The sequence below is a fragment of the Lucilia sericata genome, unplaced genomic scaffold (assembly GCF_015586225.1).
Source record: "Lucilia sericata isolate MDLA Ls3-8-SP2 unplaced genomic scaffold, ASM1558622v1 Contig000593F_arrow, whole genome shotgun sequence".
Lineage (NCBI taxonomy): Eukaryota > Metazoa > Arthropoda > Insecta > Diptera > Calliphoridae > Lucilia > Lucilia sericata.
In genome coordinates, this window is record NW_023994600.1 from 33,317 (window position 1) to 177,495 (window position 144,179).

Sequence of the window (144,179 nt, forward strand, 5' to 3'; positions counted from 1 at the left end):
GTCTATAGTCTAGTCTATAGTCTAGTCTATAGTCTAGTCTATATCTAGTCTATAGTCTAGTCTATAGTCTAGTCTATAGTCTAGTCTATAGTCTAGTCTATAGTCTAGTCTATAGTCTATCTCTAGTCTATAGTCTAGTCTATATCTAGTCTAGTCTAGTCTATAGTCTAGTCTATAGTCTAGTCTATAGTCTAGTCTATAGTCTAGTCTATAGTCTAGTCTATAGTCTAGTCTATCGTCTAGTCTATAGTCTAGTCTATAGTCTAGTCTATAGTCTAGTCTATAGTCTAGTCTATGTCTAGTCTATAGTCTAGTCTATAGTCTAGTCTATAGTCTAGTCTATAGTCTAGTCTATAGTCTAGTCTATAGTCTAGTCTATAGTCTAGTCTAGTCTAGTCTATAGTCCTAGTCTATAGTCTAGTCTATAGTCTAGTCTATAGTCTAGTCTATAGTCTAGTCTATAGTCTAGTCTATAGTCTAGTCTATAGTCTAGTCTATAGTCTAGTCTATAGTCTAGTCTATAGTCTAGTCTATAGTCTAGTCTATAGTCTAGTCTATAGCTAGTCTATAGTCTAGTCTATAGTCTAGTCTATAGTCTAGTCTATAGTCTAGTCTATAGTCTAGTCTATAGTCTAGTCTATAGTCTAGTCTATAGTCTAGTCTATAGTCTAGTCTATAGTCTAGTCTATAGTCTAGTCTATAGTCTAGTCTATAGTCTAGTCTATAGTCTAGTCTAGTCTAGTCTATAGTCTAGTCTATACTCTAGTCTATAGTCTAGTCTATACTCTAGTCTATAGTCTAGTCTATAGTCTAGTCTATACTCTAGTCTATAGTCTAGTCTATAGTCTAGTCTATAGTCTAGTCTATAGTCTAGTCTATAGTCTAGTCTATAGTCTAGTCTATAGTCTAGTCTATAGTCTAGTCTATAGTCTAGTCTATAGTCTAGTCTATAGTCTAGTCTATAGTCTAGTCTATAGTCTAGTCTATAGTCTAGTCTATAGTCTAGTCTATAGTCTAGTCTATAGTCTAGTCTATACTCTAGTCTATAGTTTCGTCTATAGTTTCGTCTATAGTTTCGTCTATAGTTTCGTCTATAGTCTAGTCTATAGTCTAGTCTATAGTCTAGTCTATAGTCTAGTCTATTGTCTAGTCTATAGTCTAGTCTATAGTCTAGTCAGTTCTAGTCTTAGTCTAGTAGTCTAGTCTATAGTCTAGTCTATAGTCTAGTCTATAGTTTTGTTCTATAGTCTAGTATATAGTCTAGATATAGGTCTATTCTATAGGTCTAGTCTATAGTATAGTCTATAGTTTAGTCTATAGTCTAGTCTATAGTCTAGTCTATAGTCTAGTCTTTAGTCTATAGTCTAGTCCTATAGCCTATAGTCTAGTCTATAGCCTATAGCGTAGTCTATAGTCAAGTCTATATTCTAGTCTGTAGTCTAGTCAATCGACTTTTTCTATCGTCTAGTTTATAGCCTAGTTTATAGCCCGCTCTGCATTATAGTATGTTCTATTTGCTGAATTTTATTCAAGACAAGACTAAGAACTATATCCTGTGATATGAACAATAGAATAGGGTAATATTACTCTTTTTTAACCTACTGTAAACTATTCGCCTTACTTACTCCATTTAAGATAAAGATAAATATTTTAAAAAGTTTTCTAAAAAAAATAAAATACAACAAATTCACAAACACACACAGAGGCATATTTTTACACAGACATATTTACATAAAAATACCAACTGAGTGATAGTTGCAACCAGTAAAGAATTTTTGTGGCCAAGTATGTTTCAAACTGCGTTCACTATACCATTCTCTATTTTATTTAATATTTAGTTTAGCTTTGTTGATGTTGATGTGGCCGTTTGCCACAACAATAACTACTACAACAAACAAGAGCAATGACAAGAGTAAAAAACTTCAACCCGTTTATTGGAATTTTCATTTACAAATTTCAACGCTGAAAATGCGTTTTAAAGCAAACATACAAACGTTCATTTTGTGTGGAACCACAAAACTACTGGCGCTTCAAAACTCTAGCAACTCACACATCCATACATAAATTTATTTACAAAGGAATGTGTGCATGTGTATGCATTTACATATTTCCGGTTTCGGCTGGTTCATTTATTTACATAAGTTTGCTCTCTCTCTCTCTCACATATTGGTGTTAGTTAGTATTGCATAGTTTTAGGCTGTTTTCTTTGGTTGGTATAAACAATTAAAATAAATTCTTGTGTAAAAATGAAAAGAACACAAATAAGAATAAAAACAACAATGACAACTATGACTGAGAGTTTAAATGAAATTAGTAAGTTTATTAGAAAAATTATAAAAACGAAGAAAAAAAAACGTAATGAAAAAAAAGTTTTTAACTAAAAGTAGTTTTGAGGAAATGAGCAAATTTTAAAATTATTAGATGTTAGAGTTCAGAAATTGTTGGGCCAACTAGGGTAAACAAATTGCTCTAGATATAACTGGCATATAGTAAAATAAGTAACTTTATTTTACTAGATTTTGGACTAGACCTTAGACCAGGCTATAGACAAGAATATAGGCCAGACTATAGACCAGACTACTGACTGCCACCATAGACTATACTATAGACTAGACTAGACTATAGACTAGACTATAGAATAGACTATAGACTAGACTAAAGAATATACTATAAACTAGACTATAGACTAGACTATAGACCAGACTATAGACCAGACTATAGACTAGACTATAGACTAGACCTATAGAGTAGACTTATAGACTAGACTATAGATTAAACTATATATTAGACTATCGACTAGGACTATAGACTAGGACTATAGACTAGACTATAACTATATTCTTAGGACCTAGACTATAGAGTGACTAGAACTATAGACTAGACTATAGACTAGAACTATAGACTAGACTATAGGACTAGGACTATAGGACTTAGGACTATAGGACAGACTATAGACTAGGACTATAGGAACTAGGACTATAGACTAGGACTATAGACTAGGAACTATAGAACTAGACTATGACTAGACCTATAGAATCTTAGACCTTAGACTAGACTATAGAACTAGACTATAAACTAGACTAGACTATACGGACTAGACTATAAACTAGACTAGACTATTAGACCTTAGACTATAGACCAGACTATAACAAGGACCGTTAGACTAAGCTAATAGTTCTAGATATATCAGAATAGACTCTTTAAACTAGGACTACAGACTTAGACTATAGACTAGACTGTAGACTAGACTATAGACTAGACTATAGACTAGACTATAGACTAGACTATAGACTAGACTATAGACTAGACTATAGACTAGACTATAGACTAGACTATAGACTAGACTATAGACTAGACTATAGACTAGACTATAGACTAGACTATAGACTAGACTATAGACTAGACTATAGACTAGACTATAGACTAGACTATAGACTAGACTATAGACTAGACTATAGACTAGACTATAGACTAGACTATAGACTAGACTATAGCTAGACTATAGACTAGACTATAGACTAGAATATAGACTAGACTATAGACTAGACTATAGACTAGACTATAACTCTATAGACTAGACTATAGACTATAGACTAGAATATAGACTAGACTATAGACTAGACTATAGACTAGACTATAGACTAGACTATAGACTAGACTATAGACTAGACTATAGACTAGACTATAGACTAGACTATAGACTAGACTATAGACTAGACTATAGACTAGACTATAGACTAGACTATAGACTAGACTATAGACTAGACTATAGACTAGACTATAGACTAGACTATAGACTAGACTATAGACTAGACTATAGACTAGACTATAGACTAGACTATAGACTAGACTATAGACTAGACTATAGATAGACTATAGACTAGACTATAGACTAGACTATAGACTAGACTATAGACTAAGACTATAGACTAGACTATAGACTAGACTATAGACTAGACTATAGACTAGACTATAGACTAGACTATAGGACTAGACTATAGACTAGACTATAGACTAGACTATAGACTAGACTATGACTACATATGGACTAGACTAAAGACTATACTATATACCTAGACTATAGTCTATACTATAGACTAGAATATAGACTAGACTATACTATAGACTAAACTGTCGATTAGTCTAATTAGCATGATTAAATGTTCTTTTCCAATACCAAATATCTTTTAATGTGTTTTCAATGTAACGCATAAGAATGAGAATTTTTATTTGCATTAAAGTGGGTAATTTTTTATTTACATTAAATATATACCGTTGTATGAGTTTTGTTACTATTGTTGCTTTAGGTATATGTTCTCGCATACCTGAACTTAGTATAACAATTTATTTGTTAGTGTTTTTTTAGTAGCGCTTGCTTGGCATTTAAAATATACACACATACATACATGCTTACCAAACAATAGTACAAGTAATAGCAATAGCAGCCATAAAGTAGGCAATGATTTATATTATAATCCTGTTATATAGGTTGCCACTTTACTACTTATTGTAAAACATACACAAATACATACTTTTAATTCTAGTAAATTTTATTTAAATGTGTGTGAGGAGAGTGTAAGTATAAATGTTTGTGTTGATACTAACGAATAGAAAAACATTGCAGACATGTTATATTAATGCAATACGACATAATGCGATATATATGCATATATACAAACGTTCATAATGCTTATACTTGAGGTAGATTTATTGTAAAAGTGTTATAAGTGTAAAAAGCATAGATACTAGAAATATATAGAAGTTTTTGTAACTATTTAACTGAAATTATCTAGAGATTTTTGTTTTATATTTTTGAAAACTTTTCAAATACTGACATATGACTTTCTTGAAATAAATGTTAGTTAAAAAAACACAATTGTAAGTATTAATGTTGTATAGTAACCGTATAATTTTCTTAAAAAGAAAAAAATCCCTTACATATACATAAGCCTTAAAGTAGGCACTACAAAATGGAAATATACTGCTTTAAATGCTGTTCATTTTTACTGGGAAATACATATATTGAAAAACCAAGGTAAAGCGTAATAAAATAGTGGGTGGCATAAAATAAATATTATCAAATAATAATAAAATGCTTTAAAAAAGATAAATAAATTAAATAAAGTTGAAAAAAGAACTTTTATTAAACAAATTTTAAGTTTCAAACATAATTGCCATTTAATTGATTTTGCAGCTAAATTTTTGTAAAAATTATTTATATCTCTTTATCTCTTAGATTATTTTTAACAACATTATAACCTCAATTAATGCTCTCAATAAATTTTAGCAACTCTTTTCTGCTATTAAACACAATTTAAAAGTAACTTTAATTAGCTACAACAAAAATGCATAGCATAATTTTAGGCATTTAAACGCCACGGCAGCAAATTAACGCAGCAGCATTAACAAAATGTGTGGTATTTAACAAAATATGTATATATAAAATTATTACAAAAATACCTCTAATCTAGGCAATTAAAACAACATTACGTGGCAACAAATTACAGGCATTTAGTTACACTCAAACTAAGTTTAACATTCATTGTAATTTTCGCTAAATGTTCAACTATACTAACAGAAAAAAAGGCGCATTACTAATACCACTTGAGCAGACAAACCTTAAAATATACTACAACTTTTCAACACTTCTGTGGAAAAACCTCAAAAAAAAAAAAAAAAAATAAAAAAAATGTATAAAAATAAAAACTGTAAAGTAGCTGGAATAAGTTAAGAGTTGACTGTGACATGGCTGGCTACTTTATGAAAAAGTTTTGCGGCTTCGGCCGAAAAAAGAAAAAAAAAAAGAAAAAACTATATATAAAGCCATTTAATATGACAGCCAGACATAAAAGACAGCACTCGTGCTGCCATGGTTAAGTATTTTTGGAAACTGTGTAATGACAACCACCTGAAGAAGTGTGTTTTAGTTGCAATTTTTATGTTTAGATATTTATAAAAGAATTTTAGTGCGTTTTTCAGAAGACTAAATTATTAAGCGAAAATTATTGTAGAAGTGTGAGTGTGCTAATTTAAAAGAACTGAAATGTATTAAAATTTATCAAAATCAAAAAGAAAATGTGACCAGCTAAAACACCAACTAAGTAGAACATAACTAGAACAGAACTAGAACGGAACTAGAACGAACTAGAACAGAACTAGAACAGAACTAGAACAGAACTAGAACAGAACTAGAACAGAACAAGAACAGAACTAGAACAGAACGAGAATAGAACTAAAACAGAACTAGAACAGAACGAGAATAGAACTAGAACAGAACTAGAACTAGAACAGAACTAGAACAGAACTAGAACAGAACTAGAACAGAACTAGAACAGAACTAGAACAGAACTAGAACAGAACTAGAACAGAACTAGAACAGAACTAGAACAGAACTAGAACAGAACTAGAACAGAACTAGAACAGAACTAGAACAGAACTAGACAGAACTAGAACAGAACTAGAACAGAACTAGAACAGAACTAGAACAGAACTAGAACAGAACTAGAACAGAACTAGAACAGAACTAGAACAGAACTAGAACAGAACTAGAACAGAACTAGAACAGAACTAGAACAGAACTAGAACAGAACTAGAACAGAACTAGAACAGAACTAGAACAGAACTAGAACAGAACTAGAACAGAACTAGAACAGAACTAGAACAGAACTAGAACAGAACTAGAACAGAACTAGAACAGAACTAGAACAGAACTAGAACAGAACTAGAACAGAACTAGAACAGAACTAGAACAGAACTAGAACAGAAGTAGAACTAGAACAGAACTAGAACAGAACTAGAACAGAACTAGAACAGAACTAGAACAGAACTAGAACAGAACTAGAACAGAACTAGAACAGAACTAGAACAGAACTAGAACAGAACTAGAACAGAAGTAGAACAGAACTAGAACAGAACTAGAACAGAACTAGAACAGAACTAGAACAGAACTAGAACAGAACTAGAACAGAACTAGAACAGAACTAGAACAGAACTAGAACAGAACTAGAACAGAACTAGAACAGAACTAGAACAGAACTAGAACAGAACTAGAACAGAACTAGAACAGAACAGAACTAGAACAGAACTAGAACAGAACTAGAACAGAACTAGAACAGAACTACAACAGAACTAGAACAGAACTAGAACAGAACTAGAACAGAACAGAACAGAACAGAACTAGAACAGAACTAGAACAGAACTAGAACAGAACTAGAACAGAACAGAACTAGAACAGAACTAGAACAGAACTAGAACAGAACTATAACAGAACTAGAACAGAACTAGAACAGAACTAGAACAGAACTAGAACAAACTAGAACAGAACTAGAACAGAACTAGAACAGAACTAGAACAGAACTAGAACAGAACTAGAACAGAACTAGAACAGAACTAGAACAGAACTAGAACAGAACTAGAACAGAACTAGAACAGAACTAGAACAGAACTAGAACAGAACTAGAACAGAACTAGAACAGAACTAGAACAGAACTAGAACAGAACTAGAACAGAACAAACTAGAAACAGAACTAGAACAGAACTAGAACAGAACTAGAACAGAACTAGAACAGAACTAGAACAGAACTAGAACAGAACTAGAACAGAACTAGAACAGAACTAGAACAGAACTAGAACAGAACTAGAACAGAACTAGAACAGAACTAGAACAGAACTAGAACAGAACAGAACTAGAACAGAACTAGAACAAACTAGAACAGAACTAGAACAGAACTAGAACAGAACTAGAACAGAACTAGAACAGAACTAGAACAGAACTAGAACAGAACTAGAACAGAACTAGAACAGCACTAGAACAGAACTAGAACAGAACTAGAACAGAACTAGAACAGAACTAGAACAGAACTAGAACAGAAACTAGAACAGAACTAGAACAGAACTAGAACAGAACTAGAACAGAACTAGAACAGAACTAGAACAGAACTAGAACAGAACTAGAACAGAACTAGAACAGAACTAGAACAGAACTAGAACAGAACTAGAACAGAACTAGAACAGAACTAGAACAGAACTAGAACAGAACTAGAACAGAACTAGAACAGAACTAGAACAGAACTAGAACAGAACTAGAACAGAACTAGAACAGAACTAGAACAGAACTAGAACAGAACAGAACTAGAACAGAACTAGAACAGAACTAGAACAGAACTAGAACAGAACTAGAACAGAACTAGAACAGAACTAGAACAGAACTAGAACAGAACTAGAACAGAACTAGAACAGAACTAGAACAGAACTAAAAGAACTAGAACAGAACTAGAACAGAACTAGAACAGAACTAGAACAGAACTAGAACAGAACTAGAACAGAACTAGAACAGAACTAGAACAGAACTAAACAGAACTAGAACAGAACTAGAACAGAACTAGAACAGAACTAGAACAGAACTAGAACAGAACTAGAACAAACTAGAACAAACTAGAACAAACTAGAACAGAACTAGAACAAACTAGAACACAACTAGAACAGAACTAGAACAGAACTGAACAGAACTAGAACAGAACTAGAACAGAACTAGAACAGAACTAGAACAGAACTAGAACAGAACTAGAACAGAACTAGAACAGAACTAGAACAGAACTGAACAGAACTAGAACAGAACTAGAACAGAACTAGAACAGAACTAGAACAGAACTAGAACAGAACTAGAACACAACTAGAACACAACTAGAACAACTAGAACAGAACTAGAACAGAACTAGAACAGAACTAGAACAGAACTAGAACAGAACTAGAACAGAACTAGAACAGAACTAGAACAGAACTAGAACAAACTAGAACAGAACTAGAACAGAACTAGAACACAACTAGAACAACTAGAACACAACTAGAACAGAACTAGAACAGAACTAGAACAGAACTAGAACAGAACTAGAACAGAACTAGAACAGAACTAGAACTAGAACAGAACTAGAACAGAACTAGAACAGAACTAGAACAGAACTAGAACAGAACTAGAACAGAACTAGAACAGAACTAGAACAGAACTAGAACAGAACTAGAACAGAACTAGAACAGAACTAGAACAGAACTAGAACAGAACTAGAACAGAACTAGAACAGAACTAGAACAGAACTAGAACAGAACTAGAACAGAACTAGAACAGAACTAGCACAGAACTAGACTCCTTTAAGTATTTTGTATTTTTTTGGTTGGTTTCATGAAAACCACGAAAATGTTAGAGCTTGATAGAGAGAAAAGAATAGAAATACAATCTATGAGTTTGAGTGCTTATTTTTAACAGTCTTGACGGCACCACTGTCAGTAAATGATACCATTACAATCATAAAATATAGTAAGAGACAAGGAGAGAATGAGAGAGTCATACACACATAGATAATGTATAACTATAAGCCTGAAACTATGCTTTGAACTTAATTAGCTGCGAATTAACAAATCTCTTCTTATATATTTTTATATTTTGGCTGTTAGCAGAGTTGGCAGTATGTAAAAAACAAGCAACGAGCAATTCAGACATGTAGAACAATGCAGAAAAACAAAAATAGAACATCCTGTTCTCCTTTCTGTGTTTTTTTTTTTGCACAACGCTAAAGGTTATGTGATTATAATAATATTTTGAAAAGTACTATATACATTTATAACCAGAAAAACAATGAGCCAGAGAACAAACTCTAGTCATAGCAGTGTTTGGAGGGGGAAGTGGATTCATTTTTTTTCAGCATAAACGGAAATGTAAAATGTCATCCTGCAGGCAAAGTGTGAAAATTTTTACAAATGTAATCATGTTGTAACATGTAGCAAATTAAAGAAAGAGAGAGAGAGAGGGAAAACAAAAAATAATTATTGTTACTAAAACATACATAATTTATAAAACCAAAAAGTTTTTTGCCGTTGATAAATAGGATATTAAATTTAATTTAATGGTTAGATTAAGCTATTTAATTGAATAAAGAGAAGTAATTAGAATATTGAAATTATTTGAAAATTAAGGATAAAAGGATATTATCTTAGGTTAGAAATTAAAGCAAATGACTAGACTAGACTATATACTAGACTATAGACTAGACTATAGACTAGACTATAGACTAGAATATAGACTAGACTATAGACTAGACTATAGACTAGACTATAGACTAGACTATAGACTAGACTATAGAATAGACTATATACTTGACTATAGACTCGACTATAGACTAGACTATAGACTAGACTATAGACCAGACTATAGACTAGACTATAGACTAGACTATAGACTAGACTATAGACTAGACTATAGACTAGACTGTAGACTAGAATATAAACTAGACTATAGACTAGACTATAGACTAGACTATAGACTAGACTATAGACTAGACTATAGACTAGACTATAGACTAGACTATAGACGACTATAGACTGCACTATAGACTAGACTAAGACTAGACTAAAACTAGACTATAGACTAGACTATATACTAGACTATAGACTAGTCTATAGACTAGACTATAGACTAGACTATAGACTAGACTATGGACTAGACATAGACTAGACAATAGACTAGACAATAGACTAGACCATAGACTAGACAATAGACTAGACTATAGACTAGACCATAGACTGGACAATAGACTAGACTATAGACTAGACTATAGACTAGATTATAGACTAGATTATAGACTAGACTATAGACTAGACTATAGACTAGACTATAGACTAGACTATAGACTAGACTATAGACTAGACTATAGACTAGACTATAGACTAGACTATAGACTAGACTATAGACTAGACTATAGACTAGACTATAGACTAGACTATAGACTAGACTTGACTATAGACTTGACTATAGACTAGACTATAGACTAGACTATAGACTAGACTATAGACCAGACTATAGACTAGACTATAGACTAGACTATAGACTAGACTATAGACCAGACTATAGACTAGACTATAGACTAGACTATAGACTAGACTATAGACTAGACTATAGACTATACTATAGACTAGACTATAGACTAGACTATAGACTAGACTATAGACTAGACTATAGACTAGACTATAGACTAGACTATAGACTAGACTATAGACTAGACTATAGACTAGACTATAGACTTGACTATAGACTAGACTATAGACTAGAGATAGACTAGACTATAGACTAGACTATAGACTAGACTATAGACTAGACTATAGACTAGACTATAGACTAGACTATAGACTAGACTATAGACTAGACTATAGACTAGACTATAGACTAGACTATAGACTAGACTATAGACTAGACTATAGACTAGACTATAGACTAGACTATAGACTAGACTATAGACTAGACTATAGACTAGACTATAGACTAGACTATAGACTAGACTATAGACTAGACTATAGACTAGACTATAGACTAGACTATAGACTAGACTATAGACTAGACTATAGACTAGACTATAGACTAGACTATAGACTAGACTATAGACTAGACTATAGACTAGACTATAGACTAGACTATAGACTAGACTATAGACTAGACTATAGACTAGACTATAGACTAGACTATAGACTAGACTATAGACTAGACTATAGACTAGACTATAGACTAGACTATAGACTAGACTATAGACTAGACTATAGACTAGACTATAGACTAGACTATAGACTAGACTATAGACTAGACTATAGACTAGACTATAGACTAGACTATAGACTAGACTATAGACTAGACTATAGACTAGACTATAGACTAGACTATAGACTAGACTATAGACTAGACTATAGACTAGACTATAGACTAGACTATAGACTAGACTATAGACTAGACTATAGACTAGACTATAGACTAGACTATAGACTAGACTATAGACTAGACTATAGACTAGACTATAGACTAGACTATAGACTAGACTATAGACTAGACTATAGACTAGACTATAGACTAGACTATAGACTAGACTATAGACAGTAGACTAGACTAGACTATAGACTAGACTATAGACTAGACTATAGACTAGACTATAGACTAGACTATAGACTAGACTATAGACTAGACTATAGACTAGACTATAGACTAGACTATAGACTAGACTATAGACTAGACTATAGACTAGACTATATACTAGACTATATACTAGACTATAGACTAGACTATAGACTAGACTATAGACTATACTATAGACTAGACTATAGACTATACTATAGACTAGACTATAGACTAGACTATAGACTAGACTATAGACTAGACTATAGACTAGACTATAGACTAGACTATAGACTAGACTATAGACTAGACTATAGACTAGACTATAGACTAGACTATAGATAGACTATAGACTAGACTATAGACTATACTATAGACTAGACTATAGACTAGACTATAGACTATACTATAGACTAGACTATAGACTAGACTATGAACTAGACTATAGACTAGACTATAGACTAGACTATAGACTAGGCTATAGACTAGACTATAGACTAGACTATAGACTAGACTATAGACTAGACTATAGACTAGACTATAGACTAGACTATAGACTAGACTATAGACTAGACTATAGACTAGACTATAGACTAGACTATAGACTAGACTATAGACTAGACTATAGACTAGACTATAGACTAGACTATAGACTAGACTATAGACTAGACTATAGACTAGACTATAGACTAGACTATAGACTAGACTATAGACTAGACTATAGACTAGACTATAGGCTAGACTAGACTAGACTATAGACTAGACTATAGACTAGACTATAGACTAGACTATAGACTAGACTATAGACTAGACTATAGACTAGACTATAGACTAGACTATAGACTAGACTATAGACTAGACTATAGACTAGACTATAGACTAGACTATAGACTAGACTATAGACTAGACTATAGACTAGACTATAGACTAGACTATAGACTAGACTATAGACTAGACTATAGACTAGACTATAGACTAGACTATAGACTAGACTATAGACTAGACTATAGACTAGACTATAGACTAGACTATAGACTAGACTATAGACTAGACTATAGACTAGACTATAGACTAGACTAGACTAGACTATAGACTAGACTGTAGATTAGACTATAGACTAGACTATAGACTAGACTATAGACTAGACTATAGACTAGACTATAGACTAGACTATAGACTAGACTATAGACTAGACTATAGACTAGACTATAGACTAGACTATAGACTAGACTATAGACTAGACTATAGACTAGACTTTAGACTAGACTTTAGACTAGACTATAGACTAGACTATAGACTAGACTATAGACTAGACTATAGACTAGACTATAGACTAGACTATAGACTAGACTATAGACTAGACTATAGACTAGACTATAGACTAGACTATAGACTAGACTATAGACTAGACTATAGACTAGACTATAGACTAGACTATAGACTAGACTATAGACTAGACTATAGACTAGACTATAGACTAGACTATAGACTAGACTATAGACTAGACTATAGACTAGACTATAGACTAGACAATAAATAGGTATTACTGAAGACTGGACTATAGATTAGACGACAGAATAGAACTTTACATTCGATTGCAGATGACTATATACTAGACTATAGATTAGAGACTATTATTTTGCCTATTATTTGAAATTTTTAGACTGTTTCAAAGAATTTCTTAAAATATATTTTTTAATTTCCCTAATTTTAAAAAATTTCCCTTTTGCTTGCAGTTTTTTATTATTTATATGTATACTCATACGTCATGATACTAAACAGTAAATATCAATCATACGCCATGTTAATGCAAAATGTTGTAGCTTGCAACAACGTATGAGTGCGTATGAGTGTTCCATACAAATGTATGTCTTGATGCAAAACATAAACATATTTCATGTCTTCTTTATATTGTGATATGTTGCACGAACACACACATACAAAAATGTTGCATTTAATATGACATTTGAAACGTGTTTAAAATCCACTACAATTCGTATAACTATTCAAAGAAAAGAAAGAGACTTGTATGTGAAATAAAAATTTGTTCCTTACTAAACAATAAATCAAAAATTTTCTGAAAAAAAAAACAACAAAAGAAAAGTTTTGTTAGAATAAAAATGTAAAAAGCAGAAACTATGCATGAGTTATAAATGCTAATGTTGGAAAAGGAGGAAGGGGGGAAGGAGAGCTAGTGAGTTGGTAATGTGTGTGCCACAATTGTAATCATCTAAACTATTATTAGGTAAATAAACATGTTTTTTATTTAGTATTTCTTTTACCTTTTTTAACCCTAAACAAGGTGAAAGTACAAATAAAAAAACTACTTTTGTTGAATTTTCTAATAAAAACGGATATGTGTCATTTAAAAGTTTGTTTTCTTTTTCACGTAACTCTATTTTTAAATGTGAGTGTGTGCAAGTTAAGTTTTAACTTCCGTTCCAATATCGCTTGCTTATTATTCATGGTATGTGTGCAACGTTCTTATAGTTTAGCTCATCAACAGTATTTAGTTGTATCCAACTACTTAAGTATGTCCTGTTTCAAGCCAAAAAAAAGAGAGTAGAAATATAGCAAAAAAGAAAAATGAGGAAAAAATTGGGAAAAAGGAAAATTGTTGCTTAAAAAACTGGAATTCAATGTTACGTGTTGAGCATTTTAAAAAGCATCTCTAGGTACGAGAAAAACTGAGAGAGAAATAATATAAACAAAGTTCAAAATACTTGGCATTACGATTGACAAAATTATACACAATATAAAACGTCCGGTAGTTTGGATGATTGAAAGTTGTAATAGATATTATTAGGAAAAAAAAACAACACAAGCTTTACTAAAAAAAGTGCAAATCATAAATTTTGTTTAAAGTAAAAGTGCTTTATTCAAGAAGAATTTAAACTAAAAATCGAAATTATTTTATAAGTAAAAATTACAAATTGTTGAAATTACGGACTAGACTATAGCTAAACTATCACTATACTATAGACTATAGAATAGAGTATACACTAGACTATAGACTAGACTATAGACTGAACTATAGAGTAGACTATGGACTAATAAACTGGACTATAGACTACAGTAGACAGACTAGACGGAGTAGACTGTACTCTCGACCATAGACAAGACTATAAACAAGACTATATTCGAATTTATAGACTAGACTATAGAGTAGAGTATACGCTAGACTATAGACTAGACTATAGACAGGACTATAGACTAGACTATAGACTAGACTATAGACTAGACTATAGACTAGACTATAGACTAGACTATAGACTAGACTATAGACTAGACTATAGACTAGACTATAGACTAGACTATAGACTAGACTATAGACTAGACTATAGACTAGACTATAGACTAGACTATAGACTAGGACTATAGACTAGACTAAGACTAGACTATAGACTAGACTATAGACTAGACTAGAGACTAGACTATAGACGAGACTATAGACTAGACTATAGGCTAGACTATAGGCTAGACTATAGACTAGACTATAGAATAATTATAGGTTAGACTATAGGCTAGACTATAGACTAGAATTATAGATTAGACTATAGACTAGACTATAGACTAGATTATAGACTAGGACTATAGACTAGACTATAGACTAGACTATAGACTAGACTATAGACTAGATTAATAGACTAGACTATAGACTAGACTATAGACTAGACTATAGACTAGACTATAGACTAGACTATAGACTAGACTATAGACTAGACTATAGACTAGACTATAGAATAAACTATAGAATAGACTATAGACTAATCTAGATTATAGACTAGACTAGAGACTAGACTATAGACTAGATTATAGACTAGACTATAGACTAGACTATAGACTAGACTATAGACTAGACTATAGACTACACTATAGACTAGACTATAGAATAGACTATAGAATAGACTATAGACTAGTCTATAGACTAGGACTATAGACTAGACTATAGACTAGACTATAGGACTAGACTATAGACTACACTATAGACTAGACTAAAGACTAGACTATAGACTAGAATATAGACAAGACTATAGACTAGACTATAGACTAGAATATAGACTAGACTATAGAGTAGACTATAGACTAGACTATAGACTAGGCTATAGACTAGACTATAGACTAGACTATAGACTAGACTATAGACTAGACTATAGACTAGACTATAGACTAGACTATAGATAGACTATAGACTAGACTATAGACTAGACTATAGACTAGACTATAGACTAGACTATAGACTAGACTATAGACTAGACTATAGACTAGACTATAGAATAGACTATAGACTAGTCTATAGACTAGACTATAGACTAGACTATAGACTAGACTATAGACTAGACTATAGACTAGACTAGAGACTAGACTATAGACTAGATATAGACTAGACTAGAGACTAGACTATAGACTAGATTATAGACTAGACTATAGACTAGACTATAGACTAGACTATAGACTAGACTATAGACTACACTATAGACTAGACTATAGACTAGACTATAGACTAGACTATAGACTAGACTATAGACTAGACTATAGACTAGACTATAGACTAGCACTATAGACTAGACTATAGACTAGCACTATAGACTAGACTATAAGACTAGACCTATAGACTAGACTATAGACTAGACTATAGACTAGACTATAGACTAGACTATAGACTAGACTATAGACTAGACTATAGACTAGACTATAGACTAGACTATAGACTAGACTATAGACTAGACTATAGACTAGACTATAGACTAGACTATAGACTAGACTATAGACTAGACTATAGACTAGACTAGACTATTAGACTAGACTATAGACTAGACTATAGCCTAGACTATAGACTAGACTATAGACTAGACTATAGACTAGACTATAGACTAGACTATAGACTAGACTATAGACTAGACTATAGACTAGACTATAGACTAGACTATAGACTATAGACTAGACTATAGACTAGACTATAGACTAGACTATAGACTAGACTATAGACTAGACTATAGACTAGACTACAGACTAGACTATAGACTAGACTGTAGACTAGACTATAGACTAGACTATAGACTAGACTTATTAGACTAGACTATAGACTAGACTATAGACTAGACTACAGACTAGACTACAATAGACTAGACAATAGTCTAGACTATAGACTTGACTATAGACTAGACTATAGACTAGACTATAGATAGACTATAGCTAGACTATAGACCTAGACTATAGACTAGACTATAGACTCGACTATAGACTAGACTTTAGACTAGACTATAGACTAGATTATAGACTAGAATATAGACTAGACTATAGACTGGACTATAGACAATACTATAGACTAGACTATAGACTAGACTGTAGACTAGACTATAGACTACACTGTAGACTAGACTAGAGACTAGACTATAGACTAGACTATAGACTAGACTATAGACTAGACTATAGACTAGACTATAGATATAGACTATAGACTAGACTATAGACTAGACTATAGGCTAGACTATAGACTAGACTATAGACTAGACTATAGACTAGACTATAGACTAGACTAAGACTAGACTATAGACTAGACTATAGACTAGACTATAGACTAGACTATAGACTAGACTATAGACTAGACTATAGACTAGACTATAGACTAGACTATAGACTAGACTATAGACTAGACTATAGACTAGACTATAGATATAGACTATAGACTAGACTATAGATATAGACTAGACTATAGACTAGAATATAGACTAGACTATAGACTAGACTATAGACTAGGACTATAGACTAGACTATAGACTAGACTATAGACTAGACTATAGACTAGACTATAGACTAGACTATAGACTAGACTATAGACTAGACTATAGACAAGGACTATAGACTAGATTATAGACTAGACTATAGACTAGACTATAGACTAGACTATAGACTAGACTATAGACTAGACTATAGACTAGACTATAGACTAGACTATAGACTAGACTTTAGACTAGACTATAGACTAGACTATAGACTAGACTATAGACTAGACTATAGACTAGACTATAGACTAGACTATAGACTAGAATATAGACCAGACTCTAGACTAGGACTATAGACGAGACTATAGACTAGACTATAGACTAGGCTATAGACTAGACTATAGACTAGACTAGACTAGACTATATACTAGACTATGTAGTCTAGTCTAGACTACACTATAGACTAGACTATATAGAATAGACTACACTGTAGACTAGACTATAGACTAGACTATAGACTAAACTATAGACTAGACTATAGACTAGACTAGACTATAGACTAGACTATAGACTAGACTATAGACTAGACTATAGACTAGACTATAGACTAGACTATAGACAAGACTATAAACTACACTATAGACTAGACTATAGATTAAACTATAGACTAGACTATAGACTACACTATAGACTTGACTGGATTATTATCTAGGCTACAGACTAGACTATAGGCAAAAGTATATTAACGTATTGGCTAGAATTTTATTATAATCCTTTGTTTCTTATTTTAATGGAAACAATCAAAAGAAAATAAACAACAAATATACGAAAATCATTGTACGGTTTACCAAGCAATTTTCGTACAAAATGTAATAAACTCACAGAAAGGCTTGAAAGGAAATAAAATCTCTTTTCACAAAAAAAACCTTCCGATTGTAATCCTTTTCTTGTGAACAATACAGATATTTTTTGGCATTTAACTGCATTTAAATATAAGCCCAGGTGAATGGTCTTCACATCTATGCTGCTGCTTTTATAAAGGACCAACAACAATTTCAAAAAATAACCGCAACAATTTCAAAACTCATTTTGTTTTATACAATAAGTATGAATATTTTTGTACTTTATAAAATGTTTTTATTTTTTCATTCATTTACTAAATCTTTGCCTTTTTTACAGTCGTCTGACCAATTCGAAAATTTTAAAAGTGTTTTAATATTTAGCTAAAAATACCAACAAAATAATAATGTTTTCTTGTTTTTTGTTTTTTGTGCAGAAAACTCAAACTAAATAGAACATGACAGTATCTAAAAATTCATTTTATTTATATAGTTTTTCTATAGACTCAAAAGGTAAAGCCAAGAAGGAATGTACTTGTATGCAGTTGGAGAGCAAAAATTTACACGAATTTTTGCTAACACAATTATTTTTACCTTTAGAAAGTTTTCAAAATGGAATAAAGGAAAAGAAGTAAGTAAAATATGAAAAAAAGAATTGCTAGGTGCAAATGTTGATACGAAATGCAAGTGTTTTTTGTTGTCTAAATGTTTGTGGAACTTAAGAGGTGTTAAATATCCTGGCAACAGCAGCAATGAAAACGTGCTAAGAGGGTCTGGTATGTTTAATACTCTATTCTTTTTTAAAAAATAGTTTCCTTTAGCCTTTAATTTGCCAACATTTCAACAGTAACATAAATATGTTGCAATTTTTTTTTTTACATTTTACAAAATAGAAATATTTCCCTTTTTCATGGAAAGATAAAGAAGACGTGAAATAGAATTTGGGATATATGTAGCAGAAAAAGTAATAAAATTTTAGAAATAAAACTTTTGAACAGAACTGGAACAGAACTAGAGCAGAACTAGAACATAACTAGAACAGAACTAGAACAGAACTAGAACAGAACTAGAACAGAACTAGAACAGAACTAGAACAGAACTAGAACAGAACTAGAACAGAACTAGAACAGAACTAGAACAGAACTAGAACAGAACTAGAACAGAACTAGAACAGAACTAGAACAGAACTAGAACAGAACTAGAACAGAACTAGAACAGAACTAGAACAGAACTAGAACAGAACTAGAACTAGAACAGAACTAGTACAGAACTAGGACAGAACTAGAACATAACTAGAACAGAACTAGAAGTGAACTAGAACAAACTAGAACAGAACTAGAACAGAACTAGAACAGAACTAGAACACAACTAGAACAGAACTAGAACAGAACTAGAACAGAACTAGAACAGAACTAGAACAGAACTAGAACAGAACTAGAACAGAACTAGAACAAAACTAGATCAGAACTAGAACAGAACTAGAACAGAACTAGAACAGAACTAGAACAGAACTAGAAGAGAACTAGAACAGAACTAGAACAGAACTAGAACAGAACTAGAACAGAACTAGAACAGAACTAGAACAGAACTAGAAACAGAACTAGAACAGAACTAGAACAGAACTAGAACAGAACTAGAACAGAACTAGAACAGAACTAGAACAGAACTAGAACAGAACTAGAACCGAACTAGAACAGAACTAGAACAGAACTAGAACAGAACTAGAACAGAACTAGAACAGAACTAAGAACTAGAAACTAGAACAGAACAGAACTAGAACAGAACTAGAACAGAACTAGAACAGAACTAGACAGAACTAGAAACTAGAACAGAACTAGAACAGAACTAGAACAGAACTAGAACAGAACTAGAACAGAACTAGAACAGAACTAGAACAGAACTAGAACAGAACTAGAACAGAACTAGAACAGAACTAGAACCAGAACTAGAACAGAACTAGAACAGAACTAGAACAGAACTAGACAGAACTAGAACAGAACTAGAACAGAACTAGAACAGAACTAGAACAGAACTAGAACAGAACCTAGAACAGAACTAGAACAGAACTAGAACAGAACTAGAACAAAACTAGATCAGAACTAGAAGAGAACTAGAACAGAACTAGAACAGAACTAGAACAAACTAGAACAAAACTAGAACAGAACTAGAACAGAACTAGAACAAGAACTAGAACAGAACTAGAACAGAACTAGAACAGAACTAGAACAGAACTAGAACAGAACTAGAACAGAACTAGAACAGAACTAGAACAGAACTAGAACAGAACTAGAACAGAACTAGAACAGAACTAGAACAGAACTAGAACAGAACTAGAACAGAACTAGAACAGAACTAGAACAGAACTAGAACAGAACTAGAACAGAACTAGAACAGAACTAGAACAGAACTAGAACAGAACTAGAACAGAACTAGAACAGAACTAGAACAGAACTAGAACAGAACTAGAACAGAACTAGAACAGAACTAGAACAGAACTAGAACAGAACTAGAACAGAACTAGAACAGAACTAGAACAGAACTAGAACAGAACTAGAACAGAACTAGAACAGAACTAGAACAGAACTAGAACAGAACTAGAACAGAACTAGAACAGAACTAGAACAGAACAGAACAGAACTAGAACAGAACTAGAACAGAACTAGAACAGAACAGAACAGAACTAGAACAGAACTAGAACAGAACTAGAACAGAACTAGAACTAGAACTAGAACAGAACTAGAACAGAACTAGAACAGAACTAGAACAGAACTAGAACAGAACTAGAACAGAACTAGAACAGAACTAGAACAGAACTAGAACAGAACTAGAACAGAACTAGAACAGAACTAAAACAGAAATAGAACAGAACTAGAACAGAACTAGAACAGAACTAGAACAGAACTAGAACAGAACTAGAACAGAACTAGAACAGAACTAGAACAGAACTAGAACAGAACTGGAACAGAACTAGAACAGAACTAGAACAGAACTAGAACAGAACTAGAACAGAACTAGAACAGAACTAGAACAGAACTAGAACAGAACTAGAACAGAACCAGAACAGAACCAGAACAGAACCAGAACAGAACCAGAACAGAACCAGAACAGAACCAGAACAGAACCAGAACAGATCCAGAACAGAACTAGAACAGAACCAGAACAGAACCAGAACAGAACCAGAACAGAACCAGAACAGAACCAGAACAGAACCAGAACAGAACCAGAACAGAACCAGAACAGAACCAGAACAGAACCAGAACAGAACCAAAACAGAGCCACAACAGAACCAGAACAGAGCCAGAACAGAGCCACAACAGAACCAGAACAGAGCCACAACAGAACTAGAACAGAGCCACAACAGAGCCACAACAGAACCAGAACAGAACTAGAACAGAACTAGAACAGAACTAGAACAAAACTAGAACAGAACTAGAATAGAACTAGAACAGATCTAGAACAGAACTAGAACAGAACTAGAACAGAACTAGAACAGAACTAGAACAGAACTAGAACAGAACTAGAACAGAACTAGAACAGAACTAGAACAGAACTAGAACAGAACTAAAACGGAACTAGAACAGAACTAGAACAGAACGAGAACAGAACTAGAACAGAACGAGAACAGAACTAGAACAGAACTAGAACAGAACTAGAACAGAACTAGAACAGAATTAGAACAGAACTAGAACAGAACTAGAACAAAACTAGAACAGAACTAGAACAGAACTAGAACAGAACTAGAACAGAACTAGAACAGAACTAGAACAGAACTAGAACAGAACTAGAACAGAACTAGAACAGAACTAGAACAGAACTAGAACAGAACTAGAACAGAACTAGAACAGAACTAGAACAGAACTAGAACCGAACTAGAGCAGAACTAGAACAGAACTAGAACAGAACAGAGCCACAACAGAACTAGAACAGAGCCACAACAGAGCCACAACAGAACCAGAACAGAATTAGAACTGAACTAGAAAAAAACTAGAACAGAACTAGAACAGAACTAGAATAGAACTAGAACAGAACTAGAACAGAACTAGAACAGAACTAGAACAGAACTAAAACAGAACTAAAACAGAACTAGAACAGAAGAATAGGTTAACCTTACCCCTAAGTCCTTTATCTAATAAGCTCACAAAGTAGGCTCTCTGTAGGGTATCATATGGACCACAATTCCTTTTTGGTTTTTAAGTCTCGGTTGGATGTTAATAATATAATTTTAATAAAAAAAAAAAAAACTTAAAATCCATTTGATGCAATTGAATATTTATTTTATTATTTACATGTGTAAGTACAAAAATATCCGAAAAAATCGAGAGAAAACGACAAGGAGAGTGTTTTTAAAAATGAAATAAAAACAATTAAGTGTTAAAAGTATACATCCGTTTCCGTATTGTTTCATTTAAAACATACAAATGTACAAACATGTAAGCATGTTTACTACTACTGCATTTCCTTTACCCTCTCTCTATCTAGCACTGTGTGTTTCATTATAACACTATATCTCTTTATCCCGTTATTTTAACTGGCAAATTCAATGAATCTTGTATTTGAGTGCCTGAGTAAATGATTTTTTGTTGTTTTTTGTGTTTAACAGAAACTTTTAATTTGAAATGGTTTCATAAAATATAATTTATTTTTGTATATGTTTGTTGTGCCGTTGTAGTGTTTTTCTTTATTGAAACAAAAAATACAATAACAATTTGTAGCTGCATTGCTGCAGCTTGTTTAACATATATATATGTACTTTTACACAGCTTTTAACTTAATGAATATCCTGCCTTTTCATGCGCTGTCTTCTTTTATCTCCTGGGCGTTTTAATGTTATTTAATAAATTTTGTTTTATACATTTCAAGAAATAATTAATTGTTGCAATAAAATTCGAAAAGTTGTAGTTTAATGAAGTGTTTTTCTATAGAAAAGCGCCTTTATTAAACAGTTTATATAGAAAAGTGACATAAGTCGACAGTTTTCTATGGAAAAGAGTCTTCTCTAGACATTTTTCTATGGAAAAGTGTCTTCTCTAGACTATTTTTCAGAGAAAAGTGTCTTTGGTAGACATTTTTAGACCGTTTTTTACAGAAAAGTGTCTTCGGTAGACATTTTTCCATTTTCCATGGTAAAGTCTCTTTGCTAGACAGTTTTCCATAGAAAAGAGTCTTCGTTGGGCAGTTTTCTATGGAAAAGTGTCTTCGCTAGACAGTTTTCTATGAAAAAGTGTCTTCGCTAGACAGTTTTTTATGGAAAAGTGTCTTTGCTACACAGGTTTTTATAAAAGTGTCGTCGCTATACAGTTTTCTATAGAGAAGTGTCTCTGCTAGACAGTTCTCTTTAGAAACTTGTCTTCGCTAGACAGTTTTCTTTAGTAAAGTGTCTTCGCTGTACAGTTTTCTATAATAAAGTGCCTTCGCTAGACAGTTTTCTATAGAAAAGTGTCTTCGCTAGACAGTTATTATAGAAAAATATCATCGCTAGAAATTTTTCTATAGAAAAGTGTCTTTGCTAGACAGTTTTTTATAGAAAGATGTCGTCGTTAGGCAATTTTCTATAGAAAAGTGTCTTCGCTAGACAGTTTTATATGGAATCTTTTCTATAGAAAAGTGTCTTAGCTAGGAAATTTTCTATAGAAAAGTGTCTACGCCAGATAGTTTTCTATAGACATTTTTCTAGACATTTTTCTATAGAAAAGTGTATTTGCTAAACACCTTTCTATAGAAAAGTGTCTTTTCTATGCAATTTTCTATAGACAGTTTTCTATAGAAAAGTGACTTCGCTAGAGAGTTTTCAATAGTAAAGTGACTTCGCTAGACAGTTTTCTATAGAAAAGTGTCTTCGTTAGACAGTTTCCTAAAGAAAAGTGTCTTCGCTAGACATTTTTCAATAGTAAAGTGACTTCGCTAGATAGTTTTCTATGGAAAAGTGTTTTCGTTAGGCAGTTTCCTAAAGAAAGTATCTTCGCTAGACAGTTTTTATAGAAAAGTGTCTTCCGTAGACATTTTTCAATAGAAAAGTGTCTTCGCTAGACAGCTTTCTATAGAAAAGTGTCTTTGTTAGACAGTTTTTCATAGAAAAGTGTCTTTGTTAGACAGTTTTTCATAGAAAAGTGTCTTTGTTAAACAGTTTTTTTATAGAAAAGTGTCTTTAGAAGACATTTTCTATAGAAAAGTGTTTTCGCTAAACAATTTTCTATAGAAAAGTGTGTTTGATAGACAGTTTTCTATGGAAAAGTGTTTTCGTTCGGCAGTTTCCTAAAGAAAGTATCTTCGCTAGACAGTTTTTTATAGAAAAGTGTCTTCGGTAGACATTTTTCAATAAAAAAGTGTCTTCGCTAGACAGCTTTCTATAGAAAAGTGTCTTTGTTAGACAGATTTTCATAGAAAAGTGTCTTTGTTAGACAGTTTTCTAAAGAACAGTGTCTTCGTTCGACTGTTTTTTTTATAGAAAAGTGTCTTTGGAAAACATTTTTCTATAGAAAAGTGTCTTCGCTAAACAATTTTCTATAGAAAAGTGTGTTTGATAGACAGTTTTCTATGGAAAAGTGTTTTCGTTAGGCAGTTTCCTAAAGAAAGTATCTTCGCTAGACAGTTTTTTATAGAAAAGTGTCTTCGGTAGACATTTTTCAATAGAAAAGTGACTTCGATAGACAGCTTTCTATAGAAAAGTGTCTTCGTTAAACAGTTTTCCATAGAAAAGTGTCTCTGTTAGACAGTTTTCTAAAGAAAAGTCGCTAGACAATTTTTTATAGAAAAGTGTCTTTGGAAGAAATTTGTCTATAGAAAAGTGTCTTCGCTAGACAATTTTCTATAGAAAAGTGTCTTCGCTATATAGAAGAGTGTCTTCCCTAGACAGTTTTATATACAAAAATGTATTCCCTATACAGTTTCTTAAAAATGTCATTACGTTTTCTTAAATATTTCCCATTGGGTTTAAATTTTCACAACAATGTTAACTCAACTCTATAACCAACTTAATTTTATAAGCTAAAAAAATTCACATTTACACTTCAAAACATGCACAAACATGTTTATTTTGAAGTTTGTTTATATGCATTTGTTTTTGTATTAGTTTTTTTTTTTTAACCAGACGTGGGTGGCATAATCAATGTTGTAAACATAAAGTTTAAACTACAAAAGCAAAAACAACAACTAAATAAAACCGGCTTACTTGCTGTCCATTAAACGAACAATGAGAGTTCAATAGGGGGTTTATTTACATTCTCTCTTTGTGAGTTCAGATCAAACAATCGAACTAAACGAAAATCACACAAAAACAAAAGTAACTGGTTTTTTAAATTAAATAACAACAACGACATATTGGTAAAATACATTTTAAAAGAAAGATATACACAAACTTTTGTACATACATGCACATATAAGTACACTTGTATGTAAATATATAAATAAGTTTTTACTACTGGTTTTCAATACATTTTGTTGTTATTTATTTTTTTAATTTTTTACATAAACCGCAATAACCATTGCGCAGTCGCGCAACCTCTTGTGTTTTTATTATAATAAAAAGAAGAGACCGCTTAACATTAGCTTAATACAGGAATGGAGAACTCAGTACTATATTTTTTTCAAAACTGGACTATAGGCTATAGACTACACTACAGACTGGACTATAAACTTGATTAGATTGTAGAATATATAAAAGACTGGCTTAAGGTCTAGATTAAAGAATAGACTATAGACTACACTATAGACTAGACTATATACTAGACTATATACTAGACTAATATACTAGACTAGACTATAGACTAGACTATAGAGTAGACTATAGAGTAGACTATAAACTAGACTATAAACTTGATTATAGACTAGACTATATACTAGACTATAGACTAGATTATAGACTAGACTATAAATTAGACTATAGATTAGACTACAAACTATACTATAGACTAGACTAGACTATAAACTATACTATATACTAGACTATATACTAGACTATAGACTAGACTATAGACTAGACTATAGACTAGACTATAGACTAGACTATAGACTAGATTATAGACTAGATTATAGACTAGATTATAGACTAGACTATAGACTAGACTAAAGACTAGACTATAGACTAGACTAGAGTGTGGTATATAGTATAGTTTATAATTAAGTATGTAGTCTAGCCCATAGTTTGGTTTACAAACTAGTCTATAGTCCAGTCTAGTGTCTATAGTCTAATCTAGTCTATAGTCTAGTCTATAGTCTAGTCTATATTCTAGCGTATAGTCTAGTCTATAGTCTAGTCTATAGTCTAGTCTATAGTCTAGTCTATAGTCTAGTCTATAGTCTAGTCTATAGTCTAGTCTATAGTCTAGTCTATAGTCTAGTCTATAGTCTAGTCTATAGTCTAGTCTATAGTCTAGTCTATAGTCTAGTCTATAGTCTAGTCTATAGTCTAGTCTATAGTCTAGTCTATAGTCTAGTCTATAGTCTAGTCTATAGTCTAGTCTATAGTCTAGTCTATAGTCTAGTCTATAGTCTAGTCTATAGTCTAGTCTATAGTCTAGTCTATAGTCTAGTCTATAGTCTAGTCTATAGTCTAGTCTATAGTCTAGTCTATAGTCTAGTCTATAGTCTAGTCTATAGTCTAGTCTATAGTCTAGTCTATAGTCTAGTCTATAGAATAGTCTAGTCTACAGAATAGTCTAGTCTATAGTATGGTATATAGTGTAGTTTATAATTAAGTATGTAGTCTAGCCATAGTTTGGTTTACAAACTAGTCTATAGTCTAGTCTATAGTCTAGTCTATAGTCTAGTCTATAGTCTAGTCTATAGTCTAGTCTATAGTCTAGTCTATAGTCTAGTCTATAGTCTAGTCTATAGTCTAGTCTATAGTCTAGTCTATAGTCTAGTCTATAGTCTAGTCTATAGTCTAGTATAGTCTAGTCTATAGTCTAGTCTATAGTCTAGTCTATAGTCTAGTCTATAGTCTAGTCTATAGTCTAGTCTATAGTCTAGTCTATAGTCTAGTCTATAGTCTAGTCTATAGTCGTCTATAGTCTAGTCTATAGTCTAGTCTATAGTCTAGTCTATAGTCTAGTCTATAGTCTAGTCTATAGTCTAGTCTATAGTCTAGTCTATAGTCTAGTCTATAGTCTAGTCTATAGTCTAGTCTATAGTCTAGTCTATAGTCTAGTCTATAGTCTAGTCTATAGTCTAGTCTATAGTCTAGTCTATAGTCTAGTCTATAGTCTAGTCTATAGTCTAGTCTATAGTCTAGTCTATAGTCTAGTCTATAGTCTAGTCTATAGTCTAGTCTATAGTCTAGTCTATAGTCTAGTCTATAGTCTAGTCTATAGTCTAGTCTATAGTCTAGTCTATAGTCTAGTCTATAGTCTAGTCTATAGTCTAGTCTATAGTCTAGTCTATAGTCTAGTCTATAGTCTAGTCTATAGTCTAGTCTATAGTCTAGTCTATAGTCTAGTCTATAGTCTAGTCTATAGTCTAGTCTATAGTCTAGTCTATAGTCTAGTCTATAGTCTAGTCTATAGTCTAGTCTATAGTCTAGTCTATAGTCTAGTCTATAATCTAGTCTATAGTCTAGTCTATAGTCTAGTCTATAGTCTAGTCTATAGTCTAGTCTATAGTCTAGTATATAGTCTAGTATATAGTCTAGTCTATAGAATAGTCTAGTCTATAGTATGGTATATAGTGTAGTTTATGACTAAGTATGTAGTCTAGCCCATAGTTTGGTTTACATAGTCTAGTCTATAGTCTAGTCTATAGTCTAGTCTATAGTCTAGTCTATAGTCTAGTCTATAGTCTAGTCTAGAGTCTAGTCTATAGTCTAGTCTATAGTCTCGTCTATAGTCTAGTCTATAGTCTATGTCTATAGTCTAGTCTAATTCTAGTCTATAGTCTAGTCTATAGTCTAGTCTATTAGTCTAGTCTATAGTCTAGTCTAGTAGTCTATAGTCTAGTCTATAGTCTAGTCTATAGTCTAGTCTCTAGTCTAGTCTATAGTCTAGTCTATAGTCTATAGTCTAGTCTATAGTCTAGTCTATAGTCTAGTCTATAGTCTAGTCTATTAGTCTAGTCTATGTAGTCTATAGTCTAGTCTATAGTCTAGTCTATAGTCTAGTCTATAGTCTAGTCTATAGTTAGTCTATAGTCTAGTCTATAGTCTAGTCTATAAGTCTAGTCTATAGTTAGTCTATAGTCTAGTTCTCTAGTTAGTCTAAGTAAGTCTTATAGTCTAGTCTATAGTCTAGTCTATAGTCTAGTCTATAGTCTAGTCTATAGTCTAGTCTATAGTCTAGTCTATAGTCTAGTCTATAGTCTAGTCTATAGTCTAGTCTATAGTCTAGTCTAAAGTATAGTCTATAGTCTAGTCTATAGTCTAGTCTAAAGTATAGTCTATAGTCTAGTCTATAGTCTAGTCTATAGTCTAGTCTATAGTCTAGTCTATAGTCTAGTCTATAGTCTAGTCTATAGTCTAGTCTATAGTCTAGTCTATAGTCTAGTCTATAGTCTAGTCTATAGTCTAGTCTATAGTCTAGTCTATAGTCTAGTCTATAGTCTAGTCTATAGTCTAGTCTATAGTCTAGTCTATAGTCTAGTCTATAGTCTAGTCTATAGTCTAGTCTATAGTCTAGTCTATAGTCTAGTCTATAGTCTAGTCTATAGTCTAGTCTATAGTCTAGTCTATAGTCTAGTCTATAGTCTAGTCTATAGTCTAGTCTATAGTCTAGTCTATAGTCTAGTCTATAGTCTAGTCTATAGTCTAGTCTATAGTCTAGTCTATAGTCTAGTCTATAGTCTAGTCTATAGTCTAGTCTATAGTCTATCTATAGTCTAGTCTATAGTCTAGTCTATAGTCTAGTCTATAGTCTAGTCTATAGTCTAGTCTATAGTCTAGTCTATAGTCTAGTCTATAGTCTAGTCTATAGTCTAGTCTATAGTCTAGTCTATAGTCTAGTCTATAGTCTAGTCTATAGTCGTCTATAGTCTAGTCTATAGTCTAGTCTATAGTCTAGTCTATAGTCTAGTCTATAGTCTAGTCTATAGTCTAGTCTATAGTCTAGTCTATAGTCTAGTCTATAGTCTAGTCTATAGTCTAGTCTATAGTCTAGTCTATAGTCTAGTCTATAGTCTAGTCTATAGTCTAGTCTATAGTCTAGTCTATAGTCTAGTCTATAGTCTAGTCTATAGTCTAGTCTATAGTCTAGTCTATAGTCTAGTCTATAGTCTAGTCTATAGTCTAGTCTATAGTCTAGTCTATAGTCTAGTCTAGTCTAGTCTATAGTCTATAGTCTAGTCTATAGTCTAGTCTATAGTCTAGTCTATAGTCTAGTCTATAGTCTAGTCTATAGTCTAGTCTATAGTCTAGTCTATAGTCTAGTCTATAGTCTAGTCTATAGTCTAGTCTATAGTCTAGTCTATAGTCTAGTCTATAGTCTAGTCTATAGTCTAGTCTATAGTCTAGTCTATAGTCTAGTCTATAGTCTAGTCTATAGTCTAGTCTATAGTCTAGTCTATAGTCTAGTCTATAGTCTAGTCTATAGTCTAGTCTAGTCTATAGTCTAGTCTATAGTCTAGTCTATAGTCTAGTCTATAGTCTAGTCTATAGACTACTCTATAGACTACTCTATAGTCTATTCTATAGTCTAGTCTATAGTCTAGTCTATAGTCTAGTCTATAGTCTAGTCTATAGTCTAGTCTAAAGTATAGTCTATAGTCTAGTCTATAGTCTAGTCTAAAGTATAGTCTATAGTCTAGTCTATAGTCTAGTCTATAGTCTAGTCTATAGTCTAGTCTATAGTCTAGTCTATAGTCTAGTCTATAGTCTAGTCTATAGTCTAGTCTATAGTCTAGTCTATAGTCTAGTCTATAGTCTAGTCTATAGTCTAGTCTAGTCTAGTCTATAGTCTAGTCTATAGTCTAGTCTATAGTCTAGTCTATAGTCTAGTCTATAGTCTAGTCTATAGTCTAGTCTATAGTCTAGTCTATAGTCTAGTCTATAGTCTAGTCTATAGTCTAGTCTATAGTCTAGTCTATAGTCTAGTCTATAGTCTAGTCTATAGTCTAGTCTATAGTCTAGTCTATAGTCTAGTCTCTAGTCTAGTCTAGTCTAGTCTATAGTCTAGTCTATAGTCTAGTCTATAGTCTAGTCTATAGTCTAGTCTATAGTCTAGTCTATAGTCTAGTCTATAGTCTAGTCTATAGTCTAGTCTATAGTCTAGTCTATAGTCTAGTCTATAGTCTAGTCTATAGTCTAGTCTATAGTCTAGTCTATAGTCTAGTCTATAGTCTAGTCTATAGTCTAGTCTATAGTCTAGTCTATAGTCTAGTCTATAGTCTAGTCTATAGTCTAGTCTATAGTCTAGTCTATAGTCTAGTCTATAGTCTAGTCTATAGTCTAGTCTATAGTCTAGTCTATAGTCTAGTCTATAGTCTAGTCTATAGTCTAGTCTATAGTCTAGTCTATAGTCTAGTCTATAGTCTAGTCTATAGTCTAGTCTATAGTCTAGTCTATAGTCTAGTCTATAGTCTAGTCTATAGTCTAGTCTATAGTCTAGTCTATAGTCTAGTCTATAGTCTAGTCTATAGTCTAGTCTATAGTCTAGTCTATAGTCTAGTCTATAGTCTAGTCTATAGTCTAGTCTATAGTCTAGTCTATAGTCTAGTCTATAGTCTAGTCTATAGTCTAGTCTATAGTCTAGTCTAGTCTAGTCTATAGTCTAGTCTATAGTCTAGTCTATAGTCTAGTCTATAGTCTAGTCTATAGTCTAGTCTATAGTCTAGTCTATAGTCTAGTCTATAGTCTAGTCTATAGTCTAGTCTATAGTCTAGTCTATAGTCTAGTCTATAGTCTAGTCTATAGTCTAGTCTATAGTCTAGTCTAGTCTATAGTCTAGTCTATAGTCTAGTCTAGTCTAGTCTATAGTCTAGTCTATAGGACTACTCTATAGACTACTCTATAGTCTATTCTATAGTCTAGTCTAAAGTATAGTCTATAGTCTAGTTTACGGAATAATAATAAAAAACTAAATTTTTCGGTAATGTTTAGTACCATTTGAACGTTTCAACTTCCCATGCCTGGTGTAACATTTTTTGTTTAATGCAACAAAACTAACACACATATAATATTTTTATAACAAAAACAATGCAGTAAGATTAGTAACAAACAAAACAACAAAAATTTAAATAATAAAATAAACTGATAACACACCTTTAAAAGAATGTAAACGTGAGTGAAGCGAAGTTGTTTAATGAGATTTGTTAAAGATTAATAAAAAAATTCAATTTATTTCAAATTTTAGAATTTTTAAACCATTTTTTAAATAACAAATATTGCTATGTGGTTAAATGATTACACTCTTTTCAGTGGCTGCTTTTTAAATATAGACAATAACAATTGCATTTCGCAGTAAAAGACCATTGAAGTGAAGTTTTGAAAAAAAGCAAAATATAAATATTTATTAAACAAAAAAAAAAAAACGTGATTTAAAAACGGGTAACATTAACACCAATACACCAACAACATAACAGCCGACATTTCCAACATGAACTACAGCGGCAGCTATAAGCAAACCAAACAACGAACGATCGATGGATCGATCCATCCATCCACCAGCGTTAAAATTAACCAGTATTTAGTTGTTTTCATATGCAGGGGTCTCTGCTGCTACTGAAGCTTAAGACTTGAGGTTGTTTTTGTCATTTCAAGACTTAAAGTAAAACTTTGTTTTTTTTTTCTTTTATTTTATAGATATATTTTTTTATTTGATTTAACATTATTTAACTTGGAAACAACCTTCAATGACTTCTAGTCTTTTGAGTGAACGCAAAGAGAGCAAATCGTCGTAACTTGTGGTTGATTTTTTTAATATAAAAGTGAAAAAGATTTAAATAAAAAAATTAAAAAATAGGTTTCTTTACAAAAACCTAAAACAAGGTGTGGATTACTTATATTGAAAAGAAAAAACAAAACCAGAAAATTTAAAAATAATTTTATGTTAAAAAAATAAGAAATAATAATTTAAAAAAAGTTATTAATTGTTAATTACTAGAAAATTTCAAAAAATTATAAAATTTTTAATTCCATATATAATTTCAGTTTTTAAATTTAAACAAAAAACAAATTCCCCTTAAAAAAAAAATGGCGTTTATCAAGTTATGCATATTTGCCTTGGCTATAGGTAAGCTTCATAATATTAGAAAATTTAATTAAGTTAAATGTTAAGGACGTTTAAATATGTAGATTTAATAGGTTGTTTTGATATCGAACAGAAAAAAACTGGTTTTCCCACAAAATTTCTTTGTTATTGAACTAAATTTGTTTCAAAATATTGTTTTGAAAAAAATTTATGAAACCAAATATTTAAAATTAATTTCTCTTTGAGGCCTTGATTTCATTTTGCTAATAATATTATTTAGTCAACCATAATAAACCATTAATACTTACAGCACTTTTTGTTTTAACAAAAAGTACTTTTTCTAGTTTAAACATTGAGAAAAAGTTTTTTTTTTTGTCAAAACTCACTTAGTTTCAACTTTTTCTTAAAGGTCACATCTGAGCTCTCTGTAAAAGGCCAATTTTGTGAATTTTCCTCCATTCACTCTACAACACATATCTTTCCCAAAAAAGTACTTTTTCAATTTCCTTATAATAGAGAGTTTAAAAAGTACCAATTAGTTCCCTAGTCTATAGTCTAGTATATAGTCTAGTCTATAGTCTCGACTATAGTCTAGCCTAGTCTATAGGTTATAGTCTGGTCTATAGTCTAGTCTATTGTCTGGTTTATAGTTTTGTCTATAGAGTAGTTTATAGAATAGTATAGTTTATAGTCCAGTCTATAGACTAATCTAGTATATAGTCCAGTCTATAGTTTAGTCTATGGTCTTTTCTAAAGTCTAGTCTATTGTATAGTCTATAGTCTAGCTTATATCTAGTCTATAGCTTAGTCCATAGTTTAGTTACTAGTTTAGTTATAGTCTAGTCTAAAGTCTACTTACTATATAGTCTGGTCTAAGGTCTAGTTTATAGTATATTCTATAAGCTATAGTCAAGTCTATAGATTGTAGTCTAGTCTATAGTCTAGTCTATAGTCTAGTCTATAGTCTAGTCTATAGTCTAGTCTATAGTCTAGTCTATAGTCTAGTCTATAGTCTAGTCTATAGTCTAGTCTATAGCCTAGTCTATAGTCTAGTCTATAGTCTAGTCTATAGTCTAGTCTATAGTCTAGTCTATAGTCTAGTCCTATAGTCTAGTTTATAGTCTAGTCTATAGTCTAGTCTATAGTCTAGTCTATAGTCCAGTCTATAGTCTAGTCTATAGTCTAGTCTATACTCTAGTCTATAGTCTAGTCTAGTCTATAGTCTAGTCTATAGTCTAGTCTATAGTCTAGTCTATAGTCTAGTCTATAGTCTAGTCTATAGTCTAGTCTATAGTCTAGTCTATAGTCTAGTCTATACTATCTATAGTCTAGTCTAGTCTATAGTCTAGTCTATAGTCTAGTCTATAGTCTAGTCTCTAGTCTATAGTATAGTCTCTAGCCTACAGTCTAGTCTAGTCTAGTCTATAGTCTAGTCTATACTCTAGTCTATAGTCTAGTCTAGTCTATAGTCTAGTCTATAGTCTAGTCTATAGTCTAGTCTATAGTCTAGTCTAAGTCTAGTCTATAGTCTAGTCTATAGCCTAGTCTATAGTCTAGTCTATAGTCTAGTCTATAGTCTAGTCTATAGTCTAGTCTATAGTCTAGTCTATAGTCTAGTTTATATCTAGTCTATAGTCTAGTCTATAGTCTAGTCTATAGTCCAGTCTATAGTCTAGTCTATAGTCTAGTCTATACTCTAGTCTATAGTCTAGTCTAGTCTATAGTCTAGTCTTAGTCTAGTCTATAGTCTAGTCTATAGTCTAGTCTATAGTCTAGTCTATAGTCTAGTCTATAGTCTAGTCTATGTCTAGTCTATAGTCTAGTCTATGTCTAGTCTATAGTCTAGTCTATGCTAGTCTATAGTCTAGTCTATAGTCTATCTCTAGTCTATAGTAGTCTCTAGCCACAGTCTAGTCTATAGTCTAGTCTATAGTCGATTCTATAGTTCTAGTCTATCGTCTAGTCTTAGTCTAGTCTATATCTAGTCTATAGTCTAGTCTATAGTCTAGTCTATAGTCTAGTCTATAGTCTAGTCTATGTCTAGTCTATAGTCTAGTCTATAGTCTAGTCTATAGTCTAGCTATAGTCTAGTCTATAGTCTAGTCTATAGTCTAGTCTATAGTCTAGTCTATAGTCTAGTCTATAGTCTAGTCTATAGTCTAGTCTATAGTCTAGTCTATAGTCTAGTCTATAGTCTAGTCTATAGTCTAGTCTATAGTCTAGTCTATAGTCTAGTCTATAGTCTAGTCTATAGTCTAGTCTATAGTCTAGGTCTACGTCTAGTCTATAGTCTAGTCTATAGTCTAGTCTATAGTCTAGTCTATAGTCTAGTCTATAGTCTAGTCTATAGTCTAGTCTATTAGTCTAGTCTATAGTCTAGTCTATAGTCTAGTCTATAGTCTAGTCTATAGTCTAGTCATAGTCTAGTCTATAGTCTAGTCTATAGTCTAGTCTATAGTCTAGTCTATATCTGTCTATGTCTAGTATAGTCTAGTCTATAGTCTAGTCTATAGTCTAGTTTATAGTCTATAGTCTAGTCTAGTCTATAGTCTAGTCTATAGTCTAGTCTGTAGTCTATTCTATAGTCTAGTCTATAGTCTAGTCTATAGTCTAGTCTATAGTCTAGTCTATAGTCTAGTCTATAGTCTAGTCTGTAGTCTAGTCTATAGTCTAGTCTATGGTTTTAGTCTATAGTCTAGTCTGTAGTCTAGTCTTATAGTCTAGTCTATAGTCTAGTATATATTTTAGACTATAATTTGTCTATACTATAGTCTTTAACGTTCAGTCTATGGTCTATAGTATGGTTCCTAGTCTATAGTCTAGTCTATAGTAAGGTCTATAGTCTAGTCGATGGCCTAGTTTATAGTCTAGTCTAGTCTACAGCCATTATACAGTTCAGTTTTTCGCCTAGTATATAGTCTAGTCTATAGCCTAGTATAGTTGAGTTTATAGTCTACTATGTAGTCTAGTTTATAGTCTATACTATAATCTCTTCCATACTCTAGTCTACAACGTAATCTATAGTTCAGTCTATCGTCTATAGTATGGTTCCTGTTCTAGTCTATAGTATGGTCTCTAGTATTGTCTATAATTTAGTCTATAGTCTAATCTATAGTCTAGACGATAGTCTGTAATCTAGTCTATAGTAGGTTTAATAATCTAGTCTATAGTGTAGCCTACATTCTTGTCTTTGGCTACGATTTTTAAAAATATGTACCCCTTGTGTCCCTTTTTCCCATAAGTATCAATTATTAGGCAACTTTTTTCATATTTTGCATTATATTTGTATGAAATCCTAGCAGTAATTCAAGAGTAACCAGCTTTATTTAAAGTTTATTTTTTTTTTACTTTTATAACTGTTATTTTATTTATAAAATTTTTACTCCATATTGTAATTCCACAAACGATTTACTTTTAAATATTTTTGCAATTTTTTTTTCAACTACATTTTCTACTATCTCTTTTTGTTTATTTAAATTATCTCAATATATAAATAAGCAAAAATTACTATGAGCCTGTATCAGTAAACTCCCCCCTCCCCACTTTTTGTACGAATAGCCCCTCGAACTAAAACATTATTTCCTGTTTTTTGCTGTTGACAATGACCACATTGGCATAAACTTAACAGAAATGTAAAACAGCTTAAATCCACTACTAACTTATACTCAAAATACGCATACATACATACATAAACACATATGTTTTGTATTACTTTGTTTGTATGCATTTTCATACTATTTACACATACATCCTTACATATTGAACATGTTAATGCATAATCAGACCTTTTAAACCAACAACAATATGTTTCCCAGAAAAAAATGTGGTAAAATTTTAAACCAGATATTTTTTTTTGTAAACGTACATACATTTTGGCCAAAAAAACTCCATGTATTGGTAAAAATATATATCGAATAAAAATAATTACAATAAAACTGACAAAACAAATAATGTACTTGTACCAAATGTTTATAGAACGTATGCAAAATGAACTAGTTTTTTTTCCCTTTCTACAAGATTTATCAATATTTGTGTGTTGAAAACCAACAAGAACAAAAACAATAGCAGCAGGAAAAAATTCACACAAAAATATATTAAAGGGGATTTTAAACAACCAGAGCGAACTAATCTTGAGCTAAATATGTTATATTTACATAAAAAAGTGTCAGTTTTTTATGAAAATGTTTCTCATTAATAAGTTTATTTATTGATAAGTTTTTTTTTTATAAAAAATGTCTTCAATAGATATCCTCTTGTGAGTAAGGTACTTATCAGACAATTATCTTCACTCAAACCGTTTTCTATAAAAAATTTGGCATTGTAAATTTTACTATAAAAAGAGTCTTTATTGTACAGTTTTCTAGAGCACTTACTAGCATAATAATAAAGTACATACTAGTCAAGAGACCAGACTATAGACTAGACTATAGACTAAACTATAGACTAGACTACAGTTTATAGTATAGTATAAACTAGACTGTAGACTAAACTATGGATTAGAATAAAAACTGAATTATAGACTAGACTATAGAATAGACTATAGAATATACTATAGAATAGACTAGACTATAGACTAGACTATAGACTAGACTATAGACTAGAATATAGACTAGAATATAGACTAGACTATAGACTAGACTATAGACTAGACTATAGACTAGACTATAGACTAGACTATAGACTTGACTATAGACTAGACTATAGACTAGACTATAGACTAGACTATAGACTAGACTATAGACTAGACTATAGACTACACTATAGACAAGACTATAGACTAGACTAGACTAATAGACTAGACTATAGACTAGACTATAGACTAGACTATAGACTAGACTATAGACTAGACTATAGACCAGACTATGGACTAGACTATAGACTAGACTATAGACTAGACTATAGACTAGGACTATAGACTAGACTATAGACTGGACTATAGACTAGACTATAGACTAGACTATAGACTAGACTATAGATTAGACAATAGACTAGACTATAGACTAGACTATAGACTAGACTATAGACTAGACTATAGACTAGACTATAGACTAGACTATAGACTAGACTATAGACTAGACTATAGACTAGACTATAGACTAGACTATTGACTAGACTATAGACTAGACTATAGACAAGGACTATAGACTAGACTATAGACTAGACTATAGACTAGACTATAGACTAGACTATAGACTAGACTATAGACTAGACTATAGACTAGACTATAGACCAGACTATAGACTAGACTATAGACTAGACTATAGACCAGACTATAGACTAGACTATAGACTAGGACTATAGACCAGACTATAGACTAGACTATAGACTAGGACTATAGCCTAGACTATAGACTAGACTAGACTAGACTAGACTATAGACTAGACAGACTATAGACTAGACTAGACTATAGGACTAGACTATAGACTAGACTATCGACTAGGACTATAGACTAGACTATAGACTAGACTATAGACCTAGACTATAGACTAGACTATAGGACTAGACTATAGACGAGACTATAGGACTAGACTATAGACTAGACTATAGACTAGTACTATAGACCACTAGACTATAGACTAGACTATAGACTAGACTATAGCACTAGACGATAGACTAGACTATGACTAGACTATAGACTAGACATAGACTAGATAGAGCATGAACTATAGGACATAGACTATAGAACTAGGACTATAGACTAGGACTATGGACTAGACTATGACTAGACTATAGACTAGACTATAGACTAGACTATAGACTAGACATAGACTAGACTATAGACTAGACTATAGACTAGTACTATAGATAGACTAGACTAGAATAGACTAGACTATAGACTAGACTATAGACTAGACCTATAGACTAGACAGACATAGACTAGACTATGACTAGACTATAGACAGACTAGACTAGAACTATATACTAGACTATGTGTCTAGTTGTTAGGAAAAGTATTTTTCTGCAGTTTTTACGTACATCCGTCTTTAATAAATCAAACGATGACAAATTTTAAATCTAAACTGATAAAACCTTTACCAATTTTTGTACATATTACATCTTACATTTTTCACAGCTTTGATTACACAAATAAACTAAATAAACATAAACATGTGCCATCACCATCATTATCATCAGCATGTTATTTACAAATAAATGAAAATGATTTTCTATGTGTATTTACATAATTTTGAAATAATTAGGAAAATCACGTTTTGTAAAAGTTTTCAAAATATTTTACATTTTAATCGCAGTTAAATCGTAAATAATAATAATATTTTTTCTCGCTCTCTCTCTATCTCTCTAATCAAAAATCAAAAACGATTTAGAGTGTAAAATACAATTAAACTTTAACATCTATAGCTATATATGTAGATACGTGTGTACATATGTGTGTAAAACCAATTTAAATCGTATTAAATATTTTAGTTATCACAAAACATTGTAAAAATTATTTAATTATAAAAATATTTTTGTGATTTTAACAAAATTAATATGTAGTGAGATTTTAATCCAAAAAAAGGGATTTAGTTGGAAATGTATGTTAGTACGGAAATTTATCATTTAAATGGTAAATACAAAGTGAAAACCATTGATATAGGCTATAAATTGAAAACGTCTAAAATTGGGCCAAAATATTGTGTTTATTTTAAATATAAGTTTTACAAGAAAAAAAAAAAACTATTGAATTTGTTATCATTATGCAAAAATTTTTTAATTAGGCCAAAAGTATGCTATAGTTTAGTACGGTTTACATAGTTTTATAATTGGTGGAATTTGAATGCCTCATATGTATGTGTTTAAATGAAATGATTTATATTTTTGGGAAGAATTAGATATTTTAATTAAAAGACAAACTAATTATGATTGAATTATTGTTGTTGTTTTGATTAGCCTAAAAGTTGACAACAATTTCTGATTAAAATTTTGTCACTGCGCGGAATTTTGTAAAAAGTTGTTTTAACTGGTTAGTTTTCTCTAGAAAAGTGTTTTAATTGGTTAGTTCTCTGTAGGAAAGTGTCTTCACTAGGCAGTTTTCCAAAGAAAAAAGTCTTCACTAGGCAGTTTTCTAAAGAAAAGTGTCTTCACTGAACAGTTATTATACCAGAGGGTTTTCAAGGTAAAGTTTCCTTAAGAAATATGTCTTCACTGGACAGTTTTTACACAATAGTCTTCATTGTATAGTTATTTTAAAGAAAAGTAGCTTCACTGGACAGTTTTCTGTAGAAAAATGTTTTCAGTCCACAGTTTTTATACAAAAGTGTTTTCACTGGACAGTTTTAATCAGAAATGTGTCTTCACTTTACAGTTTTCTTAACAAAAATAACTTCACAGGACAGTTTTCTTTAGAATAGTGTCTTTAATCGACAGTTTTTATACAAAAGTGTCTTTATTAAACAACAATCTTCAGGATAGTGTTTCTACTGTACAGTTTTCTATTGAAAAATGTCTTCGCTAAACAGTTTTCTTAAGAAATGTGTCATCACATGGCACAGGAAAGTGTCTAGACTGAACTAGTGCTAAACATTTGTCTAAACAAGTTTCTTTACCAGTGCAAGTGTCTTCAGTTAACAGTTTTCTATAGAAATAAGTTTTCACAGAGCAGTTTTCTATAGAAATAAGTTTTCACAGAGCAGTTTTCTATACCAGCATCTTTATTATTCTATTTACTACAGAAATTTCTATATTGGAAAGTTTTCTATAAGAAATGTATTTTCACTGGACAGTTTATTATTGAAAATTGTCTCCCGTAAACAGTTTTCCATTGAAATAAGTTTTCACTGAGCAGTTTTGTTAAGGGAATTTCTTCACTGGACAATTTTCACTGAACTGCTTTCTTTTCAAGCCTTTTTCTAGCATAGTTTTCTATAGAATAGTATCATAGCAGCAAAAATTTCTATAGAATGGAGTCTTTAGTGAACAGTTTTCTATCTAAATCAGTTTTCATGAGCAGTTTTCTTTATTGAATTGTTTCATTACTGTAGTGTTTTCGTCAAAAGTCATCAGTGAATAGTTTCTTATTGAAATTAGCTTTCACTGAGCAGTTTACAAGAGGAAGAGCCCCTTAACGAGCAGTTTTCCTGAGGAAAGTCCTTTTACTGAGCAGTTTTCTAGAGGAAAGCTTCTTCAGTGGACAGATTTCTTTACAAAATCTTATTCACTGCACTGTTTTCTATTAAGATCTCCCCGCTGTGCATCTTTCTATATAAAAGTATCTTCGCTAAACAGTTTTCTATAGAAAAATATCTTAAGTGAACAGTTTTCTATTGAAATAAGTTTTCGCTGACCAGTTTTCTATAGAATAGTTTCTTTAGAGAAGTATTTGCATCAAAAGATATTACGCTAGACAGTATTTCATATAAGTGTATCTACTACAAAGACAAGAAGAGTTTTCTATAGATTAATATTTTCCTTGGAGAATTTTCTATACAAAAGTTCTTTTCTTTGTACAATTTTCTGTACAAAAGTTCTTTTTTTGAACAGTTTTCTATATAGCAGTGTATTTACTATTCAGTTTTGTTATAATTTCTATTATAGAAAGTTTAAATTTCGCAGTTTTTCTACAGAAATTTTCAAAATAATATTTTATACCTGAAAAAATTTCATTTCTGAAAGCCAAATTGTCATGTTTTCAATAAGAATTTCTGAATTGTTGCTTTAGCTATGTGTACCTTAGAGTGTTAGCTTTTAATCTAAGCAAAAATTTTAATGCCAGTTTAACAAATTTACAAGTTATGATTAATTTAGTAAAAATACACTATAATTAATATTAATCATACGTCACCCTGTACTAAATATAAATTTAAATATAACTTCTTAACTATAAAAGTGTTTTAAATGAAACTTGGCGGAAGCATAGAGGAGATTATCTGCTAACAATTATCGTCTTAATAGTGCTTCAGAGTGCTTCATCTAGCACAATATTTGGTCTAGAAAATTGTCTAAAATATTTCCTTTTTTTAAAATTATCCTTTTAAATTATTAATTTGCTCAAAATTACTATCAATCTTAACTACTCCCTATTGAAATAGTTTGCCTTTCTATTTTGTCTAAAATACTCTCTATATTTAGTAACTTTTCAAACTTAAACTTTAATAATCTTAAGATTTTCTTCATAAATCATAAGTGTCTATATGTATATTTGTAAATTTTCTTTGAAATTCGGTTGACTTCCTCTAATATTAAACCATAATATCCGGTTTATGAAAGAAGTTTCCTTTTCCCACATTATTTGGCTACAATTTGAAAATGCCTTTAAGACAAATTAGGAAGGTTAAAGAGAGGACAGGCAGGGAAAGGGAAAACGAAAGTTTTCTATACAAAATTTACTTAAACTAAACTAAGGGTAAATTTGTTTATGTGTGTTAGATTTTTCGTGTTCATTGTTGTCGCACGTGGTTGTGTTTAGTAAAATTTGTAGTTAGAAAATATAACAATATAAAAACATATTAAACTGTTTCTAGCTAAAAGAAATTGTAAAGATTAATAGTTTTTAAGTTAATAAAATATGTATTAAAAACACTTTTCCCAAACTTGTATTTTATTTATAAAGGAAACAGTGTCTCCTTTATAGTGTATTCCCTAGTATATCCTTTTTTATAATTCATTCTCTTTATTCAGCACTTTATTACTTATTTTTTGGCTGATTCATTTCAAATATTATTGCTGGTTTGACTCGTTTTTCTTTCTTCTTTGCGCCATAAAATTTATGCTTAAACTTGTTGTTGTTAGTAGTACTTACAACAAAAGTTACATGTAACAACAGTTTTAACATTAGAATTTTTCATGCATGAATAGTTAATATATGATGATTTACATTAAGTGCTTAAATATTATAAGAGATTTTACAGAGGTTGACTTTAGCGGTATTATGTAGACAAAACATGCAAGACTGAGGAAATAATATGAAAAATTTAATTTATTTAAAAGGGAAATTAAGGAAATCTGGAAAATGTTTAATAGAAGTAGTTAAGCAAGAAACTATTTCTTTAATAAAAACAGAACTAGAACAGAACTAGAACAGAACTAGAACAGACTAGAACAGAACTAGAACAGAACTAGAACAGAACTAGAACGGAACTAGGACAGAACTAGAACAGAACTAGAACAGAACTAGAACAGAACTAGAACAGAACTGAAACAGAACTAGAACAGAACTAGAACAGAAACTAGAACAGAACTAGAACGGAACTAGAACAGAACTAGAACAGAACTAGAACAGAACTAGAACAGAACTAGAACAGAACTAGAACAGAACTAGAACAGAACTAGAACAGAACTAGAACAGAACAGAACTAGAACAGAACTAGAACAGAACTAGAACAGAACTAGAACAGAACTAGAACAGAACTAGAACAGAACTAGAACAGAACTAGAACAGAACTAGAACAGAACTAGAACAGAACTAGAACAGAACTAGAACAGAACTAAACGAACTAGAACAGAACTAGAACAGAACTAGAACAGAACTAGAACAGAACTAGAACAGAACTAGAACAGAACTAGAACAGAACTAGAACAGAACTAGAACAGAACTAGAACAGAACTAGAACAGAACTAGAACAGAACTAGAACAGAACTAGAACAGAACTAGAACAGAACTAGAACAGAACTAGAACAGAACTAAACAGAACTAGAACAGAACTAGAACAGAACTAGAACAGAACTAGAACAGAACTAGAACAGAACTAGAACAGAACTAGAACAGAACTAGAACAGAACTAGAACAGAACTAGAACAGAACTAGAACAGAACTAGAACAGAACTAGAACAGAACTAGAACAGAACTAGAACAGAACTAGAACAGAACTAGAACAGAACTAAAACTAGAACTAGAACTAGAACAGAACTAGAACTGAACTAGAACTGAACTAGAACAGAACTAGAACTGAACTGAACTAGAACTGAACTGAACTAGAACTGAACTAGAACTGAACTGGAACTGAACTGGAACTGAACTAGAACTGAACTAGAACTGAACTAGAACTGAACTAGAACTGAACTAGAACTGAACTAGAACTGAACTAGAACTGAACTAGAACTGAACTAGAACTGAACTAGAACTGAACTAGAACTGAACTAGAACTGAACTAGAACTGAACTAGAACTGAACTAGAACTGAACTAGAACTGAACTAGAACTGAACTAGAACTGAACTAGAACTGAACTAGAACTGAACTAGAACTGAACTAGAACTGAACTAGAACTGAACTAGAACTGAACTAGAACTGAACTAGAACTGAACTAGAACTGAACTAGAACTGAACTAGAACTGAACTAGAACTGAACTAGAACTGAACTAGAACTGAACTAGAACTAGAACTGAACTAGAACAGAACTAGAACAGAACTAGAACAGAACTAGAACTGAACTAGAACTGAACTAGAACTGAACTAGAACTGAACTAGAACAGAACTAGAACAGAACTAGAACAGAACTAGAACAGAACTAGAACAGAACTAGAACAGAACTAGAATAGAACTAGAACAGAACTAGAACAGAATTAGAACAGAACTAGAACAGAACTAGAACAGAACTAGAACAGAACTAGAACAGAACTAGAGCAGAACTAGAACAGAACTAGAACAGAACTAGAACAGAACTAGAACAGAACTAGAACAGAACTAGAACAGAACTAGAACAGAACTAGAACAGAACTAGAACAGAACTAGAACAGAACTAGAACAGAACTAGAACAGAACTAGAACAGAACTAGAACAGAACTAGAACAGAACTAGAACAGAACTAGAACAGAACTAGAACAGAACTAGAACAGAACTAGAACAGAACTAGAACAGAACTAGAACAGAACTAGAACAGAACTAGAACAGAACTAGAACAGAACTAGAACAGAACTAGAACAGAACTAGAACAGAACTAGAACAGAACTAGAACAGAACTAGAACAGAACTAGAACAGAACTAGAACAGACCTAGAACAGAACTAGAACAGAATTAGAACAGTTATAGAACAGAATTGGAACAGAATAAGAACAGAACTAGAACTGAACTAGAACTGAACTAGAACTGAACTAGAACAGAACTAGAACAGAACTAGAACAGAACTAGAACAGAACTAGAACAGAACTAGAACTAGAACAGAACTAGAACAGAACTAGAACAGAAACTAGAACAGAACTAGAACAGAACTAGAACAGAACTAGAACAGAACTAGAACAGAACTAGAACAGAACTGGAACAGAATCGAACAGAACTAGAACAGAACTAGAACAGAACTAGAACAGAACTAGAACAGAACTAGAACAGAACTAGAACAGAACTAGAACAGAACTAGAACAGAACTAGAACAGACTAGAACAGAACTAGAACAGAACTAGAACAGAACTAGCACAGAACTAGAAACAGAATAGAACAGAAATAGAACAGAACTAGAACAGAAACTAGAAACAGAACTAGAACGAACTAGAACAGAAACTAGAAACAGAACTAGAAACAGAACTAGAACAGAACTAGAACAGAACTAGAACAGAACTAGAACAGACTAGAACAGAACTAGAAACAGAACTAGAACAGAACTAGAACAGAACTAGAACAGAACTAGAACAGAACTAGAACAGAACTAGAACAGAACTAGAACAGAACTAAGAACAGAACTAGAACAGAACTAGAACAGAAACTATGAACAGAACTAGAACAGAACTAGAAACAGAACTAGAACAGAACAGAACTAGAACAGAACTAGAAACAGAACTAGAACAGAACTAGAACAGAACTAGAACAGAACTAGAACAGAAACTAGAACAGAACTAGAAGAACTAGAACAGAACTAGAACAGAACTAGAACAGAACTAGAACAGAACTAGAACAGAACTAGAACAGAACTAGAACAGAACTAGAACAGAACTAGAACAGAACTAGAACAGAACAGAACTAGAACAGAACTAGAACAGAAACTAGAACAGAACTAGAACAGAACTAGAACAGAACTAGAACAGAACTAGAACAGAACTAGAACAGAACTAGAACAGAAACTAGAACAGAACTAGAACAGAACTAGAACAGAACTAGAACAGAACTAGAACAGAACTAGAACAGAACTAGAACAGAACTAGAACTAGAACAGAACTAGAACAGAACTAGAACAGAACTAGAACTAGAACAGAACTAGAACAGAACTAGAACAGAACAGACTAGAACAGAACTAGAACAGAACTAGAACAGAACTAGAACAGAACTAGAACAGAACTAGAACAGAACTAGAACAGAACTAGAACAGAACTAGAACAGAACTAGAACAGAACTAGAACAGAACTAGAACAGAACTAGAACAGAACTAGAACAGAAACTAGAACAGAACTAGAAAGAACTAGAACAGAACTAGAACTGAACTAGAATTTAGGCCCACTGTAAATCACTATGGTTTGAATTTTTTTAAATCTTTCTTTTAAAATTATAAGAGTGTAACTTTTTATGTTTTATTATACCGAATTTCATAAAAATTTTTTGTATGATTTAATATTTTTTTTGTAATATGGTACCAAGTGACGTATGATTAATATTAATTAAGGAAAATTTGCACTAAATCACTCATAACTAAATATTAAGTTAAAAAACAAAAATTGATTTGAGTTCATAGAAAACTAAAAAAACTTACTTTTTAAAATATAGAATAACATAATTTAGCAAAAGAAAGTTAAATGTAATTCAATTACTCTTTAACACTTAAAAATGTTGAATTCTTGGTTGCCCTTTTCTTGTTAGAAATGTCGGTTTCTGCTTCATTTCTGTTAGAGTTATGTACCTGAAATTAAGAAAAAAAATTAAATGAACTTGACTTTAAAATATCTATGTATGACTAACTATACATTATTACTTGATAAAAAAACAACTCATTAATTGAAAAATTTAAAGAAAACCTAATAAAACAAAATAAATACATATGTATTCCCCTTATAAAGAAACTTTAACAGAGAACCCAAAAGGATTACAAGGATTTTTATTGAGGGTTACTTTTCTCTACTCACTAGTATATAACTATTCCTTTTACATTCCTTGTATTTGTAAAAGATTTTGTTTAACATATGTGTAGATGTATGTCGAAATGTTATGTATGAGAGTGTCTGTGTAAATCATTTATTTAACATTATGGGACAAATTAAGAAGTTTTGAAAATTAGCATTGAGGGATTAATTAATTGACACTTGAATATGTCAAAAACTTTATACACAAAAATAACCATACACTTATACGAACATGTATAACAAACAAACAGTATAACAAATATACATGAATATGTATAATTAACACACATACATATATACACACATACATTCATATGTTCATATATCTTTGAAATTACCCGCTAGTTTTGTGTGTGGTAAAGTGATCCTTTTGTTAAGCTTTAAAAAAAGCTTTATACAATTTCACTAGACAGTTTTAAGAAAAGAGTTTTCATTGAACAGTTTTCTATAGAAGTTTGTCTTCACTGAACAGTTTTCTATAGAAAAGTGTCTTCTCTGAACAGTTCTCTGTAGAAATGTGTCTTTACTAGACAGTGTCTGTACAAGATACTTTTCTGTAGAAATGTGTCTTCACTTTGATGGATTTCTGCAGAAAAGTCTAAAGAAAAGTGTTTTCAAGAGAAAAGTGTAGTGAAGACACAGTTTTTTTTAACAAACATGTATTCAATAAACAGTTTTCTATAGAAAAGTGTCTTTACTAGACAGTACAGGACACTTTTCTACATAAATGTGTCTTTACAAGAATGTTTTCTTTAGGAATTTTTATAGAAAAGTCTCTTCAATAGACAGTTTTATAAAGAAAAGCGTCCTAACTAGACTATTTTCAAGAGAAAAATGAGAGAGAGTCTTCACTTCTATTAAAAAGTGTCTTCACTAAACAGTTTCCTGTAGAATAGTGACTTTACTAGACAGTTTTCTAGTGAAAAATGTCACCACTAAACACTTTTCAATAGAAGTCTATCACTTTGATAGACTTCTATAGAAAAGTGTCTTCTATAGAAAAAGACAGTTTTCTATAGAAGAGAGTCTTCACTTCTATAAAAAAGTGTCTTAAATAGACAGTTTTCTATAGAAAAGTATCTTCACTAGACAGTTCCCTATAGAATGGTGACTTTACTAGACAGTTTTTATAGAAGTGTCTTCATTTTGATAAACTTCTATAGAGAAGTGTCTTCAAAAGACAGTTTTCTATAGAAAAGTGTCTTTAATAGAAAGTTTTCTATAGAAAAGTGTCTTCAACAGAAAGTTTTCTATAGAAAAGTGTCTTCACTAGACAGTTTTGTATAAAAGTTTGTCTTCAATAGACAGTTTTTTATAGAAAAGTGTCTTTAATAGACAGTTTTCTATAGAAAAGATTCTTCAATAGACAATTTTCTATAGAAAAGTGTCTTCAATAGACAGTTTTCTATAGAAAAGTGTCTTCAGTAGACAGTTTTCTATAGGAAAATGTCTTCAATAGACAGTTTTCTATAGAAAAGAGTCTTCAATAGACAGTTTTCTATAGAAAAGAGTCTTCAATAGACAGTTTTCTAAAGAAAAGAGTCTTCAATAGACAGTTTTCTATAGGTAAACGTCTTCAGTAGACAGTTTTCTATAGAAAAGAGTCTTCAATAGACATTTTTTAATAGAAAAGTATCTTCAATAGACACTTTTCTATAGAAAAGTGTTTCCTATAGAATAGTGACTTTACTAGACAATTTCCTAAAGAAAAAAAGTCTTCACTCTACAGTTTTCTATAGAAGTATGTGCTCACTTTGATATACTTCTAAAGAAAAGTGTCTTCCATAGACAGTTTCCTATAGAATAGTGTCTTTAATAAACAGTTTTCTATAGAATAGTGACTTTACTAGACAGTTTTCTATAGAAATGTGTTTTCTCTAGACAGTTTTGTATAAAAGTGTGTTTTCAATAAACAGTTTTCTATAGAAAAATGTCTTCACTAGACAGTTTTCTATAGAAAAGTGTCTTCACTAGACAGTTTTCTATAGAAAAGTGTCTTCACTAGACAGTTTTCTATAGAAAAGTGTCTTCACTAGACAGTTTTCTATAGAAAAGTGTCTTCACTAGACAGTTTTCTATAGAAAAGTGTCTTCACTAGATAGTTTTCTATAGAAAAGTGTCTTCAGTAGACAGTTTTCTATAGCAATGTATCTTCACTACAGAGTTTGATAGTTCTATGAATAGAAGTTTAATAAGAATTTCAGAATTAGTTTTATAGTTTTGAGATAAATAAAGTCATAGCTTTCTTTGGAGTCCAGAATCTAAATTGTTGGTTACCTAATTCAAAAGTTATGTTTGATTTAGTAAAAATATACCATAATTAATATTAATCATACGTCACCGTATACAGGAAATAGTAAATAGCCCATAACTTCTACATTATTAATTCCATCTGAAAAAAAGGTTTGTACAACAATGAAAGAAAAGTTTCTTTGGTAGTGCAAAAATTTGATCATAGTTAAAGCTACAGTGGGCCTTAAGAGGAACTATTTAAGTGTCTAACAGGGTTGTCTGCATATGTGAAAGTATAAGTTTATTTATAATTTTTCTTTTAAACCGCTTATAATTTAGTTATTTTTAGTATGTCAAGTATTACATTTCTTTTTTCCCACATTTTTTCGAAAACATAAAGTCAATTTCCTTTTCCTTTACCTTACATTATACTCATACTTGGTTAAAAAGGAAATTTTGTTAACTACAAAATGTTACTCAAGCAAGTAAGAGCTGGAATGCTTAAAGTTGACAGACGTTTTTTTTTGCATACATGTGTGTGTTGTACATATGTATACAAATAGTCAAGAGGTTAGTTAATGAGTTACTAAAAGTAGGTACTTGTAGTTTATAAATGTGTTTAATAGTTAGTTTTGAAAAAAATATACATATAAGTGTTATGCAAAGTATAGTAAAAAGAACTAAATATGATGTGCGATGAAAAATAGAAACATTTTAATGCAATTGCTGCGAATGTAATTAAAACTATAAAAGCTGTAAATGTAAATAATGTTGATAGTTTAAAAAAACACATAATTGAAAATAAAAATGCTTTTTATGTTTAAGAAATCTAAAAATAACTTATGAATTTACTTAAGTTTTTAACGGATATTTAACACTTTAATTAAGGACTGTGTCTTTACTAGACCGTTTTCTAAAGAAAAATGTCTTCACTAGAAAGTTTCCTATAGAAAAGTGTCTTCACTAGAAAGTTGCCTATAGAAAAGTGTCTTTACTACGCAGTTTTCTAAAGAAAAGCGGCTGAACTAGGCAGTTTTTTTGTATAGAAAAGTGTTTTCACTAGACAGTTTTGTAAGGAAATGTGACTTCACTAGGCAGTTTTCCGTAGAAACGTGTCTTTCTTTGTAAAGAAACGTGTCTTCATTAGGCAATTTTCTATAGAAAAGTGACTTCTCTAGGCAGTTTTCTAAAGAAAAGTGAATTCACTAGGCAGTTTTCTAAAGAAAAGTGTTATTTATTTCAGAAACGTTTCTTTATTAGGCAGTTTTTTATAGAAAAATGCCTTCACGAGGCAGTTTTCTAAAGGAAAGGGTCATTACAAAGCCCTTTTCTAAAGAACAGTGTAAGCAGTTTTCTATAGAAAAGAGGGTTTACTAGTCAGTTTTCTATAGAAAATTGTCTTTACTAGACAGTTTTGTTAGAAAATGTGTCTCTGCTAGATAGTTTTGTAAAGAAAAGTGTCTTCATTAGGCACTTTTCTATAGAAAAGTGACTTCACTAATCAGTTTTCTATAGAAAAGTGACTTGACTAGGCAGTTTTGTAAAGAAAATTGTCTTTACTAGAGAGTTTTCTACAGGCAGTTTTCTATAGAAAAGTGACTTAAAAAGGCAGTTTTGTAAAGAAAATTGTCTTTACTATGGAGTTTTCTATAGAAGGTGACTTCACTAGGCAGTTTTGTAAAGAAAGGTATCTTAACTAGGGAGTTTTCTATAGAAAAGTGTCTTCATTAGAAAATGTGACTTCACTAGGCAGTTTTCTATAGAAACGTGTCTTTACTAGATAGTTTTGTTAAGTAAAGTGTTTTCTTTAGACAGTTTTCTATGGAAAAGTGACTTCACTAATCAGTTTTCTATAGAAAAGTGACTTCAGTTTTGTAAAGAAAATTGTCTTTACTAGGGAGTTTTCTACATAAGGTGACTTCACTAGGCAGTTTTCTATAGAAGGTGACTTCACTAGACAGTGTTCTATAAGAAAGTATTTTCACTAGACAGTGTTTTCACTGAGTAGTTTCCTATAGAAAAGTGTCTTCACTAGACATTTCTATAGAAATATGGCTTTAGTAAACAGTGTTCTATATAAAAGTGTCTTCAAAAGATAGTTTTCTATAGAATATGTTCTGTGCTAGTCAGTTTTCTATAGAAAAGTGTAGAAAAGTGTCTTCACTAAGCAGTGTTTCATAGACGGGTCTCTTCACTAGTTTTCTATGGACAAATTTTCATTGGACAACATTCTAAAAGAAATTTCTTTAATCAGTTTTCTATAAACAGTTTTTTTTTATTAATAGTTGTCTTTCTATTAACGTTTTTCTATAGAAAATTATCTTCTTTAAAGAGTTTCCGAAAGTTTTCTATGAAAAAGTATGTTTTCAAACAATTTTCTATAAGAAAGTTCCTTCTATTCACACTTTTGTATAGAAAAGCGTAACTCCTCCGGATTGTCACCGTAGGAGTTTCTCCCTAGTCATGCCAGGAAGAAACTTTGTTTACACGAGAAGAACATAGAAAATTGTGAACAGAATCCGTTATCGTGGACGTAACTTGTATAGGTCCGCTTTTAACAACATTCACAGAGAGGCTTGAAGAGTAATTCTGGGACAAAATGAGAGTAGTTCTGCCTTAAAGGGAGGAAGCATCAGTCTATTGGTTCCGCACACATTGTGCGAGGAGGACAAGGGAATTTAAGTGCAGTAGCCATTAAATCGAACCTCGTATACTGCGGCCTATAGAGAAACAGGCTCAATGCTTACTGAGCATAGACCATGTTGTCCTTAATTAATACCAACATGAGTGTCAGAGTTCACATGATGTTAATCACAAATTAAATTGAACAGTCAACTGTTTTTATGGATAAAGCCTGTGGAAGTAGCACAATTTTTAGGTCTGATACCCCCGGATTGATTATAGTATAGTCCATGCGGTTACAACAACAACAAAAACCAGACAATTCTTTTAAAATGTTAAGTATTTCTCTATAAATTTAAATTTCTTTCTTAAAAGCCAAGGTGACGTATGATTGATATTATTTGGGGGTATTTCTACATAACAGCTTATAACTCAAAAACTATAAAATTTATATGCAAAATTTTAATTGATTTCATAAAACAACATTTCAATAAAGTTTTTTGTTGAATTTGGTGTAACAAAAGTTTTCTAAAGTCAAGATTTTGTAAGAAGAAATGAGAGAAATTTTTAAAAAAATTTTACAAATTTTTATATTTAACATAATGAAATCTAAACAAGTTAAATTGTAAATGTAAAGATCTCTAAATTTTTAAATTAAAAACACACTTATTGAATTTTATAACAAATTCCAGCCAAGTCATACATTTTTTATAAGTTTTATGCATAATATGTTAACGTTTTATGACGCAAATTAAGATTTTTTAATGACTATTTGTCAAAAGCTGTTTTGTCTAAATTATAATTGTTAATTTATGAAACTTTTAAACAAGCCTAATAGATTTATAAGTTTAAAATTTCAAACATAAATTTAATATTTAAATTTTAAAAACCTGGTGACGTATGATTAATATTAATTAGTTAGTGTTATAGTAAAAGACGTCATAACTTTTAAACTACAAAAGTTAGAATAATAATTTTAAATGTTTTAAAAAGCTTAGAGCTTAAGTAAGATAATGTCAACATTTTAGCTAAAGAAAGGTTTTGAAATAAAGGAATTTTTTTCAAATAAAATTTAAATTTTGAATTTTTTTCAAAAAAAAAAAAACTTTTTCATTCAATGGTTTTAAGTTTTAAAGTTATTTTAAGTTAAATTTTTTAATTGTAAACAATTTCTTGTAAATATTATTAAATATCTACAAATAAGTCTCTGAGTTTAAGTAATATTTTCCTTAAATTGAAAGCCACTTTAACTTCCGTCAATTACAAAAAAAGCTCAACAGAAAAACACATTCACTTCATCAAATAAAACATGTTGTCAGTTTATTGTATCAATTATAAAAAATTTTTTTAGCTCTTTTATTTCTCCAGCAATCATGGTCAACAGGTTGTTGAGACAACTTGAGCTACAAGTATAAAATTATACAACCTGGCTATAACAATAACAACAACAACAAAAAGACACCGAACTGAAACTAAAAACGTGCAAACAAACAATAAAAAACAAACATGATCCCCAAACAGATGTATTTGACTTTCAACTGTCAAACAATTAGTGCAAAACGAGATAGTTTTTTTTTTGTAGATTTTTTTTTCTTCTTCTTGTATCTGTTTAAAACTGAAGTTGCAGGTAACACAGAACAAGATATAACATTGAAAAACAAGTTAAAGTTATAAATAATATCGTTGTTGCAGTTTATTGTTGCTAGTGTTTGCAGCGAAATGATTCCATACTACAGATAAGTTGCAAAACATGACAATAAATGTCGTGTAAGTTTGGGAATGGGGTGTGGAAATGAAAGAAATCCTGACAAGGTTAAAGATTAAAGTGCTAGTCTCTTAATATTGTAATAAAATTTTGCATATAAACCTGTTTTTTATATTGTTTACTCCTTTTTTACATTGTTTACATAAGATAAAACTTGTTTTAAATGCTTATTTAATGGAATTTTACAAATATTTATTGCAATAGTAGTGTAAATAAATGAAATTTACTAAATTTTACATTTTTTACATCATGTAAAATTTGTGTCAAAAAAGCGACAGCAACTTATTGTTGAGATTTTGAATAAAAACCTGCAAAAATAGTTAAAATGTAAACAATATATCGATTTATACATTGTTTACATGACGTAAAATTTGTGTCAAATATAAGACCACAACATATTTATTATATAGTTTATAATTAAACTGCAAAATTATTCAAAATGTAGACAACATACCAATTTTTACATTGTTTACACTGTGTAAAATTTGTGTAAAGAAGAGATAGCAACATACCGTACACATATTATGTAAAAAATAATAAAAAAAAAAACAAAAGGTTATTGGTAATCATATATTGTTTACTCTTTTTTTACATTGTTTACATTAGGTAAAACTTGTTTAAATGATTATACATTATTTACATTATGTAAAATGTGTGTCAAATATGCCACAGCAACATATTTTTTTAGATATTTGGCATAAAACCTTAAAAAATTGTTAAAATGTAAACAATAAACCGATTTATACATTGCTTACACGATGTAAAATTTGTGTCAAATATGTGACAACAACATATTTTTTATATAGTTTATAAATAAATGGCAAAATTATTCAAAATGTAGACAATATATAAATTTCTACATTGTTTACACGGTGTAAAATTTGTGTCAAATAAACGATAGCAACAATATTGTATATATATCAACTAAAAGCGCTAAAATGTTGAAAAAATACAATATATACATTGTTTACACCATGTAGAATTTGTGTCAAATAAGCGTTAGCCAAAATGTAGAAAATATAGCAATATATACATTGTTTACACCTTGTAAAATTAGTGATAACATCATATTGTTTACATTTTGTATAAAAGCTGCAAAAAATCGTTTAAATGTAAAAATTTGAACAATTTATACATTGTTTACACTGTGTAAAATTTATGTCAAATAAGCGATAGCGACATACCATACACATATAATGTATGTAAAAAACAATAAAAAACGCTAAAATGTAGAAAATATAGCAATATATACATTGTTTACACCATGTAAAATTGAAATAAAATATGCGACAACAACATATTGTTTACATTTTGTATAAAAACTGCAAAAAAACGTATTTAGTAAATATATTTTGTATAAAAACAAAATAAATCATTAAAATGTCAAAAATACGCTTATAAATACATTGTTTACACGATGTAAAATTTGTGTAAAACATGCTACAACAAGGTATTTTGTATAAAAACAGCAAAATATCAATCGAACATATATCAATATATACATTCTTTACATCATGTAAACTTTGTGTAAAATATGCGACAACAACATATTGCTTACAAAAACACACAAAATTCATAAAAATTTTCATAATAACTTATACATTGTTTACACCATATAAAAATATCAATAATGTAGCAATTTATATATTGTTTACATGGTGTAAACTTTTAACCAAGAATTCATTACACTTATTTCGTAGTAAAAATCACAGTGAATAAGTCATTTTATGAGATTTCCTCTTGTTTACATGGGGTAAAATTTGTGTAAATTTGTTACTAACAACATATTAAAGACATGGTAAGACAAAAAAATGGCTATATAAGTAAAATGTGGAAAATTGTACATTTTTTACATATTTTACATAATTTCTTAATTTTACATTATTTATATCATGTAAAGTTTGTGTAAACAATATAATATTTCTGATTTTATAATAATTTAATAAGCAATTATGAAAGTGTAAGAAACATTGAATAATTTTAATACTTTACATTATTTACATAAGGTAAAATTAGTGTAAATTTGATGTAAACAATGTAAAATTTACAATTTTAAAAACATTTAATAACGCAGTAGTGTCATAACCACATTTGTAAACAATTTCCTTATTTTACGTTATTTATGTGAGGTAAAGTTTGTGTAAACAATGTAATATTTCTGATTTTATAAGAATTTAATAAGAAATTATGAAAGTATAAGAAATATTGAAAAATTTTATTATTTACATAATTTACATGAGGTAAAATTAGTGTAAATTTGATGTAAACAATGTAAAATTGGGAATTTTTAGAAACTTTTAATAACGCAGTAGTGTCATGAACACATTTCTAGAAAAATTTTCTTATTTTACATTATTTACATCATGTACAGTTTGTGTAAACATCATGTACAGTTTGTGTAAACAATGTAATATTTCTGATTTTATGATAAATTCATAAGAAACTATGAAAGTATAAGAAACATTAGAAAATTTTATAACATTACATTATTTACATGAGGTAAAATTGGTGTAAAATTGATGTAAACAATGTAATATTTTTTTGTTTGTGTTTTTTGATCAGGCAATAATGAAATTATTACATTTGATTAAAATTCCCTTATTTTACATTATTTACGCGATGTAAAGTTTGTGTAAACAATGTAATATTTCTGAGTTTATTATAATTTAAGAAATAAACTATTAACAAAATTCCTTTCTTTTACACTATTTACATGATGTAAAAATCAAGTAAACTTTGTGTAAACAATGTAAAATTAGCATTTAAAGCAGTTTTATTAGAAAAAATCTTATTGGTTTAGGTTTAGAATAACTTTTATTGAGTTTTTTTTTAACACATTTCAAATCTCAACTTTAGTTTGTTAATTTTCAGTGACTTTCCACATAACTAACCTTGAAATTTTGTAGACAAAACTTTTTGCAACTCTATGTTATATGTATATCATTTATTTACGTCTATATGGTTTATTAATATTATTAATCATATAAACTTAAATACATGTCTACTTACACACAAACACATATCACATGTCAAATGTTTATTTAAGTCAAAATATAATAATTAATCATTGTCTATTAACTACTAATATAATGTAAGATGTTTGGCATACAAAAAAATATTAAATCAAAACACTTTCACTAGTAAATATTAGATTTGTAGTTGTATGTAAACTAACACAATATTAAGTTAGCTAATGTTATTAGATTTAGTTAATAATTGAAAGTCATTTTATGAGAAATGAAAAAAGTGGAGAACAGAGAAGAAGAGAGATACAAAAACTTATAGTAATAATTTACTAATGTATCTGTTAATTTTAAAAAGTTTGATTTACATAAAATTGTCTTTAAATTTGTAATAAATTGCAAAAATTTCCATTACAACCATTTAAATAATTTATAAATTTTATTAAATTAGTGTCAAATTTTTAAACTAAGTATTTTTGTAATTTCTATAAAAATCTTTTAAATTCTTAAAAATAAATCCTGTAATTCTTTAAAACTTTACATTAATGTAAAATAAAATTGACATTTCTTAGCAAATTACTAAAACAATAAATAAAAAAATTAAATGAATCTTAAGTATACTAAGAAATATTTTAACTCAAATAACTTCAGTGGAATAAGCCCTTGTAATGTCATTGTAAAAGACATAACTAAATAACAACAAACAAAAAAATATTGTGCAATAGGAAATAAATAAATAAAAATATATATTTCTGCAAAAATAAATAAAATTTTTGGAAATACAACAAAAGATATGTTTACAGTATGTTGAAGGGAAAAAAATATAGAATATAGAAATAACCAACAGTGAAATCTGTTTGAAAATGTAAGTTTTCCCTACAATTCCTTGAAAATTTCATTTCAAGAGAAATTTTCCAAAAAAATTACTTTAAGAGAAATTTTAAATTAAAGATTTAATAAAACTATAAGAATAAAACTATAAAAGCAAATTTGCTAAAATTTTCATAATTTTCCGTTATTTTTGCAAATTTCCCTTCAAGGGAAATTTTAGTTCTAAACACATTTTAAGAAAAAATATCACTTTTTTAATAACATTAATTGCTTCAAAATAAATTTGCTAAATTTTTCAAAATTTCCCTTATTTTAAAAATTTCCTTTAAGGGAAATTTAATTTTAAGGATATTTCAAGAAACAACTTCACCTCTATAATAACGATATTTGTTTAATAGGGAATTTTGTAAAATTTCAAAAATTTCCCTCATTTTAAAAAATTTCCTTTAAAGGAAATTTATGTTTTAGAATAATTTTTATTAACAAATATATATTTGGAACTCTAATAATAACTACTCTAATAATAACACAAATTTGACAAAATTTGCAAAATTTCCCTTTTGATTTTTAAGGATTTTTGTTAACGAAAAATGTATTTTTAACAAAATTAATGCTTAAAAATTAATGTTGCTAAATTTTCAAAATTTCCTTTATTTTTGATAATTTCCCTTCGAGGTAAATTTTAGTTATAATAAAATATCTAGAAGAAGTAACACATTTTTAAAAAAATTGTTTGCTTAAAAACTAATTTTCAAAAATTTCATTTGAGTCTAGTCTATAGTCTAGCATATAGTCAAGCCTATAGTCTAATCTATAGTCTAGTCAATAGTCTAGTCTATAGTGTAGCCTATAGTCTAATCTATAGCATAGTCTATAGTCTAGTCTATAGCCTAGTCTATAGTCTAGTCTATAGTCTAGTCTATAGTCTAGTCTATAGTCTAGTCTATAGTCTAGTCTATAGTCTAGTCTATAGTCTAGTCTATAGTCGAGTCTATAGTCGAGTCTATAGTCGAGTCTATAGTCTAGTCTATAGTCTAGTCTATAGTCTAGTATATAGTCTAGTCTATAGTCTAGTCTATAGTCTAGTCTATAGTCTAGTCTATAGTCTAGTCTACAGTCTAATCTATAGTCTAGTCTATAGTCTAGTCTATAGTCTAGTCTATAGTCTAGTCTATAGTCTAGTCTATAGTCTAGTCTATAGTCTAGTCTATAGTCTAGTCTATAGTCTAGTCTATAGTCTAGTCTATAGTCTAGTCTATAGTCTAGTCTATAGTCTAGTCTATAGTCTAGTCTATAGTCTAGTCTATAGTCTAGTCTATAGTCTAGTCTATAGTCTAGTCTATAGTCTAGTCTATAGTCTAGTCTATAGTCTAGTCTATAGTCTAGTCTATAGTCTAGTCTATAGTCTAGTCTATAGTCTAGTCTATAGTCTAGTCTATGTCTAGTCTATAGTCTAGTCTATAGTCTAGTCTATAGTCTAGTCTATAGTCTAGTCTATAGTCTAGTCTATAGTCTAGTCTATAGTCTAGTCTATAGTCTAGTCTATAGTCTAGTCTATAGTCTAGTCTATAGTCTAGTCTATAGTCTAGTCTTTAGTCTAGTCTATAGTCTAGTCTAGTCTATAGTCTAGTCTATAGCCTAGTCTACAGTCTAGTCTATAGTCTAGTTTATAGTCTAGTCTATAGTCTAGTCTATAGTCTAGTCTATAGTTTAGTCTATAGTCTAGTCTATAGTCTAGTCTATAGTCTAGTCTATAGTCTAGTCTATAGTCTAGTCTATAGTCTAGTCTATAGTCTAGTGTATAGTCTAGTCTATAGTCTAGTCTATAGTCTAGTCTATAGTCTAGTCTATAGTCTAGTGTATAGTCTAGTCTATAGCCTAGTCTATAGTCTAGTCTATAGTCTAGTCTATAGTATAGTCTATAGTCTAGTCTATAGTCTAGTCTATAGTCTAGTCTATAGTCTAGTCTATAGTCTAGTCTATAGTCTAGTCTATAGTCTAGTCTATAGTCTAGTCTATAGTCCAGTCTATAGTCTAGTCTTTAGTCTAGTCTATAGTCTAGTCTATAGTCTAGTCTATAGTCTAGTCTATAGTCTAGTCTATAGCCTAGTCTATAGCCTAGTCTATAGTCTAGTTTATAGTCTAGTCTATAGTCTAGTCTATAGTCTAGTCTATAGTTTAGTCTATAGTCTAGTCTATAGTCTAGTCTATAGTCTAGTCTATAGTCTAGTCTATAGTCTAGTCTATAGTCTAGTCTATAGTCTAGTCTATAGTCTAGTCTATAGTCTAGTCTATAGTCTAGTCTATAGTCTAGTCTATAGTCTAGTCTATAGTTTAGTCTATAGTCTAGTCTATAGTCTAGTCTATAGTCTAGTCTATAGTCTAGTCTATAGTCTAGTCTATAGTCTAGTCTATAGTCTAGTCTATAGTCTAGTCTATAGTCTAGTCTAGTCTAGTCTATAGTCTAGTCTATAGTCTAGTCTATAGTCTAGTCTATAGTCTAGTCTATAGTCTAGTCTATAGTCCAGTCTATAGTCTAGTCTTTAGTCTAGTCTATAGTATAGTCTATAGTCTAGTCTATAGTCTAGTCTATAGCCTAGTCTATAGCCTAGTCTATAGATCTAGTTTATAGTAGTCTATAGTCCTATATGTCTAGTCTATAGTCTCGTCTATAGTTTAGTCTATAGTCTAGTCCTATAGTCTAGTCTATAGTCCTAGTCTATAGTCTAGTCTATAGTCTAGTCTATAGTCGTCAGAGTCTAGTCTATAGTCCTAGTGATCGTATAGTCTAGTCTAGTGTTATAGTCTAGTCTATAGTAGTATGTATAGTCTAGTAAGTCTCGTGTATAGTCTAGTCTATAGTCTAGTCTATAGGCTAGTCTATAGTCTAGTCTATAGTCTAGTCTATAGTACTAGTGCTATAGTCTAGTCTATAGTCCTAGATCCCTATAGTCTAGTCTATAGTCCTGTCTATAGTTATAGTCCTATAGTCCCTAGTCTATAGTCTAGTCTATAGTCTAGTCTATAGTCTAGTCTATAGTCTAGTCTATAGTCTAGTCTATAGTCTAGTCTATAGTCTAGTCTATAGTCTAGTCTATAGTCTAGTCTATAGTCTAGTCTATAGTCTAGTCTATAGTCTAGTCTATAGTCTAGTCTATAGTCTAGTCTTTAGTCTAGTATATAGTCTAGTCTACAGTCTAGTCTATAGTCTAGTCTATAGTCTAGTCTATAGTCTAGTCTATAGTCTAAAGTCTATAATCTAGTCTATAATGTAGTCTATAGTCTAGTCTATAATGTAGTCTATAGTCTAGTCTATAGTCTAGTCTATAGTCTAGTCTATAGTCTAGTCTATAGCCTAGTCTATAGTCTAGTCTATAGTCTAGTCTATAGTCTAGTCTATAGTCTAGTCTATAGCCTAGTCTATAGTCTAGTCTATAGTCTAGTCTATAGTCTAGTCTATAGTCTGGTCTATAGTCTAGTCTATAGTCTAGTCTATAGTCTAGTCTATAGTCTAGTCTATAGTCTAGTCTTTAGTCTAGTCTATAGTCTAGTCTATAGTCTAGTCTATAGTCTAGTCTTTAGTGTAGTCTATAGTCTAGTCTATAGTCTAGTCTATAGTCTAGTCTATAGTCTAGTCTATAGTCTAGTCTATAGTCTAGTCTATAGTCTAGTCTATAGTCTAGTCTATAGTCTAGTCTATAGTCTAGTCTATAGTCTAGTCTATAGTCTAGTCTATAGTCTAGTCTATAGTCTAGTCTATAGTCTAGTCTATAGTCTAGTCTATAGTCTAGTCTATAGTCTAGTTTATGGTCTAGTCTTTCAAATTTTTTCAAATTTCTTTATTAAATTTATATGGCTTTTACTGTTTTCAGTTTTCCTACACTGACATACTGACAGTTTTAACTTTACACCAAAACTATATTGTTGCTGTTTTTGTTGCATTTTCCAGCTGTATTTCTTTTATATCAAAATAATACTCGCTGTTTTTGTTGCGTTACAGTAAATAATAAATAACGTGACATTGCTAGAAACTGTAATTGTATTTTGTTCTCTATGAAAGTGTGTATGTGTATTTATGGACCAAAGTATATATTTCTATTTACAAACATAGCGAAACATGAAAATAATAAAAACCGGTATAAGTTTTTAAAGGATCATATTGTTACACTTGACATGTGTTGCAGTTTGTAAAGAATTCAGGAAAAAAAAAACAAAAAAAGGGAGAATTTTTATGAAAACAACTTAAAGAATTTTGGGAACTGTACATTATAGAGATAAATAATAGTTTATATTATGTTTTATAAAGAAAGTTTTCCATAACCATGAAAGAAACCTTCTGTAGGGTGTCAAATACTTACATTATAAATCACATTTTCCGTTTCATAATGTTTGTCATTTAAAAATTGAAATTTAAAAAAAAATGACAAACTAGCATTGATATTGTTTATTGTGTTATTCAACACTTGCAACAAATGACGTGTTTACTAAAACATTAAAAAATCATACAATTTTCAATTTCCCCCTTTTCATTCTGCCATTTAAATGAACATATTTTTGTTATTTATTAATTTTCCATTTCATTTTTTTTCTTTAAAGGTTGCACTGTGGCCCAACGTCCTGGCTTTAGAGTGGGTGCTGGTCATCCACCCTCTCAAAGGCATTTACCCAAAAGACCCACCGATCCACCACCAGTAGAAGATGATTATGTACCCACCGAACATTGTCCCGAACCCAATGGTTTCTATCCCAGTGATAAGCAATGTGATAAATATTATGCCTGTGTGTAAGTACAAAGAAAAAAAAAACTTTCTATGTCAGTCACTTATTATTTTGACACTTAATAAAATTTCTAATTACCTTAAATTAATAATATTAATAAACAAATCAAACACCTTCGATTCACCCTCAAAACACAAATCTTGTCTAGCAAAAGGTATAAATATTTGTTGTAAAACATTTCTATATAAGTATGTTTGTAGTATTTGTGTAAAATCATTAAATCCCTAAGCACTTCTTAATAAACATACACTAAACCATTATTTAATACAACAAAAACAACATACAGACACTCTCACTCTATTTCCACCTCTTACTCCCCTTGCATTAACTATAGTAGAGTTTAAATGTTGTAAAAACACATTAAGAAAATTCCCCACAGCGTTAAATGTAAAAACAACAATATCAACATCGGCACAACAACAACATCAACAGCAAAAAATCCCTATAAACTCTGAACATCTCGAGAGCATTATAACAAGGGGGGAAGTAGCAGCTCCTTCGTTCACTAAATAAAAGAAACACTCAATTAAATGTAGAATTACCTTTGAAATATCCATTTCACATACGCCTCCAGGGGATGTACATACATGAATGTATGTATGTACGAATGTAGCATTTGTATAGCTGAGAGTAGCTAGAAAATATTTAATGCATGCATGTGTGTGTTTAGAGATTTAGAAAATCACATACACACACATTTATGCACTAACATTTTGTGCCCTGTAATTTATTAGTGTATAAACTATTTATTTTATAAGATGTTTACACTGGCTTAAATTTAATGAAATTGAGAAAGGACATGGTTCTCGATAATCGATACTATAGCCTGGTTTTCAGAACAGATTATAGACTAGTCTATAGACCAGACTATAGACTAGACTATAGATTATATTATAGACTAAACTAGACTAGACTGGACTATAGACTAGACTGTAGACTAGACTATAGACTAGAATATAGACTAGACTATAGACTAGACTATAGACTAGACTATAGACTAGACTATAGACTAGACTATAGACTAGACTATAGACTAGACTATAGACTAGACTATAGACTAGACTATAGACTAGACTATAGACTAGACTATAGACTAGACTATAGACTATAGACTAGACTATAGACTATAGACTAGACTATAGACTATAAACTAGACTATAGACTAGACTATAGACTAGACTATAGACTAGACTATCGACTAACCTATAGACTAGAGTATAACTATAACTGTGGAATAGACTATAGACTAGACTATACACTATAGACTAGACTATAACTATAACTGTAAAACTAACAGACTATAGTCTCGACATTAGAACAGGCTAAAGTCACTGCTATAGAATAAACTAAAGTCTCGACTATATACCAGACGAAAGGCTCGACTATAAATCAGACTATAGATTCGACTATACAACAGACTATAATCTCAACAATAGACGAGGTTATAGTCTCGAAAATAGACCAGATTATAGTCTCGACGATTATAGACCAGACTATAGTCCTGACTATAGACCAGACTATAATCCCGACAATAGACTACACTATAGTGTCTACAATAAACCAAACTATAGACTCGACTATAGAACAATAGTCGAATGGAATATAGACTTGAATACAGTCTCGACTAAAGTCGTAGTCTAGTTTATAGTCTCCACTTTAGACTAGAGTACAGTACAGTCTCGATTATAGGCTATAGTCACTAGTCTATAGTTTAGTCTATAGTAAGTATATAGTTTAGTCTATAGTCTAGTCTATAGTCTAGTCTATAGTCTAGTCTATAGTCTAGTCTATAGTCTAGTCTATAGTCTAGTCTATAGTCTAGTCTATAGTCTAGTCTATAGTCTAGTCTATAGTCTAGTCTATAGTCTAGTCTATAGTCTAGTCTATAGTCTAGTCTATAGTCTAGTCTATAGTCTAGTCTATAGTCTAGTCTAGTCTAGTCTAGTCTATAGTCTAGTCTATAGTCTAGTCTATAGTCTAGTCTATAGTCTAGTCTATAGTCTAGTCTATAGTCTCTATAGTCTAGTCTATAGTCTAGTCTATAGTCTAGTCTATAGTCTAGTCTATTCTAGTCTATAGTCTAGTCTATAGTCTAGTCTATAGTCTAGTCTATAGTCTAGTCTATAGTCTAGTCTATAGTCTAGTCTATAGTCTAGTCTATAGTCTAGTATAGTAGTCTAGTCTAGTCTATAGTCTAGTCTATAGAGTCTATAGTCTAGTATAGTCTAGTCTATAGAGTCATAGTCTATAGTCTAGTCTATAGTCTAGTATAGTCTATAGTCTAGTCTATATAGTAAAGTCTATAGTCTAGTATATAGTCTAGTCTATAGTCTAGTCTATAGTCTAGTCTATAGTCTAGTCTAGTAGTCTAGAGTCTAGTCTATAGTCTAGTCTATAGTCTAGTCTATAGTCTTGTCTATAGTCTAGTCTATAGTCTAGTCTATAGTCTAGTCTATAGTCTAGTCTATAGTCTAGTCTATAGTCTAGTCTATAGTCTAGTCCATAGTCTAGTCTATAGTCTAGTCTATGGTCTAGTCTATAGTCTAGTCTATAGTCTAGTCTATAGTCTAGTCTATAGTCTAGTCTATAGTCTAGTCTATAGTCTAGTCTATAGTCTAGTCTATAGTCTAGTCTAGAGTCTAGTCTATAGTCTAGTCTATAGTCTAGTCTACAGTCTAGTCTATAGTCTAGTCTATAGTCTAGTCTATAGTCTAGTCTATAGTCTAGTCTATAGTCTAGTCTATAGTCTAGTCTATAGTCTAATCTATAGTCTAGTCTATAGTCTGGTCTATAGTCTAGTCTATAGTCTAGTCTATAGTCTAGTCTATAGTCTAGTCTATAGTCTAGTCTATAGTCTAGTCTATAGTATAGTCTATAGTCTAGTCTATAGTCTAGTCTATAGTCTAGTCTATAGTCTAGTCTATAGTCTAGTCTATGGTCTACTCTATAATTTAGTGTATAGTCTGTAGTCTAGTCTGTTTAGGACTATAGTCTAGGTTATATTATTGTCTATCGTTTAGTCGATTGTCTAGTCTATAGTCTTGTACACAGTCTAGTCTATAGCCTAGTCTTTAATCTAGTCTTTAGTTAGTCGATTATCTAGTCTATAGTCTTGTTCATAGTCTAGTCTATATCTTAGTCTGTATTAGTTGTCATCCAGTGTAAACCTACAGTTCTTTCTAATTACCTATAATTGTATTAGTAATATATATGTATGTGTTTATACCCCTGGTGCTAATGTGTCACCGAATTCAAATGATTTTTTAGTAGTTTTTTCTTCTACATATCTATTACTCTAACAATGATATGTTGTCTAATTTAATCTATGTTTTTGTCTCTTCTCTCTCTCTCCCTCTCTCCCACCATAAAACAAAATTAATTACAGTGATGGTGTAGCGACTGAAAAATTATGCGCTGATGGTATGGTATTTAACGATTACAGTCCCAATGATGAGAAATGCGATTTGCCATATAATATCGATTGCAGTAAGAGACCTGAATTGCGTAAGTATTTCATAGTAATTTTTTTTTTTGTTAAATTTAACGAATTTTTGCGTATTAGAAAGGGAACAGTTTGATGAGGAAATAAAAGTTTAATGAGGTAAAGCAGAGATTTAAAATGTTATGGCATTGAAAGTGATTTTAGTTAAAAAATCTGTTTAATTTATTAGAGTTTTTACATTTTTTTAAAATTGAATTTCTTTTTTGTTTTATCTTTATTGTTGCTTAAACTAAAATTGACCATTAATTTGTTAAATAATGTGGTTTAAGATAACTTTTCTATTGATGGTGTTAATAAATAATTCCAATTATTTTTTGATTAAGGAAATTAAGAATAGGAATTAAAAAGGTAGAAATTACCTTTTACTTCCTTAATAAATTAAGGAAATGAAAACGCCCCAAAGATTTGGTAATAATTAAAAATAAATTTATGTTATTTTAAAAAAACCTGATTATTTTCATTATTTAATTATAAAAAGTTTACAAAGTTCTTTTGTAAAAATTAAAAAAATATCTTAATTTTATATACAACTTTTACAAAAGCTCAATTTGTTTTCCAAATACATTCATCTAATGGTCAAAGTTTAACCTCACATTAAAATAACTTCAATAACATTTTATTAAAAAAAAAAGAAACTAAACTACAGTAAAAAGCAAACTCCCTTAAAAACACAAAAATCTCATTTCTAATATAAAACTGCTAAACATTAAATAAAGTACATTCAAAAAAACTTTACAATTCTATAGTAGAAAATTTAAATGCCAGCAAAAAACAAGGTATATGTACTGTTTTATTTAAAAGTTAATAATATAAATAGTAAATAATAAAAACTAAATAAAATAAATTATTTAAGGTAAACAAAAAAAGAAAAGTATGCAAAGCAAAGGTTTGCTATCAAGGTTATAATAGTAACAATATTTGGAGCAAAAAAGAGGATGCAATAGGAAGTTAAATCTAATTTTAAAAAAGCATTAAATTGCCACTTCTCACAATTTATTACAACAACCCACGTTAACAAGTAAACTAAAAAAAAAAAAAAACGTCCAAACCATCTTTGGAATATGAAATATTTCATTAAGTGGTTTTCAGTCTTTTTATGCATGCAGAAATAAAACATTAAAATTCATTTCAAAATACATAAAATCTCCACATGGTGTACAGAAATCTAAAGGAACCAACATATAAACTGGACTATAGATTAGACAATAGAATAGACTATAGACTACACTACAGACTAGAATTTACACTACCTAGACAAAAGGCTTGATTAGAGACTGTACTATAGACCAGACTAAACTTTAGACTAGGCTATGTACTTAGCTATAGACTAGACTTTAGACAAGGCTGTAGACTAGACTATAGCGTAGTCTAAAGACTAGATTATAGACTCCACTGTAGATTAGACTATAGATTAGGGTATAGACTTGAATATGGGCTATAGACTAGACTATAGACTAGACTATAGACTAGACTATAGACTAGACTATAGACTAGACTATAGACTAGACTATAGACTAGACTATAGACTAGACTATAGACTAGACTATAGACTAGACTATAGACTAGACTATAGACTAGACTATAGACTAGACTATAGACTAGACTATAGACTAGACTATAGACTAGACTATAGACTAGACTATAGACTAGACTATAGACTATACTATAGACTAGACTATAGACTAGACTATAGACTTGACTATAGACTAGACTATAGACTAGACTATAGACTAGACTATAGACTAGACTGTAGACTAGATTATAGACTAGACTATAGACTAGACTATAGACTAGACTATAGACTAGACTATAGACTAGACTATATACTAGACTATAGACTAGACTATAGATTAGACTATAGACTAGACTATAGATTAGACTATAGACTAGACTATATACTAGACTATAGACTAGACTATAGACTAGACTATAGACTAGACTATAGACTAGACTATAGACTAGACTATAGACTAGACTATAGACTAGACTATAGACTAGACTATAGACTAGACTATAAACTAGACTATAGACTAGATTATAGACTAGACTATAGACTAGACTATAGACTAGACTATAGACTAGATTATAGACTAGACTATAAACTAGACTATAGACTAGACTATAGACTAGACTATAGATTAGACTATAGACTAGACTATAGATTAGACTATAGACTAGACTATATACTAGACTATAGTCTAGACTATAGACTAGACTATAGACTAGACTGTAGACTAGACTATAGATTAGACTATAGACTAGACTATAGACTAGACTATAGACAAGACTATAGACTAGACTATAGACTATACTATAGACTAGACTATAGACTAGACTATAGACTAGACTATAGACTAGACTATAGACTAGACTATAGACTAGACTATAGACTAGACTATAGACTAGACTATAGACTAGACTATAGACTAGACTATAGACTAGACTATAGACTAGACTATAGACTAGACTATAGACTAGACTATAGACTAGACTATAGACTAGACTATAGACTAGACTATAGACTAGACTATAGACTAGACAATAGACTAGACTATTGACTAGAATATAGACTAGACTATAGACTAGACTATAGACTAGACTATAGACTAGACTATAGACTAGACTATAGACTAGACTACAGACTAGACTATAGACTAGACTACAGACTATAGTCTAGTTCTATGGTCTAGTCTATAGTCTATTCTATAGTCTAGTCTATAGTCTAGTCTATAGTCTAGTCTATAGTCTAGTCTATAGTCTAGTCTATAGTCTAGTCTACAGTCTAGTCTATATTCTAGTCTATAGTCTAGTCTATAGTCTAGTCTATAGTCTAGTCTATAGTCTAGTCTATAGTCTAGTCTATAGTCTAGTCTATAGTCTAGTCTATAGTCTAGTCTATAGTCTAGTCTATAGTCTAGTCTATAGTCTAGTCTATAGTCTAGTCTATAGTCTAGTCTATAGTCTAGTCTATAGTCTAGTCTATAGTCTAGTCTATAGTCTAGTCTATAGTCTAGTCTAGTCTATAGTCTAGTCTATAGTCTAGTCTATAGTCTAGTCTATAGTCTAGTCTATAGTCTAGTCTACAGTCTAGTCTATAGTCTATTCCATAGTCTAGTCTACAGTCTAGTCTATAGTCTAGTCTATATTCTAGTCTACAGTCTAGTCTATAGTCTAGTCTATAGTCTATTCCATAGTCTAGTCTACAGTCTAGTCTATAGTCTATACTATAGTCTAATATAGAGTCTAGTCTTTAGTCTGGTCTATAGTCTAATATAGAGTCTAGTCTGTAGTCTAGTTTATAATCTAGTCTATAGTCTAGTCTAGTTTATTGTCTAGCCTGATCTGCAGTCGGTATAGTCTTTCATTTCACAAATCATGACCAAAATTAAATTCTTTTACTTCACTGTCTTCTCTATTTAATGCAAAAATATACATTAAATTTAGTACTGTTATGTTGTTAGTTTTGATTGGTGTTGCTCCTGTTGTTGTTTTTGTTGTCATAAAATACTACTTTATATACATTTGTTGCTGTTGCTTATGCTGTTATTGTTATTGTTGTTTATTTCAATTTAACTCAATGTGTGAATATTTCGTATGTAGTACGTACATATGTATTTGTCTATTAGCTTTAGTTGTTTTGTTCACAAATAAATTGAAATTGTTGTTGAGGAAATTGCATAATGGGGCCACAAGTGTTAAAGAAATTCATTCAAATATGTGTTTTGGAATCAAAAGTATTCTAAACTATGAAATATAGGAAACATTAAACTATATGATAAGAGCATGGTAATGTCAGCTTGATTTCCAAATTATCACGATTCTAGCCCACTGTGCAATGTATATTTGCCACTGATACAGTTACTACTTGTAGTTGTAGTTATTTTGCTGATTATTTGTTTATATGCAAATAATGTTGTTACTTGTTTTTATTTTGTAGGTTAGTGTAGTTTTTATACACAAAATGCATGTGTGAGATTGTATAATTGTATAATACTTTACGTGTTTGTTATATTAAAAACTTAGCACATGTGTTAGTTAGTACATTTACGTACTGCATGTTTTTAATATGTACTAGAGAGAAAAAAAACATAAGTATATATAAATAAAAGAGCAGTAAACAGCTCATATACATTTGTATATATTTATCTAAATTGTCCACATATCCACTCATTAAACTAAAGTGTGTAAACACGTACATATGTACATATGTGTATATGCTGGCATCCATATAAAATTGTTGTCGGTTATTGACCACCAGTTTGTGGTTGTATATGGAGTATATCAATTTTGTGGTTTTATTTAGTTTATATCAAAAGTAAGTATTTGTTACTACTATTTAATAGCAAATTTATACATTAACATACATTCATTCATACATACATATGTTTAATTTCATTAAGGTTTGTGAGTGTTTTGTTTGAAATGTTTTCTTTTTTGCTACAGGAAAATAAATAGATTTTTTTACGTTATTTTTACTTTTATAGACATTTGTTAATTTTTCATAGACTTTAATTAACAGTAATAAAATCAATATTAATTTCTATGTAGTGGTATTTAGAAGCCTTACTGTTGTTAGACAAAATAGCTTAATAAAAACAAATGCAGATGAAAGTTTATAAGGGGTCAACAGACTCTAACGAAATGGACTCTACTAAAGAATGAAGTCTACTAAAAACTAAATTAGATATAGATACAGTCTGTAGACTATACTACATACTAGACTATGGACTAGACTTCTGACTATACTATAGACTAGACTACAGACTAGACTGTAGACTAGACTATAGACTAGACTATAGGCTAGACTACAGACTAGACTGTAGACTAGACTATAGACTAGACTATAGGCTAGACTACAGACTAGACCATAGACTAGACTATAGACTAGACTATAGACTAGATTATAGACTAAACTATAGACTAGACTATAGACTAGATTATAGACTAGACTATAGACTAGACTATAGACTAGACTATAGACTAGACTATAGACTAGACTATAGACTACACTATAGACTAGACTAGACTATAGACTAGACTATAGACTAGACTATAGACTAGACTATAGACTAGACTATAGACTAGACTATAGACTAGACTATAGACTAGACTATAGACTAGACTATAGACTAGACTATAGACTAGACTATAGACTAGACTATAGACTAGACTATAGACTAGGACTATAGACTAGACTATAGACTAGACTATAGACTAGACTATAGACTAGACCATAGACTAGACTATAGACTAGACTATAGACTAGACTATAGACTAGACTATAGACTAGACTATAGACTAGACTATAGACTAGACTATAGACTAGACTATAGACTAGACTATAGACTAGACTATAGACTAGACTATAGACTAGACTATAGACTAGACTATAGACTAGACTATAGACTAGACTATAGACTAGACTATAGACTAGACTATAGACTAGACTATAGACTAGACTATAGACTAGACTATAGACTAGACTATAGACTAGACTATAGACTAGACTATAGACTAGACTATAGACTAGACTATAGACTAGACTATATACTAGACTATAGACTAGACTATAGACTAGACTATAGACTAGACTATAGACTAGACTATAGACTAGACTATAGACTAGACTATAGACTAGACTATAGACTAGACTATAGACTAGACTATATACTAGACTATAGACTAGACTATAGACTAGACTATAGACTAGACTATAGACTAGACTATAGACTAGACTATAGACTAGACTATAGACTAGACTATAGACTAGACTATAGACTAGACTATAGACTAGACTATAGACTAGACTATAGACTAGACTATAGACTAGACTATAGACTAGACTATAGACTAGACTATAGACTAGACTATAGACTAGACTATAGACTAGACTATAGACTAGACTATAGACTAGACTATAGACTAGACCATAGACTAAACAATAGACTAGACTATAGACTAGACTATAGACTAGACTATAGACTAGACTATAGACTAGACTATAGACTAGACTATAGACTAAACTATAGACTAGACTATAGACTAGACTATAGACTAGACTATAGACTAGACTATAGACTAGACTATAGACTAGACTATAGACTAGACTATAGACTAGACTATAGACTAGACTATAGACTAGACTATAGACTAGACTATAGACTAGACTATAGACTAGACTATAGACTAGACTATAGACTAGACTATAGACTAGACTATAGACTACACTATAGACTAGACTATAGACTAGACTATAGACTAGACTATAGACTACACTATAGACTAGACTATAGACTAGACTATAGACTGGACTATAGATTATACTATAGACTAGACTATAGACTAGACTATAGACTAGACTATAGACTAGACTATAGACTAGACTATAGACTAGACTATAGACTAGACTATAGACTAGACTATAGACTAGACTATAGACTAGACTATAGACTAGACTATAGACTAGACTATAGACTAGACTATAGACTAGACTATAGACTAGACTATAGACTAGACTATAGACTAGACTATAGACTAGACTATAGACTAGACTATAGACTAGACTATAGACTAGACTATAGACTAGACTATAGACTAGACTATAGACTAGACTATAGACTAGACTATAGACTAGACTATAGACTAGACTATAGACTAGATTCTAATATATATACTAGACTATAGACTAGACTATATACTAGACTATAGACTAGACTATAGACTAGACTATAGAATAGACTATAGAATAGACTATAGAGTAGACTAGAGACAAGACTTTAGAAGACTATATATTAAAATATATATTCTATAGTCTATTCTGTAGTAGTCTTGTCTATAGTAGTCTAGTTTGTAGTCTGTAGACTAGACTAGTCTAAGGTCTAGTTTATTGTCTTGTCTATAGTCTAGTCTATAGTCTAGTCTATAGTCTAGTCTATAGTCTAGTCTATAGTCTAGTCTATAGTCTAGTCTATAGTCTAGTATATAGTCTAGTCTATAGAATAGTATATAGTCTAGTCTATAGTCTAGTTATATATATTAGAATATATATTCTATAGTTCTATTCTGTAGTAGTCTTGTCTATAGTAGTCTAGTTTGTAGTCTGTAGACTAGACTAGTCTAAGGTCTAGTTTTAGTCTATAGTCTAGTCTATAGTCTAGGTCTATAGTCTAGTCTATAGTCTAGTCTATAGTCTTAGTCTAGTCTATAGTCTAGTCTATAGTCTAGTCTATAGTCTAGTCTATAGTCTAGTCTATAGTCTAGTCTATAGTCTAGTCTATAGTCTAGTCTATAGTCTAGTCTATAGTCTAGTCTATAGTCTAGTCTATAGTCTAGTCTATAGTCTAGTCTATAGTCTAGTCTATAGTCTAGTCTATAGTCTAGTCTATAGTCTAGTCTATAGTCTAGTCTATAGTATAGTCTATAGTCTAGTCTAGTCTAGTTCTAGTCTAGTATAGTCTAGTCTAGTCTATAGTCTAGTCTATAGTCTAGTCTATAGTCTAGTATATAGTCTAGTCTATAGTCTAGTATATAGTCTAGTATATAGTCTAGTCTATAGTCTAGTATATAGTCTAGTCTATAGTATAAGTAGTCTAATTTAGTCTATAGTGTATTCTAAACTGTACTCTGGTCTATAGTTCAATCTATAATCTAACCTATAGTATAGTCTCTGTATATGTGTATATTAGAGTGCTCCAAGCTTGTATGAAGGAAAAAAAAATTTATCCGACAGGCCGTCCCCCCCTCTGGAATTGTTCTATGGGTTGTAAAACTATGTCATGCAAAAAATTAGGCTGATAGGATAACGTTAACAGGTGCCGCAACGGCTCAGAAGTTTCCAAGTGCATTTACAAGGGGAAAAAATCGATTTTTTTCAGTTTTTGCGCAAATTTTGCAACTTAATAATAAACTTTGCACTTTATTGTAAAGGAATCGTAATGTGCACAGAATAAGCATTTCAGAAAGATATAAAACACAAAAATTGGTTGAAAATTTTTAAAGTTATTGCAAATTCCCCAGGCCATTAACGTGTCTCACAGCACATGAATTCGAAATGTGACAAAAAAATTAAAATTTTTTAGGACATATTGTAAAAAAACCATTTTGTTACTTAAAATATACTAAAAATTACTTGAATACTAGCTGTTGTCCTTATACGATAACGCAAACTTGTTCTCAGCTATGGTCAAAAAAGTTTGATTTTTTCAACGGCCGTTTCAAATCTCCAATTTCAGTTTTTTTGAAACTTTGTTAAACAAATTTTAAAATTTTTAGAAGATCTCATGGGAATTTATGGACAATAGATAAGGGAATAAAACGGTAAAAAATTAGATCAATAATTCTTACAGTTTAGCTGTACCTGCGATTTGAACTCGGCGGATTTCGGGAAAATCGCATTTTTTTGTAATATATTAGAGAATACGTATTAATTTTTTACTGTTGTACATTTTAAACAAAGTATTTTCAGAGTATTATAGACCAGATAATATAAAATATATATTCCAAGTTTTATTCAAATCGGACATTCTTAACCCATAAAATGTGGAGTTCAAAGGTTAAATTTTGCTATATTTGGGAATTCTCAGTGCACCATATTAAAATATTATTTATTTGTTGGCCATATTTACCAAAAATTACTGGAATTTATCGTATAAAGTCCGATATTTAAAATAGAGTGAAAAAAAGGTAAATTAACACTTTAAGGCACTTGGGAACAATTTAACACCAAAGTTCAAAAATTTGAAAAAGCACTATCCATTTGAATAAAGCTCTATATAATTAGAGAAATAGCAGAAATATAACAAAAACGTATATATTAAGTATAAAAAATTATACTTTAACCCTTTTCGACTATGGAGTAAACTATAGGTGTACATTTTTAAAAGAAAAATTTTGTTTTTAAAACTGATAATTTATGTAGTCCATTTTTTCGGACCATTTTCGACATAATATGTCTAAAAATACAAACTTTATAGGTTCAAAAAGGGTTAATTCATAAGTTTTTATACCTAATATATATTTTTTTGTTTTATTTATGTTATTCCTCTAATTATATAGAGCATTATTCAAATGGATAGTGTTTTTACGATTTTTTGATCTTCGGGGTTAAATTTTTCCCATGTGTTTTAAAGGGTTAATTTTACTTTTTTTCGCTGCTATTTTAAACATAAGACTTTATACTAAAAATTCAAGTCATCTTTATTAAATATGGCCGACAAATACATAATATTTCGATATGGTACACTGAGAATTCCCAAATATAGCAAAATTTGACCTTTGAACTCCACATTTTATGGGTTACGAATGTCCGAATTGAATAAAACTTGGAATATATATTTTATATTATCTGGTCTATAATACTCAAAGTTTACAAAGTTTCAAAAAAACTGAAATTGGAGATTTGAAACGGCCGTTGAAAAATTCAAACTTTTTTAACCATAGCTGAGAACAAGTTTGCGTTATCGTATAAAGACAAAAGCTAACATTCTAGTTATTATAGATATATTTTAAGTAACGAAATGTTTTTTTACAATATTTCCTAAAAAATGTTAATTTTTTTGTCACATTTCGAATTCATGTGCTGTGAGACACGTTAATGGTCTGGGGAATTTGCAATAACTCTGAAAGTTTTCAACCAATATTTATGTTTTATATCTTTCCGAAAAGCTTATTATATGTAGATTGCGATTCCATCACAATACATTGTAAAGTTTATTATTAAGTGGCAAAATTTTAGCAAAAACTGAAAAAAAATCGATTTTTTCCCCTTGTAAATGCACTTGGAAACTTTAGTGCCGTTGCGGCACCTGTTAACGTTATCCTATCAGCCTAATTTTTTGTATGACATAGTTTTACAACCCATAGAACAATTCTAGAGGGGGGGACGGGCAAAATTCGCAACTTCGTTTTTTTGGAGCACTCTAGTGTATATACTGGGCTATGGGTTAAACTATAGAGTGGACTAGAGACCTCAGCACTAATCAGGCTATTGACTATGGGTAGAGTATTTAATATTATATGTTTTTTTAAGATTTTGTACGTATTTATTAAATCATGCGAGTTAATGTGAGTTTTATTAGTTTTTCCTATTTTCAAGGTTTTACAAAAATCATTTGTTATTCCAACCATTAAATTTGTCACTCCCTGGCCAAAATATTTATAAATCTGTTGCTAACATCTATCTTTTCTTTTTTCAAACATAATACGAGTAGAAAAGAAATTAAACTTTATGCTAATGCGAAATAAATCACTTGTAAGGCCACCCCTCCCTTAACAGGCAAATTTCTTTGGTTTTTTGCATTGATAATTCCCATCACTTACGAGTTAATGAATTGATAAATTATCATATACACAACAACAGCAACAATAAAATAGCAGAAAAAAAATCTAGTAACAAACGACTTAAAAACAAAATTCCCATCAAAATCATAGATCAATAAATCGCATTCCCCAATGTAACATAAAACCAATATTAAGCCAAGAAATATTGTATGTGTGTCACTGGCGAGCGAAAACTTTGAACAAAAAACTGTATACATATGTATACGCAAAGCAGAGAAAAATAAATAATGATACTGATGCATAAATAAACAAGCAATAAGCAAGCAAACAACCAAACAAACATATGCAGAATAATTGTCGTACAACGGTACGTATATTGAATATTAATATGCAAAACCCATCATTCACAGTGAAACAAACACTCATACGCAGTGATAGGAATACAATTATAACAAAGGAGAAAGAGATACATCAATTTATGTAAGTAGGCTGGACCTAAAATAAAAGTAGTTGATATTTTTAACTATAATATAAAGTCAATTTAAAAATATGTTTCTTGACATTTATGTCAATATTTCATTAAATGTATGAAAGTATAAATTGGTCTTCTTAGTTTGAATTAAACTTTAATATTATTTGTGAGCATCTGTAACTATTGTTTTGACACAACCCTAATGTTTGCTTAACTTAACAAGTTGAGAAATTCAAACACTTTTATTACAGCTAAAATACCAACAACAAAAACAACAACAATAGTAACTTATACATAACTAGTATAGTTTTTGATCATGTTTATTGGTCGATGAGGTTTGACCACATACAACTCAATTAGTATGCATAATACAACAAAATAACAGCAGTAGCAAAAACAATAACAACGACAACAACAACAACAACTACATAATAATACTTATTTTCATGACAGCAAAAAGCAAGTAAACAACAGCAACAAACACAACAACATAACAAATAACTATAAAAACAAGTTTACATTTGTGCTCAAATCAAACAACAACAATAAGTGAAAGAAAGAAAAAACTTTATGCTCACACGACTAGAGATAGTTTTTATTAAAGTTGTTTCGTGTTTTATTGTTTTACAAATTGTCCGTCGTTGACCAACAACGAACGACCATTAAACTCGTTTGAATGAGTACTATACATGATGTTGTTGTTGTAAAAATAAACAAAAGGAGTGTATTGTGACTGTATGCATGTATGTGTGTTTATACACAAATTTCCCTTGTAGAATACCCGGTGGTCTTCGCTACTCTTGAATAAAGTTTTGTCCTAACTCTGTTCTAGTTCTGTTCTAGTACAGTTCTATTTCAGTTCTAGTTCAGTTCTGGTTCAGTTCTAATTCAGTTCAAGTTCAGTTCTAGTTCAGTTCTAGTTCAGTTCTAGTTCAGTTCTAGTTCAGTTCTAGTTCAGTTCTAGTTCAGTTCTAGTTCAGTTCTAGTTCAGTTCTAGTTCAGTTCTAGTTCAGTTCTAGTTCTAGTTCTGTTCTAGTTCTGTTCTAGTTCTGTTCTAGTTCTGTTCTAGTTCTGTTCTAGTTCTGTTCTAGTTCTGTTCTAGTTCTGTTCTAGTTCTGTTCTAGTTCTGTTCTAGTTCTGTTCTAGTTCTGTTCTAGTTCTGTTCTAGTTCTGTTCTAGTTCTGTTCTAGTTCTGTTCTAGTTCTGTTCTAGTTCTGTTCTAGTTCTGTTCTAGTTCTGTTCTAGTTCTGTTCTAGTTCTGTTCTAGTTCTGTTCTAGTTCTGTTCTAGTTCTGTTCTAGTTCTGTTCTAGTTCTGTTCTAGTTCTGTTCTAGTTCTGTTCTAGTTCAGTTCTAGTTCAGTTCTAGTTCAGTTCTAGTTCAGTTCTAGTTCAGTTCTAGTTCAGTTCTAGTTCAGTTCTAGTTCAGTTCTAGTCAGTTCTAGTTCAGTTCTAGTTCAGTTCTAGTTCAGTTCTAGTTCAGTTCTAGTTCAGTTCTAGTTCAGTTCTAGTTCAGTTCTAGTTCAGTTCTAGTTCAGTTCTAGTTCAGTTCTAGTTCAGTTCTAGTTCAGTTCTAGTTCAGTTCTAGTTCAGTTCTAGTTCAGTTCTAGTTCAGTTCTAGTTCAGTTCTAGTTCAGTTCTAGTTCAGTTCTAGTTCAGTTCTAGTTCAGTTCTAGTTCAGTTCTAGTTCAGTTCTAGTTCAGTTCTAGTTCAGTTCTAGTTCAGTTCTAGTTCAGTTCTAGTTCAGTTCTAGTTCAGTTCTAGTTCAGTTCTAGTTCAGTTCTAGTTCAGTTCTAGTTCAGTTCTAGTTCAGTTCTAGTTCAGTTCTAGTTCAGTTCTAGTTCAGTTCTAGTTCAGTTCTAGTTCAGTTCTAGTTCAGTTCTAGTTCAGTTCTAGTTCAGTTCTAGTTCAGTTCTAGTTCAGTTCTAGTTCAGTTCTAGTTCAGTTCTAGTTCAGTTCTAGTTCAGTTCTAGTTCAGTTCTAGTTCAGTTCTAGTTCAGTTCTAGTTCAGTTCTAGTTCAGTTCTAGTTCAGTTCTAGTTCAGTTCTAGTTCAGTTCTAGTTCAGTTCTAGTTCAGTTCTAGTTCAGTTCTAGTTCAGTTCTAGTTCAGTTCTAGTTCAGTTCTAGTTCAGTTCTAGTTCAGTTCTAGTTCAGTTCTAGTTCAGTTCTAGTTCAGTTCTAGTTCAGTTCTAGTTCAGTTCTAGTTCAGTTCTAGTTCAGTTCTAGTTCAGTTCTAGTTCAGTTCTAGTTCAGTTCTAGTTCAGTTCTAGTTCAGTTCTAGTTCAGTTCTAGTTCAGTTCTAGTTCAGTTCTAGTTCAGTTCTAGTTCAGTTCTAGTTCAGTTCTAGTTCAGTTCTAGTTCAATTCTAGTTCAGTTCTAGTTCAGTTCTAGTTCAGTTCAGTTCAGTTCAAGTTCAGTTCTAGTTCAGTTCTAGTTCAGTTCTAGTTCAGTTCTAGTTCAGTTCTAGTTCAGTTCTAGTTCAGTTCTAGTTCAGTTCTAGTTCAGTTCTAGTTCAGTTCTAGTTCAGTTCTAGTTCAGTTCTAGTTCAGTTCTAGTTCAGTTCATAGTTCAGTTCTAGTTCAGTCTATGTTCAGTTCTAGTTCAGTTCTAGTTCAGTTCTAGTTCAGTTCTAGTTCAGTTCTAGTCAGTTCTAGTCATTTCTAGTTTCAGTTCTAGTTCAGTTCTAGTTCAGTTCTAGTTCAGTTCTAGTAGTTCAGTTCTAGTTCATTTAGTTCGTTAGTTCAGTTCTAGTTCAGTTCTAGTTCAGTTCTAGTTCAGTTCTAGTTCAGTTCTAGTTCAGTTCTAGTTCAGTTCTAGCTTCAGTTGTAGTTTCAGTTCTAGCTCAGTTCTAGTTTATTCTAGTTCAGTTCTAGTTCAATTCTAGTTCAGTTCTAGTTCAGTTATAGCTCAGTTCTAGTTCAGTGGTAGTTGAGTTTTAGTTCATTGTTCGTCACTCATTAACGCAACTCGTTCATGTATGTAAGTATATTAGCAAAGATTATAAATATTGTTTTTTGATCATTTGCTAGAGATGAATATTTAAACATCATCATGTTTTACATCAGTGTGTCTATATGTTTATGCATAATTTGTACAAAAGGAGTGTACACACACATATATCTATGTTGTTTGTGTTTGTTTGTAATATACACATGTACTACTATCATTTACTGTACTTGTTTATGTTTTATACATACATATGTTTGTATTTCATAGATTTATTTGCTTTTAGTCTTGTAAATTTGTCAATTTTTGCAAATGTCGTTTCGTTTTTTTTCTCTGCAATATTTTTGTCTTTTTTTTTTTTTGGCAAGCAAATGTTTGTTTGTTTGTTTGCATATTTTGTTTACTTAACTCTATGAGTATGTGTGTGAGTTTGGTTTGTAGGTTTGTTTATGTGTTGAGAGTATTGCAAAATCTTGATTTTTTCCATTGACATTTTATCATTGTCACGTACGTTGGAAAACATAAATAAATGACCAATAAAAATACAACTTGTACAACATACAATAACAACAACTTCAAGAAGAAGTAACAACTCCAAACTTTATAAATAAAACAAAGAAAGTAAGTGTTTGGTTATATGGTTGTTGGTTAGTTGTTTTACGTGTTAGTTTACTAGGCTCAATCTGTCAAATAGAGTCCACAAGACAAGATCACACCACTAGTCAGTAGTATCATACAGTATGTTAATGTGATATTATATCCAGCCTATTGCTGTCGTTGCAACTGCCAACAAGTGACTACTGTCAACAACCTTGATATATCCTGCCTAAGCAAAGTAAACTGAATATTACATCAACTCCAGTTTAAAGTTGTTTTAATTCATTAAATTTCATAAACAAATAGCGCCTTTCAACACTAACTATTTTCCTCTTTGACAAAGTATTATTACTTGTTTATTTAAAAGTACACTGAAAAAATCCTACTTTTTTCAAAAATTGATAAAAGCAAAGTTTTTATAGGGAAAACTAGTTTTAAAATCCCTTTAAATACTTAGAACAACAAACTACTTTTAACCAATACAAAAGCAAAAAAAATCAAAGAAAAAAACAAAAACTTCAATAAAATACACTGCAACTCATGCAACAGAGACATAAACTCTCACATACACACACTCTCAAAATCATCTATGATAGAAAACCTACAGGAAAAAACAGGAAACGAAAAAAACAAAAAAAAGTCCTACTATAAAGAGTTGCTGTTATTTCAAACCAACGTCTCCAAGAGCTAAACCCCACTAAACACCACTTAAATTGTCGTTTAACATGGCAAACAATGCAACACTCAGAAATAAACACACACGTATACACATAAATACATACGCGACTACTCTTACAGGCTTACAATTACACCGTTATGTTGTTGTACGTGAGTGAGTATGTATGCGTGTTGTTTTTGTGCAGAGAGTCGTCTAATGCACAATTTAGTTTACAAACCATCACATACAAACAAACATAAGTATAAACCTGTTCTATTTTAGTGTAGGTGGTTGTATTAGTGTATGACAGGATGTTTAGGTATCCTGTAAACCATGTGTATGTACATACAAGTCTGAGTGTGTTTGTATGTTTATGATGAGTCTATATGAGAGTTTGTTTTATAGAAAATCTTGTTCAGTTTTAAAGTAGATGACATTAACAAAGTGTAACAACGTTTTTTGTTGTTGGTTTTTTATTTGGTTTTTGAAAAATAGTAGTTATCGTTGCTGCTATAAAACAAGGCTGTAAAATCTACTAAGAATTCCATTTTTCCATGTTAATATGCAGTATAAACGTGCTGCATGGAAATAGTAACAGCCTACTATTATATTAACCCATTTATAATTTTATTATCGTTTAATATCTAACCAGTTTTGTCTAGTTTCTTCCTTCAAATTCGTTCTAGTTCTGTTCTAGTTCTAGTTCTGTTCTAGTTTCTGTTCTAGTTCTGTTCTAGTTCTGTTCTAGTTCTGTTCTAATTCTGTTCTGTTCTGTTCTAGTTTCTGTTCTAGTTCTGTTCTAGTTCGTTCTAGTTCTGTTCTAGTTTCGGTTCTAGTTCTGTTCTAGTTCTGTTCTAGTTCTGTTCTAGTTCTGTTCTAGTTCTGTTCTAGTTCTGTTCTAGTTCTGTTCTAGTTCTGTTCTAGTTCTGTTCTAGTTCTGTTCTAGTTGTTCTAGTTCTGTTCTAGTTCTGTTCTAGTTCTGTTCTAGTTCTGTTCTAGTTCTGTTCTAGTTCTGTTCTAGTTCTGTTCTAGTGTTCTAGTTCTGTTCTAGTTCTGTTCTAGTTCTGTTCTAGTTCTGTTCTAGTTCTGTTCTAGTTCTGTTCTAGTTCTGTTCTAGTCTGTCTAGTTCTGTTCTAGTTCTGTTCTAGTTCTGTTCTAGTTCTGTTCTAGTTCTGTTCTAGTTCTGTTCTAGTTCTGTTCTAGTTCTGTTCTAGTTCTGTTCTAGTTCTGTTCTAGTTCTGTTCTAGTTCTGTTCTAGTTCTGTTCTAGTTCTGTTCTAGTTCTGTTCTAGTTGTTCTAGTTCTGTTCTAGTTCTGTTCTAGTTCTGTTCTAGTTCTGTTCTAGTTCTGTTCTAGTTCTGTTCTAGTTCTGTTCTAGTTCTGTTCTAGTTCTGTTCTAGTTTGTTCTAGTTTCTAGTTCTGTTCTAGTTTCTGTTCTAGTTCTGTTTCTATGTCTGTTCTAGTTCTGTTCAGTTCTTCTAAGTTCTGTTCTAGTTCTGTTCTAGTTCTGTCTAGTTCTGTTCTAGTTCTGTTCTAGTTCTGTTCTAGTTCTGTTCTAGTTCTGTTCTAGTTCTGTTCTAGTTCTGTTCTAGTTCTGTTCTAGTTCTGTTCTAGTTCTGTTCTAGTTCTGTTCTAGTTCTGTTCTAGTTCTGTTCTAGTTCTGTTCTAGTTCTGTTCTAGTTCTGTTCTAGTTCTGTTCTAGTTCTGTTCTAGTTCTGTTCTAGTTCTGTTAGTTCTGTTCTAGTTCTGTTCTAGTTCTGTTCTAGTTCTGTTCTAGTCTGTTCTAGTTCTGTTCTAGTTCTGTTCTAGTTCTGTTCTAGTTCTGTTCTAGTTCTGTTCTAGTTCTGTTCTAGTTCTGTTCTAGTTCTGTTCTAGTTCTGTTCTAGTTCTGTTCTAGTTCTGTTCTAGTTCTGTTCTAGTTCTGTTCTAGTTCTGTTCTAGTTTGTCTAGTTCTGTTCTAGTTCTGTTCTAGTTCTGTTCTAGTTCTGTTCTAGTTCTGTTCTGTTCTAGTTCTGTTCTAGTTCTGTTCTGTTCTAGTTCTGTTCTGTTCTAGTTCTGTTCTAGTTCTGTTCTAGTTCTGTTCTAGTTCTGTTCTAGTTCTGTTCTAGTTCTGTTCTAGTTCTGTTCTTTCTAGTTCTGTTCTAGTTCTGTTCTAGTTCTGTTCTAGTTCTGTTCTAGTTCTGTTCTAGTTCTGTTCTAGTTCTGTTCTAGTTCTGTTCTAGTTCTGTTCTAGTTCTGTTCTAGTTCTGTTCTAGTTCTGTTCTAGTTCTGTTCTAGTTCTGTTCTAGTTCTGTTCTAGTTCTGTTCTAGTTCTGTTCTAGTTCTGTTCTAGTTCTGTTCTAGTTCTGTTCTAGTTCTGTTCTAGTTCTGTTCTAGTTCTGTTCTAGTTCTGTTCTAGTTCTGTTCTAGTTCTGTTCTAGTTCTGTTCTAGTTCTGTTTAGTTCTGTTCTAGTTCTGTTCTAGTTCTGTTCTAGTTCTGTTCTAGTTCTGTTCTAGTTCTGTTCTAGTTCTGTTCTAGTTCTGTTCTAGTTCTGTTCTAGTTCTGTTCTAGTTCTGTTCTAGTTCTGTTCTAGTTCTGTTCTAGTTCTGTTCTAGTTCTGTTCTAGTTCTGTTCTAGTTCTGTTCTAGTTCTGTTCTAGTTCTGTTCTAGTTCTGTTCTAGTTCTGTTCTAGTTCTGTTCTAGTTCTGTTCTAGTTCTGTTCTAGTTCTGTTCTAGTTCTGTTCTAGTTCTGTTCTAGTTCTGTTCTAGTTCTGTTCTAGTTCTGTTCTAGTTTGTTCTAGTTCTGTTCTAGTTCTGTTCTAGTTCTGTTCTAGTTCTGTTCTATGTTCTAGTTCTGTTCTAGTTCTGTTCTAGTTCTGTTCTAGTTCTGTTCTAGTTCTGTCTAGTTCTGTTCTAGTTCTGTTCTAGTTCTGTTCTAGTTCTGTTCTAGTTCTGTTCTAGTTCTGTTCTAGTTCTGTTCTAGTTCTGTTCTAGTTCTGTTCTAGTTCTGTTCTAGTTCTGTTCTAGTTCTGTTCTAGTTCTGTTCTAGTTCTGTTCTAGTTCGTTCTAGTTCTCTTCTCGTTCTGTTCTAGTTCTGTTCTAGTTCTGTTCTAGTTCTGTTCTAGTTCTGTTCTAGTTCTGTTCTAGTTCTGTTCTAGTTCTGTTCTAGTTCTGTTCTAGTTCTGTTCTAGTTCTGTTCTAGTTCTGTTCTAGTTCTGTTCTAGTTCTGTTCTAGTTCTGTTCTAGTTCTGTTCTAGTTCTGTTCTAGTTCTGTTCTAGTTCTGTTCTAGTTCTGTTCTAGTTCTGTTCTAGTTCTGTTCTAGTTCTGTTCTAGTTCTGTTCTAGTTCTGTTCTAGTTCTGTTCTAGTTCTGTTCTAGTTCTGTTCTAGTTCTGTTCTAGTTCTGTTCTAGTTCTGTTCTAGTCTGTTCTAGTTCTGTTAGTCTGTTCTAGTTGTCTAGTTCTTCTAGTTTTGTTTAGTTCTAGTTCTATAGTCTATTCTATAAGCCAGTCTGTAGTCTAGTTTATAGTTCTAGTCAATAGTCTAGTCTACAGTCCAGTCTATAGTTTAGGTCTATAGTCTAGTCTATTGTTTAGTCTATAGTCTAGTCTATAGTTTAGTCTATAGTCCAGTCTACAGTCTAGTCTATAGTCTAGTCTATAGTCCTAGTGTATAGTCTAGTCTATAGTCTAGTCTATAGTCTAATCTATAGTTTAGTCTATAGTCTAATCTATAGATTAGTCTATAGTCTAGTCTATAGTCTAATCTACAGTTTAGTCTACAGTCTAGTCTATAGTCTAGTCTATAGTCTAATCTATAGTCTAGTCTATAGTCTAGTCTATAGTCTAGTCTATAGTCTAGTCTATAGTCTAGTCTATAGTCTAGTCTATAGTATAGTCTATAGTCTTGCCTATAGTCTAGTCTATAGTCTAGTCTATAGTCTAGTCTATAGTCTAGTCTATAGTCTAGTCTGTAGTCTAGTCTATAGTCTAGTCTATAGTCTAGTCTATAGTATAGTCAATAGTCTAGTCTATAGTCTAGTCAATAGTCTAGTCAATAGTCTAGTCTATAGTCTAGTCTATAGTCTAGTGTATAGTCTAGTCTATAGTCTAGTCTATAGTTTAGTCTATAGTCTAGTCTATAGTCTACTCTATAGTCTAATCTATTGTCTAGTCTATAGTCTAATCTATAGTCTAGTCTATAGTCTAGTCTATAGTCTAGTCAGTAGTCTAGTCTATAGTCTAGATTATATTCTAGTCTATAGTCTAGTCTATAGTTTAGTCTATAGTCTATTCTAGGTATAGTCTATTAACAAAGGGTTAATATTTCAAAATTTCATCTACATTAAAGAGTATTTGTTTCGCCATGAAACAAAATTTTCATAAATCCTGTAGAAAAATAGAAAGTAAAGCATACATTTAGGAGTCAGACTGACCACCTAAAACTGTCTGTGCATGAGTTTATGAAAAGTTTGTATTGAAAGTAGTACTCATGTAGCAGGAGTATTAAGTTAAATATTCTGCTACAACCTTTACAAAATGCCCAGTTTAGATGCAGTTACTCTGGCAAACATCATATAACAACACATAACACATGCAAGCTGAAAAAACTTTATACGTTTTGCATGATGTTGCTAAAATAGAGCTAGATGTCCTTTTAAAAAACACAGGTTTCAACACATATGTATGTTTGAGTACCCAATAAACATCGTTAGTCTCAAATTTGTTGAATTTTTCTTCTTAACACGAATGTGATATTTAAAATTTACCTTTAAAAAATTCTTAATATTTTCAAACATTTGAATTTCTGTTTGCTGGGTTATAGTAATTTTTGTTTGGGCAAAAGAGTGTCTGTGTCAAAGCATATTGGTTATGAAACATGTCTAATACACTCTGACAATTTTGCTGTCCCCTTTAAACAAAAGTGTTAGTAACCTTTTGAGCTTGACTGGAAATAAGAGAAGAAAAGACATAAATGGAAAAAACAAAAGAATTGAATTTTGTACAAAATTTTTGTCTATTTAGGAAATTTTTACACTTTGTAGATTACCCAGCAAATGTAAAAGCTGTAAGTACTTAAAAGCAGTGGTGGGCTCAAAGATCTCATATGTAAAAAAAGATATGTTTTAAAACAAAAAGTTAATACTTTTCAGGTTTTCTTCAAACTATTTAAATTTTTTAATATATGTAAGTGTCTCCTAATTTTCGGACGTACTCTGTTACCTTTGAGTGCCCACCACTGTTTCACATATATTGCATTCCATATTTTCTTGCTTTAATGTGTTGGAATGAAAGACTTTGTTACATTGTAACTTCTTTTATTGTGTTGTGAAAACACTTTGGTTAGACTCCCTGTTTGAGTCAAATACAGTTTCAGGTGACTTTCGTAAGAGAAATGCACAAAAACAAAACACTGTGGTTATGTTTGTCTCCTTGACAATGTTGGTGTTATTTTTTCGAGAGTCTATTATATTATCAAGATTAATTGACAGTTATGGTAGTAGACTTTATATTGTTAGTCAATGGCTTTTCTTAATTTTCTGCCAAGAGTTTGGTTTAATGTTGTTTAAAATATTTGCAAAAGTTAACAGAGAAATATTGCTACAAATGTCAGGGTTTTATAAACATAATGAAGATCAAGGGTCAAGACTAATTATAGGAAAATATTTAGAAAATTGTATAATATAGACAACAATTGAGACTAGAGAATAGAGTATATAGACTAGACTATAGACTATACTGTAGACTAGACTATAGACTAGACTATAGACTAGACTATAGACTAGACTATATACTAGACTATAGACTAGACCATAGACTAGACTATAGACTAGACTATAGACTAGACTATAGACTAGACTATAGACTAGACTATAGACTAGACTATAGACTAGACTATAGACTAAACTATAGACTGGACTATAGACTAGACTATAGACTAGACTATAGACTAGACTATAGACTAGACTATAGACTAGACTATAGACTAGACTATAGACTAGACTATAGACTATAGACTAGACTATAGACTAGACTATAGATTAGACTATAGACTAGACTAGACTATAGACTATAGACTAGACTATAGACTAGACTATAGACTAGACTATAGACTAGACTATAGACTAGACTATAGACTAGACTATAGACTAGACTATAGACTACACTATAGACTAGTCTATAGACTAGACTATAGACTAGACTATAGACTAGACTATAGACTAGACTATAGACAAGAATATAGACTAGACTATAGACTAGACTATAGACAAGAATATAGACTAGACTATAGACTAGACTATAGACTAGACTATAGACTAGACTATAGACTAGACTATAGACTAGACTATAGACTAGACTATAGACTAGACTATAGACTAGACTATAGACTAGACTATAGACTAGACTATAGACTAGACTATAGACTAGACTATAGACTAGACTATAGACTAGACTATAGACTAGACTATAGACTAGACTATAGACTAGACTATAGACTAGACTATAGACTAGACTATAGACTAGACTATAGACTAGACTATAGACTAGACTATAGACTAGACTATAGACTAGACTATAGACTAGACTATAGACTAGACTATAGACTAGACTATAGACTAGACTATAGACTAGACTATAGACTAGACTATAGACTAGACTATAGACTAGACTATAGACTAGACTATAGACTAGACTATAGACTAGACTATAGACTAGACTATAGACTAGACTATAGACTAGACTATAGACTAGACTATAGACTAGACTATAGACTAGACTATAGACTAGACTATAGACTAGACTATAGACTAGACTATAGACTAGACTATAGACTAGACTATAGACTAGACTATAGACTAGACTATAGACTAGACTATAGACTAGACTATAGACTAGACTATAGACTAGACTATAGACTAGACTATAGACTAGACTATAGACTAGACTATAGACTAGACTATAGACTAGACTATAGACTAGACTATAGACTAGACTATAGACTAGACTATAGACTAGACTATAGACTAGACTATAGACTAGACTATAGACTAGACTATAGACTAGACTATAGACTAGACTATAGACTAGACTATAGACTAGACTATAGACTAGACTATAGACTAGACTATAGACTAGACTATAGACTAGACTATAGACTAGACTGTAGACTAGACTATAGACTAGACTATAGACTAGACTATAGACTAGACTATAGACTAGACTATAGACTAGACTATAGACTAGACTATAGACTAGACTATAGACTAGACTATAGACTAGACTATAGACTAGACTATAGACTAGACTATAGACTAGACTATAGACTAGACTATAGACTAGACTATAGACTAGACTATAGACTAGACTATAGACTAGACTATAGACTAGACTATTGACTATACTGTAGACTAGACTATAAACTAGACTTTAGACTATACAAGTCTACTGGACTGTAGACTAGACTAAACTGTAGACTATATACTACATCTTCTATATAGGCTAATCTAGTGTAATCTGTAATCTAGTCAAATTTATAGTGAAATCTGTCTAGTTTTTCTATAGTCTAGTCTATAGTCTAATTTTGTATATACTATATTTCTTTGGATTATTTAAGTTTCTAACATGTTTTTTATTGTTTTTTTTTTTTTTCTCTTTCAGAAACTCCTCAACCTTCCCAACATTGTCCCCGCAAAAATGGCTACTTCGGCCATGAGAAACCCGGAATTTGCGATAAATTCTACTACTGTGTCGATGGTCAATTCAATATGATCACCTGCCCCTCAGGTCTGGTATTCAATCCCAAAACTGGCATTTGCACTTGGCCCGATGAGGTTGGTGTTACCGGTTGCAAATCTGAAGATATTTTCGAATTTGAATGCCCTAAAGTAAATGAAACTGAGGCAGCTACTCATCCCCGTTATGCCGATCCCGATGATTGTCAATTCTTCTATGTGTGCGTTAATGGTGAAATACCCCGTAGAAATGGTTGCAAATTGGGTCAAGTATTCGATGATGAGAAGAAACATTGTGAATGGTCTCGTAATGTACCAGAATGGTGAGTGGTTTGGGGGGAGGTATTTAAAGGGTTTTTTTTTAATTTTTGTTTTTTTTTCTTATTGTATAGTGCCGATTGGTATAAGGATCGCTTAACCGATGCCGAATTAGAGGAATTGGAAAATCCTAAACCCAAAGAAAAGAAACCACAACGTGTACGTGGTCCTTCTAGACGTAAAACTTCCCGTGTAGTGGCTGAGGAGGAGGAAGAGTAATAATTTATTTTGGGGCAAAAAGCGCCTAAGGGCTGGCTTTTAAAATTCATAAGAAAAAGTAACGTTTAGCTTTAGGTTTGTAAAAAAAAAACAAGTTAATTGTAAATTTTTAAAGTTTTTTGTTAAATTTTGTTTTATTTGAGTGCGAAGAAGAAAAAAAAAGTAAAAATTTAAATTTTTATTAAAAATTAAAGAAAATTGTTTAAGTTTTCTTTGGATGTGAAAAAGGTAATTTTGAATTTATAACTAAATTTAGTGAGTCACTACTTTAACATAACTAACCTTAACATTTTGCCAACTTTAAGTAAAAGTTTAAATAAAAATTCATCATTGTTAACAATCTCATCATCATTATTGCCATTTACATGATTCATCTCATCAATGTCATTATTATAATCACCCTGAAAATATGTTGCAAAATACCATAAGAAAAAAAACGTTTATATGGCTCATAATAAAATCGTTACTGCTGTAGAATTTATGATAAAAATGCATAAATCTCAGTTTATGCCAGATAGAGAATATAAAATCTTCTTAAAAAAACTTGCCATAAAGCAGACTCATACTTCAAAAGAAGCAAAAAAAAAAAAAAAACTCCAAAACTCAATGCTATGAATGAGTGAATGTGCCACATAAAGTTTAAATAGTTAGTTGCATCTACTACTATTACTAATACTACTCAAAATACTCATACATTTAATGTATTTTTCTAAAGAGTTTCTGCTTGCAACAACAACATCATCAGCATAAACAACCATACAGTTGTAATGTAAAACAAAAACAAATATTTACGTATTATTTTCCTCTCCATTCCTTGCCCACCCCTTTAAGTATGCTACAGTTTTAAGTATTGCTAGTTTTGCTATCAAACTGTTAAAAGTATCAGGAGCAAAAAAAAAATAAGATTGTTAATACATTTTGGTTCTAAGAGAAAAAAAATAGTAAATAATAAAAATAAGTTAAGATAAGCTCACTGGCGTCTCGATAAGTATGCACATATTTTTTATGATTCTGTTGTGTTTTTGTTAAAGTTTAAGGTAGTATTTGATGGGTAGATAACAATAAATTGAAGAACAGTAACTTTAAAAGTTAATATTAAAGGACACTGTTTGTTTATTCTTAAAAACAATTAAGTTATTGTATGGAATAATTAAAATTTATTGAAATTTGTTCATTACTTAGCTAGAGTACCAAAAGTAACATTTGAAGAACAACAAGTAAGAGGAGTTAACAAGGAGCAGGTTAATATGGTCCTATCCTTATAAATTGTGGTAGAATGATTTACATCAACAAGTTATTTATGTAGAATATCATCGTGATATTAGTGTTTTTAAGTGAATTTTGAGCATTAAATCATTTTCTGAAGAGGACTTTGATTAGGGTCGAAAGATGTCCGATCATAACGAAAATCATCATTCGCATTAAGACTTATATAAAACTAAGTTTTGCCAATTTTTTGAGAGATACAAGAACATTTTTATGAGTTCAAAAGCCCTATTTGAGGCTTAGTCTTTGACACATAGACGGACACAGACAGAAAGACAGACAGACAGACAGATAAAAAACTAAGTTTTGTCAATTTTTTGAGAGATACAAGAACATTTAACATATTTATGAGTTCAAAAGTCCTATTTGAGGCTTCGTCTTTGACACATAGACGGACAGACAGAAATACAGACAGACAGACAGACATACATACAGACAGATAGCCAGACAGATGGATGGATGGATGGACAGACGGACAGACGAACATAGCCAAATCGACTCTGAGTCGATTGGTATACTTTAAGGTGGGTATAGGAGAAATAGGTTCATATGGATGTCAATGTTGTTGTTAATATGTAAAATTTGATTATTCTATCTCTAATGTCTTCCCAAATATACGAATTTTTCTATTTCATTCAAATGGGAGGTGCCACGCCCTTTATTGTTAATCCGCTAATTTATTACCCAAACGTTTTTATGGATGTCAATGTTAACCGTGTAAAATTTGACAATTCTATTTCTAATGGTTTCCTAGATATAAAAATTTTTTCTATTTCATTTAAAAGGGAGGTGCCACGCCCTCTATTGCTAAACCGCCAATTTATTAACCAATATTTTACATTAATGTCAAAGTTTCCCCTGAAAAATTTGACAATTCTATCTCTAATGTCTTCCTAAATATACGATTTTTTCTATTTTATTCATATGGGAAGTGCCACACCCCCTATAGTTAATCCGCCAATTTATTACAGAAAGGTTTACATTAATATGTATGAATATGAATATGAATGTCTTCCCAAATATACGAATTTTTCTATATCATTCAAATGGAAAGTGCTACGCCCTCTATTGCCAATCCGTTAATTTATTCCCCAAAACTATACATTAATGACAAAATTGCCCCTGCAAAATTCTAACTCTAATGGCAAAAATGTCCGTAAACATTATGAGGTCTTTAGCTGTTGCAGTTTCTAAGATGTGCTATTTTTCATTCCCATTATGATGGTATCTCTATTCTATAATTTGGTCCATAGTATAGTCTATAGTCTGGACTTTAGTCTACTTTTTAGTCTAAAACATTATCATTATACTAGTCTATAGTCCATAATACAGAACTCTCTATGAAGTCTATAGTGTGAACTATAGTTTGGTCTATAGTCTAGAATATAGTTTGTTCTATAGTCTGATCTATAGTATAGCCTATAGTCTGGACTGTAGTCTATTCTATAGCCTAGTATAGTATAGTCTTATAGTCTACAGTGTGAGCTTTAGTTTAGTCTAAAGTCTGTCTATAGTTTGGACGCTAGTCTGAACTCAATAGGACTAGAATCGGGACTATATTGTATTCTATAGTCTACAATAGAGTGTAGTCTATGGTCTGGATTATAATCCTGTCTATAGTATAAACTATAGACAATTCTAAAGTCTGGACTAATCTATGATCTAGACTACATTCTAATCTAGAGTCTTGACTGTTGTCTACTCTATAGCATGGACTTTAGTCTGAACTATATTTAGATGATAGTCTAGTCTGTAGTAGGACTAGAGTCTGGACTATTTTGAATTCTGTAGTCTAGAATAAAGTCTAGTATATGATCCAGACTACATTCTAATGTAGAGTCTTGACTATTGTCTAGAATAAAGTCTAGTATATGATCCAGACTACATTCTAATGTAGAGTCTTAACTATTGTCTACTCTATAGCATAGACTATAGTCTGAATTATAGTATTGTCTATATTTGGACGATAGCCTAGTCTGTAGTAGGACTATAAGAATTAAGTCTAGTCTATGGTTTGGACTATAGTCCTGTCTATAGTGTAAACTATAGACTATTCTACAGTCTGGACTAATCTATGATCTAGACTACATTCTAATCTAGAGTCTTGACTGTTGTCTACTCTATATCAAGGACTATAGTCTGAACTATATTTAGACGATAGTCTAGACTGTAGTAGAACTAAAGTCTGGACTATTTTTAATTCTGTAGTCTAGAATAAAGTCTAATATATGGTCTGGATTATAGTCCTGTCTATAGTGTAAACTATAGTCTATTCTATAGTCAATTCTTTAGTCAGGATTAGTCTATGATCTAGACCACATTCTAGTCTTGAGTCTTGACTATTGCCTACTTTGTAGCATGGATTATAGTATATTCTATATTCTGTACTATAGTCTGGCGTGGGGTCTTAATACTAGCCTGGACTATACTGCATTAACAAAGATAACTATTTATCAGTTGTTTGACTTCATTTTCAGACATTTTTCTTATGTTTTATGTATATTATCTGTCGCATAAACTTACATTAGTTTGTAATTAGTTTGTTAAACTAAATCTTGTGGATTTTTTAGTTGCTGTCTATAACCTACAAGTTTAAGCCATGTAATCGATAATAATAAAAACTGACACAGTGTAATGACTTTTGAACTTTGCAATGGTATCAATAGTTATATTTTTCTAAAAAGTATTAATATACACATATAAAAATTATTTAATTTTTTTCTTTTAATTTAAAAAAACATAAACTAATTGTTTAATCTTTAATTAGGGGATTTGTTAACTTTTCCACATTCTTTTAAATAGATTTTTTATAATTCCTAAAAAATACATATAAAGCATTTCACTTGAGTACTAATTGAATAGTAATTTGTTATAAACTGAAATTGTTTTTTTTTTATTAAAAATTTATATCGTAAATATTTATTATTTATATTTGTATTTTTTAAGTTAAATTAAGAAACTTAATATTTTTTTAAAAGTAGAGTGTTAAGATATGCTTTTTTATTATTATTTAAACAAATTTTTAGCATATTTATTTTCTAATTGTCTAAAAGCCATAACAATTAAAAGCATTTTTCCCAAACCAGAATGGAAAAATAACTTTATTTATTTATGAATTTACAATAAATAATAACTAGTATTTTTTATATTGGGCGTTTTGCAAAAAATTTACGAATATGTATAAGTTACAACAACAACAAAATTAGATAAAAAAAATAAATAATAATAGAATGGAAAAAGCTGCAGATTATAGAGATTTAAAAAGAGCCCTATACAAAAAAATAAAATAATAAAGACTAGACCACAGACCAGACAATAAACGAGACTATAGACTAGAATATAGACTAGACAATAGACTAGACATAGACTAGACTATAGACTAGACTAGACTATAGACTAACTAGACTAGACTATAGACTAGACTATAGACTAGACTATAGACTAGACTATAGACTAGACTATAGACTAGACTATAGACTAGACTATAGACTAGACTATAGACTAGACTATAGACTAGACTATAGACTAGACTATAGACTAGACTATAGACTAGACTAAAGACTAGACTAAAGACTATAGACTAGACTATAGACTAGACTGTAGACTAGACTATAGACTAGACCATAGACTAGACCATAGACTAGACTATAGACTAGACTATAGACTAGACTATAGACTAGACTATAGACTAGACTGTAGACTAGACTATAGACTAGACCATAGACGAGAATAGACTAGACTATAGACTAGACTATGCTATAGACTAGACTATAGACTAGACTATAGACTAAACTATAGACTAGACTGCAGACTAGACTATAGACTAGACTATAGACTATACTATAGACTAGACTATAGACTAGACTATAGACTAGACTATAGACTAGACTATAGACTAGACTATAGACTAGACTATAGACTAGACTATGCTATAGACTAGACTATAGACTAGACTATAGACTAGACTGTAGACTAGACTGTAGACTAGACTATAGACTAGACTGTAGACTAGACTGTAGACTAGACTATAGACTAGACTATAGACTAGACTATAGACTAGACTATAGACTAGACTATAGACTAGACTATAGACTAGACTATAGACTAGACTAGACTAGACTAAGACTATACTATAGACTAGACTATAGACTAGACTATAGACTAGACTATAGACTAGACTATAGACTAGACTATAGACTAGACTATAGACTAGACTATAGACTAGACTATAGACTAGACTATAGACTAGACTATAGACTAGACTATAGACTAGACTATAGACTAGACTATAGACTAGACTATAGACTAGACTATAGACTAGACTATAGACTAGACTATAGACTAGACTATAGACTAGACTATAGACTAGACTATAGACTAGACTATAGACTAGACTATAGACAAGACTATATACTAGACATATACTAGACTATAGACTAGACTATAAACTAGACTATAGACTAGACTATAGACTAGACTATAGACTAGACTATAGACTAGACTATAGACTAGACTATAGACTAGACTATAGACTAAACTATAGACTAGACTATAGACTAGACTATAGACTAGACTATAGACTAGACTATAGACCAGACTATAGACTAGAGTACTAGACTAGACTATAGACTAGACTATAGACTATACTATAGACTAGACTATAGACTATAGACTAGACTATAGACTAGACTATAGACTAGACCATAGACTAGACTATAGACTAGACTATAGACTAGACTATAGACTAGACTAAGACTAACTATAGACTAGACTATAGACTAGACTATAGACTATACTATAGACTAGACTATAGACTAGACTATAGACTAGACTATAGCTAATAGACTAGACTATAGACTAGACTATAGACTAGACTATAGACAGACTATATACTAGACTATAGACTAGACTATAGACTAGACTATAGACTAGACTATTCGGACTATACTATAGACTTTAGACTAATAGGACTAGACTATAGACGTAGCCTATCGCCTAGACTATAGAACTAGGACTATCGACTAGCTAATAGACTAGACTTATAGACTAGGACTTAGACTAGACTATAGAATAGACGATAGACTAGACTATAGACTAGGACTATAGACTAGACTATAGACTAGACTATAGACTAGCCTATAGAAGACTTAGACTATAGACCTAGACTATAGACTAGACTATAGACTAGACTATAGACTAGGACTATAGACAGACTATAGACTAGGACTATAGACTAGGAACTAATCAAGACTAGGACTATGACTATCTAGGACTATAGACTAGGACTATAAGGACTAGACTATAGACTAGACTATAGACTAGATATAGACTAGGACTATAGACTAGACTATAGACTAGACTATAGACTAAAGACTATAGACATGAACTATTCGGACTAGACTATAGACTAGGCCTATATGACCAGACTATTAGACTGAGTATAGACGAGACTATAGGACTACTATAACTAGACTATAGACTTAGTACTATAGACTAGGACTATCAGCTAGACTATAGACTAGACTATAGACTAGACCATAGACTAGACTATAGACTAGACTATAGACTAGACTATAGACTAGACTATAGACTAGACTATAGACTAGACTATAGACTAGACTATAGACTAGGACTATAGACTAGGACCTATAGACTAGACTATAGACTAGACTATAGACTAGACTATAGACTAGACTATAGGACTAGACTATAGACTAGACTATAGACTAGACTATAGACTAGACTATAGACTAGACTATAGACTAGACTATACGAACTAGACTATAGACTAGACTATAGACTAGACTATAGACTAGACTATAGACTAGACTATAGACTAGACTATAGACTAGACTATAGACTAGACTATAGACTAGACTATAGACTAGACTATAGACTAGACTATAGACTAGACTATAGACTAGACTATAGACTAGACTATAGGACTAGACTATAGACTAGACTATAGACTAGACTATAGACTAGCTATAGACTAGACTATAGACCTAGGACTATAGGACTAGACTATAGACTAGACTATAGACTAGACTATAGACTTAGGACTATAGACTAGGACTATAGACTAGACTATAGACTAGACTATAGACTAGACTAAGACTAGACTATAGACTGACTATATACTAGACTATATACTAGACTATATACTAGACTATATACTATAGGACTAGACTGTAGACTAGACTATAGACTAGACTATAGACTAGACTATAGACTAGACTATAGACTAGACTATAGACTAGGACTATGAACTAGACATAGACTAGACTATAAGACTAGGACTATAGACTAGACTATAGACTAGACTATAGACTAGACTATAGACTAGACTATTAGACTAGACTATAGACTAGGACTATAGACTAGGACTATAGACTAGACTATAGACTAGACTATAGACTAGACTATATACTAGACATAGACTATACTATAGGACTATAGACTAGACTATAGACTAGACTATAGACTAGACATAGACTAGACTATAGACTAGGACTATAGACTAGACTATAGACTAGACTATAGGACTAGACTATCGACTAGACTATAGACTAGAATATAGACTAGACTATAGACTAGACTATAGACTAGACTATAGACTAGACTATAGACTAGACTATAGACTAGACTATAGACTAGACTATATACTAGACTATATACTAGACTATATACTATAGACTAGACTGTAGACTAGACTATGACTAGACTATAGACTAGACTATAGACTAGACTATAGACTAGACTATAGACTAGACTATAGACTAGACTATAGACTAGACTATAGACTAGACTATAGACTAGACTATAGACTAGACTAGACTATAGACTAGACTATAGACTAGACTATAGACTAGACTATAGACTAGACTATAGACTAGACTATAGACTAGACTATAGACTAGACTATACTATAGACTAGACTATAGACTAGACTAGACTATAGACTAGACTATAGACTAGACTATAGACTAGACTATAGACTACTATAGACTAGACTATAGACTAGACTATAGACTATACTATAGACTAGACTATAGACTAGACTATAGACTAGACTATAGACTAGACTATAGACTAGACTATAGACTAGACTATAGACTAGACTATAGACTAGACTATAGACTAGACTATAGACTAGACATAGACTAGACTATAGACCTAGGACTATAGACTAGACTATAGACGGATATAGACTAGACTATAGACTAGACTATACTATAGACTATAGACTAGACTATAGACTAGACTATAGACTAGACTATAGACTAGACTATAGACTAGACTAGACTAGACTATAGACTAGACTATAGACTAGACTATAGACTAGACTATAGACTAGACTATAGACTAGACTATAGACTAGACTATAGACTAGACTATAGACTAGGACTATAGACTAGACTATAGACTAGACTATAGACTAGACTCGACCAGACTAGTGTTAATGTTCTTGTCTAGAATACCGTAGGTGGTGGGTTCGTTTCGCACCTGAGGCACTGGATAAGGAGTGAACGACAGACCCGATAATGTTCCTAGGTGTATTTTTTCGGATTTGATGTATATAGTCGACTCTACAGACCAGACTAAAGCCGAGAACTACATACTAGACTATTGCCATAGCCTATGATGGATACTATAGACCAGAATATATTCGTGCCTATAGATCGAATTATAGTCGAGACTATTGTCTTTAAACCAGACCCTAGACCACACCATACATACATACATATTTATTAGAGTCTGTCATATAGTCTTAACTGTAGTTTGGTATATTGTACAGATGGTAATGTAGTGAATAGTTCTGATTATAGTGAAGCCTGAAGTCGAAACGATTTTACTGCTTTTTACTAACTCTCAAACCCAACAAATTTATTCTTTATATAGTATTGCACTTTAGTAGTATATCATGTTGTAATATTTTAGTAAATATTTTTTTGGAAATCTCTTAATAGTTCATAAATTTATAAAAATGTTTTTTTTTTTTTTATTTGTTTTAAACAATTTTTCTATTTTATTTTCTGGGGTATTTCAGCAACATTTACACTAACTAAATAAGTAAAGAACCAAAAAAATTATTGAGTTTGTTTAGGAAATAGCCCAGCAAACATAAATGTTTGGCACGAATTTAGGGAAGAATTTAAAGGGATAAGTTAAAAATTAGATATTAAGAGAAGAGAAGTTAGACAATGATAATACAGAGGTTATGACGTTAATTAGTCTAAGGACTTCGTTTTAGGTATTTATCTTGTTTGCTGGTTTACACCCTGTATTCCTAGCAATTCATATGCAACAATATTTAAATGTCTACTTGAAAATGTATTTGTATGTGTGTGTAAAAACTTGAGTGTATATTTGGTATATTTTATAAATATTTGAAATTTTTGTTTTTAAAAGCATTTAATGGATTTTGAAAATTTGCCATAAATGTGTAAATACTAGAGACAAACTTATTTAAACAATTGAAAAAAAACGACAACTAAAAGCATAAAATATTATAAATAAAATATGTATTTCCGGTGCTGTTATTAAAGAAATTCAACTAAATTTAACAATAAGCAATGAAATGGAAAAAGGTTTTTCCCCAAAATTTATTTCTCAACCAAAAAAATGTAACTCCCAAATAAAACTATTTAATCATCGTTTAATAAGTTTGATAAACTTTTCACCTTTTCTAATGGACAAAATGTTTAGGCAAATAAGTTAGACATTCTATTAAGAAGACCCATTAGGCACAGCAAAAGAAAGCAACATAAGTTCTAAAAAACTTTCTAGACAAGTTTAATTTTTGGGACTAAACAAAAAAAAAAAAAAAAAACAAAAATAAATCATTTATTATCTTTTACTAAACTTAAAAACCAACATATGTTCAAGACCTTCAAGGCAAATTCAAAAAATTTTGTTAATTTTAAATTACAAATTCAAATTTTCCCATAGTCTGAAATCAAAAACTTGCAAAAAAAATTCCTTTAACTAATTTAAACTACAACAATGTTGTTCACATAAATACTTTTCTTTGGAGTATGTGTCATTGGAAAACTCATCTTAATGAAATTATGCCAAAAGAATACAAACAACTACTCATGCATTTCTCTAGCAATTTAGTAATTTGTTTATTTTTCTATTTTCCTACTTTTGTTGGTATTTTTTTTTTCTGTTGATTTTGCATAATTTAACGTATGAATCACATTCATTACGCTAAATAGTTTTTACTTCCTCTCACACATACATACATGATATAAACTAATAGAATAAACTCAATCAGTTAGTAAAAACAGTAAAAGGAGGAAAGGGAGTATATAACAGTGCATCAATAATATTTCTAGTATGTCTGTATTTGCTGTTGTCTATTCATCACTTAAATTATATCTACTACTACTTTGTTATTGTTGTTGTTGAAAACATTCGTATATTTGTTTATTTCGCTTTTCCCGTTAGTTTTGTTGAGAAGGTTAAATGTTGTATATTTGTTAGTGTTAGTGACTGACGGAGTAATGAATACAAACGGCCCAGTAGATTTAACAAAAGCGAGAACAGACTTTAGACTAGACTATAGACTAGACTAGACTATGGACTATAGACTAGACTATAGACTAGACTATAGACTATAGACTAGACTAGACTAGACTATAGACTAGACTATAGACTAGACTATAAACTAGACTATAACACTATCGAATAGATTATAGACTATATTATAGACTAGAATAAAGAATAGACTTGACTATAGACTTGACAATAGACTAGACTATAGACTGACAACTAGACCAGACTATAGACTAGACTATAGACTAGAATATAGAATAGACTAGACTATATACTTGACAATAGACCAGACTATAGACTAGACTATAGACCAGAATATATATTAGTTTCTAGTTCAGTTCTATACTATATAGACTATAGACTAGACTATAGACTAGACTATAGACTAGACTATAGACTAGACTGTAGACTAGAATATAGACTAGACTATAGACCAGACTATAGACTAGACTATAGAGCTAGACTATAGACTAGACTATAGACTAGACCTATAGACTAGACTATAGACTAGACTATCGACTAGACGATAGACTAGACTATAGACTCGACTATAGACTAGACTATAGACTAGACTATAGACTAGACTTTTAGACTAGACTATAGACTAGACTATATACAGGACTATAGACTAGAATATAGACTAGACTATAGACTAGACTATAGACTAGACTATAGACTAGACTATGACTAGACTATAGACTAGACTATAGACTAGACTATAGAATAGACTATAGACTAGACTATCGACTAGACTATAGACTAGACTATAGACTAGACTATAGACTAGACTATAGACTAGACTTTAGACTAGACTATAGACTAGACTATAGACTAGACTATATACTAGACTATAGACTAGACTATAGACTAGACATAGACTAGACTATAGACTAGACTATAGACTAGACTATAGACTAGACTATAGACTAGACTATAGACTAGACTATAGACTAGACTATAGACTAGACTATAGAGTAGACTATAGACTAGACTATAGACTAGACTATAGACTAGACTATAGACTAGACTATAGACTAGACTATAGACTAGACTATAGACTAGACTATAGACTAGACTATAGACTAGACTATAGACTAGACTATAGACTAGACTATAGACTAGACTATAGACTAGACTATAGACTAACTATAGACTAGACTATAGACTACTATAGACTAACTATAGACTAGACTATAGACTAGACTATAGACTAGACTATAGACTAGACTAACTAGACTATAGACTAGACTATAGACTAGACTATAGACTAGACTATAGACTAGACTATAGACTAGACTATAGACTAGACTATAGACTAGACTATAGACTAGACTATAGACTAGACTATAGACTAGACTATAGACTAGACTATAGACTAGACTATAGACTAGACTATAGAATAGACTTTAGACTAGACTATAGACTAGACTATAGACTAGACTATAGACTAGACTATAGACTAGACTATAGACTAGACTATAGACTAGACTATAGACTAGACTATAGACTAGACTATAGACTAGACTATAGACTAGACTATAGACTAGACTATAGACTAGACTATAGACTAGACTATAGACTAGACTAAGACTAGACTATAGACTAGACTATAGACTAGACTATAGACTAGACTATAGACTAGACTATAGACTAGACTATAGACTAGACTATAGACTAGACTATAGAACTAGACTATAGACTAGACTATAGACTAGACTATAGACTAGACTATAGACTAGACTATAGACTAGAACTATAGACTAGACTATAGACTAGACTATAGACTAGACTATAGACTAGACTATAGACTAGACTATAGACTAGACTATAGACTAGACTATAGACTAGACTATAGACTAGACTATAGACTAGACTATAGACTAACTAAGACGACTATAGACTAGACTATAGACTAGACTATAGACTAACTATAGACTAGACTATAGACTAGACTATAGACTAGGACTATAGACTAGACTATGACTAGACATAGACTAGACTATAGCTAGACTATAGACTAGACTATAGACTAGACTATAGACTAGACTATAGACTAGACTATAGACTAGACTATAGACTAGACTATGACTAGACTATAGACTAGACTATAGACTAGACTATATGACTAGACTATAGACTAGACTATAGACTAGACTATAGACTAGACTATAGACTACTAAGCTATAGACTAGACTATAGACTAAGACTATAGACTATAGACAGACTATAAGACTAGGACTATAGACTAGACTATAGACTAGACTATAGACTAGGACTATAGACTAGACTATAGACTAGACTATAGACTAGACTATAGACTAGACTATAGACTAGACTATAGACTAGACTATAGACTAGACTATAGACTAGACTATAGACTAGACTATAGACTAGACTATAGACTAGACTATAGACTAGACTATAGACTAGACTATAGACTAGACTATAGACTAGACTATAGACTAGACTATAGACTAGACTATAGACTAGACTATAGACTAGACTATAGACTAGACTATAGACTAGACTAAGACTAGACTATAGACTAGACTATAGACTAGACTATAGACTAGACTATAGACTAGACTATAGACTAGACATAGACTAGACTATAGACTAGACTATAGACTAGACTATAGACTAGACTATAGACTAGACTATAGACTAGACTATAGACTAGACTATAGACTAGACTATAGACTAGACTATAGACTAGACTATAGACTAGACTATAGAATAGACTAGAGAATAGACTAGACTATAGAATAGACTAGACTATCGAATAGACTATAGAATAGACTAGACTATAGAATAGACTAAACTATAGAATAGACTAAACTATAGAATAGACTAGACTAGACTATAGACTAGACTATAGACTAGACTATAGACTAGACTATAGACTAGACTATAGACTAGACTAGACTATAGACTAGACTATAGACTAGACTATAGACTAGACTATAGACTAGACTATAGACTAGACTATAGACTAGACTATAGACTAGACTATAGACTAGACTATAGACTAGACTATAGATTAGACTATAGACTAGACTATAGACTAGACTATAGACTAGACTATAGACTAGACTATAGACTAGACTATAGACTAGACTATAGACTAGACTAAAGACTGTAGTGTATATAGACTATAGGCTAGAGTATAGGGTAGACTATAGTCTAGATTATAGGCTAGACTAGACTAAAGGCTAAACTCTATACTACACAGTAGACTAGACTATACACTTAAGAACTGCAGAGCAATAAGCATGTTTATGAATGACTAAATGTACGTATGTATATATATGTGTGTGTGTAAGGTTGTTTGGATACGAAACATTTTTATTGAATTATGAATATTTATGACTTTGTTTTTATGCAATTTTTATTTTTCCAACAATAAATATGCAAACATGAAGAAGACGATGAATAAGAAGAAAATGTCAAAGTTGCAACTTTGTTGCCAATTTATATTAACAATTTCAGTTAAAGTAATTTGTAGCATATAATAGGGAGAACTTGGTAAATAAAATTATTGACATCGTGACTAACACTATATAGAAGTTAAAATTTTGCAACAAAGTATTGTGATAACTGAAATCGAAGAATAATAAAAAACAACCTATAATCATAACTAGAATATGATATCTAATCATAATGACGTAAAAGTTTTTCTTAAATATTTTGATTAACATGTTGCTGCTTAGAAAATTATAACACTTTTCCATCCCTCCCTCCACAATTTGCCTCTGACTGTAGTAATCAATTCAAAAACATTTTCCGTTTAGTATCTACATATCTACAAATCTATAGTAGAGACATGATAAAATTATATAATAAATAACTTAATATTACAACAAATTTTCTTACTCTGTTCACATTCAGAGATCCAAAACATATTGTAAGACGTATTAACTGTCACATAATGTAATCAAATATCTAAAAGACATAAATTAATCTCTATTCTGTAAAGATTTTTTTTACTTCTAAGATGTTTTCAACACGTTTTCTTGGTAACAATAGCTAACCACAATATAACAACAAATTGCCCCAAATCTAAAAAAAAATCATAATAAAACTTAATGAACTTGTTTATGCCAACACAAATGCCTTAACGCTTTTCGATTTGCGAGGCATGAGTGTTTGTTTTTGGTTAATACCTTTAATAAGTTTTGTTAAGGATTCTTAGGTTAACAACAATTTCTTTCTTAGGTTGTCTGTCTATGTTAATTAGTCATTCTCAAATTATATTTGTTCCTGACCACAATTTCTGGAGGTAGAAGAAAATAAAGAAAGAATAATACAAAACATTGTTGCAAAGTCAATGTCTATCGTGCGTAGTTGACAGTTAAATTAATTCTTGAGATGGAGGTTTTTAATACCCTACTAAAGGCAGTGATTTTGGATGTTAGTTTCAGAAAAATTTCTATAGGAATTAGATTTAACTAACGTCTAGACTAGTCTACAGTCTAGCCCATAATCTCACCTAGTGTAGCCTATAGTACAGTTTTCAGTACAGTCTATAATATAATTTCTAGTCTATAGTGTAGTATATAGTCTAGTCTATAGTCTAGTTTATAGTCTAGTCTATAGTCTAGTCTATAGTGTAGTCTATAGTCTAAGTTATAGTCTAGTCTATAGTCTAGTCTATAGTCTAGTCTATAGTCTAGTCTAGTCTATAGTCTAGTCTAAAGTCTAGTCTATAGTCTAGTCTAAAGTCTAGTCTAAAGTCTAGTCTATAGTCTAGTCTATAGTCTAGTCTAAGTCTAGTCTATAGTCTAGTCTATAGTCTAGTCTATAGTCTAGTCTATAGTCTAGTCTATAGTCTAGTCTATAGTCTAGTCTATAGTCTAGTCTATAGTCTAGTCTATAGTCTAGTCTATAGTCTAGTCTATCTAGTATATAGTCTAGTCTATAGTCTAGTCTATAGTCTAGTCTATAGTCTAGTCTATAGTCTAGTCTATAGTCTAGTCTATAGTCTAGTCTATAGTCTAGTCTATAGTCTAGTCTATAGTCTAGTCTATAGTCCAGTCTATAGTCTAGTCTATAGTCTAGTCTATAGTCTAGTCTATAGTCTAGTCTATAGTCTAGTCTATAGTCTAGTCTATAGTCTAGTCTATAGTCTAGTCTATAGTCTAGTCTATAGTCTAGTCTATAGTCTAGTCTATAGTCTAGTCTATAGTCTAGTCTATAGTCTAGTCTATAGTCTAGTCTATAGTCTAGTCTATAGTCTAGTCTATAGTCTAGTCTATAGTCTAGTCTATAGTCTAGTCTATAGTCTAGTCTATAGTCTAGTCTATAGTCTAGTCTATAGTCTAGTCTATAGTCTAGTCTATGTCTAGTCTATAGTCTAGTCTATAGTCTAGTCTATAGTCTAGTCTATAGTCTAGTCTATAGTCTAGTCTATAGTCCTAGTCTATAGTCAGTCTAGTCTATATAGTAGTCTATAGTCTAGTCTTAGTCTAGTCTATAGTCTAGTCTATAGTCTAGTCTATAGTCTAGTCTATAGTCTAGTCTATAGTCTAGTTCTATAGTCTAGTCTATAGTCTATTCTATAGTCTAGTCTATAGTCTAGTCTATAGTCTAGTCTATAGTCTAGTCTATAGTCTAGTCTATAGTCTAGTCTAGTCTAGTCTATAGTCTAGTCTATAGTCTAGTCTATAGTCTAGTCATAGTCTGTCTATAGTCTAGTCTATAGTCTAGTCCTCATAGTCTAGTCTATAGTCTAGTCTATAGTCTAGTCTATAGTCTAGTCTATAGTCTAGTCTATAGTCTAGTCTATAGTCTAGTCTATAGTCTAGTCTATAGTCTAGTCTATAGTCTAGTCTATAGTCTAGTCTATAGTCTAGTCTAGTCTATAGTCTAGTCTATAGTCTAGTCTAGTCTAGTCTAGTCTATATAGTCTAGTTCTATAGTCTAGTCTATAGTCTAGTCTATAGTCTAGTCTATAGTCTAGTCTATAGTCTAGTCTATAGTCTAGTCTATAGTCTAGTCTATAGTCTAGTCTATAGTCTAGTCTATAGTATAGTCTATAGTCTAGTCTATAGTCTAGTCTATAGTCTAGTCTATAGTATAGTCTATAGTCTAGTCTATAGTCTAGTCTAGTCTATAGTCTAGTCTAGTCTATAGTCTAGTCTATAGTCTAGTCTATAGTCTAGTCTATATTCTAGTCTATAGTCTAGTCTATAGTCTAGTCTATAGTATAGTCTATAGTCTAGTCTATAGTCTAGTCTATAGTCTAGTCTATAGTCTAGTGTATAGTCTAGTCTATGGTCTAGTCTATAGTCTAGTCTCAAGTCTAATCTATAGTGTAGTCTATAGTCTAGCCTATAGTCTAGTCTATAGTGTAGTCTATAGTCTAGTCAAGTCTATAATCAAGTTTATAGTCTGGTCTATAGTCTGGTCAATAGCCTAGTCTATAGTCTAGGCTATGATCTAGTCTATAGTCTAGTCTATAATATATATAGTCCTGTTTATATTCTAGTTTGCAGTCTAGTCTCTACCTTTTGCCGATTCTATATTAATATGTTTGTTTGCTGTAGTTCATTTACGTCATTTTTATTTAAATGATTTTCATTATTATTGTTTCTTTTTCCCCAGTTCAATGGGAAAATGGGGATATTATGACAAAACCACAAAAATAATCTGCAAACAAACTACAAATGTTTCATAATAAATGCAAACAAATAATCAAAAAAAAACCAAAAACGAAAATAACCTAAAGCTACAAAAAAATCCTGAAAATAACAAAAGCACTTAAATTAAAAATGGTCAATGGTAGAGATATTTTTGTATAACAACTGATTGTTTAATTTTTAATTAAATGACATGTTAAATACAGGCAGATTTGAGACCTCCAAGTGGTTTTTAGAGGGACAAGTTGTGAATATGAAATAAGCAAATAACAGGTTGTCTAAAAGTTTAAAATTATTTGTTCAGGGGAAATAACAATTTAAAAAAATTAACATATTTAAACCAGAAATAAAATATTTTAATAAATTAAGCTTTTAATAGATATCTTTTCCTTTCTTCTTAAATTTTATATAAATAATAAAATTTTTTATTGAACAATTTCTTAACTCTTGTTTGCTTAACAAAAAAAAATTGTGCAATGAAATGTTAACATATCTTTCAACTATGCCAAGAAAACCAGCAACAAATCGACACAGATTTAAAATTCTAAACACAAAAACCAAAAGAAAAGAAATCACATCAAAAATCGGCAAAAACTAGAAAAATATAAAAAACATTCACATTCTCAATATATAAGAAATAGTTTATAAACTATACACAAGAAAAAACTATATGTATTCTACAACAATGTTGCATATTTTAGGGAGCAACTTCAAAATTGTACTTCAAACAATGAACGAAGAACGACAATCACTGCCCATAGAGCAAGAAGAGTAGCTGTATTACAATCTAGATATAAATTGAATTTATACGCTGTAAGCAAAAAAAGAAAAACTAAAACTAAAGAAAGAAAAAACAAAAACATTTGCGAAAACTGTAGAAGAAAACAAATTCTATAGATTGTAGCTTTAGTTGTATAACATAAAAATACTTATAGAGATAAAATAGTAACAGAGAAAATATATCTATAAAAAACAAATCACTAATATTATTGAATTGCAATACATTTATTCACTCATTCGTTCATTTATTCCAACAATCATTCATTCGTTCCAGCATGATTGCATACCAGCAACGTCTAAACAATACAGAGATAAATATACACACAATCATACATACATACACATTTACATTCACAAAACAAAAGAAGATAGACGACACGAAAATTGTCTCATATACACAACTTATATGCAGAGAACTGGGGCAAGAAGCAAAATTACTTGCAACAAATTTTCACAGAACTAGAACAAAACTACCAAAGTACTAGAAAAGAACTAGAACAGAACTAGAACTGGAACAGAACTAGAACAGAACTAGAAATAGAACTAGAATAGAACAGAATAGAACTAGAACAGAACTAGAACGAACTAGAACAGAACTAGAACAGAACTAGAAACAGAACTAGAACAGAACTAGAACAGAACTAGAACAGAACTAGAACAGAACTAGAACAGAACTAGAACAGAACTAGACGAACTAGAAACAGAACTAGACAGAACTAGAACAGAACTAGAACAGAACTAGAACAGAACTAGAACAGAACTAGAACAGAACTGAAACAGAACTAGAACAGAACTAGAACAGAACTAGAACAGAACTAGAACAGAACTAGAACAGAACTAGAACAGAACTAGAACAGAACTAGAACAGAACTAGAACAGAACTAGAACAGAACTAGAATAGAACAGAACTAGAACAGAACTAGAACAGAACTAGAACAGAACTAGAACAGAACTAGAACAGAACTAGAACAGAACTAGAACAGAACTAGAACAGAACTAGAACAGAACTAGAACAGAACTAGAACAGAACTAGAACAGAACTAGAACAGAACTAGAACAGAACTAGAACAGAACTAGAACAGAACTAGAACAGAACTAGAACAGAACTAGAATAGAACAAACTAGAACAGAACTAGAACAGAACTAGAACAGAACTAGAACAGAACTAGAACAGAACTAGAACAGAACTAGAACAGAACTAGAACAGAACTAGAACAGAACTAGAACAGAACTAACAGAAGAACTAGAACGAAACTAGAAAGAACTAGAACAGAACTAGAACAGAACTAGAACAGAACTAGAACAGAACTAGAACAGAACTAGAACAGAACTAGAACAGAACTAGAACAAACTAGAACAGAACTAGAACAGAACTAGAACAGAACTAGAACAGAACTAGAACAGAACTAGAACAGAACTAGAACAGAACTAGAACAGAACTAGAACAGAACTAGAACAGAACTAGAACAGAACTAGAACAGAACTAGAACAGAACTAGAACAGAACTAGAACAGAACTAGAACAGAACTAGAACAGAACTAGAACAGAACTAGAACAGAACTAGAACAGAACTAGAACAGAACTAGAACAGAACTAGAACAGAACTAGAACAGAACTAGAACAGAACTAGAACAGAACTAGAACAGAACTAGAACAGAACTAGAACAGAACAGAACTAGAACAGAACTAGAACAGATCTAGAACAATCTAGAACAGAACTAGAACAGAACTAGAACAGAACTAGAACAGAACTAGAACAGAACTAGAACAGAACTAGAACAGAACTAGAACAGAACTAGAACAGAACTAGAACAGAACTAGAACAGAACTAGAACAGAACTAGAACAGAACTAGAACAGAACTAGAACAGAGAACTAGAACAGAACTAGAACAGAACTAGAACAGAACTAGAACAACTAGAACAGAACTAGAACAGAACTAGAACAGAACTAGAACAGAACTAGAACAGAACTAGAACAGAACTAGAACAGAACTAGAACAGAACTAGAACAACTAGAACAGAACTAGAACAGAACTAGAACAGAACTAACAAACTAGAACAGAACAGAACTAGAACAGAACTAGAACTAGAACAGAACTAGAACAACTAGAACACTAGAACAGAACTAGACAGAACTAGAACAGAACTAGAACAGAACTAGAACAGAACAGAACTAGAATAGAACAGAACATAGAACAGAACTAGAACAGAACTAGAACAGAACTAGAACAGAACTAGAACAGAACTAGAACAGAACTAGAACAGAACTAGAACAGAACTAGAACTAGAACAGACTAGAACTAGAACAGAACTAGAACAGAACTAGAACAGAACTAGAACAGAACTAGAACAGAACTAGAACAGAACTAGAACAGAACTAGAACAGAACTAGAACAGAACTAGAACAGAACTAGAACAGAACTAGAACAGAACTAGAACAGAACTAGAACAGAACTAGAACAGAACTAGAACAGAACTAGAACAGAACTAGAACAGAACTAGAACAGAACTAGAACAGAACTAGAACAGAACTAGAACAGAACTAGAACAGAACTAGAACAGAACTAGAACAAACTAGAACAGAACTAGAACAGAACTAGAACAGAACTAGAACAGAACTAGAACAGAACTAGAACAGAACTAGAACAGAACTAGAACAGAACTAGAACAGAACTAGAACAGAACTAGAACAGAACTAGAACAGAACTAGAACAGAACTAGAACAGAACTAGAACAGAACTAGAACAGAACTAGAACAGAACTAGAACAGAACTAGAACAGAACTAGAACAGAACTAGAACAGAACTAGAACAGAACTAGAACAGAACTAGAACAGAACTAGACAGAACTAGAACAGAACTAGAACAGAACTAGAACAGAACTAGAACAGAACTAGAACAGAACTAGAACAGAACTAGAACAGAACTAGAACAGAACTAGAACAGAACTAGAACAGAACTAGAACAGAACTAGAACAGAACTAGAACAGAACTAGAACAGAACTAGAACAGAACTAGAACAGAACTAGAACAGAACTAGAACAGAACTAGAACAGAACTAGAACAGAACTAGAACAGAACTAGAACAGAACTAGAACAGAACTAGAACAGAACTAGAACAGAACTAGAACAGAACTAGAACAGAACTAGAACAACTAGAACAGAACTAGAACAGAACTAGAACAGAACTAGAACAGAACTAGAACAGAACTAGAACAGAACTAGAACAGAACTAGAACAGAACTAGAACAGAACTAGAACAGAACTAGAACAGAACTAGAACAGAACTAGAACAGAACTAGAACAGAACTAGAACAGAACTAGAACAGAACTAGAACAGAACTAGAACAGAACTAGAACAGAACTAGAACAGAACTAGAACAGAACTAGAACAGAACTAGAACAGAACTAGAACAGAACTAGAACAGAACTAGAATAGAACTAGAACAGAACTAGAACAGAACTAGAACAGACTAGAACAGAACTAGAACAGAACTAGAACAGAACTAGAACAGAACTAGAACAGAACTAGAACAGAACTAGAACAGAACTAGAACAGAACTAGAACAGAACTAGAACAGAACTAGAACAGAACTAGAACAGAACTAGAACAGAACTAGAACAGAACTAGAACAGAACTAGAACTAACTAGAACAGAACTAGAATAGAATTAGAACAGATCTAGAACAGATCTAGAACAGAACTAGAACAGAACTAGAACAACTAGAACAGAACAAGAACAGAACTAGAACAGAACTAGAACAGAACTAGAATAGACTAGAACAGAACTAGAACAGAACTAGAACAGAACTAGAACAGAACTAGAACAGAACTAGAACAGAACTAGAACAGAACTAGAACAGAACTAGAACAGAACTAGAACAGAACTAGAACAGAACTAGAACAGAACTAGAACAGAACTAGAACAGAACTAGAACAGAACTATAACACAACTAGAACACGACTAGAACACGACTAGAACACAACTAGAACAACTAGAACACAACTAGAACACACCTAGAACACAACTAGAACACTAAAACACAACTAAACACAACTAGAACACACTAGAACAGAACACAACTAGAACAGAACTAGAACACAAATAGAACAGAACTACAACACAACTATAACACAACTAAAACAGAACTACACCAGAACTAAAAGTTAAAGACCAAGAATTCCTTAGCATTTGAAACAACTTTTCAGATTGTCCTTTTATAAAAACTTTACATAAACATTTATACAAATGTCCATTCATTTCCCTCTGAGTATATGCTAGTAATTATCCGTATTGACTTCAATTGCATCTGTATCTATGTAAAGTGTTTTGTGTTCATGATTTTATGTGAATATTGGCTTTTATTTTGAATTGTTTTGGTTGAATTTTGTATGTAAATACAATTACTTGACATTATGTGATGTTCATATAGATTTTTGTTCTTGTTAGTCGGTAGTTTTAAGTTAAGGTATCCCTTCGCTTAGAAAGTTCTTGTAAACTTTGAAAGAAGTAAATGTTACATGGGAACTGTTTCCCAGAATTGCTGCATTATATTGCATACATTTGGGTCGATAGTCGTCTGTACATTACAAATATAATTTCTAATGCAAAATTTGTTGTCTAGTCAACAGCACATTTTGTCTATAAATTCTCCAACTCTCTTTCAAAAGGACAATATTGTTACAAATAAACACATAAATCGTGTTTAATAAATCGACCACAAGCTTATGCTGAGAACCAGGCCACATACAGGATATTGTAATGTTACAGGGATTAAGGTCAAAATTATACATATGACTTTAGCAGAAGTTAATCAGGGAAAAGGAGAAAAGTTTTTATGTAAAAACACTTAAATTTGTTGAAAATTACATAAAATTATGCACAAAAGAAAAAGTTTTTATTGCAAAGCTCAAAATCGTCTTTGTTAACTTTGGATTTAATAAATCTTTTCATATTTTTTAATTTTCTGAATATTTTCCTATTCATTTTCATATATTTTTTATACTTTTACATTTCCTACAGCTTTAGCACAAAGAAAAACCAAAACATCTCACAGTCAAATATCTTTATGGCCACCAAGACGTATGATTGACATTAATTTATTTAAATGTTGTTTGGCAACGAAAATAAATTAAACTGAACTGCAATTGCAAATGTGCAAAAGGGAAATAGTAGCTAAATAAACGTCTAAAAGTCTACAGCAAACTGTTTTATGTTTATTTTTTCATATTAAATTAAAAAAAAATTAAAGAAATTTTTTATAATTTATTAATTTTTTTCTCTGTAACTAAAAGAAAAACACACAACTTTAAAGTGTATTTGTGGCGTTAGTTTGTGGTTGTTTATTAAATTTTATATAAATAATCACACTGGCAATAAAAATAATAACAAAATTAAAAATAACAATTACAACACAATAAACACTTGATGGTGTAAGCGTAAGAAGAACAAAAAAAAAAAAACACAAACAACAAATAACTGTTAAAATAAAACAACAAATTGGCATGTTTGTGTTGTTAATTAAATGTCATGTAAAACAATTAATTTTTAATTATATCAACATTTTATTTTATTTATTTTTAAATTATTAACATTATTTTGTAATTGTTTTTAACACATATCTACCTATACATACATATAAAATGGGAACGTTTACATATATAAAATAAATACTTTTTTAAAAGTTGTTAATAAAACACTTTTGTTGCAATGAATCGTATATGTAAAATGAGAATTTAAATATTAAATAATTGAATTATTTGAATATTTTATGAACGAACTGTTGACATAATTAGTTGGGTTCATTTTAAAACAATTATAAGGGATTCGAGGTAGTTAAACGAGGGCAGAATAAAAAATATGGATGAGAGAAACCCATAAGTCGTCTTGGAATATTAAACGGTGGGTAGAACCACAAATGTCTCGTCCTAACGACAGCCGGACGAGGAACCTTCTCAATATGAGCAAGTCTGAGGTGTATAATGGTACATATTCTGATAGGACAACATGATTATGGACACAGGTATACAAAACTGGATGTGCGGATTAAGACGAATATAACTCAGTTATTCTTCCGTTGTAGTTCTGTTCTAGTTCTGTTCTAGTTCTGTTCTAGTTCTGTTCTAGTTCTGTTCTAGTTCTGTTCTAGTTCTGTTCTAGTTCTGTTCTAGTTCTGTTCTAGTTCTGTTCTAGTTCTGTTCTAGTTCTGTTCTAGTTCTGTTCTATTCTGTTCTAGTTCTGTTCTAGTTCTGTTCTAGTTCTGTTCTAGTTCTGTTCTAGTTCTGTTCTAGTTCTGTTCTAGTTCTGTTCTAGTTCTGTTCTAGTTCTGTTCTAGTTCTATTCTAGTTCTGTTTAGTTCTATTTAGTTCTGTTCTAGTTCTGTTCTAGTTCTGTTCTAGTTCGTTCTAGTTCTGTTCTAGTTCTGTTCTAGTTCTGTTCTAGTTCTGTTCTAGTTTCGTTCTAGTTCTGTTCTAGTTCTGTTCTAGTTCTGTTCTAGTTCTGTTCTAGTTCTGTTCTAGTTCTGTTCTAGTTCTGTTCTAGTTCTGTTCTAGTTCTGTTCTAGTTCTGTTCTAGTTCTGTTCTAGTTCTGTTCTAGTTCTGTTCTAGTTCTGTTCTAGTTCTGTTCTAGTTCTGTTCTAGTTCTGTTCTAGTTCTGTTCTAGTTCTGTTCTAGTTCTGTTCTAGTTCTGTTCTAGTTCTGTTCTAGTTCTGTTCTAGTTCTGTTCTAGTTCTGTCTAGTTCTGTTCTAGTTCTGTTCTAGTTCTGTTCTAGTTCTGTCTAGTTCTGTTCTAGTTCTGTTCTAGTTCTGTTCTAGTTCTGTTCTAGTTCTGTTCTAGTTCTGTTCTAGTTTCTGTTCTAGTTCTGTTCTGTTCTAGTTCTGTTCTAGTTCTGTTCTAGTTCTGTTTCTAGTTTCTGTTCTAGTTCTGTTCTAGTTCTGTTCTAGTTCTGTCTAGTTCTGTTCTAGTTCTGTTCTAGTTCTGTTCTAGTTCTGTTCTAGTTCTGTTCTAGTTCTGTTCTAGTTCGTTCTAGTTCTGTTCTAGTTCTGTTCTAGTTCTGTTCTAGTTCTGTTCTAGTTCTGTTCTAGTTCTGTTCTAGTTCTGTTCTAGTTCTGTTCTAGTTCTGTTCTAGTTCTGTTCTAGTTCTGTTCTAGTTCTGTTCTAGTTTGTTCTAGTTCTGTTCTAGTTCTGTTCTAGTTCTGTTCTAGTTCTGTTCTAGTTCTGTTCTAGTTCTGTTCTAGTTCTGTTCTAGTTCTGTTCTAGTTCTGTTCTAGTTCTGTTCTAGTTCTGTTCTAGTTCTGTTCTATAGTTCGTTCTGTTCTAGTTCTGTTCTAGTTCTGTTCTAGTTCTGTTCTAGTTCTGTTCTAGTTCTGTTCTAGTTCTGTTCTAGTTCTGTTCTAGTTCTGTTCTAGTTCTGTTCTAGTTCTGTTCTAGTTCTGTTCTAGTTCTGTTCTAGTTCTGTTCTAGTTCTGTTCTAGTTCTGTTCTAGTTCTGTTCTAGTTCTGTTCTAGTTCTGTTCTAGTTCTGTTCTAGTTCTGTTCTAGTTCTGTTCTAGTTTGTTCTAGTTTGTTCTAGTTCTGTTCTAGTTCTGTTCTAGTTCTGTTAGTTCTGTTCTAGTTCTGTTCTAGTTCTGTTCTAGTTCTGTTCTAGTTCTGTTCTAGTCTGTTCTAGTTCTGTTCTAGTTCTGTTCTAGTTCTGTTCTAGTTCTGTTCTAGTTCTGTTCTAGTTCTGTTCTAGTTCTGTTCTAGTTCTGTTCTAGTTCTGTTCTAGTTCTGTTCTAGTTCTGTTCTAGTTCTGTTCTAGTTCGTTCTAGTTCTGTTCTAGTTCTGTTCTAGTTCTGTTCTAGTTCTGTTCTAGTTCTGTTCTAGTTTCTGTTCTAGTTCTGTTCTAGTGTTCTAGTTCTGTTCTAGTTTGTTCTAGTTGTTCTAGTTCTGTTCTAGTTCTGTTCTAGTTCTGTTCTAGTTCTGTTCTAGTTCTGTTCTAGTTCTGTTCTAGTTCTGTTCTAGTTCTGTTCTAGTTCTGTTCTAGTTCTGTTCTAGTTCTGTTCTAGTTCTGTTCTAGTTCTGTTCTAGTTCTGTTCTAGTTCTGTTCTAGTTCTGTTCTAGTTGTTCTGTTGTTCTAGTTCTGTTCTAGTTCTGTTCTAGTTCTGTTCTAGTTCTGTTCTAGTTCTGTTCTAGTTCTGTTCTAGTTCTGTTCTAGTTCTGTTCTAGTTCTGTTCTAGTTCTGTTCTAGTTGTTCTAGTTCTGTTCTAGTTCTGTTCTAGTTCGTTCTAGTTCTGTCTAGTTCTGTTCTAGTTCTGTTCTAGTTCTGTTCTAGTTCTGTTCTAGTTCTGTTCAGTTCAGTTCTGTTCAGTTCTAGTTCGTTCTAGTTCAGTTCTAGTTCTGTTCTAGTTCTGTTCTAGTTCTGTTCTAGTTCTGTTCTAGTTCTGTTCTAGTTGTTCTGTTCTAGTTCTGTTCTAGTTCTGTTCTAGTTCTGTTCTAGTTCTGTTCTAGTTCTGTTCTAGTTCTGTTCTAGTTCTGTTCTAGTTCTAGTTCTGTCCTAGTCCTGTTCAGTTCTGTTCTATTTCTAGTTCCGTTCTACATTTGTTTTAGTTAATTTATAGTTTAGTTCTATTTCAATTAAGTTTTAAATTTAATATAATTATACTTAATATGTTCGTCCTGATTTGCCGAATAATTATAATTAGTATTCATGTGCCTCTTTGAATCTACAATAGATCTCATTATCCATTATAAATCATATTTTAATTCTATATAAACCATCTTTTGGCAAAACAAAACTTTAATAATGTTTTAACATATTTGAGGATAACAAAAAGTTTGAACTCTTCAAAAGTTCATACACATGTTTGGCATTGTCATGATAGTGTCTGTAGTACAGACTCTGTACTAACTACCACCAAAGACTAATATTCATTCAGTATGTCATTTTGTAATATAATAATATCACGAAACCTCTTTAGACTTCTTATGACATATAGGACAACTTGTTAATATTAGAAGGTAGTAATAAAACATGTTTACATATTAAACTCATCATACCCCCTGACAAAAGTTAGAAGTAATCTGAACACTAAAAGAAATCTATACAGTGATACGCCAGGAATGTGTATGAGGTGGATGCCGATGTACGATGATGTTAAAACTATGATGATTATGTCAAATAGATGAAATCAGTAAAGAGCAGAGTTAACACTAACCATGAAAATCATATAATATAAAGCAGCTATCAGAGGGATTTAGTATCAAATCCACATGTAAAGTTTATTTAAAATGTTTTCACAATGAAATCCTTTCAAACAATCAAATCAGAGGCAATATTTTGCATAGTCTCAGCGAGCACATTTCAGTGCTAGTGTGCCTGATTTGTATGAGACATTGCTAATGTTAAGCACATTAACACAATACCAACATCACAGCACCAGATGTAGTAGTTAGAAAATAGCAACAGCTTAAAACTTAATTGAAAATGCAAGCAGACATGGTACAGACACAAATGCATACTACATACAAAACATACTTGAATTTAAACTTACTCTCATAGAAACATGCTTGTACATGCACATTAGACTTGCCCTCAAAAAGTTCTAGATCAGTTCTACTTCAGTTATAGTTCAGTTCTAGTTCAGTTCAAGTTCAGTTCTAGTTCAGTTCTAGTTCAGTTCTAGTTCAGTTCTAGTTCAGTTCTAGATCAATTCTAGTTCAGTTCTAGTTCAGTTCTAGTTCAGTTCTAGTCCAGTTCTAGTTCAGTTCTAGTTCAGTTCTAGTTCAGTTCTAGTTCAGTTCTAGTTCAGTTCTAGTTCAGTTCTAGTTCAGTTCTAGTTCAGTTCTAGTTCAGTTCTAGTTCAGTTCTAGTTCAGTTCTAGTTCAGTTCTAGTTCAGTTCTAGTTCAGTTCTAGTTCAGTTCTAGTTCAGTTCTAGTTCAGTTCTAGTTCAGTTCTAGTTCAGTTCTAGTTCAGTTCTAGTTCAGTTCTAGTTCAGTTCTAGTTCAGTTCTAGTTCAGTTCTAGTTCAGTTCTAGTTCAGTTCTAGTTCAGTTCTAGTTCAGTTCTAGTTCAGTTCTAGTTCAGTTCTAGTTCAGTTCTAGTTCAGTTCTAGTTCAGTTCTAGTTCAGTTCTAGTTCAGTCTAGTTCAGTTCTAGTTCAGTTCTAGTTCAGTTCTAGTTCAGTTCTAGTTTCAGTTCTAGTTCAGTTCTAGTTCAGTTCTAGTTCAGTTCTAGTTCAATTCTAGTTCAATTCTAGTTCAGTTCTAGTTCAGTTCTAGTTCAGTTCTAGTTCAGTTCTAGTTCAGTTCTAGTTCAGTTCTAGTTCAGTTCTAGTTCAGTTCTAGTTCAGTTCTAGTTCAGTTCTAGTTCAGTTCTAGTTCAGTTCTAGTTCAGTTCTAGTCAGTTCTAGTTCAGTTAGTTCAGTTCTAGTTCAGTTCTAGTTCAGTTCTAGTTCAGTTCTAGTTCAGTTCTAGTTCAGTTCTAGTTCAGTTCTAGTTCAGTTCTAGTTCAGTTCTAGTTCAGTTCTAGTTCAGTTCTAGTTCAGTTCTAGTTCAGTTCTAGTTCAGTTCTAGTTCAGTTCTAGTTCAGTTCTATCAGTTCAGTTCTAGTTCAGTTCTAGTTCAGTTCTAGTTCAGTTCTAGTTCAGTTCTAGTTCAGTTCTAGTTCAGTTCTAGTTCAGTTCTAGTTCAGTTCTAGTTCAGTTCTAGTTAGTTCTAGTTCAGTTCTAGTTCAGTTCTAGTTCAGTTCTAGTTCAGTTCTAGTTCAGTTCTAGTTCAGTTCTAGTTCAGTTCTAGTTCAGTTCTAGTTCAGTTCTAGTTCAGTTCTAGTTCAGTTCTAGTTCAGTTCTAGTTCAGTTCTAGTTCAGTTCTAGTTCAGTTCTAGTTCAGTTCTAGTTCAGTTCTAGTTCAGTTCTAGTTCAGTTCTAGTTCAGTTCTAGTTCAGTTCTAGTTCAGTTCTAGTTCAGTTCTAGTTCAGTTCTAGTTCAGTTCTAGTTCAGTTCTAGTTCAGTTCTAGTTCAGTTCTAGTTCAGTTCTAGTTCAGTTCTAGTTCAGTTCTAGTTCAGTTCTAGTTCAGTTCTAGTTCAGTTCAGTTCTAGTTCAGTTCAGTTCTAGTTCAGTTCTAGTTCAGTTCTAGTTCAGTTTTAGTTCAGTTCTAGTTCAATTCTAGTTCAGTTCTAGTTCAGTTCTAGTTCAGTTCTAGTTCTAGTTCAGTTCTAGTTCAGTTCTAGTTCAGTTCTAGTTCAGTTCTAGTTCAGTTCTAGTTCAGTTCTAGTTCAGTTCTAGTTCAGTTCTAGTTCAGTTCTAGTTCAGTTCTAGTTCTGTCCTGATCTAGTTCGATTATTTTCTAGTTCTGTTCTAGTTCTATTCTATTACTGTTTTAGTTCCTTTCAAGTACTATTCTAGTTCAGTTCTGATTTGATTTTACTTAGGAGAGGTCTAATATTGCAATATACTTTTACACTACGCACAGTGTCATGTCTTCAAATACCTCAAGACATATTAAAGTAGATGTACTACAAAACATAATATTTAGTATGATGGAATATGTAATACATACAAAAAACCATGATTATTCAACTGTGCAGGACAAAACTGCATGATATTTCATAAGTGAATTCCAAAACAATATAAATAGATAACTTATTTAAATTTTTTCTACTATTTAATATTTCCTCTCACTGTTACTTGTTTTCCCATGTCTGACATATGTGTGACATCTTAGCAGTTTGTTGGGCTGTAAACAAGGTGTCTAGTAATACAATATAAAGAGAATTTCTTAAGGTATTTTATGGCCATAAAGTAATTCTAAAAGTATATACAAAATATTTGCAAAGTTAGTTAATTTATTAAAAAAAACTTTATTTTACTCATACAAATATTTAAAAATGTTTCAAAGTAGAAATATATAATTTTTAAGAGAAAATTGTAAGAAAGGTATATAATTTCCTAATAACTAGTTCAATTCTAGTTTAGGTCTAGTTTATTCTAGTCGTTCTAGTTCAGTTCTAGTTCAGTTAGTTCAGTTTCTAGTTCAGTTCTAGTTCAGTTCTAGTTCAGTTTCCTAGTTCAGTTCTAGTTCAGTTTCTAGTTCAGTTCTAGTTCAGTTCTAGTTCATTTCTAGTTCAGTTCTAGTTTCAGTTCTAGTTCAGTTCTATTCAGTTCTAGTTCAGTTCTAGTTCAGTTCTAGTTCAGTTCTAGTTCGGTTCTAGTTCAGTTCTAGTACAGTTCTAGTACAGTTCTAGTTCAGTTTCTAGTTCAGTTCTAGTTCAGTTCTAGTTTAGTTCTAGTTCAGTTCTAGTTCTAGTTCAGTTCTAGTTCAGTCTAGTTCATTCTAGTTCAGTTCTAGTTCAGTTCTAGTTCAGTTCTAGTTCAGTTCTAGTTCAGTTCTAGTTCAGTTCTAGTTCAGTTCTAGTTCAGTTCTAGTTCAGTTCTAGTTCAGGTGTAGTTCAGGTGTAGTTCTGTTCTAGTTCAGTTCTAGTTCAGTTCTAGTTCAGTTCTAGTTCAGTTCTAGTTCAGTTCAGTTCAGTTCTAGTTCAGTTCTAGTTCAGTTCTAGTTCAGTTCTAGTTCAGTTCTAGTTTAGTTCTAGTTCAGTTCTAGTTCATTCTAGTTAGTTCTAGTTCAGTTCTAGTTCAGTTCTAGTTCAGTTCTAGTTCAGTTCTAGTTCAGTTCTAGTTCAGTTCTAGTTCAGTTCTAGTTCAGTTTCTAGTTCAGTTCTAGTTCAGTTCTAGTTCAGTTCTAGTTCAGTTCTAGTTCAGTTCTAGTTCAGTTCTAGTTCAGTTCTAGTTCAGTTCTAGTTCAGTTCTATTCAGTTCTAGTTCAGTTCTAGTTCAGTTCTAGTTCAGTTCTAGTTCAGTTCTAGTTCAGTTCTAGTTTCAGTTCTAGTTCAGTTCTAGTTCAGTTCTAGTTCAGTTCTAGTTCAGTTCTAGTTCAGTTCTAGTTCAGTTCTAGTTCAGTTCTAGTTCAGTTCTAGTTCAGTTCTAGTTCAGTTCTAGTTCAGTTTCTAGTTCAGTTCTAGTTCAGTTCTAGTTCAGTTCTAGTTCAGTTCTAGTTCAGTTCTAGTTCACGTTCTACTCGTCCCTCAGGTCTAGTTCCGTGCTAGTTTAGAGTATATAAATTTTTAAAATTATCCTTAAATGTTGCCTACTTTAAGGCTTCATAGTTTTATTGTAATTCATAGTAAACTGACCTGCTACAAGGATTTTCTTCGTGGTACTTTTTTAAAGAGACAAATTTGTTTCTTTTATACCCATTGATTTATAACATCATCATAATAAATTCATGTGATTTATCTAAAGGGCTCTTCCGCTAAACCAAACGTACACTCATCTTTATGCAAAAATAACAAAAATATCTGAAACTAAAACTCTTTAGTACTCCTGAATTTTGTATGTATGCAACTCTTTGGCTGAACGTTGCTGAAACAGCCCAATAAAAACAAAAGAGGCAAACAATTTTGGTTCATGAATAAATATGAACGAATGGTCAAGGCCGACAACAAAAAGCAGCAGTATTGCAATGGAGCTTAAAGGGAAAATTTCACACACCGGTCTTAAGAGAGAGGCAGTCATAACGACTAGGACAAAATTTTGAACGTGCATTTTATGTATACCTTATGTAGATGTAAATAAAAATAATAAATTAATGGAATAGTGTGCGTAAATTTTACTCTATGTGCATGCAAATGTTATGAGATAAACTAAAAGTTAAAGTAAAAGATAGAAATTTCTTAAACATTTTAAAAAAATAATTCCAAATCAACTGCTCTTTCAAATTTTCTATAATAAGAAAAACACATAAGTCTATTATTTATAAATAAATCCTTGAAAGTATACTTTAGCTAACAGAAATACGAAAACTCTTAAAAGTATACTTTAACTTCCTCAGATTTAATTAATCCCTAAAAATATAATTTTACTTTTCAAGATTTAATTAATTCCCTAAAATATGTGTTGCTTTAACCTTTATAGAACCTGCCTAAGACTATGCTTTATTTTCTTTATCTCATTAAAACAAACACCTCATTAAAGTATGCTTTATATTCAACTAAAATTGTTTATTATGACTAATTTCTTCTTTTATATATATTTACAAATAAACGCTCAATTTTTTATTTTGGTAATAAATTCCCTGTACCATGTTTACACAAAGTACACAAACATAGTTTAAACACATAAATTTCGGTTTTATTTGCTCAAGACCAACAGTTTTGTGGCTCCATTTCTATCGTTATCATTTCTTTTTCACTTTCGTTTCTTCGCTAATTTTACATTAAATGATTTTAATGATTTATTTATCAGCCATGTATCTCTATCTCTCATAGAAACCATTCATTCTTCTTGTTCAGACAATTTTTGTCTTAAATATGCATAAATCTCTTTAGTAAATAATTTTGTAGAAGTAAAACAAAAATACATGCTAAGAAGTAGGAGAGATAGCAAACAATGAAACAAAACTGTATCAGTAGCAGTTTTTGGTTGCTTATTGTTCCAACGAAAAGCCTAAGCTTGTTAGCAGTTTTTTTTTTTGATAAAGTACCTTTCATAAAATACGACTAGAAGCTAAATAAACAAATAGAAATTATGAGGGAGAATCACAGTATGACTCAGTTCCAGCTTACTGCAATTTTCTTCTAGTTCTGTTCTTGTTCTGTTCTAGTTTTGTTCTAGTTCTGTTCAAGTTCTGTTCTAGTTCTGTTCTAGTTCTGTTTCTAGTTCTGTTCTAGTTCAGTTCTAGTTCAGTTCTAGTTCAGTTTTAGTTCAGTTCTAATTCAGTTCTAGTTCTGTTCTAGTTCTGTTCTAGCTCTGTTCTAGTTCTGTTCTAGTTCTGTTCTAGTTCTGTTAGTTCTGTTCTAGTTCTGTTCTAGTTCTGTTCTAGTTCTGTTCTAGTTCTGTTCTAGTTCTGTTCTAGTTCTGTTCTTGTTCTGTTCTAGTTCTGTTCTAGTTCTGTTCTAGTTCTGCTCTAGTTCTGTTCTAGTTCTGCTCTAGTTCTGCTCTAGTTCTGTTCTAGTCTGTTCTAGTTCTTTTCTAGTTCTGTTTTCTAGTTCTGTTCTAGTTCTGTTCTAGTTCTGTTCTAGTTCTGTTCTAGTTCTGTTCTAGTTCTGTTCTAGTTCTGTTCTAGTTCTGTTCTAGTTCAGTTCTAGTTCTGTTCTGTTCTGTTCTGTTCTGTTCTGTTCTAGTTCTGTTCTAGTTCTGTTCTAGTTCTGTTCTAGTTCTGTTCTAGTTTCTGTTCTAGTTCTGTTCTAGTTCTGTTCTAGTTCTGTTCTAGTTCTGTTCTAGTTCTGTTCTAGTTCTGTTCTAGTTCTGTTCTAGTTCTGTTCTAGTTCTGTTCTAGTTCTGTTCTAGTTCTGTTCTAGTTCTGTTCTAGTTCTGTTCTAGTTCTGTTCTAGTTCTGTTCTAGTTCTGTTCTAGTTCTGTTCTAGTTCTGTTCTAGTTCTGTTCTAGTTCTGTTCTAGTTCTGTTCTAGTTCTGTTCTAGTTCTGTTCTAGTTCTGTTCTAGTTCTGTTCTAGTTCTGTTCTAGTTCTGTTCTAGTTCTGTTCTAGTTCTGTTCTAGTTCTGTTCTAGTTCTGTTCTAGTTCTGTTCTAGTTCTGTTCTAGTTCTGTTCTAGTTCTGTTCTAGTTCAGTTCTAGTTCAGTTCTAGTTCAGTTCTAGTTCAGTTCTAGTTCAGTTCTAGTTCTGTTCTAGTTCTGTTCTAGTTCTGTTTCTAGTTCTGTTCTAGTTCTGTTCTAGTTCTGTTCTAGTTCTGTTCTAGTTCTGTTCTAGTTCTGTTCTATTTTTGTTCTAGTTCTGTTCTGTTCTAGTTCTGTTCTAGTTCTGTTTTATTTCTGTTCTAGTTCTGTTCTTGTTCTGTTCTAGTTCTGTTCTAGTTCTGTTCTAGTTCTGTTCTAGTTCTGTTCAAGTTCTGTTCTAGTTCTGTTCTAGTTCTGTTCTAGTTCTGTTCTAGTTCTGTTCTAGTTCTGTTCTAGTTCTGTTCTAGTTCTGGTTCTAGTTCCGTTCTAGTTCTGTTCTAGTTCTGTTTTCTAGTTCTGTTCAAGTTCTGTTCTAGTTCTGTTCTAGTTCTGTTCTAGTTCTGTTCTAGTTCTGTTCTAGTTCTGTTCTAGTTCTGTTCTAGTTCTGTTCTAGTTCTGTTCCAGTTCTAGTTCTGTTTTAGTTCTCGTTTAATTGCAAGGTGTGACTAGCCCTATATTACCACACAAATTTATCTTACACACACAATAGCAAATAGTTTATGTTTTAGAATTCTAACAGTTGTTTGGAAATGAAATATATGATGGTATAAAATTCACTGAAAATAAAATATTATTATATATTTTTTTGCAAAACAAAAAATAGAATCGCTTTCGTTAGAGTCTAAGCTGAGATTTATTTTATGATTTGGTTTTAAATTTTATTAAAATAAAAAATTATTGCATATGCAGTTAAGTAGTAGGGAAATGATATACGTGGCTATAAATACATTAAGTGCTTCGAAAACTGGCAATTAATAAAAAGAGCAATAAAATTTAGTAGAATTAAATAGAAATAGGGTAATTTTTCAACTACTCTAATCTACTTTAAAAGTATTATTACACATTTAAAGTAGAGTATAGTTTTAGGCAAATTACGTATCAAAAAATATTTGTGGGTGTTAACATGGATTTATTAATATAAATTAGATTTAATGTTATTTGAACAAAATTGTTTTACCAAACAGTGCAGTGAAGAAATGTTTTATTAGAAAAATTTACATAAATAAAATCAAACTTTAAACTGTTATGCAGACAAATTTGTTAAAGTTTTGCTAATTTTTGAAACAACTGCAGCCTACATTAAGAGCAATTTGTAGCTATATAAAGTGCGGCCTACTTTTAGGTAAATTATATTATGTATTTACATATTGCCTTGTTCTTTTCGGTATTAAAACAAACAATCTTTTGCTGATGACACTTTCTTAGATATTTTATATGAACACAAAGTAGCAAAACTTTCAATTATGTTTACACAGCCTAAAATTATGCAAACTTATTTAATATACATAATGTTAAGGTCATATATAAGCAAAAACTAATAGATTTTCTTACAAATTTAATAATAAATATGTAAGAAAAAGCCCAAATATGACACTCAAGCAAGAGAAACCAAAAAAAAAAATGTGAATATTTGATCAAATACTAACAAAACTTTTACATTTAAACATTATCTATTGGGGGATAAAATCAGAAAATAAAGTTTTATAAAGTTTGCAAGATTTACTTACTACACATTCTGGTTGATGAAAAGTCTTTTTGAAGAATGATAATGCCTTGAAAACAAACATAGATACATACACCTTAAGAATTACACATCAAATACACTCACACACTATATAAATAGGAAGCCAAACACAAAAAAATATTTTAAAGAATAGAGCAAGACCTAACCATTTACTCTATTCTAAAAGCCTTTTCAGGACTAACCTCGTTAGATTGTTGATTTATTACTGATGTTGTTAGTTCTGACTATAGTCGCAATAATGATGATGGTTGTTATGTTGTCGTTTTTAACATATGCTTAAGTTCATCATTGAACTTGTTTGTTCTTGTTGCTATTACTGTTGTTTTTTATGCTGCCACGATTTAAACCTCACTCCAGCTACAACGTGCAATCAGTCAACCAAGTAAAACAACCATACACTCATTCGTTCATTCTCTCAGTTAACTGAACACCCTCACACACACTTACATACTTACTCATACACATGAATAATTTATGTAAACTCTTTATTTTTGATGCATATAGCATACCTTTAGGCTGTTGTAACAAGAACAATGAGATCTCAGCGCTACTCGTCTCGTCTTAAGTATTTTTTTCCTTTTTTTCGCTTTACTTGTTCATATTTGCCTTTTATAACAACTTGTTGTAGTTGTAGTATTCTTATGTTATTGTTGTTGTTATTGTTATTTGATGCTTTGTTAAAGGATTTAAGAAATGTTTTATTTTAAAACAGGAAAAACGACAAACATATCAGGCATATTTTTTATTATACAAAGCTGGTGATGTGATTTCTTGGCTTTTTTCCTAGTGTAGCTTCAAGGAATTACTACACTATATATTGGTAGGTATTTAACTGCAATGATAAACAGAACTAGAACACAACTACAACACTAGAGCAACACAAGAATAACAGAACTATAACAGAACTAGAACGAACTAGAACAGAACTAGAACAGAACTAAACAGAACTAGAACAGAACTAGAACAGAACTAGAACAGAACTAGAACAGAACTAGAACAGAACTAGAACAGAACTAGAACAGAACTAGAACAGAACTAGAACAGAACTAGAACATGACTAGAACAGAACTAGAACAGAACTAGAACAGAACTCGAACAAAACTAAAACTAGAACAGAACTAAAAACAGAACTAGAACAGAACTAGAACAGAACTAGAACAGAGCTAGAACAGAACTAGAACAGAACTAGAACATACTAGAACTAGAACAGAACTAGAACAGAACTAGAACAGAACTAAACAGAACTAAACAGAACTAGAACAGAACTAGAACAGAACTAGAACAGAACTAGAACTAGAACAGAACTAGAACATAACTAGAACAGAACTAGAACAGAACTAGAACAGAACTAGAACAGAACTAGAACAGAACTAGAACAGAGCTAGAATAGAACTAGAACAGAACTAGAACATAACTAGAACAGAACTAGAACAGAACTAGAACAGAACTAGAACAGAACTAGAACAGAACTAGAACAGAACTAGAACAGAACTAGAACAGAACTAGAACAGAACTAGAACAGAACTAGAACAGAATTAGAACAGAACTAGAACAGAACTAGAACAGAACTAGAACAGAACTAGAACAGAACTAGAACAGAACTAGAACAGAACTAGAACAGAACTAGAACAGAACTAGAACAGAACTAGAACATAACTAGAACAGAACTAGAACAGAACTAGAACAGAACTAGAACAGAACTAGAACAGAACTAGAACAGAACTAGAACAGAACTAGAACAGAACTAGAACAGAACTAGAACAGAACTAGAACAAACTAGAACAGAACTAGAACAGAACTAGAACAGAACTAGAACAGAACTAGAAGAACAGTAACTAGAACAGAACTAGAAAGAACTAGAACAGAACTAGAACAGAACTAGAACAGCAGAAACTAGAACAGAACTAGAACCGCACTAGAACAGAACTAGAACAGAACCTAGAACAGAACTAGAACAGAACTAGAACAGAATAGACAGAACTAGAACAGAACTAGAACAGAACTAGAACAGAACTAGAACAGAATAGAACAGAACTAGAACAGAACTAGAACAGAACTAGAACAGACTAGAACAGAACTAGAAACAGAACTAGAACACTGAAAGAACTAGAACAGAACTAGAACAGAACTAGAACAGAACTAGAACATGAACTTAGAAAGAACTAGAACAGAACTAGAACAGAACTCGAACAGAACTAGACAGAACTAGAACAGAACTAGAACAGAACTAGAACAGAACTAGAACAGAACTAGAACAGAACTAGAACAGAACTAGAACCAGAACTAGAACAGAACTAGAACAGAACTAGAAACAGAACTAGAACAGAACTAGAACAGAACTAGAAAACAGAACTAAGAACAGAACTTAAGAACTAAACAGCACTAGAACAGAACTAGAACAGAACTAGAACAGAACTAGAACAGAACTAGAACAGAGCTAGAATAGAACTAGAACAGAACTAGAACATAACTAGAACAGAACTAGAACAGAACTAGAACAGAACTAGAACAGAACTAGAACAGAACTAGAACAGAACTAGAACAGAACTAGAACAGAACTAGAACAGAACTAGAACAGAACTAGAACAGAACTAGAACAGAACTAGAACAGAACTAGAACAGAACTAGAACAGAACTAGAACAGAACTAGAACAGAACTAGAACAGAACTAGAACATAACTAGAACATAACTAGAAGAACTAGAACAGAACTAGAACAGAACTAGAACAGAAACTAGAACAGAACTAGAACAGAACTAGAACAGAACTAGAACAGAACTAGAACAGAACTAGAACAGAACTAGAACAGAACTAGAACAGAACTAGAACAGAACTAGAACAGAACTAGAACAGAACTAGAACAGAACTAGAACAGAACTAGAACAGAACTAGAACAGAACTAGAACAGAACTAGAACAGAACTAGAACAGAACTAGAACAGAACTAGAACAGAACTAGAACAGAACTAAACAGAACTAGAACAGAACTAGAACAGAACTAGAACAGAACTAGAACAGAACTAGAACAGAACTAGAACAGAACTAGAACAGAACTAGAACAGAACTAGAACAGAACTAGAACAACAAAACAGAACTAGAACAGAACTAGAACAGAACTAGAACGAACTAGAACAGAACTAGAACAGAACTAGAACAGAACTAGAACAGAACTAGAACAGAACTAGAACAGAACTAGAACAGAACTAGAACAGAACTAGAACAGAACTAGAACAGAACTAGAACAGAACTAGAACAGAACTAGAACAGAACTAGAACAGAACTAGAACAGAACTAGAACAGAACTAGAACAGACTAGAACAGAACTAGAACAGAACTAGAACAGAACTAGAACAGAACTAGAACATGACTAGAACAGAACTAGAACAGAACTAGAACAAAACTAAAACTAGAACAGAATTAAACAGAACTAGAACAGAACTAGAACAGAGCTAGAACAGAACTAGAACAGAACTAGAACATAACTAGAACAGAACTAGAACAGAACTAGAACAGAACTAAAACAGAACTAGAACAGAACTAGAACAGAACTAGAACACAGAACTAGAACATAACTAGAACAGAACTAGAACAGAACTAGAACAGAACTAGAACAGAACTAGAACAGAACTAGAACAGAACTAGAACAGAACTAGAACAGAACTAGAACAGAACTAGAACAGAACTAGAACAGAACTAGAACAGAACAGAACTAGAACAGAACTAGAACAGAACTAGAACAGAACTAGAACAGAACAGAACTAGAACAGAACTAGAACAGAACTAGAACAGAACTAGAACAGAACTAGAACAGAACTAGAACAGAACTAGAACAGAACTAGAACAGAACTAGAACAGAACTAGAACAGAACTAGAACAGAACTAGAACAGAACTAGAACAGAACTAGAACAGAACTAGAAACAGAACTAGAACAGAACTAGAACAGAACTAGAACAGAACTAGAACAGAACTAGAACAGACTAGAACAGAACTAGAACAGAACTAGAACAGAACTAGAACAGAACTAGAACAGAACTAGAACAGAACTAGAACAGAACTAGAACAACTAGAACAGAACTAGAACAGAACTAGAACAGAACTAGAACAGAACTAGAACAGAACTAGAACAGAACTAGAACAGAACTAGAACAGAACTAGAACAGAACTAGAACAGAACTAGAACAGAACTAGAACAGAACTAGAACAGAACTAGAGCAGAACTAGAACAGAACTAGAACAGAACTAGAACAGAACTAGAACAGAACTAGAACAGAACTAGAACAGAACTAGAACAGAACTAGAACAGAACTAGAACAGAACTAGAACAGAACTAGAACAGAACTAGAACAGAATTAGAACATAACTAGAACAGAACTAGAATTCAGCTAGCTATTGTAGTGTATTATAAAGTTTACTTTATCATAAAATATCAATTTCCTTTGTTTAATCTTTTACTACAATATAAGAATCATATAAAATTAAATATACAAATAAATGAGTATGTCTCCTCTACATAGACAATTGATTTTCATGGTAAAAAATTTAAGTGGAATTGTAAATGGGTGCATAAACGCCAACTTGAATGTAGTCGTCTTGTATCGGTTAAAGTGTTATAGGGCATAAGTAAGAAAGAATGAATGATTTACAAGTATTTGAATTCATTTATTGTAAGTATTTTGTCTTTTGTTATTGAAAGGTGTTTTAAATTGTTTACACATACATACATATGTATGTATCTGTAAATACAAGATGATTTCGGTATTGTTTTCTTTGGCTTCTTCTCAAGAAACAACTTACTGGTTCTACTTTTTCCCCTATGTGCTCCTTATAGACGACGGCTTCTTATGCAGTGTCAATTTATTTGTAATATTTCATGTTAAAGTCATCAAACTGTAGTTTTCTACTTGCTCGATGATAATCATGTATATTCACACTTGTATGTTATAATATATTTCATTTTATTCCTCGTTTTTGTTATTTTTGGTTGAATAAGATGGTTTAGTGTTAAAACGTTTTTATCGTTTTGTTATAAAATATTTATATTGCTCATGATTTTTGATTGAAAGCATACATATAATCATATGCTGTACACACTTTTAGTTACACTTGCACTTGTCACGAAAGGATCATTATAATTGTAACATGATTTATATATTAAAGTATAAAAAGAATTTTTAGAATACTTAGCATTAGATTTTAAATTAAAGTTGTCGATAAAGAAGATTAACAAGAAAGCTTTGAGGGTAATATAGAATAAATAAAGCTTGATAAATTTTTAACCAAATAGTACATTCGTGATATTATAAATATGGTTTATAATATGTATAGATCTGTAGTCTGAATATCTATAGCCCAGACTATATATGAGTTCAGACTATAGATATGTCTATATTCCAGACTATAAATAAGTCTATATTCCAGACTATAGATGAGTCTATAGTCCAGACTATAGATGAGTCTGTAGTCCAGACTATAGATAAGTCTATGGACCAGACTATAGATAAGTCTATAGGCCAGACTATAGACTCATCCATAGTCCAGACTATAGACTCATTTATAGTTCAGACTATAGACTTATCTATAGTCCAGACTATAGACTTATCTATAGTCCATACTATAAACTCATCTATAGTCCAGACTAAGACTCATCTATAGTCCAGAATATAGACTCATTTAAAAACTCATCTATAGTCTAGACTTAAGACTAATCTATAACCCAAACTATAGACTAATCTATAGCTCATACTATAGTCCAGACTATAGACTAATCTATAGCCCAGACTATAGACTCATCTATAGTCCAGACTAGAGACTCATCTATAGTCCAGACTAGAGACTCATCTATAGTCCAGACTTTAGACTCATCTATAGTCCAGACTATAGACTCTTCTATAGTCCAGACTAGAGACTCATCTATAGTCCAGACTATAGAATTATCTATAGTCCAGACTATTGATTAATCTATAACCCAAACTATAGACTAATCTATAGCTCATACTATAGTCCAGACTATAGACTAATCTATAGCCCAGACTATAGACTCATCTATAGTCCAGACTAGAGACTCATCTATAGTCCAGACTAGAGACTCATCTATAGTCCAAACTTTAGACTCATCTATAGTCCAGACTATAGACTCATTTATAGTCCAGACTATAGATTAATCTATAACCCAAACTATAGACTAATCTCTAGCCCATACTTTAGACTCATCTATAGTCCAGACTATAGATTAATGTATAGGCCAGACTATAGACTCATCTATAGTCCAGACTATAGACTCATTTATAGTCCAGGCTATAGACTCATCTATAGTCCAGACTATAGATTAATGTATAGGCCAGACTTTAGTCTCATCTATAGTCCAGACTATAGAATCATCTATAGTCCAGACTGTAGAATCATCTATAGTCCAGACTATAGACTCACCTTTAGTCCAGACTATAGACTCTCCTATAATCCAGACTATAGACTCACCTATAGTCCAGACTATAGACTCATCTATAGTTCATACTATAAACTCATCTATATTACAGACTATAGACTCATCTATAGTCCAGACTATAGACTCATCTTTGGTCAAGACTATAGCCTAATCTATAGTCTAATCTATAGTCCAGACTAAAGACTCATCTATAGTCCAGACTAAAGACTCATCTATAGTCCAGACTAGAGTCTTATCTATAGTCCAGACTATAGACTCATCTATAGTCCAGACTATAGACTCATATATAGTCCAGACTTTAGACTTATTTACATTAAATTCTGTTTTACTTAAGCAACTATCCTAAAAGTAGGCCACAATTTATACCATTTCATATAAATTTGACACAAATACTATTATAAGCTTTGTTTGTTTCTATTGAAAACTTTATACTTTTAATAATTAGCATTCTTTTGTTAAGTTCAAACTCATTTATCAGCAACAACTTTCTTTTTACAACACAAATTGAAAAAGAAGAAAACAAGTACATAGTTGGTTGAAAAAAAAATATCTAACTCTGTCTGATAAATGTCAATTTTACTTTGACTGTTCACTTGATATATTTTGGTGGCTTTTCTTTGCGAATATAGTTTTTATTTTTTGTTCGAGTTTTATTTCCAGTTGGATTTTGATCTAACAACTCTTTAGCCGCTATTCCCTGAACTCTTTAGAAAGCAATCTTTTGAATACTCTGTTTAGTGTTACTAGCAATCAACCAGCCAGTCATTCAACCAATGAATCAACAAATCCACAAACAATTTAACTTTCATCTAGAGTAGAACAGAATTCTTGAATTTGCAGTATGTACTTACTACATACATACATACATATATGTATGTAGGTTTTGCTAGCAGTGCGTTTTTCTCACTGGTGGGACATTTTATGCCTCTTGCAATGCATTTGACAAGTTTTTAATTTGGTTTAGTCTCAAGTACCAACATTTGGCGTGAATAAGTTTGTAATACTGATTTTTCCTTAGTATTTTGTTGTTATAATTTTTTTCTTTTTTTTTCCAGTTTGTTATTCCATACTCAACGTTTGGTTTTTTTGCAGAATTTCTTTAACGAAAACTTTGTTTGCTTTATAGTAGTATTAGTAGTATATATGTATAAAATTACCCAGCGAGATTCTGATGTGAATAAAGACTATTTATCTAAAGATGTATTTTGCTTCTATAAGCTTTATTTTTACTACAAAGTCTTTGTCATCAAAAAACTTTTCTTAAAGATCAAAAAAAGATTATTTTACATCAAAAGGATCCTTTAACAACAAAAAGCTCTATCTTAACACAAAGGTAAATTTATAAAAAATAATTTGAAAAAAAATTTTAAAAAGCTTTTTACACCAAAAGCTTTTTTACAAAAAGATAATTTTTCACATAAAGCTTTTTGTTATTGAAAACCTAGATTTTCATCAAAAACATGTTTCATTAAAATTTTGTCGCGAAAGGAGTATTTACTGAAAACATAGTTTTTTCCCAAAAAACTTATTAACTGAAAAGCTTTTTTCATTAAAAATCTATTTTATGAAAATAAATAAAATAATTTTTCAGCAAAACAGGTTTTTTTCACAAAAAAAAAAATAACTATTATTTCACTTTGCAAAAAGATCGTTTTTCATCTAAAACTTTCTTTTTTATCGAAAAAACTCGTTTTTCACCAAAAAGCTCTTTTCTGAAATAATCTATGTTTCATCAAAAATCACATTCTTTCACAAAATGCTTTTTCATCAAAAAGCAAAAATCAAGTTCTTTCAAAAAAGGTTTTTTTCAGTAAAAAGCTTTTTCATCAAAAAGCTATTTTTCAAATAATGAAATGTTTTTTCAGTAAAAGCTCTTTTTATAAAAAACTAAAAAACAAAACCTCAGTTTTTCTCCAAAAATATGCTAAAATGCTATTTCAGACAAAAGCTCATTTTCCACTAACTAGCTTTTTACTGAAAAAAGATTTTCATTTAATAAGCTTTTTTACTAAAAGCGTTTTTTTTTCATCTAAAATTTTTTTTATCGAAAAACTCGTTTTTCACCAAAAAGCTCTCTTTCTCAAAAAATACATTTTTCATCAAAAAATCACGTTCTTTCACGGAAATCAATCAAAAAGCAAAAATGAAGTTCATTCACGAAAAGCTTTTTTAGTAAAAAGCTTTTGCATCAAAAAACAAAAATCTTTTTCTCAGTAAAAAGCTTTTTCACCAAAAAGCTTTTCTGTCAGTAAAAAGCTTTTTCATCAAAAAGCTATTTTTCAAAAACCTCGTTTTATTTAAAAAAAAATATGCTAAAATGCTGTTTTTCGCAAATAATATATTTTTCATCAAAAAACACGTTTTTTTACTAAAAGCTTTTTAATTTTTACCAAAAAGCTCCCTTCCACCAATAATATGTTTAAAAAAAAGCTTTTTTGTAAAAAACACTAGATTTCCTTTAAAAAGCTGTTTTTTTTACCAAAAATAGATTTTGTAACAAAAGTTTTTTTTCACCAAAAAAGCTATATTATCGTTTTCCCTAAAAACTATTTTTTTTTATAAAAAAGTTTTTTGATCAAAAAAATACTTTTGATTAAATTATATATTTCTCTTGATTTTATTTTACACTAAAATCGAGTCCATATCGACCAAAATTAGTTTTAACTAAAAAGCTCTTTTAAATTAAATAATTTTTAATTTTACCAAAGCAATTTTCTTTTCACAAAAAAAAGCTTTTTTTCTACTTAAAACCACCAAAAACATCTTTTTTTTATAAAAAAAAATCATTTTTTATTAAAAAGCTTATTTTCACCTAAAAGCTATTTGTACAAAAACTCTTTTTTTACATTTGTATTTTTACCAATAAGTATTTTAGTTTATAGCTCTTCTTTAACAAAAAAACTACTATTTTCACCTAAAAGCTTTTTTCGACAAAAAAACTAGTAGTTTTACCGAAAAGCTTTTTCACTAAAAACTTATTTTTTACCAAAAAAAAAAACAAGATATTTTTTTGCCAAAACCCTTTTTTCACAAAAAACGGTATTTTCACCACAAAGCTTTTTTACTTTATAGCTTTTCTTGAGCAAAAAAACTAGTTTTAAATGAAAGCTTTTTTATATAAAACTCGTTTTCACCAAAAGATTTTTACTAAAATGCTTTTTCAGCAAAAAGCTCGTTTTTACCGAAAAGCTTTTTTCAATTTTAGCTTTTTCCTAATTTTTTTATTAAAAGCTTTTTTACTAAAAAACACACTTATACTATAAATATGATGAAATGTATATATTTTTTTCAGTAAAACTATTTTTTCCCGGAAAATACGAGTGATCATGAAACGAGATCCTGTTTAAAAATTTAGGCCAAAAATTAAGCTCTTTTTCCATTAGACACAAACGATAATTATTCACATTTCTTTTGCTGGTTTATATTTTTCACTTTACACCCACCACCATCACACATACAACCTCAAATAATAATAAAAGTACTTAATTTGAAATTAAATTCAAATTGTTAGCAAAAGAAATCTCAAGTATAAAAACAAAGAAATTCTTCTTAAGAGAAAAACTTGCAACAATTAATTGGAATTTATGTTAAGAATTTTAAATAGCAGTTGGTACTTCAAAATAAAAAGGCACTAGGTTTTTGCAACAAGAAAAAATATATAATTGTGTTAATACTTTGTACTTCTTGGTTGAAGTAGATATTTTTATTTGAAGAACTTAATATATAAAATGTTTAAGAATTAATTATTTGATTGTCTGAAATAGTAACTAATCGTTTTATTATGTGAAAGTCAGTATCTAACGAAAATAACTCAAATCAATTGTTTAACACTTAAGAAAAAATGTATAGATGTAGAGGGAGATGTGTATGGGGATATACATATGTATTATATAAGTGTCCTACAGTTCGGTGTGATTGTCCCGAACTAGGGCTTACAACTGTTAGCTGTATAAAGTGTCTCCTATAGTAGCAACTGACTTCCCGTTTGACTACTAAGGTCAAACGGGAAGTCCTTTAAAATAATATTTTAAGTCCTTTAAAATATTATTTTAAAGGACTTAAACCTTCTTGTGAAATACTACTGGGTAAATCTTCCTAAAAGCTTGCCTGTCTAATACTTGAGACTATATTCTCGTTACTCGTATCAGTGAGTAAAGCTTAATATCCTTGAAAATACTAGTAGCAAGTGATATAGTCTTAGTTCGTAAGCTTACGCAGAAGTCGTCGTGTATAGAAATTGTTGTTAATGCGTTTACTTTCAATGATACTTCAGATTGTACTGCTTGATATAGACATGATATATGTGTATGTACATTTGTATGTATAAGTAAATTGCATCTGTTCAACGTTTCAACATACCTTTTACAACATTCTTTACATTACTTAATCAACAATCAATCATTGTTAACAAATGCAGGTGATTTATGAACAAAGAAAAAAATCCAATATTTATTTCTGTTTTCTCACGAAAATTTATCTTTGTGTCGTGCGGAGAAGATTAACAAACATGCAGACAAATTAAATAGTTCTTAAAATGGAATTTTGATTAGATTTATATAAAACAAGGACTTTATTTTGTGATATTTTCCAAGAAAAAACAAAATGCATAAGAATTGGAACTAACCTAGAACTGAACTAGAACTGAACTGGAATTGAACTAGAACTGAACTAGAACTGAACTAGAACTGAACTAGAACTGAACTAGAACTGAACTAGAACTGAACTAGAACTGAACTAGAACTGAACTAGAACTGAACTAGAACTGAACTAGAACTGAACTAGAACTGAACTAGAACTGAACTAGAACTGAACTAGAACTGAACTAGAACTGAACTAGAACTGAACTAGAACTGAACTAGAACTGAACTAGAACTGAACTAGAACTGAACTAGAACTGAACTAGAACTGAACTAGAACTGAACTAGAACTGAACTAGAACTGAACTAGAACTGAACTAGAACTGAACTAGAACTGAACTAGAACTGAACTAGAACTGAACTAGAACTGAACTACTGAACTAGAACTGAACTAGAACTGAACTAGAACTGAACTAGAACTGAACTAGAACTGAACTGGAACTGAACTAGAATTGAACTAGAACTGAACTAGAACTGAACTAGAACTGAACTAAACTGAACTAGAACTGAACTAGAACTGAACTAGAACTGAACTAGAACTGAACTAGAACTGAACTAGAACTGAACTAGAACTGAACTAGAACTGAACTAGAACTGAACTAGAACTGAACTAGAACTGAACTAGAACTGAACTAGAACTGAACTAGAACTGAACTAGAACTGAACTAGAACTAAACTAGAACTGAACTAGAACTGAACTAGAACTGAACTAGAACTGAACTAGAACTGAACTAGAACTGAACTAGAACTGAACTAGAACTGAACTAGAACTGAACTAAAACTGAACTAGAACTGAACTAGAACTGAACTAGAACTGAACTAGAACTGAACTAGAACTGAACTTAAACTTCAATGATCACAATCTATAACTGCTTGCGATCATTCATCTTTAGTAATCGATTTCTTTACGAAAACTATATGGAAAAGAGCTTCCATGCATGATCATTCATATTTTCCATCGATTTCATTGTCAGTGTGAACACTTTATAAGTTTGAAAATGCATTTGTTATTTTTAGTGTGTAGTTTTGTGGAAGTTTTAGATATTTTTGCTTAGATTATGTTTTATCATGTATTCATTTGTGTCAATTTTCGTTTTTGTATCTATTTTAACGTTATTTATTCTGTTTGTGTTTGAATTCAAGGCATGAATGTTTTTATTATTTTGATTTTTTTGTTATTGTTGTGTTGAATCGAATTTAATAAAAATGTCTCATAAACAGTTAGGGTTTTTTATGGTGATTTTACACCAAATTGAACAAATTTATCAAATTGACAAATTACGTATGGAGAATTTGTTTCGTGTATCACATGTACTATTAAATAGATATTTTTGTTGCACTCCACTGTTGTGCGTTACAATTAACGGTTAAAACATTAAAAACCGTTTTTTTTTGAAAGGTCATTTGTTTATTGATAACATTCGATACGTTTCTAGGGGATTGGAATTGAAAATTATGTAAAAAAAATTCTTTGGCCGACTGTTGGATTTAAAACATATTAAGCAAAAATGCATGTTTTATTTGGAAAAAAAGTTCAAGTTTTACAAAAATGCAAATTATTTCAAATCAAAAGGTGCATTCACATTTGAAAATTACAAAATAAATTTATTAGATAATGAAAACCAAACCCCACTCAACAATGATATGAGTGCAAACAAGATTGAATTAAAACCACGCCCATTTAAAAAGGCGTAAAATTCATTTTAACATTTTAGCTTAAGAACACAATTCCAAACAATTTAAAATATTTTATCATTTCATTGCCAGTGTAAATCGTGTGTAAGCCAAAGAAATACAAAAAAAATATTATCAAGCTTATTGAAGCAAGAAAACATGTTTAAATTTAAATCAACAAAAAATCCTCAAGATTCTTGTTAACACACACAAAAAGGTCAATAATTGAATAAAATAAAAAAATAAACAAAACATATATTTCTCTAAACAAATAAAATCATTTAATCTTTTTAACAGGATCTCATTTATTCTATTGTTATTTTAACAAAATGTTTGAATTCCAATAAATAAATAAATTTTGCACAAAATTGAATTTATAAATTTAAACCGAAAATAATTGTATTTTTATAATAATTACCAAGAACTCATTGCTCTTGTTATCAAGATAGAAAAGGTGTAACGAAATCATAGCAAAACAAAAAGCCATTGATCATGATAAAGCATTATTTACTTAAAGTATTATTGTATTTTTATACAAAAAAAAATAAATAAATATAATTACACTGAAGGAAAAAAAGTTAGTAAAAAGCCAAAAAAAAAGAACTGAACTGAACTAAACTAAAACGGAACTAGAACGGATCTAGAAGAGAACTAGAACACAACTAGAACAGAACTAGAACAGAACAAGAACAGAACTAGAACAGAACTAGAACAGTAACTAGAACAGAACTAGAACAGAACTAGAACAGAACTAGAACAGAACTAGAACAGAACTAGAACAGAACTAGAACAGAACTAGAACAGAACTAGAACAGAACTAGAACAGAACTAGAACAGAACTAGAACAGAACTAGAACAGAACTAGAACAGAACTAGAACAGAACTAGAACAGAACTAGAACAGAACTAGAACAGAACTAGAACAGAACTAGAACAGAACTAGAACAGAACTAGAACAGAACTAGAACAGAACTAGAACTAGAACAGAACTAGAACAGAACTAGAACAGAACTAGAACAGAACTAGAACAGAACTAGAACAGAACTAGAACAGAACTAGAACAGAACTAGAACAGAACTAGAACAGAACTAGAACAGAACTAGAACAGAACTAGAACAGAACTAGAACAGAACTAGAACAGAACTAGAACAGAACTAGAACAGAACTAGAACAGAACTAGAACAGAACTAGAACAGAACTAGAACAGAACTAGAACAGAACTAGAACAGAACTAGAACAGAACTGAACTAGAACAGAACTAGAACAGAACTAGAACAGAACTAGAACAGAACTAGAACAGAACTAGAACAGAACTAGAACAGAACTAGAACAGAACTAGAACAGAACTAGAACAGAACTAGAAAAGAACTAGAACAGAACTAAACAGAACTAGAACAGAACTAGAACAGAACTAGAACAGAACTAGAACAGAACTAGAACACAACTAGAACACAACTAGAAAACAACTAGAACACAACTAGAACAAAACTAGAACAAAACTAGAACAAAAAAGAACCGAGCTTATTTTAAACTTTCATATTATTTTCTCTGAGTGTATCCGGCACTATCACTGTCTGGTGTGTTCTCTCTGCTATGAATGAATAAACCATTTTATGGTTTCAACGTTTGGTTTTCTGGTGTCTAGAATATTATTCTTGTTGGCTTTCATTACACTTTGTTGGATTTGTTGGCGGTGTTGCTGCTGCTGCTATAGTTGTTAACTTCTTATTATGATGTCAATAAAAAATCAAATGAACCAAAAATGTCATATATGTCAAAATGGCGCCTGTTATTAATCCATCAAACGCTCAAGTATTTAAAACCATCAGCCAAACAAAAAAAGGAAAATTTTATGTTCAAGTATTTTATACAACAACAACAACAACAAAATCAATGATACGTATCTGTATTAAATTAAGCTGAGAACATGTATGGTAATTAATTTAAAACTCTTTCAGTAAATAATTTGATTTTGGGAGAAAAGAATTTGCAAACAAAACTTTATGAATGGAGATTATGGAGGCACGTAGTTTTTTAAGAAGATTTAAACCTGTGGTTTTTGTGTGCAAAGAATTATTATGATTAATTATTTAAAGAGACAAACTAAAGCGGAAATAGAAAAATATTGAACTTGGTTACAATTCTTTTTTTTCTAATTTTTAAATGAATCAGGGTTAGGTTTTTTCTTTTAGAGTTGCTTTAGAATTTCTACTTTAGTTTAATTTTATTATTATTTTTTTTTTTTGACAATTACATTATACTTTTTTCGGAAATTTTGTGACCGGAAGTTTTTTTTATTTTACTTTTTTGTTATTTCTAAGTCATGAAGTCTTTTGTAATCTATTGATTATTTTTCGGCATAATTCAAGGTTATGAAAAAAACAATTACCTAAAGTAAATAGAACAAAAATAAACAACAATAAATCTTTTACAATTTTGTGACCAACTTCGATGATGTAGAAATTCTTAAGAAGTATAAGGGGGAACTAATAAACTTGAAATGGGAAAAATGATTTGGCAGATTTAGAAGATGTCATAGATGGGGAACCCTGAATCAATAATAATTGTCTCATTTAAAGGTGTTTCGTTCCCTGCTGTTGTTGATTTGCACAGTAAATTCTGTGAGGCCTCATTGGGCCCTTCTATAACTTTCTCATTTATAAGTGAATATATAACCTTATAAGAAACATTAATGCAAATAACTATGGAATCACTAGAAGAAGTCCACAGAACACTTTACCGCACAGTGTTTCGATAGCTATAGTTTTAAAATCGACCAATCACTACCTTGAAGCTTCATACAACTAGGTTCATTAATCTAGCGTCTAACTGATATTATCTTATCCACAAGAGTGAAAGACATCGTTTCTGTTTTTTCTTATAAACAAAGCTACTATTGCTGGTTCAGAACGGGACATTCTACTACTCTTAGATGCAAACTGTTCTCTTACAAACTTCTTTTGCTGTCATACGCCCTAAAATTGCTGTGAAATTGTTTATGCGACCGTTTAAGAACTTTCCATTATTATTTCGTTAACTAGATCAGATCTGAAATACATTACATCTGAAATAGCATCGCTACCAAGATATTTGGTTCTAATTTCTACTAAAGCTTTCAGAGTTTCTTTGTTACCTCCGCATGCTTTACATTCGTCTGAATCTGTTCGTTCAATTTTATATGTTAGCGCCCGCAATTCTGAAAATCAGAAAGCTTACCATCATAATAACCTTTGACTTGCTCTTGTGAGAAGGCCTCTCGCCTTGTTTTTGTTAAGTTCACTGCAGAGGATCTGCTTGGTTCTAACTATCGTTTCATTACTCTAATCAGAGATCAATCCTGTGAACGTTATGATTTCCTTATTTTTACTTCCCTTGAATGAGTCTAAAATTGTCTAAAAGTCTTTTAGTTCTAGCCTTCAGAAAACTCCAACTACGAGAAGAGCTTTCCATTCAACATTCCGCTCAGAATGACTCCTATCAAAAGGGATTATGTAGAGACCCCGAAAAGTCCAGGATAATCACAGGTACAGTATTCGTTTAAGGCTTTTTTAGAACCCAATACGGGCTTAGATATAACTTTATCACCTGTTAACGCCCTAATTGCCTTCTGATTCTCCAGATTCTGAAGTTCGTTTTGTTTTCTAGTGCCTACATGTATTGCTCTTATATTCAGCTTGTTCCTATTATTCTGCCTGGAACTAACACCCAGTTATGATTTCTTTATTTTTACTTCCCTTGAATGAGTCTAAAATTGTCTAAAAGTCTTGTAGTTCTAAATTTAAGAACTTTAATTTAAGTTTAAGAACTTTCCAGAAAACTCCAAGAAGAGCTTTCCATTCAACATTCCGCTCAGAATGACTCCTATCAAAAGGGATTATGTAGAGACCCCGAAAAGTCCAGGATAATCTCAGGTAGAGTATTCGTTTAAGGCTTTCATAAAGCCCAATACGGCCTTAGATATAACTTTTTTACTCGTTAATGATCTAATTACCTTCTGATTCTCCAGATTCTGAAGTTCGTTTTGTTTCCAAGTGCAGTACCATTCGTTTAGCAACAGGTTGCTACATGTTTTGCTCTTATGTTCAGCTTGTTCTTGTTATTCTGCCTGGTTATGATTTCATTATTATTACTTCCCTTGAATGTCTAAAAGTCTTTTAGTTCTAAATTTAAGAACATTAATTTAAGTTTAAGAACTTTCCAGAAAACTCCAACTACGAGAAGAGCTTTCCATTCAACATTCCGCTCAGAATGACTCCTATTTACCTTCTCAAAAGGGATTATGTACAGACCCTGAAAAGACAGGATACAATATGTAGTCATATCTAAAGGGCAATTTCTATAAATGCTGATCATGCGCACTTCACTTCTTAATTGTTCTGAAGAATGAGTGCTTCGTTTAATCGAGACCTACAAACAATCTCTAAGTGGGGTTGTGAGTAGTCTTTAACGCTCGTTAGAGTCACTTACATTGAGACATGAGGAATCTCAAGTGTCGAAAGAAATATTCAAGTGTTTAGGATTTTGAAATCGGTATAAGAAATACCTAACTACTTACATTTGATCTTCTTACTTATAAAAACTCTTATATCCGACCAAATATGGAATTCAACTCTCATGTATGGGTACTTTAAACTATATAATTGTGGCTACTTGACCGCTACTTACTGAAGAGGGCAAAGTACATTCGGAGAGATAGTAGGTTATACAACTCTATTGATACTTTAGAGCTACGTCGCAATGTGTTGTGGTTTCACAAGTATATCTTCATTATAATAGAATGGGTTCCTCTGGAATTAGGGAAGTCGTTCTAGATACTAGCAGATTTATACGCAATACGCAACTTTCTTCAAGAACAAAACGATTTGTAGTCAATTGACCAGTGGATCGTTATTTAGCTGTACTATACGTATGTATGTATAAACAAGTAAGAAAGTATAGTCGGGCGTGGCCGACCATATGATACCCTACACCAGTTATGAATATTAAATGTGATTTATTTTTCATAATAAAGCATTTATCTTCAATATTCCCTTGTTCCGATACATTTAAGCAATTTATGGATGAAAAACTAATTTTCTGAAAGAGGCTTTATATGGGGGCTAGGGGCAAATATGGACCAAGCCCGATAAAATTTTGTGAATATATTTATATTTACATAATATTTTATTGTGCTGAATTTCATCGCGATATTTGTGTTTATAAGTTAATTTGGGACATTCAAGTAATTTTCTGAAGGGGACTTTGTATGGGAGCTATGGGGAAATGGGGCCCGATCTTTATGAAATTTGGCAGGGTCATCAAGACTTCTATAAAACTTAGTTGTACCGTATTTTATCGATATATCTGTATATTTAACATAATTATGAGCTCAGAAGCCCTTTTCGGGGGGTTCTGTTCTATGGAGGCTAGGTGAAATAATGGACCGATTTTAACCATTTTCAATAGGCCTTGGGTCAAATAAAACGTGCGTGCCAAATTTCATCCAATTATCTTGAAAATTGCGACCTGTACCTTGCGCACAAGGTTTACATGGACAGCCAGCCAGCCAGACGGGCGGACGGACATAGCTTAATCGACTCAGAAAACGATTCTAAGCCGATTGTAGGTGGGTCTAGGACGAATATTTTTGTATGTTACAAACATCAGCACAAATCCAATATACCCTCCCCACTAAAGTGGTGTAGGGTATAAAAACTGAGTTGAGGACATCCCCTAGCTGCAGATCTGAAAAGCTATGATATATAATGAATCGATATTTTAGACGCTGAATCGATATTTAATGCTGATACCCTTAACAGTTTTTGAACCGTTGTCCCGAAAGACAGTGTTTACAGCGCATTATTAATCTTTAGTTCAATCTTATCACGATCGTGGTGAAAGGGTTTTAAGAAATACAATACTGCTTACATAGATGTTAATTTTTGACGTTTGAAGATTTTGTTTTGAAGGTTTCAGGCGTGCTTATTGATTGCATAAATTTTAAATAAAAAACAGTGCAGATATTAGACAATCTGATAAAGATCAGGAGACTATAACGTTAGAGTTATATATGGGAACACATTGGTTTTAATAAGCTTTCACAATAGAGATTTAGAACACGGCAATTTGATTTAGATCTAGATACCAACACGTTGAGTTAAATCAGGAATATAAAGAGTTTTAATAGGCTTTCGAATTGCTGACTCTCTGATCGAATAAGATACATTTTCAGCAACTGTTGTTCATATTCCCATTCGTGAGATGCAACCTAAGTTGAATCAAGCCACACATATTGCCTGTATATATAACGTTTAATTAGAAGCTATGGTAACTCACTACTAACAGCAATCTCACCTCGTTATGATCTTCATATTTATATTAAAAACTTCGTTGTTATCCCTTCTTCCAAATTAAGCTTCTTAAGTAGTTCCTCTTAAATGGGCCACACAAAAATCTAACCACAAAAATAACCCTCTAAATAAACACAAAAATTAAACCGAATTATAAACGACATGTCACCTTCAAAGTAATCAAATTAAATCAATTCACAAAAATGAAAAATCATTTTGTTTAGAATTAGACTGAACAGCAGAGCTTAAGTATTAAGTATGCGACAATTGTACCAAAAAAAAAAAAACTAAAGTGCGTCATTAACGCACTTTTATTATCAGTTTAAAATTTGCTTCTTTTAAATCAAAAAAAGAAGAAAAAAATACCAAAAAAAAATTGAAAGTGCGTATAATGACTTGGTAGGTATTTCAAAGTAAATTGGAATTTTTAACTTTAACTTTGAAGAAGTAAAAAACACACACAAACCTATGTTTAGATGGGCTCGTGTTTTTCGTTTTTAAAAAAACAAACACGTCGTTTTGTCAAGAAACAAACTGCTACAAATAATACTCGACGAAACTAAAAAAAACGAAATATAATTCAGATTAATTTCAATTTCGATATTGTGAATGCAAAATAATGCGTTCACATTATTTGTATGTGATTTTTTTTTTTTTTGTTCACATTCAATTTATGTTTTTTTGATGAGTGGCATGTAAATGTTTGAACTTGAAATTTGTTTTTTTTTTTTATTGATAAACACAACTACACTGCTTTAGTTTTATGTGTGTAAAAAAAATTATGCAAAATTTTTTTACTATATATGAATGTAAAATTTAAAAAATACACAGGATTTTTCAACGGGACTTAGTTGAATATTAATAATGAATTTTTAAAAAAAAACTCATAAACTAAATCCCGTCGTTTAAACCACTTCCTATAAAAAAAAAAGAAATTAAATATAAATTTTATGTTTAAATCCAATACTTGTTTTCAAAATTTTTGCCAATTGATTCGTTATAGTTTTTTTGTTATTTATTTAGCTAAAATGAATTCATTAACTGTCTATACTTTCAAATAAAAATTAGAATTTTTCAAACTAAACAGACAATTATTATCAGTTAGAACTTGTTATGCTAGAACCGAATTTGTATTCTAGCAAGTGCCACAGCTCAAA

General features: G+C 31.2%; 1 protein-coding gene across 1 annotated transcript; it reads left to right on the forward strand.

The window, feature by feature from the left end:
- The first annotated feature begins 32,249 nt into the window (after positions 1–32,249).
- Positions 32,250–88,518, forward strand: LOC119606489 (protein obstructor-E). The gene is made up of 6 exons (XM_037960017.1): positions 32,250–32,397; positions 32,560–32,641; positions 61,587–61,773; positions 65,155–65,273; positions 87,856–88,252; positions 88,322–88,518. Exons 2-6 carry the CDS (start codon positions 32,602–32,604, stop codon positions 88,464–88,466), a joined length of 888 nt encoding a protein of 295 aa, XP_037815945.1. The 5' UTR covers positions 32,250–32,397; positions 32,560–32,601; the 3' UTR covers positions 88,467–88,518.
- The last annotated feature ends 55,661 nt before the right edge of the window (positions 88,519–144,179 follow it).

What these genes read in the sequence shown, in the direction of transcription:
- LOC119606489 (XM_037960017.1), top strand. Translation starts at nt 32,602, where the DNA reads ATGGCGTTTATCAAGTTATGCATATTTGCCTTGGCTATAG. An exon ending in CAGTAAGAGACCTGAATTGC is followed by an intron (nt 65,274 to 87,855) that starts GTAAGTATTTCA and finishes TTTCTCTTTCAG; the next exon opens with AAACTCCTCAACCTTCCCAA. An exon ending in TCTCGTAATGTACCAGAATG is followed by an intron (nt 88,253 to 88,321) that starts GTGAGTGGTTTG and finishes CTTATTGTATAG; the next exon opens with TGCCGATTGGTATAAGGATC.